At 42.9% G+C, this 144,179-nt stretch overlaps 1 long non-coding RNA gene across 1 annotated transcript; it reads left to right on the plus strand.

Moving 5' to 3' along the window:
* The first annotated feature begins 67,599 nt into the window (after positions 1–67,599).
* LOC146822769 (uncharacterized) lies at positions 67,600–68,602 on the plus strand. The gene is made up of 3 exons (XR_014961829.1): positions 67,600–67,949; positions 68,038–68,130; positions 68,227–68,602. It is a non-coding gene; the product is annotated as an uncharacterized LOC146822769 (long non-coding RNA).
* The last annotated feature ends 75,577 nt before the right edge of the window (positions 68,603–144,179 follow it).

A 144,179-nucleotide genomic window follows, 5' to 3' on the forward strand; every position in this document is an offset into this window, starting at 1 on the left:
ACAAGATGATGTAGTGTGGACACCAATCCTGGTGCTACTCCCACGCTTGAGACAGCTGGGTTAGAAGTTTCAAATTTTGCATGTGTGGCTGGCCGTCGCAAGACAGCTGGCCAAAAATACATGCGCCCTTTGAAAAGTGCCGAAACAGCCTAACCTCCTCCCTGCTGCTGTCATTCAGCAGCTGCCCCACCCCCATCCTGACACCAGCATCAGGATAGGTGGATGAAAAATAAAATGGTAATTTATTACCATTTTATTTTTCATCCTTTGGGGAGTAACTTAAGTGGGCTGATGCTCCTCTGCTCCAACCAAGGAGCCGCCATTGCACAAAACAGCTTTTAAGATCATTTATTTTGTACTCAAGTTTTTTTATGAAAATCTATAAGTGCATTGTTGGGTATTTTACACCATCTAAAAGCTGCTTTAAATTATTTTCATATATAAAACCACTTCCATTTCATACATGACGTGTATTGTCTTAAATACCTTTGGTTAATATTTACTAGGAATGTGTTTGTAGATTATATTATCCATGTCACTTGTTACCTTTTAAGTTTTTGTCTTGGTTTTAGCACAGTCAATATATATTTTAAAATCTGTTTATATGTATTGACATAAATTAGAGTTGATTTAGAAAGATCAATTATATAATGGAATTTTCCTGGTAATTTTTGCTTCGAAAGAGTTCTCCGTATTGGGAAAGGCTTCTTTCTGCTCATACTTGTGTAGACTGCAAAAGTAGACATTTGTTAATTGCACATCCTACAAGTGTGTACATTAAATACTATGCACAAGCATGAGTGCAGAAACTTGTGTGCAAAGATTTCACAACTCCGTAGAAGTAGATTATGGAAGGACATCCTTAAACTAAGGGATCCTGTCTAATCAAAATACATTTCTTCTCCATCCTGCAACAAAGTGTCCGGACAAGAGACAGAGGGACTAGAAGAAAGAGTTGCCTGGAGAAAGTTAAATTGGCAGCAATTTTTAAATTGGAGGGAGGAGGTGAAGACGCTTGCCCAGGGAATACTTGAAAATGATCGGCCTCTGTTTTTGGTTTCAGGTTGGCAGCTGGCACACCAGGCCCGAACACACCAATAGCCATTGACTGCACAAAAGATATTTACAATTCCTTCATTTAAAAGAACATGGAAGGAGATCAAGAAGCGATGGAAGGACCTTAAAAGAAGGTCCAAGCAGTATGCAGAAGGTCTCATGAAAGGCGCTACTAAATCAGACACTGCTCTTAGATACTGAAGTAATATTAACACACTGTATACCAATGTTTTAAAAGCGGCACACCCTGATTTTCACAGAAAACTTCATGAAAAACCCTACCACAATTAGTACAATGAACGTCCAGAATTGGTCAAATTATTTGTACAAGATTATGTTGCTAGGACCAGGGATTGGTCACTGACACAATGTTTATGTTTAATTAAGACTACAGGCATCACAACCTTCCAATACTCCTACAAGTGTCAGATTGAGTAGTCTTGATTCATTTCTGATTAAAATCAATAGAGAAATAAAATGAATTAACAGTTGTGACTAACAGTTACTAGGATGTAATATTTCTTTTTTCATTGTGATAAAGACTCCATGGAGTCTGACACCCTATGAGTACTAGTAAAGACATACTAAAATATGTTAAACTGACTGACAAGCATATTTATGTACATATACATGTGAGTGACCCATGACAGGCCCTCATGATGATCTGGACTGAAACAAATATTAATAGGATTTAGCCATTTCCACTGTTCTAAAGCAATATGTTAAATGCTTCTCTACACGTCCAGAAAGAGTATTGCCATTATTTGAAAAACAAAACAACAGGACAGTGTAGCAATTTGTACAAATGTAAATCCAAGCAATTACAGTTGCAAAATATTTTTAACACCAGCGTATGTTTATAGGAACATATACCCTCCAAACACGATCCATTCACACATTCATGTTTCTAAAGAAATGGGAGCAGGCACATTAATAAATAAGGCCATTGTTCTGTGGTATATATAGTATGTTAATTTAACAGCCTTGTCAACTACTAATGCAGAAAGAAGTATGATACAAACATCCGCTGAAAGTCACACTAGAGTCAGCACAACTCTAGTGCAAAAGAATTCATCAACATAATAGAAGCAAAGAAAATACTTTCAGTGAAGAAGAGGGTGGTGCACAACCCTCACCACAAAATAGAGCAAGGGACCTATCCAATGCCACCAGTACTGAGCAAGATGAGGCTGAGGATGAAGTGTCCTACAGAGTGAATGCAATGCAAAGTCCATTTGTTATCAATAGTCACTCAGACATCAAGACCCAGACAGGTCATCCCAGTACCAATCAATATTATACTAGGCTATGTACACCCCAGCACAACTGCAATAGAGCGTGAGTTTTGGCTGTACAGAAGGTAAAATGCTTGAACAATTTCCACATATACACACTGACTTGCAGGCAGTAATTCAAGTGGTACAAAGGCAAACCACGTTGTTCTTACAGCAACGTAAATAGCACATGGTGGTACTTAAAAAATAATCACAATACAAAAGTTTGCTCAAAAATGCATTCTAGTTGCCCCATGTTGAAATCACTCCACATTCAGAGTATGAAGAAATAATTTTTTCATTCAGCCCAGAGGTCAGCACAACTTAAAGTTCACCCTGGTATATGAGCACTCCAGTGACACTCGAGGACGTTGCTACACTCGGTGGGGGGACCAGTACCGATGATGGCTCAGAAATAGACACAGAAATATAGGTATCTGGTCACATTGTCAGATGGCTTAAGGGAAGTGGGAGTGTACTTACCCGTCTACAAGAAGGGAATATCTATGTAAATCAGGCAAACCAGAAGAGGGTGAAGTGACTGCATAAGCAAAAAAATGTAGCACTGAAATATAATGCCTCAACAAACGTAACATCTCAATAAACATGTGTTATATATTTTTTTATTTGTGATTTAACAATGTTACATTTAGGTACACTTTGGGAAGGAATAAATATATCTTTGTCATTAAACATTAAAGAACCTGGTTACCTACTCAGGCCTAGTAATTTATTTTAATATTGATTCTTTAAATGGTTGAAAACATTTGGATTCCGACGTTTAACAGATTGCACTGTGTATTGGCAACACATCCTGGTGTCCAATTTGCTCTATTTGGCTTAGTTTTTCAAAGGCATTTCCTTGTTGTACCAGCAATATACAATAATGTATTCCTAATACTTGATTTATTTTATTACGGTAAGTATAACGTCTTATTCCCCTAAATGAGGTGACTGTTAACATATAGCAATGACATTAACATTACATTTCGCAATATCTTCTCAGTATGGCTGAGGTAATTAATTTGGTTATGCTGAAAGCTGGCACATCTCATCACATAACCTATACTGTGCAACTATTGTTTTTCAAGTCAAGTCAAGAAAACTTTATTTGGTTAATTAAAACCATAAAACTTACAGACACGATAAAAAGACATACATATATTAAAACATGACACATTAAAATAATGAAACAGTCATCTCTTTAGAATATGTTCAAATGATGACAGCCAGTGTTAGTGTCCCAGCAACCCCTGTTTCAATTCAAGTCGTCGACTTCTGCTTCTTTCTGCTTCTTACAGCTCCTATTAAAAAGATAGCCACATTAAAATAGACTTGAATGTTAGGCAACATTTGCAAATATAAACAAGCATTGGCATAGCCAATAGGTCTCGCCTTTGGGACCTTATAAGTTTAGCCATGCAGCAGACTTCTTTAATTGTTACAATTACAGGCCACATGTAGCCACAAGATCGCAGAAAAGGCACGCATGTATGAACAATGCCAAGAAGCGGAATGAGTGCCACAAGCGCAGATGCCGCCCACTGATCTAATATCACGTGTGAAGCTGCATGCTACCCATGGCTGTCCAGAGCAAGAGTAGCTGTTTTGTCTGTGTAACAAAACGATTTTCGAATTTAGTGCAACATCATTAACTGGCTTCCGGTCACGAGATTCTCAGGGGGTTACTAATCCATTTTAAATGCTTTAATAACCATCTTTTTAAAATAAATTTTTGGAGTTTAATAGAGCACGAACACGACCGAAGGTATCAGAGCGCTTTACATGAGCACTAGTTGCATTATAGACGGACATATTCATTTTGTTAGGCACGGGGAGATTAAGTGATTTGCCCTGAATCACAAGATTCTGAACGTTCTGCAGAGGCTCAAACCCTCTTCCCCAGTTTCCAGGTCGAACGCTCGAGCCAACAGGGCACATTCTCTTTTGTCGTGACATCTGTGACATTCAGACCTCGAATCGCACAAAGCCAGTGTCATATGTAATCGTAATCTAAAGGCGTAGGTGGTTTGAGTTCAAGGTATTAAACACCGTTGGATTAGCAGTTACACAAGCACCCGTTTACATATGCGTGTAACTACCCAGCTATAGGTGCAATGCTGTGAATGTGGTAAATGTCCTTGTGGGGTTCGTGCAAGCGGGCACTGCATGGGGCAGGTCCTGAAGGGTTTAGAAACACACGTGGAACTTGTGGGTATTCATAAACTTCTCAACAACCTATTCCCACCCTGGAAATGTTTGGAAACAAACTTCTGGTTAAAACAGGAATCAGTCTTTTTATTTTCCAGTTTATGAATGAGCACGGAACAGTTTATAAAAAAATGTAATTAATTGGAGTGAGGTGATCTACTACGCAGCACGCTCCGTGCCGCTGCATGCAGCCCAACAAAGTCACTGAAGTTTATCCATGTGCTTTGTAGGTGTTACCCCTCCTCTATTTTGCGCGCGTGAAACAGATCACACAAATTGCCCCTTATGGTGTGATTTGGGGCTAGGGAGTACAGCGCATCCCTGTGGACAGCTGTACTCCCGTGGTGATGCTGACGCACTTTATACCGACCCGGGCAAACCCTGGATGCGCATAGAGGAAGGTGTGCAATCCGGGGCACGGAGACTTCATTTGGGTACTTGGCTATACGGCCCTTCTCCCCTTTTACCCCACTCTGCATCATGACAAAAAGGAGGGAGGGGGGCTCAGTGGGTGGAGGGCAAGGCGGCAAGTTTATTACCCGCACTGCTAAAACAAATAGGCGCATGCTGCCGACCACACATCTCACGCGCAACCAAGCCTTAGCCCAGACACGTGAAAGAATACAGAAGCCACTGCGCCTTTCACGTCACTACTGCCTATGTGCACTTAAGTGCAAAAACATCAAAGGATAGCGAAACGGAACCTGGGAACTATAGAAAATCACTGAGGCGTGTGACGTCTCAGCCAGATCTGCTATCTTTATTTCACAACATTCACAGACACACACTAACATGTGAATTCCAAGCTGGGAAGCACGTAGCTTCATGAATGGAGCATTTACCAGATTCAGGACAAGAGGGAGCCGTTTCGGGGCCAGGGGAGAATGCCAAAGCTGTACTCAGAGGAAGGGGGAGGGCACACAGTGTCCGGGTGTTTAACAAAAATACCCCCTGCACTGCAATCAATGCGAAGTGATTAGACCGTGCCAAAACAGCCCCTACCAACCTCCGCGCTGTTGGGAGACAGTTGAAGAGCCGACATTTCCGGGCGCCAGTGTTATCCTAGAACAAACACACGAGTGGTGCGCGCGCGCGCCACAGAAAGACATCTGTTTTGCATTATCACGCAAGCATCTGTGCACGATAAATCAAAACAGATGTGGCCGTGTGGGTAACTGCAAGCAATAGGCCGTGGGCGAAGCAAAGGCGGGACATGCACCGGCCTTTGCCCAATTGCGTGCTGTCTTTTTTAGAAAGACGCACGCAAAGCCCAATAGCCTGTGAGAAAAACAAAAATACACGCACAAGTGTGTGGTGAGGTTGGTGAGCTTTCTGCAGCCTCTTACTAAAAGTCTCGCAAGCAGCGCATGCGCGCTGCTCTAGGCTCGACCTAAAAAGTCAAACTTACTTGTGAAAATTGTTTCCCTATGAACAGTGGTAAAATAAATCGATGTCTTTGGTCTCTATAGTGATCACAAAACATGATAAAGTGCATACTGTCTTGCTCTGAGAAGCAGTCACAACTACACGGGCCCATGTTGCTAACTTTATTCCCCCCTGGGTGTCAGCCAATAGGTAGTGCACTAGATTTAACCTGAATCTTGTTGGCAAAAAGCGACTATTATTTATTAGATTCTACTATTTTTCATGACCTATGTCCCCTTTAGGCAGTGCATGCATACAGCCTTGCCTCTTCCTGCACCCAGACTGTCTCTGGGAGCGCCCTGGCCGTTCCAGGATCAAAAGGGACAATAAAAGGACATTTTGCCGTTGCCACGCGGCAAGTGTTTTCACACCTGCCGTGTGGCTTCAACGAAATGTCCTTTTATTGTCCCTTTTCGGCAGGTGTGAAAACTCCTCTTTCTTGTGTGGCAGCTGGGCTGCATGAGGCCCAGGACATGCACCAAAGTCAAAGGGGCTGCTGCTTCATTTAGTTTAAGAAGGGAGCATTTCAGGAGGCCAATGTGAAATACTTTTGTTGAACTGGATTATTTTGTTTACAGACTTGGCAAATACTTTTTTACTGAGCCTTTTTTTAATGCATTTTCGCATAGGAGAGCTCCTTCAAATACATGATTTCAGGATGCCTATGGAGCAAGTCTGGTTTTAGGGTTGTGCTGCGTGTTCAGCAGTTTTCAGGCAACAATAAAATGTCCTGATAACTCTGGTGATTAATGTTCCTGCTGGAGAGAGATGGATCTTTGGCTAGTGTCAGTTTTGACTTATCATAAAGTAGTGTAGAGGGTTAATATGTCTACTGCAAAGAACATGTAACATGCAAATCACAGAACTGTATTTATGTTGATAGCTCTAGTGGTTAGTGCTTTTGACACAGAGATTCTTTTGTTACTTGCAATTCATAAGTTACAATCGTAATATAGTACAGTGGCCTATGAATTGTCATCAGAGAGCTGCTTGGAAACTGCAAGGTATATGCTAGAACTTTATGCTTTTTTCCCGGGCTTTCATTATCCTCATGTTACTAAAAATATTTTGTTTGATAGAGTCTTATTAGTAATGCTAACCCCAACCATTGGGGCCAATCCCAACCACTAGGGTACATTTTAAATCCTGAATTTGTCCTTCTCCGGACCAAACACTCTTAAAAAGTACTGGCTACTAGTATCGATGACATGTGATTCCTATATGCTTTTCTCCTCATTATCTTATGTAACATTTTCTAGACTGATTTACACACATATGATTCATTGTCTCTGTATAATGTATGTGTGTGATGTAAAGTGCTCTGACACCCTACACTGGTATGAGTAGTGCTATACAACAAATTAATATGTGTGAGAGATGGGTACTTGAGAAATGAAGTACACTGTTGGAGGGTAGTCATGAGGGACCTCATGGAGAAGGAGGTCATGGGGGGTCATTTAAAAAATATTGTCACACGTGCACCACCACAGGGGCTATGGAAGTAGTGTGTTGCTCATCGTGGAGACATAACATATATACCATGAGATCAATGTTTGATAGTGCTGCTTTTTAAAGATTTGTATTTGTCTTATTCCCATTAATAAGTCAGATGGCGTTTTCTTTTTTTTAACAAAATGTACTTAAACACTTTGCAAAAGGTTTAATATGCCTCCTAAATTGATATGCAAATTCTTTGAATATATGATTTTTTAAAACAAAATATATACATTGTTTTAATTTAAAATTGAATAAACTGAATAAATGTAAAATTATCACTGTACTTGGCGTGATCCAGGCCGGGCCATGCAGTGGAGCTGGAAAAGCACAGCTCCATAATGTCTTTGGGCTGTTTGCCTCTGTTTGGAAGGGGTTGGGAGATGTGATCAGCCAATGTTGAAAAATTAGTGTTCTACCTGGAAACTGAATCACGTTTCTCAAAGCAGTCACCCGGAAGAACAGGAGTCTAGTCCATGTCATTCATGAACTCCAGATTCCTGCCCTTGTCCTGCTTGTAGATGATATCACTGACAAGCAAATTAAGACACTTGTGCAGTATTTAAGGCCACAAGGCAATAGTTGAGAATGTCTGATAAGGCAGGGCCAGCTTAGAGCACCCCTATTATCTTTATTCCACTATCGATGCTCCGGACCCTGCCTTTCTCCTGAGAGAGCCCTCGGCTAAGACATCCCATGCCTCACCCCGTTACCCCTTTCTCCCACTGCCAGCAGCATCTCACTTGTGTACTACCTTCCCTTCACTCCTTGGAATCTGTCATACTCAAGGGCATCATAGAGCAGGTAGGGAGAGGACTCGTGTGTGGTCTTGAAAAGAGTTTCAGTGTCTTGTGGCACCACCAGACCTGCAGAGGGCAGGCTGTGGAGAGAGCTCAATTCTTGGAACAGTGAAACAGATTAAGGAGAATTGTGGGCTCAGGATGTAAGGCACGCTTTTCATCCTTCTGAGGTCAATAGACTGAGCACCAATGAATTGGATAACAGTTCCTCAAGGTGTAACTTTTAACTGTATGCTTTTGTTTGTGTCATGAGAATGAATAGCCAGGCATACTCATGTGGAATAGAGTTCCGAGAATCAGTCTGCTGTCACTAGAGGGTGGATGTCAACCTCTGAAGGTAGCGTTTAGAAGCCTGAGGCTCAGTGAGGGGCATGTCAGCCCAGGGGCATGGGTACAAAGGACTTGTAGAATGGCTTACAGGGATCGCAGAGAAGAAGCACATCAGTACTGTGGAGAACTCCAGTGAGTGAATGGGGACATCTGCACTGGGCTCTGGAAGGTCCAGTGAAGGAACATTAGCACAGCTGGATGGAGTTACAGCTCTTTGAAGAGGAGAAACTCAGTGAATGGGTCCTGAAGTCTGATTTGCATTCCTACACTTTGCCTTTCAAGTATTCCATCTCGTTAAAAGTAGGACATGCAGATGCCCACAGGAAGGCTTACTCGGGTACAGGTACCTTCAGAGGCCTAGCACATGCTGAGGGTGCCGATAGATGCATTGCAGCCAATGGGAGCAGGCTTGCAACATAGTCCCCACATACCTACAGGGGTTGGAAGCTGGCAACCTGGGGTCAGGAGGTGCAAGAGTCTGGGTCATGCTGTGTAAGATCAGCTACTGAGGCTGGAGGAGGTCATCAGAAACGTTCTCTCACTGGGTTTGTGTAGGAGCTTGTCATGAGGTTGAAAAGAGGACAAGGGGGCAGGGTGGAAGTTGATAGATGAGGTGAAAAGGCAATGGAAATCAAGAAAAACAGAAGTTTGGAACACAATATAGCCACATAGAAAGAGGATGGGAGGAGTAGAAGGTTTAGAGGAATGAAAGTAAAGATGGGACATTAGAGAAAAGGAGAAAAGATAAGAACAGGACTGGAAAGAAAGTAACCCTGCAGGATGGAAAAGTGGAATAATAGGAAGGACAGAAATAATAGAAAGATGGAGAGAGAAGAAGACTTGGAGGAGAGGGTGGGGGAAAGGGGAGATTTGAGTGTAGAGTGAAAAGGGTGCATGAATGAAGAAAATAAACTAAAGGGCATTAAAAAGGAATAAGTGAATACGCAAGAAATGCTGAGGAAAAGATAAAAAGAAAGAAAGGGGTGTGAAACACAGAAAGGAGAGAAGAAGGGATGGAAGGATGATAAAAACAAAACAAAAGGTGATAGGAAAGAAGAGGGGAGGGAAAAAGATTGAAAGGGACAACTTGAAGACTATCAGGCCAACATCAGACCCACTAGATCAATGGGTTAATCTCATAGGGAACAAAATTGATTAGTACAGTAGTTAAGTAGCTTTGCACATGGTTGATGGGTACGAGCTGTCATCCAAGTGGGAGGAGGGTTGTTTTGTAGTTGTGTTCTTCAAATGCAACAAAAGAAAACTTGAATAAAACAGATTCAAAAAAGGGGTATGGGTAGACAAAGGTGACAACCAAGGAGGTCAGAGATAATGAACGAGATGAGTAGAAGAGAAGCATAGTCAAGATAGATTTGATAGAGAAAGGCTAGAATGAGAGAGGGAGGACAGGGAGATTAGAGAGAGTTTTGGGAGAAATAATGATAGGATGTAGATTGAAGAGATGAGGATGAGAGAGAAGTAGAGGAGAGCGGAAAGAGAGAAAGAAAAGTGGGTAAGATGCAGAGGCGCAAGAAGACAAGACAAAAACTTTAAAAAGGGAGGAACGAAGTAAGGACAAGCAAGAGAGATAGAGTGGAAGTGGATAGTGATAAGAAAAGGGGCACAGAGGAGATAAAAGATTCATGACGTTTGCGAAGACAGAGGAATAATACATAGAATGGTTAGGGAATAAGATTCAGTGTCACCGGGGCTCCGAAGTGCAAGGAGCCCACTGCGCCCCTGTAAGAGGTGCCTTTTAATACCAACCCAAAGGTCAGGGGAGGTAAAAAAAAATCTGGCTTAGATTAGGGCCAACGGTACCCACTGATTTTGGTAGCTTGCATGCAGCACATACTTCCATATTAAGTTGTTACTTGTCTTCAGTGCACGCAGCCTTGACTGTAGTACACGAAGCACCTTTATTGCCTCACATAAAGGAAAATAATTAGAGGGAACATTGGTCATGACACACATGCACAGGGGCAGGATTCGCTGCTGTATCATTACGGCACCTTTGGTACCACACTATAGAGCGAAACAAAATACAGCCGCCGACATCAAGTGGAAAGTTCTTGAAATTGCTAAGATTCCTTCTTGTGGTGAGGACCACTCTCTGATCCTCCAGAGACTTGAATGGAAATGGATTTGTACATGTAATTCGACTACCAAAGGACAGAACTCTGTGGAAGAGTGGAGGCGCTTTAGTTCTCACAACCATTAAGAATATTAACCCCTGCAGATGCACAAAGTCCAGATTCCTCCTGCCCCTGTGTATTCGCCTCTAGGCATTTCTTGCTCTGAGTTCACCCCAATTGGTGGGTGGTAACACAATGTCCCCTACATCTTTTCCGTAGTGTTCAACCACAGCCACGCCCCCTCAGCTTTTTTAGATGCACTGGGTTGGAGCACAACATTATTCTCCATTGCCCAGGAGTCAGCATCTGGCACCCCAGCCACCAGCAGCGCGGATCGAGCCCTTGCTGTCATAAGCATAGAGGAGCTATCCTTGCTCCCCTATCCTTGACTGTTCCATGCCCAGGAAGTGTTGAGTGAGCATGCATCTCAGCGCCAGAAACTAAGGAGTGCTTCTAGCTCCCATAACGCTCCAAGCATTGCTCCCAACTTCCAAGCACGCAGACATGCCTCCCTGCACATATTTCCGGTAAGTCACCCGGGAGCGGGCGAGTAATTGTATCAACTTTACTCATTGCAGCAGATTATTACACAAGCATCTGCTCATTTATTTCTCCTTCCCTGCAGTTTTGTTCATGGGCATGCTCTAATATATGTGAGTGTACAGCAGCCACTGACACGCAAGTCCTTAAAGAAGAGCATAATTAGGTGAATTTATTCATCCAAGAGTAGCAAGCTCCCTATGCATGCACTGCCCATCTGATTAAGGTCCATTCATTAGGGTTCACTCCAACTTGTTTTCATGTTAGCTAACCCCTGACCCCCTCATTGTTTTTTCTGTTTTACACAGGATGCCCCATTATTGTCAGTCCTGATGAGACCCCCACATCCAGTTGTGGGTCGATATGCCATCGACAGCATAAACTAACAAACTTGCTTATTTCAGGCTAACTATTGACATTATTTATCATTTAGAGGAGTTGTCTGTTGCTTAACAACAACTTTCTTTCTTTCTGTATATATAATTACATTTGTTTTGTGTTTGCTATTTATTTATTATTTGTTTGTATTCTGTTCCTTACCATTTGGAGCTTAATTGTATGTATCTGTATGCAGACTAGATCTAGCAGTGACGTTCATTTGGGGTTCTAGGTTACCTATGATTTACACTTAAAAAACAATAGAAAAATCACATAATTTCTTTTGTGTTCATTGTGATAATTTTTTGGTTACGCCGTGTATGTGACTTTTGTTTGCCAGTGTTTAATTAAGTTTGGTGAGTGTCTTTTTTCAAAACTTTTTTTCATATTTATCATAATGAAATTTACTGGCGAAACAGCCAGAATAACGCGGCCTCAACAACACGTGCCTGAAAAATGTAAGCACCACCATGCTTGCATATGCGTGATTAAGGCATATGCGTGGTCTAAATGTCTGGAATGGGCGGGCCAAAGAAGGGGAAGGATTGAGAGAGAATGCAGTGAGGTAAGTTGGCCTGGGGTCGAGTTTTGGGGGTTAGGGTAGTTTTTAGGGCTAGGGTAGCATTTAGGGCTTGGGGTGGACTCGGTAATTTTTATGGGTCAGGTGGGTAGGGGTAGTTTTTAGGGCTGGGTCAGGGACGTTTTTAGGGCTCGGGGGGAGGTCTGGTTGGTTTTCAGCAGGGAGGGGTTTGGTTTAGGTCTCAGAGAGGGGAGGAAGGGATAGTTTTTAGGGCAGGGGGTCGGTAAGTTTTTAGAACTCGGGGGAGGTAGTTGGTTTTCTGGGGGCAAGGGGGTAGAGGAGGGGTTATGTTTTTTGGCCTGGGGGCCGTTTTAGGGCTCAGGGCAGGGGCAAGTGATCGGGTTAGTTTTTTGGACTTGGGGCTGTTTTAGGGCTGAGGGCAGGGGACAGGGGTTGGGACTTTGGGCTAGTGTTGGAGTAGTTTTTAACCCTGGGGGCATTTTAGGACTCAGGGTGGGGGACAAAGGAGTCATAGGTTTTAACCACGCATATGTCTTTTCCACAAATACCTTAGCAACTCATATTTCGTTGTAAAGACATGCATAATAAAGCCATATGCGTGGTTAAGACTTGCATGGTTAAGACCGAGTTGAACCGGCATGCGTGGAAATGGCATGCATGGTTCTGTCACACAACCACTTTCCTGCATTGTATGGTTGCCTGTAAGAACCCCTGTAGCACTTAAGAATTGTATAGCCAGGTTCCCATGGGTTGGAGGGTTGCTCTTGAAGCTATAATCCCACTGAATTGTTTTTTAGCATTGTATTTCAAAGGTGATGATTTGAATGTTGTGGTTAAGACACCGAAACAACATCCTGAGACATATTTTACATTCCATACACTATTGACTTGACTGAATGAAAGAAAAGCGTAGTGTGTGGGTTGTGTTTGTTGACTAGGGTACCTGTATCAGCTACATTGTTTGATATGCAGATATGTGTGTTCAACAAAATACTTCACACGTAACTGATAAACAATACACTTTCATGGCACACGTGATCAATAGCACCAACAGTTGTTGTTTCAATCTTCACTGTGTGTTAACATTAATTACAAAATATGACAACTTCCCGCTATAGATTCTTTTTTACATTTTGTCATAAGCACAATACTTTGTGACCTCACTAGAGTATACACATAGAAACAACTAAGGGTCATATCATCAAGGAGGCGATATAAAATTATCGCCGCTTTTGCAGCCGTTTTCGGACGAAAAGCGGCGATAATTTTATCGCCTTATCAGCAAGGTCACGCTATTGCATGAATCCTTGCATTAGCTCCCTTTCCCGTAACGCCCGCCTTTGCATCTCTAATGAGATGCAAAGTGGCCATTCCGTCCCAAAATAACTGGAGAAATGTCACTATCTGACATTTCTCCAATTATCAATGGGCAAGCTAACAGGCATAGCGATAAGAAAAGTAGCGCTAACCTTGGTTATCGCTACTTTCCTTACGCCTGCTTTTAGTTTTACTTAGCCATTATATCCAATGTAAGATGGATATCATGGCTAAGTCTGCCCTGCCCTATCAACAAGCTATCGCCAAACTTTGTGAGATTATCTCTGGATTTCCAGCGATAATCTCACATTTGGCAGTTAGCGCTTGGAATTTTATCGCTTTTGAGATAAGCGTTGCTAATAGCACGCTATCTCAGCGATAAAATTCCACGTTACCCGGCGATAATTATCCTAGCGCTAAGTGCGCTTAGCGATAATTATCGCCGGTCCTTGATGATATGCCCCTAATAAAGTTGTACACCAATGAATATCAACGAATAAAGTTATACACCAATGAATATGGCATGTGTGTACGTGTGTGTGTTTGCATGTGCATGTGTGTACGTGTGTATGTGTGTGTAAATGCTTCCTCGTGTTTATAAATCTAGGTATATCTATACGTCTCGCTAGCTATATGTGAAAACAGAACCACAGACACTATATTATTAAAAATAATATTTGGGGGAAATGCAGTATGTAATAACCGATTTTCTTGATTGAAAACAGCATTGCAGACGCTTTCATCACTTCATGGGCGAGCTTGCTGAACGGTGAAGGCACAGACCCGCGTGTAAGCTAAGTTTGTAATTAGAAGGCGCTTTCCAAACTATTTATCAAGAGATCAAGGGTTTCCTGTGAGATTCCTTGCAAAACGTCTGCCACAGACCTGCAATTTGTCAGAAGCGGATGAGGGCCCAACCCTTCTGCATTTGCGGGCATTTGGCTTTAGCCCAGGGTGAGGCCAAACAAAAGGATATTGTTGGTCTGTATGCATAGCGTAGACTTACTGTGTCCAAGCCAATCTATTTTATGACATCAAGTAACCATTTGGTGCTGTCTATTCGCGAATAAAGTGCAGTGATAAATCATTTTCAATATTTATTTAAATTGAAAATCACATTTTGGGCAATTTCTTGCATTTGTCTGCTTTCTGAAGGGTTTGTGATGATGGATTGCAATAGAAGTGCAGTTTGTTTTCAAACTTTAATGTCAGCTAAATGAACAAATGCATGTCAAGTGATGGGCGCAATACCAAATACACAATTTTATCATATTTAGGGCGCTGTATGCAAAAACGGTGAATATTTTAATACGCTAAACCCGCAAGATTCTCAGGGGATCACCTAATAAGAAATGTGTATATACTGCGATGTTTATCTAAACTAGAGATTGTACTAGTGAAACATTAGTCACCCCAAGTTATTATTGTATGAAAGCTTCCAAACATCTTCTACATAGTTCAATACACACTGCACAAATATATCGATTTTCAGTAATATGTTTTTTTACACAGGAGCTTCTCACACTGTTCTATTGTGTACTGATTTACGTTTATTTGTTTATTTCTTAAAAAAGTATCTGTATTTCTGACTCACTGAAGCCTTCAAGTGCCAGCAAAGAAATCCGGGGCATATTATCAAGAACTTCAAGTGCCAGCAAAGAAATCCGGGGCATATTATCAAAAAACGGCGTTAAAATTATCGCCGCTTTAGCGGTAGTAAACTGCTGCTAAAGCGGCGATAATGGGCTTGATAATATGCCCTTGAGAATTCCCATAGAAGCCCATGTTCTGGTGTCAACATGGGCTTCTATTGGAATTCTCTGCGGCATATTATCAAGCCCATTATCGCCGCTTTAGCTGCAGTTTTCTGCCGCTAAAGCGGCGATAATTTTAACGCTGTGCTTGATAATATGCCCCTCCGTTCCTAAGTGTAACTGAGGGATGGAAAAATTGGTCTCCCCTTTCCTCATTTTTAAGTGGTGATTTAGAAGAAGTCCGGAGGTTGATTTACCAAGAACCATTCCACAAGTAATTCAGCCTCCTGCTTGCACCAAGTATCACAGACAATTGGAAATCTATGGGCCCGATTCACAGAACTAACTTAAAACAAAATCCTAAACTTACCACCATTTTGGTATTCACAGAAGGCACTTACTCATTTTGGTATTCACAGAAGGCACTTACTCATTTCGGTATTCACAGAAGTTAGGACTCCTAAATGCCTTCTGTGAATACCGAAAGTCTTAAAGTTAGGATTCTTCTCATTTTATAAGTAGTAAAGTTAGGACTCCTAACTTTAGGACTCTCAAATGCCTTTTGTGAATACCGAAAGTCTTAAAGTTAGGATTTTTCTCAGTTTAGGAGTAGTAAAGTTAGGACTCCTAACTTTACTACCCCTAAGCTGAGAAACATCCTAACTTTAAGACTTTTGGTATTTACAGAAGGCATTTAGGTGTCGTGAATACCAAAATAGTAGTAAGTTTAGGATTTTGTCTTAAGTTAGCTCTGTGAATCGGGCCCACAGTGACAGGCAACACTCACCTTTCCTCACTCCCACTGGGAAAACTCCCCAGAGCATGTCCATAGACCCAGGCCAACTTTAGGTCAAGGAAAAATAGGGAGCAGCATAAAGCTCCAATGCCAGAAAGTGCTAGATTACTCGTAGAAGCCACAAATGTAGCCTTATTCCATGAGAGGGTGAGGTCAGATATCACTTTGCTTAGGCTTGATTAAAAATTGGGGAAACTCATGGAAATATGTTGATGAATTTCTATGGTCTACGTATCAAGCCCTACCCCAAGGCTTTTCATCAGGACCAAGGAACACTCCCGGATCCCCAATTTTCAATCATACGGGATAGAGGCAAGAATGAAATTGTTTTCCTACTAAGCCAGGTATTTTTTGTTTTTTCCACTAGTTTAACCCCCCCCCCACTCCTATTTGTCTCTTCATCCTTTATAGTATACGATCAAAAGTGCTCCCACGTAACCCGTCGGTCATAGCACGCCCGTTCTGCAGCGGAATGGAAATAACCTAATTATGAAGCATGCCACCAAGCTGAAACCCTGGTGGGTGAGGTTTATTTTTTAAAAAAACTGTCTTTTTTCTACCCAACACCTGAAGTGGAAAGGCAGTCCCATATGACAGATATGCTCACTTTGGCTAAGAATAGGTGGCTGAGTCCTCTGTTTTTACCTCTGCCTCCCCCTTTTCTCTCGAGTATTATCAAAAGTGCTCAAGGGGTGCAATGGTGTATGCACCCACTTTTTGTGCCCCAGGGCCTTTGGTTACCACATGAGGGCTGCAGATGTGTATGCAGCCCTTCTGTAATACAGAAGGCGCTGGAGGTATAGGTGTATCAGTGCGATCTCAAGGGGATGTTCCTGAGGAAACCCTATGTGCATGTGCCTGCACCACATTACAGACACAGAAAACAGGTAAAAAGCTTGTTAGGAGGTGCTCTGAGTTTATGCCAGATAGGCGCAGCACACAGTCAGTGCACCCACTGTAGGCTCTAATTTGAATGGGTAGAAAGTCCCAAAGGATCCCTCGGGACACCTATCTGGTGGTGGGTGCCATCAAGCAGTCCTCCGATATGCAGGGGGGTCTGTGGCCATCTTTGAATTGCAGGCTGTGTTGTTACCTGTACTTTGAAAGGCTGATGGGCAACTTTCAGCATCTGGTCCACCTTTCACATGTGTTCTGCCGGAGGGCATGCATGAGCTTGCGGAGGCACTGTGGGGACAGCGCATTCATTGTGATAGGGCACACATAGCCAGTCTGCATCCAGTGCACCCAGTTGAATGTGTGCCACAGTGCAGATAAGGGCAGTGCACTCTATCTAGAATATTGACATTTCAGCTTTGCTTTTGGGTTTACCTGTCACTGTAGTCTATGGGGAAGATGTCACTTTTGATGCAACTCAGCACAAGCAAAGTTAAGCAGACGAGACAGCTGATGGACACAGGTTGGCTTCACAGTTAATGTCTGGACATATATATTACCTCTACAGTGTTGCTCCCTGGTGTGTCCCTACTAAGGGTTGGCGGCCACCCAGCAATACCAGCATAGGAATCCACTACCAGGGATGTATTTTTTGGGGGCTGTCGACCGCCACTGTCAATTGGACAGACCCCATTGGAGACAAATTAACTTGCACAGCATTTCATTTTAATTTTTTGCTTGTCTCATGCACATTAATCAGCATTCTCAGTAAATAAACGTTTCTATTAGTACTTTTTGCATTCTACATAGCACACAGCATTTTATGAAAAACGTTTTAGATAAGAACCAGACATGGCATCTTTGGATGACTACGGTCTAGGCAGTAAGTCAAATAATAGAGGAGAACTCTGAGACCGGTACTGAAACTAAGACTACTTCTGAAGAAGAGGATAATGGATCAGAATCTGTTAGTGATTTTTGTATCCATGGGAGTTCCATCGGATGATGACTCCTCTTCCACTGATGCTGAAGGACATGGCCATGCAGCACAGCAAACCAGTTATGAAGCACAACCTGTACCACTGAGAGATACAAGCAGTGTAGCACAATCCGGAGTGCAAATAGGTACTGCGTAGGGCACAGGAAGAGGGTGCATTTGGCAGACCCTTAAAAGATTCCAACCTCTTATTCCTCATTCCACTGATGAAGCTGGATGTAAAATCAGTACTGCACTTTGTTGCCTAATGACTACTTCCAACCTTTTGGTGGATTACATGTTCCTTGAGGAAATTGTGCAGCAAACAGATGTATGTGCCAAACAATTTGTGAGGGGGCACAGAGGTAGTTGATGCTTCATGCTAGGGCACACCTGCTAACTTCCACTTCACTTGGGGAGTTGAAAAAATGTGGGGGCTTACATTGCCTGTGGGAATATTACGCAAACCATCAGAACAGCCTTACTGTTCCTCTCTTACAGTTTGAACAACACACAGTTTCCCATTTGTCATGAGCAGAGATAATTTTTAGGTTCTTTAGGGTATGCTGCCTTTCAGTGATAACTCTGAAGCTTTGCCACAACACCATCCTGACTATGACCTACTGCTCAGAATTAGGCCTCTTGTGGAACATTTTCTTTGCCAAGTTTCCTTAGATTTATACTTCAGGGAAGAATGTAGCAGTTGAAAAGTCTTAGATCCTTGGTGTAATATATACCAAGCACGAACACTTAGTATGGGTAAGCTTTATATGTTGTTTGAGAGTTCAATTGCTTATACTTACAGTCTCAGAGTATATCCTAGGACAGTGCAAATCTTGCTGGTTGCCCCTTCAAATTAGAAAGTAGTGAAAAGATTGTGTAAGACTGTGCTCAATCACTCTTTCATAATGGTTATAACCTTTAAGTTGAAAGGAGTTTAGCTATTCAGAGAGCTGTGCTAGATTGATCCTGTGGATTGTGGGAGAATTCAAAGTCACACAAAGGATTTTCTCAGGAGCTTATTAGTAAAAAGGTCAGTGTGTTGTGTTGCATTGCAACAAACTGCTAAATGTGAAATTGTCGGACAAACAGGATGTACATATGCTCACTATAATTCAGGATGTCAAAACTTTGATCATGGTTTAGGGTCAGTTGGTAGAAGTTCATAAGCCCAACTGTATACTTGAATATAATTAGTGCTGGGCAAAACTCGCCTAAGTTCTGCTGTGCGGAATTCCGCGGAGCAGACCACAAACTCCGCTCGACTCTGCGGAATTCCACATGCAGGCTCAACGTGCCCGTTCAAGCTACATTTTTGATGTTCAGCAATGCATTGCGTGTTCTCACGCTTGAAATCGCCAGAGAAAAGCACCACAAGGTTCGCATGAGCACGGTCATTTTGTTTTCTGTTTTCTGTGCATGGTGCTGGGGCCTGTTTCTAATCCACCCTTAATCTTTTCAGTCCTCGCCCATCTGACTAATCCACCCCTCCTTTTCCTTTATTGTATCAGTGTGGGTTTTTGTGTTTATGTATTTTACATTTTTGTCATTTTGTTTGTGTTGTTCATGACGTTTTTCTACTTTTTGTGGTTTTTGAATTATGTCTTTACTTTTTCCTTTCTTCCTTCTCCTATTCCATCTTCTTTTTTGGATCCCCCAGTGCCATGGCAGAGCAGGGTGAAGGAGGAAGTGGTGGGGCCAGGGCAGCTACTAGCCGCACACCATGCAGTTGTCGGCACCACCAAGGGGTGCAGCCCTACGCCATTTTCTCGGAGTTGAAGGTGGTTGCACTAGTTTATTATGTGCTGCGCCACCTCCCCTCCATGCTGGCATCAGGCGGTAGGCCTGGCAGTGGCTACGGCCTCCAGAAGCATCATAGCTCTGGGATCTAATGCACTCAGCGGCAATAAATGCACCAGTGGGCCGACATCCTGGACAGGGAAAAGGGCCTGCTGGACCTGCTGGGAGTGGAGGTAGTGGAGCTCGGTGAGTAACTATTTATTTGTTGTGTTCTTTTTATGGTAATATTTTTTTCCAAATAGCGTGCTGCTCACACTCAGACGTAAGTTAAGTTTACGTTACAAGTATTATGTGATCCAGCCAGGTGCTCGGCGAGGACTAATGGCACCTGTTGGCGCTTGCTTGGGCTGATTATTTAAGAATTTGTGCAGACTCCTCTGTCCTGTCACTAAGATAGTGGTAGTAGTAATATCAGTGAGTTAGCGTTCTCTGTGCCTTTCTTTATTTAGCTCATACAGTCCCAAGCAATCTCCCATGGATGTATAGTATGCATCTTTGCATTGAAAAAAGGGAGACTGTGATGGCCCGTCAAAGGAGGTTCAGAATGAGAAAGAAGCAAATATCGTTCATTGCAATGGATTAATAGTTCCAAAATGCAGTTTCAAATATTTGGAATAGGGCTTGGGTTTAGGAAATTAGTAATAGGTCAACTTAATACTAGTAGTAGTACAGGCGATCTGATATAAAAATACAATGTTACTGTGCTTGCCCTTGCCTGTTAAAATATTTTTGGCCAGATTAGTAATTGTACCACTAATCTTTCTTATTTTATCTCACTTATTTCTTACATCAGCATCCAAGGGCAAGAAGAGGGCTGGTAGCACAGAGGCCAGCTAGGGAGACCGGGGTGCCTCCATCAGTGACACGGCAGGTGAAGGTTCCATCTCCACCACTACCACCAGCGCCACTGCCAATGCCAAAGGATCTGCTTGCCCCAGTACATCCTCCTGTTTATATTATGTTATTTCCCCAACTTTTACCACTTCACATTTAGAATAATTTTCTTTTTTCTTTTTTTTTTGCTGTGCCTATCTTCTAATTCTTTTGTTTTCAACTCCTCTTAGTTCTACTTCTATCTATGTTTGTTACATTCTTGTTATCCTTGCTTTGTCCTAGTCATTTTCTATATTTCAAGTTTCTGTAGTTGACTTACTCCTTTCTGTACTAGTCTGTCTGTAGCTTCCTTTCTTCTGCTTTGTTAGTAAGCTTTCCCTCTCCCTTTATATAACTTGTGGACTGGTACTGTAAGATAATTGATTTTAGGACAGGTATTCTACTGTGAAGATTGCAATCGCATGTCCAAGTAAGCTTCTCTTATTCTACGCATGTTTGTTGAGAAAATGCTTGTATCTCTTGTTCATGCCCATACAGTAAAACTAGAGAGTGGCTATGGTCATCATGGGTGGTCCACCCATTGTTGTATTTGTATTAATTCATACAGCAGTAGTATACCAGCAGTTTCGACGACAGTGCAGCCTGGCTGAAAACTAGAATGAGTATGGTCCCATTGCATTTGCCAACCAAGAACACATGTCCTTTATTGACCACTTATTCCTCCCTTTCAGTGCTCGACAATGACTCAAGAGTCATCATAGCTCTGCCCCTCCTTTATAAAAAGGTTTCGTGTAAGTTGACTACCTGGCTTTTCAAACATTGCCAGCAAACAAAAGGCCTAATGAGATATTTTTGATAGAAGAAAATGCTGCAGCTGAACTGTAGTGATGTATAGAGGTTGATCTTTGTGAAAAAAAACAATAATCGGAGCTGTATCTGGCATCTAAAATGTGTAATGTTTTTTCTAGCTGCCCAGACCACCAGGGCAGGACCAGCACCAGAAGAGCAGACACGGCGGCAGAAAAGAGGAGCCCCAGCAATGGCAGGGACGGGCAGTGGTAAGTCACAGTGCTTGCTGATTGAAAATTACTAGTATACTGATACTGCAAGGGCCTTGTAAACACCCCACGTTAGTAGCTACAGTGGGGTTGAGTTAATGGCCTCTTCAATCCTCAGCTCAGAAGACAAAAGCTCATAATGAACACTAAAAGCAATGAGTTGATAGAAAATAGAAGAAAAGGATGGGTGAAATGTTATATGAGTGAAAGGATGCATGGGTGAGTAAAGGTGAGTGAGTGAAGGTGAAAGGATGCATAGGTGGGTGATAGAATGCATGGGTGGGTGAAAGGAAACCTGCCTGGATAGGTGAGATGGTTAATGGGTGAAAGGATTTCTTCTTGGGTGGGTGAATGGGTGAAAGGATGCATGGGTGAGTAAATGGATGTTGGTGTAAGGATGGCTGAGAGCCGTGGGCAGGTGAATGAATAGATGAATTGGTGGATGGATGTATAAGGATAGATGTGTTTCAATGGTGAAAGACTGGATGAGAGAATGTAAAGCTTAAATGGTGGGTTTCAAAGGGTGAAGAATGCTAGCACAACTAAATGATGAATGGATAATTGCTTGGAAAAAGAAACAAGAGAGTTCTTCTGGAGAGGGGTTTGCACTGCGACTTTGCTTGTTTGAAATGGTTATATCAAAGTTTTGGCTCAAAGTGGGGGTTATGTCTGTCTACTTGACTCACTGTATTTGCTAAGCGAATCAGATATGTATCCCACCAATCACATCCCTTCACATGGCATTTCATCAGTGCCACCCATGACCTAACTGTTGCATGGTTCAGTTTGGCACTACAGTGTTGGCTGTGCAATGTGCATCTGCTTCAGTTGATGTGGTATTTACAAAATTTTCAATGCGTGGCTAAGCAAAAGCAAAGTGTGTTTCCCTTTCCTCCCAGTGCACACTCAGTTACTTTCTAGCACTTCACTCCTTTATTCTTTCCTGAGTTCTCTTCCAGCCTGCGCAATAAATTGCAATATCCATTCTTGGGATAAGCCACATTTTTCTGGCAAAGTGATTTATAATACATTTCATAGCTTCCATAGCAGATTTAAGGCCGTTCAAATTTTTATTGATTCACATTTGTCAGTGATTAAGCCAAAGGTTAGGCACATGATGATGATCAGTGACTTACTTACCCGGCCTAATCCCTCGAACTTACACAGCAGTCGAGTAAGTTAAGTTTCCTTTCCATACTGCCAATCAAATGAATTTGTTGGACACAAATAATTATAAATTTTGGTGAAGGGCGAGGCCAGGGAGTAAAGTGGGACTAAATGCCTTGAGTTTTTGCGGATGGGATAGTCTGTACTAGCATGCCAAATAAAATCTATATACCCTGTTTCTTAAACCTTAAACCTTTCCCTGAACAGCAGTGCATCGTTTTTCCCCACATCTGCATTTTATACCTGACATGACGTTGTATCATTACTACTCATCTGCCTTGGAATCACTGTAAAATTGAAAAGCATTTTGGAGAAGAGCAGGGCCATTAGGATAAGATCATTGCCCCAGTTGCAGAGTAGCAAAGTAGCAACTACCGACGCACTAGTTTGCATGCCTCCATTCATTTAGCAGAACAGGAATACGTATACTCCAATGTGCATAATTTCTTACTCATTAATGGGAGGTCATTTATTTTATTTTCCCACACAAAGTGTCTGCCTATTTGTTTACTAGAAAATCATCTGAAAGAAAACAAAATAAGTTTTTTAAAAATCTGGTGTGCTGTTATTCTGCCTTAATTCCTTTCAACCAGTTTCAGCCTTATGTGAGGCATATGTGGTTAAAAAATGGCTGTTACTCGAATCACATCAGATTCAAATGGACCTAGGGGACCAGCAATTTACTGCTACTGTGCTACTATATATTTTTTAAGTAGTGTTTTCCACAGAGCATTGTTTACAACTTGTCCTTTTTTTTTTCTTGATATAGCTACTCCTGCTGGACAACAACCAGGAGATAGCGACCTGGCTGCGGAAGCAGAGGCTGGAGGCCATAGGGGCTGAATTTCAACACCTGGTTGTCCTGGAGGAGGAGGAGGCAGATGCTGATGCTTCCACGGGCCCAAGCCAGCCGCCAGTTCCTCCACACTCCCAGCAACAACAACGCTATCACTGCTGGCAGCTGAAAGCCGCACATCACACCACCACTGCTGCCCCCCTTACACTCAAGCTGCATTTTGCAGCACTGTGTCATGCTGAGGCTGGCGCGCATTGAAAGCAGACAGGCACGCATGGATGCACACATGAAGGGGTTATTCAAGCAGCTTCTGGCCCATGTGTAGTTTCCTTTTCTTGAGCCCCTTTTTTAATATTTGTTTTGGTGGGATGGACTTGTTGCGGGTGGAGAGTGTGGGAACAATGGTAGTGGGGACCAGGAATGTTTATTGGACTTTTTTGTTGGACATTTTGAACATTGGTTGGGGATGGGGAGATTTGTTTGGGGAGAGGGATGGGCCAGTTGTGGGTGGAAGGGGTGGGTTTTATTGTTAAAATATGTAAATAAATATAATAATAATAAACTATAATAATAAACTTCTTTATTCGGTTATTACAAATTGTAAAACCATAAAAGATTCATTTCAAAAAGAATACAAATGTACATTAAAACAGAAAATCAAGATAAAAAGTAAAATTTACACAAGGGCGAGGTCAAATGTTTTGCAAAGAAAAGATTCTTATAGTTTCAAAGCCGTATCTGGGAGTACATTAAACATGTATTTTACAGATTTTTCCTATGCTTTATAATACATTTTAAGAAGTTAAGGACGCGGTAACAAACCAGTTCAGATTCTAGCAGTTGAAGACGTAGCATCGCTGGGCGACATTGTCTAAATCCCCATTGCTTTAATAGGGGTAATAACCAGACCCTCCTGTGTGGATGATGGAATTTACAGAACAGTATTGTATGTAAGTTCGACTGTATTGATTCCTCATCGCAAGGACAGGTGGGGAGAATTGGATCCCAATTTTTCCTCTCCGGAAAGGATACTAATCTATGAAAAAGATCAAGTCTGAACCTTGTAAATAAATATATATTTTACTTTATTCATACCTCAAATCTTTTTTCAAACCTGTTTAAGAAGTGTATAACATATGGTACCCTAGTCCTACTACCCTATGTACCTATATTGACCACTCAGGGGGATTTTGCATGCCTATATTACAACAACATCCCATAGTTCTCTTACCTCAGTCGATGAAGCAATAGCTCTACCTCTCTCAGTGTTCTTACTGCAGGGTTTCCCAAGGTGCCATCTTATGGTGGTGGTGGTAGTAGTAGCAGGCTAGCATGCTAATGGAAGGAATCAGAAGCAAGATCCCACTCCCACCTTGGTGAATGCCAACTGTAGGACTAATCAATCACGTGTAACTAGATTGAAAGAAAACACAGAGGTAGTGCGTTTCTATTAACTGTAACATCATCATAACTTTAGAAAGTCTGAGACCAGACTACCCCCATGACACAACAAAGAAAACCTGATTCAACAAACACTAGCAATGGTCACTTCTGAGCAATGGAGAACTAGTTTTTAAAACTAACATACTAAACTTACAAAATCTTTGAGTCAGGAGGAGTATAGTCAGAGTCAGGAGTGGCCAAGGTTACGTTTTTACGCGACACAAGGCCTGAATGATGATGTTGACGAATGGTGTTCTTCTATGTCTAAAACATGGATCACTTTTATACATGGGTAGGTAAAATAAAATGGGGCCACATGGGCTACTGGTCAGGTAATAGAAGATCCCACAGTAAGTTGGTGTTGCTTTCACCACATCCACCCCACCAATTGTGTGATCTATTTATGGTATAAATTAAGTCATGCCTCAATAAATCACGCAGCCCGGGGAAAGAGATTTAGGGGATTGATGAATGGATGGGAAAGGGGATCTGGGGAAAGTGTGACAACACAATATTCATTGGGCAATGAGCAGCACATCATCAATCTGTTGTGGAAGTAAATGAGGGAATGATTATGACACAGTTCAGTTGAATGCATTGGAATAGAAACAGTCATTCAGCCACAGAGACCCAAATTATTCAGATATCTAAATGTTCTACCAACAAGGTTTGAAAACTAATATACAAATTATCGAGGAGTGAGGTAAATTGATACAAATATAAAAAATGATTCTTACAATAAAAAATGAGACTGTTTTGCCAAATTGGATGGCGCATCTGCATTCTTCTCGGATTGTCCATCAATCTTGGGTGCCTGGCTGAAGCGGTCCTGTAAGGTCATTGTTGTGGAGCTTTCACCTTTATGTGCAGGAAAAGAGAAGGCCTCTGGATTGTAATATAGAAAGGATACTGTAGAGTCAAGGAGAAGAACAGAACAGAAGCTAAGTGTACCAAGAAGACTCAGAGAGGCAGAACAAGAGTATAGACTACTGCAATCAATCATTTTCATACTCATGTGCGATGTATTAACTGAGAAGTGAGAACAAATTACAACCAATCACAGACAAGTGGCTGCATGTACCGGGCTGATCAATCCCACAACTGTCAACATAACATTTAGCCAACTGTGTGCATACTATGATGACATCACATGTCTGTCTCCAGTTACAGGCTCCCCGCCCGAGTCAACCACATAATAGAGGAATTTTCAATTTGAGCCAGGACAAACACTCAGCAGCCTCTCTCACCAGTCCACAGAGCTGAGTAGGCCTTTTAGAGTCATCATCATTTTGGTTTCCCTGAAGTTGATATCTTCCTTCTTCTGCCTAGTGTTGATGTAGTCACGCACAGAGTCCTTCCATTATCATCCTAACTCTGAGTACTGCCAGATTTGTTGAACTCCATTCCGATTCCCGAGTCCCGACCCAAATGAGAGAGATTGACCGGTAGTGCACTGCTGTTGATGAACAAGAAGAGAAACAATAAGTAATTTTTTTGTGTAGATTTGTGTTTGATATTAAATGGTCTAGAAAGGTCATGGAAGATTAATTTGTGAACCATTTACCAGAACAAAAACAAACAGAGTGGACATGGCAAAGAAATCTCACTACGTGTGAAAGGGGAAGGGCCAATCCCCTTTAGGAAAAATGTCCTTACCTGTCATGCCACAAACATTTGCAAATCATCACAATCAAGCTTACATATTATAGTTGCACACCCTCCCTCACCGTCTGCCACCACATGGATCATTCATCACTCACAATCACTCATTGGTGCAGTATATACCTTTTCAAATCCAAGCATGATGGTACACAATTGCCGATCCTCTGTGATGCATGCAACACACCTTGGGGCAGTCTTTCTGAAGTACATGTTCTGGGGCAGTTCTGCTAGGGGATGAAAAAAGGATAGGCACGAGACGGAGACAGGTATTGTTTCTCCAATATCCTTCAAGGAAATGGGGGAAGGCTTCTTCACTGCACACTAGTGCACCTCCAATCCAGCCACACATGTTCCTAAAATGGTGGGGCTGCATAAGTCAGTCACACACACACACAGACAAAGACAATATATAATATAATGTTCACCTAGCTATATCATTTGTTTTGCAAAGCAATTAGGAAAAAAGTTCTATGGTGGCCTACTCAGTCAGGGAAGTATAGTTCATCCTCAGACTCAAGTGTTTCACCCAGAAGTTGGTCAGCTAACACACTCTGATCTGAGTCTGGCCAATCACCCTCCTCCTCCTCCTGTGGTGCATCAGGAACGGTATAATTCAGTGGTTTCAAATGTTGGTTCATTTTAATCATGGTCAATCTCTCCACATTTTTAGATGAGAGACTGGTCATTCTTACTGTGATGACTGTACCAGCTGCACTGAAGACACACTCAGCAGATACACTGGCTATTGGACAGGCCAGATACTTTATCGACAGCCTGCTGATCTGTGGCCATTATCTTATCTTCGCATACCAATACACTAAGGGGTTTTGATCCACATAGATCTCTCTTGTGTAATCCAGATACTCATTGAACATCCTCTCAATGGTCATTGGTGCTGTCACTTGCTCAACCTGTTTTACCTTCACCTCTGCACTGGACTTAAGCCCTGCCATTTGAAACCAAGTAATTGTTGCAGAGGTTGTGGATGATTCTTGTGTTCCTGTGGTTTTGTTGCCACTGGTGCTCTTGTTGCTGGTGTTGGCTGCTGTGAGTCAACAGGACTGCCCTGTCTGGAAGTTGAAGGCGGCACTGCAAATCCTCTTACTGTGAGTGGGTCTCCATGTTCCAGCTATCTTATTTCAGGACTCTGGCTCGCTCAACAATCCACTCCTTGTATTCTGAAACATCCCCGTCTGAAAAAGGAATGAAAGTGGGCAGTATTTTTTTGTAACGTGGATCCAATACTATGGCAGATATACTCTTTGGATGACATGATGTCTCTTTGCATCCCTGTATTCCAAGTCAATGGAAGGATTAAGCTCTGAATCTAGGTGTATGCATCTTTGTATTCATAGCCAACAACTGTCAAACACATTTTTAACTTCTCCTTTAGCAGATACGACAACGGGATAGCTTGGCCCATCGTACATGGTCAAAAAATAACAACTGTCAGGCTATACAAAATGGCCGCCAGCCACATGGTCAAACAACAATAACCAGCAAGGAGGTATGGCCTACAACAAAGAACACATGCAGTCCTATGACAAAAGCACATTGTCTGGCTATACAAAATGGCTGCCAGCCACATGGTCAAACAACAGCAAACTAGCAAGGAGGCATGTCCACAACAAAAAACACATGAAGGCCTATGGCAAAAGCATACTGGCTGTCAAAACAAAAAGGCCACCAGCCAGATGGTCAAACAACAATAACCAGTAAGAAGGCATGTTCACAACAAAGAACACATGCAGGCCTGTAGCAAAACCACACTGACTGGCTACACGAAATGGCCACCAGCCACATGGTCAAACAACAAGCAAGGAGAGATGAAAAACAAAGAACACATGCATGCCTTTGGACACTAACTATACAAAACAGATCCTGGTCACATAGCATGGGGAGCAAAGACAAATGGTGTCATATAGCCAACACACACACACTGGCCAGACAAAGGAGGCATGGTAACACAAAAGAAAACAGCATTCATTCAGCAATGCAAAAAATGAAAATTAACTGGACTATAAACATTTACATCAACACGCATCCCCCAAAGGCATCAAATATATATTACCCCACCTATGCACTGTTTCCAGAAAAAACATGAAATACCCCCCAATAAACACATTTGTAATTTAATCCAATGCCATCCATGGCCTAAATGATATTTCAATTCAACAGACACCACAGAAACAGTTGTTTCATGCACCTGTAGAGCCGGGTATACCTACTTACTGGGTCTCGGTGGCGGGGGAACCGCCCAAGTCTACCATACCCTCCTTATATCGTAAAAGGAGACACAGGAGCCTTCGTCTGCAGGAGGAACAAAGTTTTATTTGAATAGCCCGGGCTATGGTACAGAGTCCCAAGCTTGTCGGAGACAAAACAGAGGAGGCTGCTGCTTTACTCCGCAGCTTACAGGCCTTATATACATATTTCCCCATCCTAAGGAACCAGTTTGGATGGGGCTGTAGTTACGCCATTCTTCGTTCAGGCAGGACTGGTGCTGCAACAGATGGTGCATTAGATTAGGACAGATCTTGCCAAGCAGGAGATGTACGTGAAAAACAGACGGATCTTGCAAACAGGATACATACAAAATAAACAAGTTCTGGGACGGTGTCGTGACCAAGTCTTGCGAAACAGGATGGGTGTGTGCAGGAGTGCAGTCCGAGGGCGGTGAAAGGCTAATTCTTTGTTCCCTTTTTGGAATTGGCTTAACCGCAAGGAGCAGGAAGGGCAGGGCGAACATGACAGTTAGAACCTTGTCAAACATCAGCCGAAACAACCAGGAGGGTCATGCAGAGGTGTTTGACACGAAATGGCAGCACAAAAATAATGGAGTCTGACACAAAATGGATGCCGACAAGAAGGACACTTTTCCTCAGACCCTCCTTTTGCCATTGAGTGGCAAAACCATTACGAAATGTCTATATTCATGAGATCATCTGTTTCTTGTTGGAGCATCATTTTCATATTGGTGTTGTGAATGTTTGAGGGTGGAAGCTTAAGAGCCTGGACACACTTTACACAGAGCATTGGCAGGCACTGAACACACAAACAACAGGAGACTAGGACAGCAACTCCCAAGGCAAGGAAGATGAGGACCCTCCATCCCCATTGGGAAAGGAAGCCCCAGATGCAGCCTGTGAGGGACCAGTTGCCTTCATCCTGATGAATTTCAGAGGAAAGGTGATGCAGACGTTGGATGGCATCATATACTGTAGGTGCGTTATCTGGAATATACACACAGCAGCTGGAGCCAATCAATTTACACACACCACCACGATCAGCGAGGATGATGTCAAGGACCATATGATTTTGAAGTGTTACAAGACGGTCCGCTTGAAGCTCCGCAGTTATATTAGCCAATGCCCCAACAGTCTCAATGATAGTTGCCTCCAGTACTCTGGTCAGACCGCGTATGGCTCTGCTGTTAACCATAGGACCCCAAAAGGGGAGGAAACCTTTGAAGAAGTCCCCAGCCTCCTGGCCAACCGTGTCGTCCACAGAAATGACTCCTCTACGCGGGCGGCGTGGGACACGGTGATCCCATAAGTGATGGTCCTCAGAAGCAGTGTAGGTAGGGGGAAGTAGGAAGGCCAGATAGCAGGTGCCGGACCAGTTACCAGGGAGCCAAGTGTAAGCAGATGTGCCACAAACAAAATACGTATTCGGGGATGCGACCAATGCTGGTGGAGACGCGGAATCGATTGACCTGGTAATGTTACATTGACTGATGCCAACTGGCTTATTACCCATACCCTTGATGCAGACACGGCCCTGAGCGGCAATAACACTGAAGGGCTGTCTTTTATTAGGCACTTGCCGCCTTGCTCGGAACCTAGAGACCGTAATCCTCGCAGAGGAGTTGAACACAGTCATTCCTTCAAGCTCACCTGGACACAACCGTATAGACGATTCACTAGTCGGGCAAAAGGGGTAATTGGTGTTATTTATCTTGTTCCGCCAGAAGACCTCGTTAATCTCTCCGACGACTGTATTAGTACTTCCATTCACGGTATAGGCTTCCGTGATCAGCATCATCCATGCTAAACAAGAGCCGTAAATAGAAAAGGGATAAGGAAAAAATGGAACAGAATATGCTATAGAGTGCGGCAGTAATCCACACACCCAACAGTCGGAGTTATTCACCACTAGCTGATGTTGATGCAGCATTTGAATAAAGGTATTATTAAAGAATTCTCGGCGACGAGGTAATTCATGACTAGGCAACGTGAAGTGCTGATGTTCCTCTGGAGTAGGGATGGGTGTAGGCGTGACAGGTGGATAGGCGAGTAACTGAATCCATCCGATGCCAAGTAGTATAAGAGAACAAAACAGAGCAACTACTGTTGTCAGAAAACATCGGCTATGCAGCAACTTGACTTGACTTGTGTACTCGAGAGTTCTGTATGGCTGCCATTGTACTAAGTCTGGGCCACTGGCGGCTGTCTGTGATTGGTATTGCTTCACTAGGTGCGGATACCAAGAGCCCTAAAGACGTACCCTGGTCCGACACGCCAGCTCCGGTCTCAGCCGGAGAGATCACAGCCCTACAGCCTATAGGCACCAGACGAAGTCAAGGCCCAGCCTTTTTCCTGGATCGCAGGTTGTAATGAGTAGAGGAAGGGACAGAATGGTCTGAAAATAGTGTCTCTTGTTCTCCCTCCAAGTCCTGCACAGGAATGGCTGTTTCTCTGAGTGGTCTGTCACTTTCCTCCTCAGTGGAGGTGGAATGCAGCCAGGCGTCACTGAAGGGAACAAAAGTGGGTACTATCTCCGTCTCTGTGTCCGGCAGTCCTTCTTTCACCCACTGGTCATACGGGAGGGGCAGAGGCACTCTGTTACAGTGTGTTGCATGTATCCAGTTCTTCCGACCTTCAACTTTCACGGCAGTGCGGGTGGCCAGTAACACCTGGCAGGGCTGTGTCCAGCGGGGCTCGAGGCTCTTAGTACGTTGAAAGTTGCGAATCAGAACCCAGTCGCCAGGTTGGATAACATGTCCTGGACCCTTGCTTTTATCAGGTATGGCCTCATGCACCTTGTGGTGAAGAGTACGAAAGGTGTTAGTCAAACTGTACAGATAATCAGTCAACACAGGGTATTCAACATCAGACAGTTTCTTAGGGCGTGGGACACCCCACACATTGGCAGGCCTCCCGAACACAATCTCATGGGGAGATAATCCTATCCTGGTATGGGCCGTTGTCCTGACAGACAGTAGAGCCAGGGGTAGAGCATCAACCCAAGTGACACCCGTCTCGGCTACAATTTTGGCCATTTTAGTCTTTAGGATGCCATTGTACACCTCCACTAGACCTGCTGACTGGGGGTGGTTGGCTGCATGAAAATTTTGTTTCATACCCAATGCTGAACAGACATACTCCATTATTTGATCTGTAAAGTGTGTCCCATTGTCACTCCAGATCAAACGGGGCAAACCAAATTGTGGGAAATATTCTTTCAATAGTACTTTGGCGGTAGTGATAGCGGTGCAGTCTTTGACAGGGTAGGCCTCCACCCATCGGCTGAAGGTACAGACCACCACCAGGACATATTTTAAATTGTTACATCTGTCCATCTTGATGTAATCCATTTGGAGGGCTTCAAAAGGAAAGGTAGGAGGAGAGAATACTCCTTCAGGAGTTACTGTACTGTTATTTTTGCCCGGGTTGTACATAAGGCAAATCATGCATGTTTTGACCAACTTCTCAGCATACGCTTGTATCTTTGAGTTATACCAGGTAGGTTCCAACAGCTTACATATCCCTTTTGTACTAATGTGAGCAGGGCCATGGGCCATCGTAATTACCGGTAGCACATGACTGTCAGGCAACATCCATTGTCTCTCCATAGTGTTACGGGCCCAACAACCATCCAATTCCTTTATCACCAAATGCTCCGTTCACATCCTCAGCTCCTCAGGGGTAGCATGGGACTGAATATCAATCACACTCTGTACTGTGTCTTCAACCATGCCCCCTCTGCCACCTACCTGGTGGGACCTCCCACATACATTCCTTCCTTTTTCTTAAGAGCTGTCTGTCTGGCTGTCTGGTCAGCCAAGGCATTGCCTTTTCCAACATCATCCATCACTTTCTTATGCGCTTACATTTTATAATGTCTACCTTTCTGGGAAATGTCAGGGAGTCTAATAATCAGTGAATTAGGGGGCCATGTTGAATTTTCGTCCCAAGTGAAGTAAGAAAATTCCTTTCTCTCCACAGTCTTCCAAAGTTGTGAGCCACCCCAAAATCATACTGACTGTCAGTGTAGATATTGACCATTATTCCTTTGCTTAACTCACAGGCTCTAGTGAGGGCCACTAATTCTGCAACCTGAGCAGAGCAATGCGGAATCTGAGCTGTTTCTACTACTTGCTCCAATGTAGTGAGGACGTAGGTGGCTGATGTGTTACCATCTGGCCCTTTGAGACATGATCCGTCCACATACAGTGTACCTTCTGGATCTGCTATCGGGGTATCTTGTTAGTCAACCCGTCCCTTCGTCTCCTCTTCTGTCCTCAATATACAGTCATGTGGATCTAAACTGGCATCCTGAGTATCCAGTGGGAGTAATGTGGCGGGATTCAGTACAGTGCATCTCTTGATGTTAATGTGGCTGGAAAAGAGTGTCAATTCATATCCTGTGAGTCGTGCGCTAGTGAGGTACTGTGTCTCGGTGTTATTAAGGAGGGTATCCACAGAATGGGGAACCATCAGAGTCAAGGGGGAGTTCATGACGATCCCCGCACTCTGACGGACCATGAGTGCGGCCGCAGCTGTCGCACGTAGGCATCCTGGGAGTGCCCTCGCAACAGGGTCTAGGGTAGCTGAAAAATAGGCACATGGCCGATGGTGATCTCCGAACATCTGGGTCAAGACAGCGCATGCACAGCCGTCTGTCTCATGTACAAAAAGTAAAAATTGTTTGTTATAATCAGGAGTACCGAGGACTGGAGCAGTACACAGGGCTCTTTTTAAATCCTGGAAGGCCTGCGTATGCTCTCTAGTCCATGGAAAGGAACTGTCTGATATGTCTTTAGTGGTGAGGGCAAGAAGAGGTTTGACCATGGCCGAAAAATTGGAAATCCACTGTCTGCAGTATGAGGTTGGGCCTATGAAGGCTCATACCTGCTTTTGTGTCCGTGGGGCCGCCATAGCATTGATAACAGCTACACGATCAGCGGTGAGCTTCCTTCCCTCCTTCGAGAGGAGATGACCTAAATAGGTCACCTTCTCTTGACAAAACTGAAGCTTGTGGTTATGGAGGGCAAGGTGGCGTAACAAACAGAGAGTAGCCTCTTTACATGTCGGGGCAGAATTTGCAGCAATGAAGAGGTTATTAACATACTGCAGCAGTGTGGAATTATCAGGGAGTTCCAAGGAATCTAGTTGACTTTTGAGAGCTTGACTATAGATACTGGGGCTCTCGGTGAAGCCTTGAGGGGTGTGGCAAAATCTAAAGCTCCGCCCACCAAGGGAGAAGCCCAAAAAATGTCTGCTGTCAGGATGTATAGGAATACTGAAAAAAGCATTCTTCAGGTCTATGACAGAAAAGTGCGTGGCATCAGAAGGGACCATCGTCAAAAGAGCTGTAATGTCGGGGACAACAGGGTATTGGGAGATCGTTATTTTGTTAAGGGCTCTCAGGTCAATCACAAATCTGTATATTTTAGGGGAGAGAGCATCTCCATTGGTCTTCTTAAGAACCGGAATAATGGGACTGTTACAGATATTACCACGTGTCTCCTCCACTAAGCCCTTGTCCATCAATTCAGATATTATTGTTAAAAGGGCAACTTCTCCCTCTGCAGGTAGTTGATACTGCCGGAGGCGGGGGAGAAGTGCGCCTGGCTGAATGCATACCACATGAGGGGGTATGTTGAGACACCCCACATCAGTGTCTGATGATGCCCAGAGGGAGGAAGGTAATGACTGCAACTCTGGTGGGAGAGGACCGGACAGATACATATAGGAGGCGGGGTGGGGGAAATTATTAGGGACACGCCTTGGGGACTACATGATATAGTAGCATACAGAGCTTTTAGTAAATCCATGCCTAATAAGTTTTCACTGCAACCTGTAGTAAGGACCAAGGGAGCGTCAACATGGGCAGACCGATATCGAGAGGGAGGGGTTCAGAGACAGGGCTGGTCACGGGTGTTCCTGCAAAACCCACGGAGACTTTCAAATTGCCAGAAAGGGGTGCCTCCGGGACCGATTCCCGTGCAATAGAAGACCTAGTTGCCCCTGTGTCCAGAAGAAAAGACCGAGCATCCCCTGCAACTGACACTTGAACATACAGGCCCTTCTCGTCCACCGGAATTTGCACTTTAGAAATACCCCTTCCCTGGCTATCCTATGCTTGATAAAACCGTGTCTCGTCTACCTATTCATAATCGTCATTGTAATAAGTACGTGTGGCTTCATACCCATCAAACTGGTTAGCGGGCGTTGTCGTATGGCGTTGTCATCCCTATGTCTCCCCTCTTGGTCACTACGGCGGGGTTGCCTTTGGTCTTTAGCAATCACCCTATCCCTGTGAACACGAGGCCGTGTTTTACCTGTCCGTATGTTTTCTGTCAAAACAGGACACTCATCCACCCAGTGGCCGTAACCCTTACAATAGGCACATTGATCTGTCTGGAGAGGTCCTGAGGGGCCGGAGGGAGCCGACTGACGTGCTTTTTGCGGCTGCTGAGGGGGCGGCCGGAAATTGCCACGGGCGTCAGGGTCTTTGGGAGGATAGGCCTGTTGCAGAAGTACTTTCGTTTTAAGGTCTTTATTTCTCTTGACCTCTTTCTCCTTATCCTCATTTTCCCTATTCTCATGGTATTGGGCCATGGCCAAGATACCGGTCATAGTCTGAGCGGACCATGTACTCTCAACCTTCTTGAGTCTGGCAGAAATGTCAGGGAGCAGATTGCTGACAAATTTGTCAACGAATACCGGGCCGGCTCCTGGGACCCGAGGGTCCGGGCCGCTGTGTCCCTTGTATTCAGTTTCAAACGGGTGAAGAATTCCGCCACACTCTCATCCCTACTCTGTCTACAGGTGTTAATTTTATCCCAATTGATGACCGTTTCTGGCAACAGCGTCTTCATGAATGTTATGATTTTGCCAGACAAGGCTGTGATGGCGGCGTGCGGTTTCGTCCCTCCCACTCTATTACCTTCCATGGCCTCCAGATCAGCCCATTTACCTCCCAATTCTACTTCATGGTCGGTATGTCGTATTTTATCCCAGACCTCAGTAGGGACAACCGTACCAAAAAGCAAATCTATGTCTTCGAGAATAAGGGTACCGGCAGATATTATCTGGCTTAATTCTTCGTAGAAGGCAGCCAGATTCTTCCGACGATCCGGCAATTGTCCCTTTAACTGTATCACTTCTGACCTTTTCCAAGGAACATGAACCCAAAGCCTGCGCCAGTGTGCTTTGACAGCCCCTCGGCCATTATTTTGGGCATCGATGAGTGCGTTAACAACGACAGGGGCCACCTCTCTCATTGGCATAGCTGTCTCTAGAGGGGGGCTTGGGAAAGCGGTCATATCACAGTAAGCTATCAAAGCAGACATAGCGCCAGACATCCCCTCTCCCTGCACATCGCCTCTTTTTATTTGTGACCTGAGGTCCACCAATCCGGTGGGTATCTGCATAAATGAATTCTCGAATCTCTGCATAACCAAGGTACACATCTATTCACTCCAGGTGGTCTGTTCCATAATCGTCCACTGGGAAAAGGTGGACCATATTTATTTAAATGGATAAATATTCCCGCTATTTATCCAGCATTCACACTGACGCTTTTGCAGGTCATCTTCTCGAAGGGACGAAAATCTGACTGCAGAGCGCAAGGAAGCCAGTCGGGGGGAATTCAATAATTTATATAAATCCTGCTTAACTGTAGACCATAGGGAAGAAGGGAAGGGGCGGGCAGGAGTTAAGCTGCAGGTATTGGGTGGATGGGGACTCGTTGTCATTCCCACGGCGAGGACAGGGGTAGCGTGCCCAGTCGGTGTTATAGGTGTCAAAATAGGGGGGGGTTGGTGTGATGGGGGAACAGTAGGAGGGGCAGTGGGGGCAGGAGTGTACAGCACGGCTGGTGCAGCTGCATGCGGGGCAGGGGGGGTCAGCGCAGGCTACATGGGGGCATAAGCAGGAGGACTTTCCAACATGATATCGAGCAGGGAATCGCCCTCTTCTCCCCTTCCATAAAGCCTTTTCCTTTCTCTTCACGGGCCAGGTAGCACTTCTGCACCCGCGCCCTATGTTCCCTATCAGCTATCTCTACAGATTTCTCCATTCGGTCCTGTAAGTGCTCCCTAGCATGGCCAGCCATTGACATCCGCTCCCGTTTTCTTTCTAGTGCCTTTTCCTTCTTTGCTCTCTGCTCAATTTGCTTCCTCCACAACCTGACAGACTCAAACATCGAGGGACGAACCTTCCGTTTAAATAGCTGTTCCTCTAGATTTGCAAGAATCTGTGGATCAAAGGACCCATAAGGGGGCCATTGTAATTCGGGAACGGCTCGTTTGGTATACTTAGTCCAAAGGGAGGAAAACGTTATGGCAGATAGGCCATGTTTTGCGTACATAGTGTGACCAGGCGTCCCTTCTGGAGGAAGCGGGTAAGCCGCCTCCAGCTGGGAGTCCTGCGTACACATACAACAACATAATTTCTTAAACTTACTAATCGCCAGCATACTGAAAAGGACCGAAAACAGATAATGCAAACAACAGCGGGTCTTAAAAACTCACCTCGCTGGCTTGGCTTTTGCAAAAGTCAATAAGAGCGCAATCATACAGACTCTGTGGGTGATCAGCCCACCCTTACCTGACAGGGGTAGTTCTCTTCTGCAGACGTAGGGCCGTGTCCTGTTCCAGAAATCACTGTTAGGGGACCCCAGCGAGGACGCGGTCATGTGGCCCAGACCGGGCGGGGAGGAACAGTGGGCAAGTCGTTCGGCTACCGGACTGCAAGAATCCCTCGGGTAGGGAACCTCCGTCGGAGTCTCTCCGTGCACCTCCTCACATCCAGGGGCCTGACCTTTGTGCTCATGGCGTCCCTGTTCGGGCGCCATTTGTAGAGCTGGGTATACCCACTTACTGGGTCTCGGTGGCGGGGGAACCGCCCGAGTCTACCATACCCTCCTTATATCATAAAAGGAGACACAGGAGCCTTCGTCTGCAGGAGGAACAAAGTTTTATTCGAATAGCCCGGGCTATGGAACAGAGTCCCAAGCTCATCAGAGACAAGACAGAGGAGGCTGCTGCTTTACTCCGCAGCTTACAGGCCTTATATACATATTTCCCTACCCTAAGGAACCAGTTCGGATGGGTCTGTAGTTACGCCATTCTTTGTTCAGGCAGGACTGGTGCTGCAACAGATGGTGCAATAGATTAGGACAGATCTTGCCAAACAGGAGATGTACGTGAAAAACAGATGGATCTTGCAAAACAGGATACATACAAAAGAAACAAGTTCTGGGACGGTGTCGTGACCAAGTCTTGCGAAACAGGATGGGTGTGTGCAGGAGTCCAGTCTGAGGTGATGAGAGGCTAATTCTCTGTTCCCTTTTTGGAATTGGCATAACCGCAAGGAGCAGGAAGGGCAGGGCGGACGTGACAGCTAGAACTTTGGTAAACATCAGCAGAAACGACAAGGAGGGTCATGCAGAGGTGGTTGACACGAAATAACAACACAAAAATAATGGAGTCAGACATAAAATGGATGCCGACAAGAAGGACACTTTGCCTCAGACCCATGGCTAGCACTGGGCCTACAGGCTGGAAGGCCTAGTGGCAGACTAGGCCAAATAGTGAATTAAATGAGTATTGCAAATGTATTTAAAAACATGGAGAACATATACTGAACTGTGCAACATTTTTCCATTGCAAAAGAAGACAAAAAATATCTTGGCCCCTACTGAAACTGCATTCCACCCACAACAATAAATTATAAAAAATAGAATTAAATTACAAATAAATCTTGGTGCATGCCCTCTATCATACAAACAACAACCTCAGACAACAGTTTTTAAACTTACTTGTGATTCACAAAACCAAAATCCTTAAATCCAATAGTATATATGCAGCAGACAAAGAGTGTGATACTTCCAACTCCAAATCCAAAGTAAAAGTAAAAAAAAGGAGATGGACAAAGCACTGGGAGGAGCCTGCTAGACAGGAAATGGAAGTTGGAGTGTCTGGGGCACTTCAGGCTTGTTGAAAAAAAGTGAAATAAAAAAAGGCTCGTCGCACTAAAAAACAACTTGAACAGTCTGTTGAAGAAGAATATTACCTCAAAAACCTTTTTCTGAGTTGATTGAGCAGCTTCTCGAGGAGAAAATCTGCTAGAGGATGCAGCCATGGTCACTGGTGCTCTCTCACGCTCACTGTCTTCTGGAAAAAGGCGCCAGATGTCACAGGCACGGCCTAAAGCCACGCTAGCGGCTGGCAAGTCCCGCCAGCACTCGTGGGTGGTTGTCTAGTCCCGCCAGTGCTCGAAGGCAGCCGGCAAATCTCGTTAGTGCTCACAGGTGGCCGCAAATCTCGCCGGTGCTCACTAGCATGTGCAAAAACGGGCTATGAGGCAAAATGCAAACTTTATTGGGAACTCCGCATTCTCTGGGGAGCGTGGGGTTCCCGAATTCCGCAAATTCTGTAAGCAGAACATAATTTTACACTGAGGCCTAATTAAAATATGTACGTGGAATTGTTGCAGTTTGAAGTAGTACAGAAAATATAATTAAGTGTAGTTACTTAAACTATCATTATTATCCTAAATAATGAACAGCACCTGTGTATTTCCATACCACCAGAGTATAATATTTAATTTCCAATTAGGATAACAATTTAACTGTTTGCTTTGTGTGCAATGCATGCATCTAAGGGAGTAACCTGTGGCAGTCAAGGTGTCCAGGGAAAATTGGAATAATCCTTAAAAAAATAATGCTGGTGTGTGGTGTGCACATATGGCAGGCAGGGTGTCCAGGGAAAACATGAATGATCCATACAAAATGAATGCTGTTGTGTGTTGTGCACCCATGGCAGACAAGGTGTCCAGGGGAATATTGAATAATCCTTAAAAAATGAATGCTGGTTTGTGTTGTGCACCTATGGCAGGCAGGGTGTCCAGGGTAAAATTGAATAATCCTTAAAAAATGAATGCTGTTGTGTGGCTGTACGCCTATAGTGGGTAGGCGGTGGTTGGGTGGTGGAATAACCGAAACAAATATACATTTTATAAAAATGTAAATAAAAACAAAAATGTTAAAGAGAAACTTAAAACAAATGTTAAATTAAAAATGGTTAAATAAAATACCAATAATTAATTGCTGGTGTACCATGGGACGATGTGAAACCTATTGGGAGGCAATGGTGTGCAGGTGAAAAGTACAAAAAGCATGTAATATATAACTGTTAATAAATATACAAATATATAACTTTACACAATCGTCCTCAACCAAAAAATCAATCTGATATCAGGGAAAAGTAAAAAAATCAACAAATAATAAAAAGGCATAGCCTTCTCCAGCCTTCTCCTATCAATCTGTCTTTGAAAACTGCAAAAAATAGTGGCTACACAAAATGGCAGCTGACCACATGGTCAAACAACAACAACCAACAAGGAGGCATGGCCCACAACAAAGAACACATGCAGGCCTATGGCAAAAGCACACTGGCTGGCTGGCTCCACAAAATGGCCGCCGACCACATGGTCAAAAAACAATAATCAGCAAGGAGGCATGGCCACAACAAAGAAAACATGCAGGCCTATGGAGCACACTGTATGGCTATACAAAATGGCCACCAGCAACATGGTCAAACAACAATAACCAGCAAGGAGGTATGGCCCACAACAAAGAACACATGCAGGCATATGACAAAAGCACGCCGGCTGGCTAACCAAAATGGCTGCCAACCACATGGTCAAACAACAACAACCAGCAAGGAGGCAAGGCCCACAACAAAGAACACATGAAGGCCTATGGAAAAAACACACTGGCTGGCAACACAAAATGGCCGCCAGCCAGATGGTCAAACAACAACAACCAGCAAGGAGGCATGTCCACAACAAAGAACACATGCAGGCCTGCAGCAAAACCACACTGACTGGCTACACAAAATGGCCACCAGCCAAATGGTCAAACAACAAGCAATGAGAGATGGAAAACAAAGAAGACATGCAGGCCTTTGGACACTAACTATACAGAACAGACCCTGGCCACATAGCATGGGGAGCAAAGACAAATGGTGGTATATAGCCAACACACTCACACACTGGCCAGACAAAGGACAGACAAAGGAGGCATAGTTACACAAGAGAAAACAGCATTCATTCAGCAATGCAAAAAAAATGAAAATTAACTGGACTATAAAATTTTACACCAACTTGCATCCCCCAAAGGCATCAAATATATATTACCCCACCTATACACTGTTCCCAGACTTGAAATACCCCCAAATAAACCCATTTTGTAATTTAATCCAATGCCATCCATGGCCTAAATGATGTTTCAATTCAACAGCCACCCCAGAAACAGTTGTTTCATGCACCCATGACTAGCACTGGGCCTACAGGCTGGAAGGACTAGTGGCAGACTAGGCCACATAGTGAATTAAATGAGTTTTGAAAATGTATTAAAAACATGGAAACATGTACTGAACTGTGCAACATTTTTCCTTTGCAAAAGAAGACAAATTAAAGACAAAAAATAACTTGGCCCCTACTGAAACTGCATGCTACCCACAACAATAAATTATAAAAATAGAGTAAAATTACAAATAAATCTTGGTGCATGCCCTCAATCATACAAACAACACCCTCAGACAACAGTTTTCAAACTTACTTGTGATTCACAAAACCAAATTCCTTAAATCCAATAGTATATATGTAGCAGACAAAGAGTGTGATACTTCCAACTCCAAAACCAAAGGAAAAGTAAAAAAGGAGATGGACAAAGCACTGGGAGGAGCCTGCTGGACAGGAAATGGAATTTGGAGTGTCTGGGGCGCTTCAGGCTTGTTGAAAAAAAAGTAAAATAAAAAAGGTTCCTCGCACTAAAAACAACTTGAACAGTGTGTTGAAGAAGAATATTACATCGAAAACATATTTCTGAGCAGGTTGAGCAACTTCTCGAGGAGAAAATCTGCTTGAGGATGCAGCCATGGTTACTGGTGCTCTCTCACGCTCACTCTCTTCAGGAAAAAGGCGCCAAATGTCACAAGCACAGCCTAAAGCCACGCTAGCGAGTGGCAAGTCCCGCCAGCACTCGTGCGTGTTTGACTAGTCTCACCAGTGCTCGAAGGCAGCCAGCAAATCTCGTTGGCGCTCACAGGTGGCCGCAAATCTCGCTGGTGCTCACTAGCACCTGCAAAAAATGGACTACATGGCAAAATGACAAATTAATTGGGAACTCCATATTCTCTGCGGAACGCGGTGTTATCGAATTCTGCAACTTCTGTAAGCGGGGCGGAAGTTTACACTGAGGCCTAATTATATATGTACAACCATATGATGCAATTCCAAAACCTCACACAATACTATCCATCTGATCCATTTGGCAGTGCATATCACATATGATGTTGTCTATTCTTAGACTACCACAAGAAGGCTTTGAGCTGGTTGTTATTGTTAGTCACACTCCTGTAAAAGCAGTAGTCTCGGGAGCGCTAGGTGGCGCACTGCAAGATGGCCGCACTGATGTGAGGCTCCCGATGCTCGACCCCTCGCATCCGGCCTTTCTCCGTGTTCCGCTGACCTAGCAGCGCCCCGGAGGTCCCCATCTGCTGCGGGACCGGGGCTCTACCATCGGTGACATTCTTGGCCGTCTACATGCTCCCTGGCCCGAGTTTTGCCGACTTTCGCTTAGCGGCCGCGAGGGACGCGGCTGGCTGGATCTGAGGCCGGCGCCGGGAGCTACGCGAGACCGCGGCGCCCGAGGGGGGCACGGGCCGTGTGGCCGGCGGCGACTGGTCTTACAGCGCGGGACCCGCGGAAGAGGGTCCCGGTCCTGTCCGGAGCTGCTGATCCCTGATCCCGGTTTGGAGGGGTGCATGCTGTGCCTACGGGACTCCTGAGCCCTGCAGGGACCCCGAGACAACGCCGATCAGAGGAGAGAGGCGCGCACCTGAGTGAGCGGCCCCGTGGGGCCGGGCCTGGACTCCTTCCTTGTGGTGGCCTAGAACTGGGGCAGACAGCGTGTAGCACCCACAACAGGTACTGGCGTCGGCGGTTGGTGGCGGGGGCCCATCGCCACACGGGGGTCCGTGTGCCCCCCCCGTCGCCGCCTGGGCAGAGAGGGCCCCCTATTTCCTCCCCCCTCCTTGGGGGGGGTTCAGTTGCAGATCGCGGCGGGGAGCGCCGCCGGAGTATGCCCGGGAGGCCGCTGTGGGGGCTTGATTGGACACGGGCCCTGTGCCTGAGATAACGGTGGGACTAGACCACGCCAGATCACCTTTACGCGGGGCTGCGGCACCCCCGGTGGTCTCTTGGCCCGCCGCAGCGGGAGGAGGACACCGCTCCTGCCCCTCGAATCCGCACCAGCTGGCTGTTGGGACACTGGGACGACGAGCCACACAGCGCCTGGGCACCGGCGCACGTGCCCCGAGGGCAGTCATGGGCAAGGAAAGGGGTGCCAAGTCGCGCCCCACCAGACCAAGATTGACCGTTTCACGACCTCCGAGCCCCCGGGTGTTGGGGGGGAGGCGGCGCCGACACTTGGCACGGACCTTGCCGCCATTCTGCAGGCCATCACCGCCTCCCGCACGTCCTTGGAGGGGATGGTCGGGGAGGTGAAGGTGGACGTGGCGCTCCTACGACAAGATCTCCGCAATGCCACGGCCCGCATCACCGAGACGGAGTCCCGAATTTAGACCGCGGAGGACGACATCCGGCAGCTCCAGGATCAGGTCCGGGAGCTCACGACCCATTCCAAGGAACTGCACCGGCGGGCGGAGGATGCTGAAAACCGGGCCCGCCGCAACAACCTCCGCCTGGTGGGCTTTCCGGAGGGGGTCGAATCTGGCCGCACCGACGACTTTCTAGAGAAGTGGTTCAAGTCCTGAATGCCGGCGGCCAGCTTGTCCACCTGGTTCGTAGTGGAAAGAGCGCACCGGTCGCTGGCCGCCAAACCTCCGGTGGGGGCCCCACCGCGCCCCTTCATCCTGCGGATCCTCAATTTCAGAGACAGAGATGCTATTCTGAAGGAGGCGCGAGTGCAGTCTCCTCTGTCCTTCAATAACCACACCATCATGGTTTTCCCCGACTACACCCGGGAGGTTCAAGAGCAACGCCGCTCATACCTGGAGGTGAAACATAAGATGCGCTCCTTGGGTCTTCGCTACCAACTTCAATTCCCGGCCCGCCTCCGCGTGGTCTTTCAGGATAAGACCCTGTTTTTCGACACTCCCCGGGCGGCCTGGACTTGGCTCACTGAGGAACGACCCCTGCGCCAATCTGGGCGGGCGTCCCCGGCTCGGAGGCCTTCGGACCTGGATACAACCAGACCTCCTCGCCCACGCCGCAGGAGACGCACACAGTCCCGGCGGCCCCGGGGGGGGTTGGCAGCTGGGCCTCGCTCCACGAGCATGTCGGGCAGGAGGCCGAGGGACTCGTCTGCCTCATCCGGGACATCCTCTCAGGCGGCTGGGGGCCTCCGGAGCCGGTCACCGCGCCCGCCGGGCACGTCCCTGACCCCCCTCATCGCGCCTGTGGACCTTTCTGATCTCTCCCGCAGCCCGGCCATTTGACTCTGGGTGGTCTTCTGTCTTGGCAGCAGCTCTGGCGGCCCGGTCCCGCGGCTGGGGCCTCCGCCACGGTCCTGGACTCAGCGGATCTCCGCTCAGGGGTAGTAGTCTAGGCCGGAACACTTGCATCCGTACTTCTGGAGGGGTCCACCACGCTCTTGACACCCGAGCGTTTCGCTTGGGGCTTTTGTAATAGTTGTTGAAGTTAGGGCGACAGATGCTTCAGTTCTCGAAGTGTAGGGTGGGGGGTTGGGGGTTGGGGGGTGGGTTTTGTTGGATGTTTTGTTGGATGTTCCTCCTAGGGAGGGTGGTCCTCTTCGTTTGTGTCTGGTTTTTCCTGGGTGCGCCGCATCGCTGCTTCCTGCGAACGTTACCGCAAAGCTCCGCGCTTGCTTACACACACGACCTGCTGCTGCCCGCTCCCGTCTTGGCGCCCCTTGGCTTCCTCCCGCGGGCGTCACTGCAGCGCTCCGCGCTGGCTCACACACACGGTCTGCTGCCACCCGCTCCCAGCCTGGCACCCCTGGCCCCCTATTGCCTGTCCCCTGCCTTCCCCATGGGTCCTGGCCCCTGCGCGCCGGTGCGGCATGAGGTCCTCCTGGCTCCCCTGGGGTGGCTCCGACCCTGCGGCGTCCCATTGCGCCCGTTGTATCTATGGCTGACGTAGCCCCCAGGGCGCAGCTGCGTATCCTGTCCTGGAATGTGAACGGCCTGCTGGATAGGCTTAAGCGCACGGCGGTCCTTAAGTATGCTCAGCGCGTTGGGGCCGACGTCCTCCTCCTTCAGGAGACCCATCTCCTTGGGGAAAAATGCCCTTTCTTGGCGCGTTACGGGTACGACCGGGTGTGGCACTCGGGGTTTTCCCGTGGTTCCCGTGGGGTGGCGGTCCTGCTGCGTCGTTCCTTCCCCTTCGTCCTTCAGAGGGTGGCCCGTGCGCCCCATGGAATCGGGATTGCTATTTGTGGTACACTGGAGGCTCGCCCGGTCAGCTTCCTTTCGCTCTATGAGCCTCCCTTGGGATTGTCGCAGGCTTTATCCCACGCTGCCTCGTTGTTGGACTCTCTCCCCGTGGGCACTACCGTGCTTGGGGGCGACTTTAACGGGGTCCTGGCCCCACAGCTGGATTCGTCGGGACCAATTTCGGATTCCCGCGCGGGCAAGACAGCTGGCGGGATGGGCGGAGGCCCAGGGCCTCTGCGACGCCTGGAGGCTCTGGCACCCTCACGATCGTCAATACACCCACACTTCCGCCGCTCACCACTCTCACGCCCGTATTGATGTGATTTTTGTCCCTCCCACCGAGTGCGGAAGCGTTCAGGATGCCCGCATCCTTCCCAGGGGCATTTCGGATCACTCACCAGTCCTCCTGGGTCTGGGCCCCCCGCCTCACGCGGCTAGGCCGGTGTGGAGGTTCAGCGCCTGGTTCCTCCAGGATAAGACATTGCGGGAGGCGGTTGGCACTGAGCTTACTCATTATTACGGTGCCAATGAGGGCTCCGTTTCGTCGGCGGGCACCCTCTGGGAGGCTTGCAAGGCAACCATCAGGGGGGCGGCCAAGGCACATGTGGTGCGGCACCGCCAGACACAGCTGCGGCAGCTCACTGCTTGCGAAGCCCGGGCGCTGCGGCTGGAGCAGTCACTCTCCGAGCACGACGACCCGGCGGTGGACCGACAGTTGCGGCTCATTCGTCAGGAGATTTGTCAGCGGTCCCTCGAGGCGGCCAAGCTTCTTTGGCAGTCCTCGGTAGCGAGGGTGTATGGCTGGGGGGACAAGAACGGCGCACTGTTGCGCCGCCTGGCCACTTACCCCAGGGCGTCGCGCATCATTCCGGCGATTACCGACTCGTCGGGGGTGCTCCAGTCCTCCTCCGTGGCGATGGCAGCGGCGTTTGCCCAGTTCTATTCTCAGCTCTACCGAGCGCGTGCGCCGGACCTTTCTCTGGACGCCCTGCTCGCGCCCGGGAACGCCTGCTTGGCCCGGCTTCGGCCGGACGAAATGGAGAGCCTGGAGGCCCCCATCTCCGTCGAAGAAATCGGGGAGGCAATCGGGCGTACGTCAGCGGGGAAGACACCAGGCCCGGACGGCTTTCCTCAGGAATTCTTTGCGGCCTATAGGGACACCCTGGTCCCGCGGCTGAGAGCTCACTATGCGGAGGCGCTTGAGAGGGGTTCCTTCCCCCCGGAGTCTGACCTGGCCACGATTGTGGTTTTGCCCAAATCCACGCCGCCGTCCACCGATAGAGCTGCCTACCGCCCAATTTCGCTCATCAACACCGATGTGAAGCTCTATGCGGCGGTTTTGGCCCAGCGACTTAGGCCCCTGTTGTCTACCTTGGTCCACCCGGATCAATGTGGCTTCATGCCCGCTCGGGGCACGCGCCACTGTCTGCGCCATCTCCATGTGGCCTTGGCCCACCGCCAGCGTCTGACCCCGTACCTCGCTCTACTCCTCGTCGACTTCGAAAAGGCTTTCGATTCGGTGGGGTGGACTTACCTCTTCGACGTCCTGTCCCGCATGGGCTTTGGCCCTCGGTTCGTGGGGATGGTGCGAGTCCTCTATGCCCGGCCCCGTGCCAGAGTATTGGTTAATGGTGCGTTGTCAAGGCCCTTTCGGATCGGCCGGGGGACGAGGCAGGGTTGCCCACTGTCGCCCCTTCTCTTCGCTCTGGCGATGGAACCTCTGGCCGCCCTGATTAGATCTGACCCCCTCCTTCGGGGGTGGGAATGGCCTGGCCTGGAAGCCGACAAAATCGCCCTCTACGCGGATGATGTCCTACTATACCTTGGGGACCCAGCGCGCTCCGGACCACGTGCACTATCCATTCTGAGCCGTTTCGGCCGGGCGTCGGGTCTCTCCCTCAACCCGCGGAAGTCGGTCCTGGTTCCGTTGCACCCCTCCAGGGAATGCTTTGACTAGCAGGAGACCATCCCTTTGCGCCACTTATCATTTCAGTACCTGGGCATCTGGGTCTCCCTCCTCCCGGAGCTGAGCTGGGCGCTCAACGTCGCCCCCCTGGTCAAGAGAGCCAAGGTTGACCTGGCGCGATGGCAACAGCTGCCCCTTAACCCGCTAGGGAGGGTCGCCCTCTACAAAATGATGATCCTTCCCCGGTTTCTGTATGTATTGCAAAACGCCCCCCTCTCCTTTCCGCGACCGTGGTTCCGCGAACTAGACGGGATGGCGACGAGATTTCTCTGGGGCGAGGGGAGGCGGCGGCTGGCTCTGTCGACGTGCCGCATACCCACCTTTGACGGGGGCCTGGGCATGTCTGATCTTTACCTCTACTACATGGCCACCCGCCTCCTGGTCATTCACGACTGGTTTGGAGGGGGTTGGTCCGACCCAGCCTACAGGGTGGAACTTAACGGCTTGGGTTTCTCCGATATCCAAGATCGCCTGTACGGCGCCCCCATCCCTGCTTCTTGCCCGGACATCACCAGGGCTGTATTCCTGTCCTAGCGAGCGGCGCTCCGCCTCACCCGATGGACGGGACGGTTGACCCGGGTCACTCCCCTGTGGCAAGGGACGTGGTTGCGGGAGGTCACAAAGCTGGAAGGCTTCAAATCATGGGACCTCATCGGCATTTCCCAACTGGGGGACGTCTGGCGGGGGGGGCGGATGTGTTCCTTTTCAGAGCTGCAGGCGCGTTTTTCCCTTCACTCCTCTCAATTTTATAGATACCTCCAGCTGCGCCATGCCATACGCACCTACACCCCGCTGGACGTCCGGCTGCCAGACCACAGCCCCCCAGAGGCTCAGGTCCTGCTGGGCAACCTGGGGAGGGGGGGCATTTCCAGGATTTACCGCTCCCTCGTCAATTGCACCCCTACATCCCTTGCGGGTCTTAAGGAGCGCTGGGAGGGATGGGTGGGTCCCCTGGATGAGGCCGACTGGCGGGACGCCCTTATGGCCCCCCGCTTGGTGACGGCTTCCGCTAAGCTGCGACTCATCCAAATCTATTATCTCCATGCGGCATACCTCACACCGGCTCGCCTTCACCGTGCGGGCCTCTCCGGGGACGCGGCCTGCCCCCGATGTGGTCCCGAGCCGGCAGACTTCCTGCATATGGTGTGGTCCTGCCCTGCCCTGGAGGGGTTCTGGAGAGGCATTGAAACCGAGCTTACGGAGGTCCTGGGGTGGGAGGTGCCACACGACCCCCGACACTCGCTGCTGGGCATCACAGATGGCTTAGATGGCACGCGTTCAGAGCAGCTGTTTCTCATGACGGCCTTGATGGTGGCCAAGCGCGACATTGCAGCGGCATGGAAGCAGCCGTTGCCGCCAAGTGTGGCTAAATGGGGAGCTGGGGTGGACTGGTGCGCGGCGCAGGAGCGGACTCTCTATCGGGCACGAGGATGCCCCAAGAAATACCGGAAAGTTTGGGGGAAATGGCTAGGCAACATACTTTAGTAGGGCGGTTCGGGGGGTGGAGGGGGGCTTTTGGGGGCGGGGGGGAACGGGGGGTGCTTCCTAATGTATTGCTGTGTGGTACTGCTTCGGAATACCAGACTGTTTCTGTTGTTGTACTGTTTAAAACAATAAAAACTTGTTTATCAAAAAAAAAAGCAGTAGTCTCTACTTCATCTGTCGCTGGGGATGTTGCAAGGCTGCAGGATCGAACTTTTCAAGCCTGATTCCTGCAAAAGAGAAGAGTAAACCATATCACAAATGCAGAGTTTGTACTCTCCATGGTAAAAGGCAGGAAAGTTGTTACGACTGTTCCCATTGTCCATTCAAAATTCTAGGAAAACAATTTAAGTGGTACTGTCAGATTTAATAGTTAGTATGTGACTTTAAATGGGAGTGCATGGAAACATATGCTAATGCAGTCTTTCATATTGCTCCATCTAAGTCGGAAACATTTTCTAAGAGTTCTCATACAAATAATTACTGCCGTCCATGCCTGTTTTTCTCCTTAAATTAGATTCGAGCTACTGTGTACATTGGTCATACTTGTGGCCTGCTGGCTACCTTGATTCTCTATCAACATGTGGTGGATGTACCATCTACTGTGCTAGAAGTGCATTATTGTCAATGGCCCTGCTCATAATGGTGGATGGACTTTCGCCACATTTTGAACAGAGTATCTTGTCTGCCAAACTCTAAGGTCCTCAGTGTTACTTGTGTGAGGCAAAGACCCAAAGAAATAGCCAAAGTTTAGCCTAGACTTGTTTTCTTTGTTATCTCCTGCAGGTAGAAGACATATGGTCAAAGTAGGAGCAGCATTCACCACTACTCACATAGTTGATACTACAAATGCACACCTTTACAAACAAGCATACACTTCTGCCTGAAAACTCAACATGAGTGTGGCACTTATGTGCTATACAAATATGAGACAAGACAAAATGAACTTCTCTAGCACTAGATGTGAGAATCTGATTAAGTAGCATGCCACAATATGTGGGTGAGAGTTTACCTTCCTACACAATTGCTATTACAAGTCAAGAGAATAAAACAGCAGACAACAAGGAAGTGTGGACATGTCATGAATATACCATTAATGGAATTTCAGTATCTGTGATGTAGCTCTCATGTTGCCTGTCAATGAGGAACAATACATAATTTATCCTTCTCATACTTCTCCTGACTACAATTATACCTTGCATGTATCTATGGGATTTCTCTATGGCAAAATAAAGGTTTGACACTGCACTCGCATGCAGTATTTGGTGACTTCAGATAGGGTTGACTTGAGTATCTGGGCCCTGGGTCAGCCAGCAGCCAGAGAAACCTACCAAGCACTTATCTTTCTGAAAAGTAGACACTCCGAGGGGTCCAGGATGGTTTGACCTTCATAGACCCATGAACATTTTATTATTTAAATTGTACTGCAAATTCCAAAGTATAGGTGAAAAACTCAAATGTTTATGCGACAATAAATTCTGGCACATACAGCGAATTACAAAGGTCATGCCAATCTGCATTATCACACTTCACCTGATGAAAAATGCACTCTAACTGGTGTGGGCTGACCCATAGCCTGAAACAAAAATGGACAAAATAAATGACCATGAGAAATCTACATGGACAGTGCAGTGACTTCATATAGTCATGGTTTTCATCTGTTCCTGTCACAGGTGACTGTCCTAGCCACACAAGTAGGGTGCCATTTTTATTTGTGGAGAGGTGTGGCTCACTAGTTAGAGGCGGCAGACCCGTAAGCAGAGAATCGGCCAGGGACCAGGGTTCAATTCCCGACGCGGCAGGGTCGTGGACCAGGGTCAAAAACGGACTCGATAATTCTCGCCTCGGTACCTACTCTAACCAGGAACACACTCGGCAACTCTGGGCATTAAGCTTGCCTCATCTCTACAACGGCCCCCCACAGACGCCGGGGATGCCTGGTTTCACCTTGGAGATACCCAGAAAGGGACCATCTCACAGGGATAGCCAGGACGGGTTCCCCAGCGGTCTACAGCGCCGGGACGCCCTGTTGCTGTGGCAGCTGTGCGCTTTACAAGTCTACAACATTTACATTTACATTTACATTGGGAGAAGTGTGGGAATGCTGTGGTTTAGACTTTTGTGGATTCCCCCATAATGAGAAACTTTCCTTGTCAGAAACTTGCAAATGATCTGTAATTTTAGAAAAGTTTGATTGTTGCAGGGCATACTGAGCAAGGAAAAACAGCAGAATCTGTATAAGACAGATGTCCACGGACTACCCAGGTGTCTCACTTTTTGAATATGTTTGGGGCTGGCAGATTTTCCTGGATCTCGACTGGCCTAAGGCACAAATACCACATCGCCAGAATGACTGAAATTCAGAGTAAAAATGCAGCTGTCTCCACATTACATTTGAGGGGCTTTCGTGGTTTAGAAGCTCACCCAAATGAGAGGGGTACCTTTTTATTGGTAGAAGAGTGGAACCACTGAATAGTAGAACGTGTCATCATCTGTGAAATATTAATCATTTTTTAGCTTCCAAATGTAAGCCACTGTTGAAGAAAGAGCACATTTTGCAAACCACCTTCATCACATTATTTTATGGGTAAACCCAAAGTCAGAGTTGTACAAATAACCTCTGCTCCTAAACTTAGATGGGCACACACAGACAATATGTATCCCTATGACTGGAAGAGACTGTTGGCCGTAATGGTATGGCATCCTCAGTTGAATACAGTGTGCCCTATTTCTATTTTTTCCTTCATAATTTCATTGTTTTTTAATTCAATTATTAGTTTCTTTGGGAAATCTATGAGTGATCTACACAAATGACCCCTTGCTGACTTTCAAATGTTTTACTTTTTAAAACACTTATTGCTTTTCAGGTCTATTCATCGATTCACATCTGTTTCCACCACAAGCTGAAAGTAGGCAGAAATCACAAAGATATGAAAAATTTACTACAACTCAGTTTAGAAAATGTTAAAAAATAGGGTAAATAATATTTTTTTACAACTTTGCATGTTCCTAGAAGTTGGAAAGAGGGTGATATGAGTACAGCAAATCTTTAGTTCATGCCTTCCTTAGAATAAACACATATATTTCTTTGAACAGCGTGTTTTCCCATTTTTTAACAAAAACACCCCCAAAATGTTGCTACGTTATGGCTATTTCCTCAGTTCCCTGACAGAGAACCCACAAACCCTAGATACCTGATACCTTTAGAAACCGTAACATGTGAGGGCGGAAAGGACGTACATTTGGACTGGATACCTTTTGCAAAAAATAGTTATGAAGCCTAAGGCCTGATGCAGTAGATATCGCATTTTATTTGTAGGGATTCATTAGAATCACTCATATAGAGCGCACCAGCATATAATTTTTGTAGCATGACGTGTTAGAATTTGAAATGTATTAACCTGAAACGTGACGTGTGTAGGCCTTTGTAAGATAATCCATGTATAAAGCGAACGTAACTAGCAGGAAATTTCAAATGTGAAGACCTCATGTTGTGAAACTGACAATTATTCACGTACTAAATGTGTTTATTAATTGTGTTGTTTTACATGTAGCTAGATGTATTGACTCGAAGTGCCTTAATTTCTACAGTCGCGGCTCCTACAGGTAAGCGCATTGGGGTGGGCGGGAAGTCGACAGACGATGGAATAGGATTTATTATTTATTTATTTTCCCTATTTCATAGTCTGTCGACTCTACCCGTACCCCACCCCACCGTGCTAACCTGCAGGAGCAGCAACAGAGTTTCTATGCAATTTCGTAAAGCTCATATGATATTTTCCTATGCTATCTGAATTTCGTAGGCCTAAAAAATGCAGTTCCCTGGAAACTCTCGCTTTAGAATTAACAGGTTGAATTTCATGTTTACTGTGGAATTTGGTCTTTCTCACGTTTTGTGTTGCAGGTGAAAGAAGCATTCTTGTTAGCTAGAATAATGTCTTTGTTTTAGTAGTCAGGCAATTAGCGAAGAAGTTACAATCGTGTGGCTTGAGTTGATAAAGGAATGTCGTTGTGCTTCACACAGGAGAAGGCATGGGAACCAAGGACAAAATGTAGCAAGGAAAGAACACTGTTGTCCCATGGAAAAATACCTTCAGGATCATACCCAAAGCAGATGGCGTGACCCACAATGGATCTTGGGAATTTCATCGATGAATAATGTGTTGTTGGGAGTAGGGAAAGTGCCAACTTCTTTCCTTTGCCTTCAGAGAGAGAGCATCTAAGAACGAGCTCCGTCTCTGTAGCTTTATGCTACATGACCCATTGATGGTGGAGAGATTTCTTAGGAAGACTCCACAGGCTGACACCTTTTTTATCCTTTGCCTGAAAATGATTAAATAGGGATGCCATCTTAGGGGTTGATTACAATGTCATCCAGAAAGGCGCCGAACAGCATTCTATTCGTCCGAATCAGATTCGGAACCTGCCTTTCCAACCGACTCAGACATTTTTCCCAATCTAATGAATGAAAAATAGGTACAATGGCTGGGAAGCGTTTGTTGTGTTTGACTCAATTCCTAAAGCATTCGGAGTAATTATTATTATTATTATTATTAAGGAGTTTTATAACGCGCCTGGTTACCCTTGGGCATCCCCGCGCTCATCCAGAGAGAGACGCCATGACACGAAAACACCGGAGTTAAGCAGGAAACAGGTGAGTTTTTAACAGCTTGCGAAAGCGTAAGAAACTTGTTTCCGAGCGCACGTACAGAGGAAGGGAGTTCCACAAGATGGCCACATTGATAGAAAATCTTCTGCCCCCAGTTCTTACCTTCCTTACCCTCATGACCTGCAGCAGATGTTGATGGTCTGAACGGAGGGAACAGGAGGCCTTATAGGGATGAACCATATCCCGTAGGATAGGTGGGCCTTTCCCCTGCAGGATTTTATGGGCCATACAAAGCGCCTTGAATTTCACCCTCTCCCTAACGGGGAGCCAGTGCAGCGCCTTCAGCGCAGGTCGGGCAGACTGACGCCTGGGAAGGTCCATCAGGAGCCTAGCGGCCGCATTCTGCACTTGCTGCAGTTTATTTAGGGTGGACTCTGGAGCCCCCAGAAACAACGCGTTACTGAAGTCCAACCGAGAGATGATAAGCCCCTGGATGAGTAACCTCCTGGAGGCCACTGGGAGGAGAGGTAAGATCTTCCGGGCTGATCGGAGCAGACCAAAGCACACGCCTGCGGTCTTTTTAGCGTGTGTCTTAAAGGCAAGGTCCTGCTCCAACCACACCCCCAAGCTCTTGATCTCCTGTTTGGGGGTGGGAGCCGCACCCAGGCAGCTAGGCCAGCTGCTCGGAGATAAGGAGGAAGGGGAATTCCCCAGCATCATCAGTTCCGTTTTGGAGCCGTTAAGCTTGAGTGCTGAGCTACACATCCACGTGAAGATCTTATCCAAACACGTGTGCAGCCGGTCGGGATGGTAAGCCGACTGGGGAAGACCTACCACCAGCTGAGTATCATCAGCATAGCTGATACCCAGGGGCAGTATCACACTCTCCAGGGGGGCCATATAAATGTTAAATAGAGTAGGGCTCAGCGATGAGCCCTGTGGCACACCACACTGGAGAGGGACCAATGATGATTTCTTGTGGCCTTCCCACACCTCAAACGTCCGGCCATCCAAAAAGGACGCAAACCACTTCAGGGCCATCCCAGAGACCCCCACCCCCGACAGTCGTTGGAGAAGCACCTGATGGTCCACGGTGTCAAATGCCGCACTGAGGTCCAGGAGGATCACTGCCACCGATCCCCCTGAATCCAAAATGCTCCTGGCATTCTCCACGACTGCCAGCAGGGCAGTATCGGTCCCCTGACCGGGGCGAAAGCCCGTTTGGGAATCACCCAGAAGGGAGTTGGACTCCAGGAAGCCCGAGAGGCGACGATTCACCAACTTCTCCGCCACCTTGCTAAGGCCGGGGAGCAGGGAAATAGGCCTGAAGTTGGCAAGGTCAGCGGGGTCCAAGTTAGGCTTCTTCAAGAGAGTCTTGACAACCGCTCCCTTCCAACTCGGGGGCACCACTCCTTGGGTAAAAGATAAATTTATCAATATATTTATTTATTATTTTTAATTGAGTTGGTCGGAGCCGAATCGTAGCACTCTGCGTTTCCAGCCGAGCGATTAGGATGTCAGGTTTGGACAGCTGTTCTGAATCGGTTGATCCGAAACAAATCAGCTGTTGGAATCTGACTTTGGGGTCCTGTAGCAGGCCCCCTTTCTCCCGGGGCCATCTGAACCAGGTCCGTGGGGCTTCCCACGGGACCCCCCTTTCCAATCATGCATAGTGTAGCAGGCACCATTGGGTGCCCGTCACAGGGAGCATGGTTTTCCCCAACAACCCAATTTTTTCAATGGGAGCCTGTGTTCTCGTTCCGAACACAGGCTCCCACAGTTGTCTGTGGTTACTATGGATCCAAGAGGATTGTTGATTCATTGATTAACACCCCAACAACTTTTCTCCCCTCCACGCTTTCATGCTGCAAAAAAAAACCATTGAATCGTGTTTTAGAATGAGTCCAGAATTTAGGGGGCCCTTTCAGGCCAAACTGTCCCAAACATTAAAAAAATGCTTCAGCATGGTAGGGGTGTTCAAATAAAGACCTTGTTACCGAGCTGTTATTGCCGTTGTTACTTTCAGTAGCGATCAGGGTCATGGAGCATGGCTCACCTTCTGTTACCACACAATTCTAAATCAGAATTGCTGTTTTTTTGTAATGAATGTTGAGCTGGGGGTGCTTCTTCGTTCCATTGCTGGTAGCTAAACTAAGACTATCATTGATAATTCAGTTAGGGTCACTTTCTGAACGAGTAACTTGGAATAACTGTGCATGTAAACTTCAAAAATTGACGAAAAAAGAAGTGATACAAGTAAAATATATACATTCTTCTTTCTGTCATATATTACGGAAGACAGACGTTACAATAAGTTAAGTCTCCAGCATAGTGGATTTACAGTCTAACAAACTAGTCCTATTATAAGTGGTGGCCGGCACTGATCAGGGGTGGCGAGGCGGGGAGGCTGGGTTGGCGGGGGTAAATACAAAATTTTTAAAATTTACCTCCAGTGCGCGTCGCCGTGTCCTCCTCAGCCGGAATAGGAAGGACCCCGAAGGCACCCTGGCTCCCCTGAGCCAATCACAACGCTGAAATGCAGCATTGTGATTGGTCTCAGCGCCGTGGTTCGGCACTCAGGCAGGGCTAGGGGGCCTGGGCATGTTCTCCACCTTGGCTGTAATGCAGCCTGGATGGAGAACATGTTAATTGTGCATGAATGTTTGGCCGGCCCGAGACGGCCGGCTAAACATTCATGCGCACGTAGGGATTGAAAACGACTCCTCCCCTCCCCAGCTCTTTCAGCAGAACACCCCCGCCTGCCTCGCAAAGCTGCCGCGCCCGCAACAAGCAAAAAATAAAATGATTATAACATTAAGTTATTATCATTTTATTTTATCTCACAGTGCTGAAAAGCAGTGGGCAACATTCCTTCGCCGTAGCGGAGGAGCCGCCACCTCCCATTATGCAAAATCTAGTTCACAAAGGGTCCTGAATTTGTTTTGCAAAATCATGTCAGCTCCTCCATGAATTAAAGCGACATAGTCCAATTTACCAACCGCATTGTCACTACACTATGTCACATTTTACACAGTACTCTGATTTTGCGTATCTTTTTCTGCTGCTGAGTTGCATGAATTAAGAACCATAGCTGCTTATGTTTTTAAACACTGTCCGCTGGTTCTTGCGAGATCCCGAGAGTCACTAATTGCAGTAATAATTATGATGAAAAATGAACATTGAAATGTAAAAACGTAAGCAGCACAAACTGACACCAAAAAGATCAGATACAGTGTTCAGCGTTCTTCTGAAGGTTTATTATTTGATTGCAAGGGTTTTATTTTTGTTACTTTTGGTTAAAAGTGGGCAATTATGAGGCCGGCGAAGAACTAGCCATGCCCCAGACCTCCGGCTCCCCGTTGTGTCTCAGCCGAGTCGATCAACAGTGATGATTGCGCCTGCCAAGCAGAGAGTTTAGCTGCTGTAGGCAGACAAATATGTCTGCCAATGAACGAGGCCTGTGAGCTCCGCGCATCTGACCAACCCGTCAAACCGAGAGACTTCCCACCTTCACCAGCACAGCAGACGTTTGACGTGGAAGGGCAGCGTTCCTAGCCCGCTGAGCCGCATCTGTTCAGGGGCCTCGGCGTGCGATTGGAGGCGTCTTAAACAGCCCGCAAACACGCAGCAAAAACCCAAGCTCGAACTGTTCCCTACTCCGCGCTATCCTGTAATGAATACAGTCATGTTTGCAAATAATCAACCCGTATTTAGATATTTCCGGGTAGATTGACAGGCATGTGTTACGTCAAACAGACAAGCAGATTGATAGCGGTGTCTACGCAGCTGTCTTTCTGTTCCTTTCCCTCTGCTTCGAACAGAGATCCGCAGTGTACACTCTTTTTTTCTCCTTTCATGGTGCTTGATATGTGTCAGCCTCCCACAGCTCGAATTTGTGTCCATCCTGCGAACAGCAGGATTCTGTTGTTAGACGAGTGTTTCCCCTTTGGCAAGTCTGAAGACATATCCAAGTAGCTATTTTACCACTGGCATTAACAATGGGCTGTTCACTTGGTGATTTTTCTAAATAATTGATACTTCCTCTCATAACATGTACCGCATCCTGATGCATCAAAACGCGTAGATGGGATTTGACACTTCGATTAAACCTACAAGCATCTGTCAGTGAATCACAGCGCTCTCATTTTGTGAACTACTCAATGTGTTTGTTTTCCTCACTGTCTGCCTCTTTTGTTGTTGTCGTGTGCTCTTGCAAGGTGACAGGATACATAATCGCTAAAGCTTTATGTGGCATTGGGTGTGAGGTGTTCTCATTAAGATGAGATGGAAGCAGATTCAAGCTTCAAGTCAGGACAATCAGAGTCCAATCATATCAGCATCAGTGCCTAAAACAAAAACAAATGTGGAGATGCACAAAGTTTTACATAGGAGCCTGCTACTGAAAGCCAGGGCCGCCTCATTCGAAAGCGGACTAGCCTTGGGTCCACCTCATGCCTTTTTCTTCCTCCACCTGAGACTTCCTGGGCTAGATCACAAAGGGGCATATTAACAATGGCCACCGATAATTATCGCTGGCCCCACATAGCGGTAGAAATATTATCTCCGGCTATCGCTGAAAATTATCGCCATGATAATGCTATATTAACAATACATAGCGCTATTGGCGAAAATATTTTAGCGATAGCGGTGTTTACCATGGAACATCGCTGGTTTTCCAGCGATGTTTCATGGAAAACAGCGATAACATTGATGATACGACCCTGTGGTCGTATCAGCATAATCCACCTACCATTATTAGTATGCCTTAGTCTGGAATTTAACAGACGGTAAATTCCAGCGTTAAGGCCGAGGTAGCGCGATTTTTTTTATCACTGCACCTCCTTGTTAATGTCGCGAAGCTGCCTTCGCAATATTTTCATGTGTTGTTTTTACAGCCACGCCTTCTTTGCATCTCATTAGCGATGCGAGGCTGTGAAAAAACGGGCTCTACATCAAAGAAACATGCGCTAGCGTGTCCTTGATGATATTGCGATATAATTATCGCTGCTTATCGGCCGAAAACGGACGCTAAAGCAGCGATAATTATATTACCAGCCCTTGCTAATATGCCCAAAAATATTTAGGGCTGGGGATATTTCATATCCTTGATGGTAAATTAAGGCAGTGCTTGCTCCAAACACGGTTTATCACCATAATATGAAAACAGAATTCTGGAGGTGGTCCTATGTGACAGGAACCTTTTGTGCACATTTGTTGTGTGGAACGTATGTTGCTGTGGTGATGATGTGTTCTGATGTTTTTGTGCTGCATTTTTGCAATGTGATTTTGTTGTGTTGTACTGCAAGCCCTGTTGCATAAAGTTATTATTTTTTTTTTTACGAAGTTTTATATAGTGCGAACTTGACCCGAAGGTATTGGGTATCAGAGCGCTTGACACGACCACTAGTTGCATTACTTGAGGACACATTCATTTTTGTTAGGCACGGGGAGATTAAGTGATTGGCCCAGAATCACAGTATGTTGAGCATCCTTGCCGAGACTTGAACCTGGTTCCCCAGATTTGAGGCCAACTCCTCTCACATCACCACCACAGCAACATATGTTCCACACAACAAATGTGTACAAAAGGTTCTTGTCACATATGACCACCTCCAGAATCCCATTTCCATAATATCACGGTGGTAAACCGTGTTTGGAGCAAGCACTGCCTTAATTTACCATCAAGGATATGAAATATCCGCAGCCCTAAATATTTTGTGTGATATGCCAAGGTATGTTTTTATTGTGTGATTATTTTGCTCCTATGTCAACATATGCAGCTATATCTTGAGCCAAAATCACTGCCTGGCTTGAAAGTTCCTGTGACAAGCTACAATTTACCCCAGTCTAACTGGTAAAATAGCACTGTTCCAGCTCTTGAAATATATTTAAGACACTAGTTATCCCAAAATTGTAGCAGAGGTTGGATCTTAATCTAGCACTCGCTATACTCACTCTGGGGCATATTATCAAGCACGGCGTTAAAATTATCGCCGCTTTAGCGGCAGAAAGGGCTTGATAATATGCCGTAGAGAATTCCAATAGAAGCCCATGTTGACACCAGAACATGGGCTTCTATGGGAATTCTCAAGGGCATATGATCAAGCCCATTATCCCCGCTTTAGCGGCAGTTTTCTGCAGCTAAAGCGGCGATAATTTTAATGCCGTTTCTTGATATGCCTTTTTGTGTGGTGCAGAGTTAGAACAAAGGGCAAACCCAATAGTCACTGGGACCTGGGTAACAAACAGTAGAAAAGGATATGGTCCCAGAACAGACATAGATTGAAAAACTGAGCAAAGTCAGCAGAATAACAATTGCAACAAATAAAGCATATCAAAGTGTTGTTTAATCACACTTGGAACAGGCACATGAATGCATGTAAGAAACACATTTACAAAAGTGCAGGGTGCCACAAGGAAGGAGAGGGTGTGATGAGTTGGGTAGGGTAATAGGATAAGTGACATGTAAACATTCGTAACGGTTGTACAAATCAATTGCTGTGCACGTTGCTATCGTGCCAAATAATCAGAATGAAAATCAATCATAGGCAAAATTGAGTGAACAGCCTAAAGAGCCATATACAAGCAAAAATACACAATGCTCAATGCACTATTGTAGGTACTGGCGTAGTGAAATGTCGACGTTTCGACCCCTCATCAAGGGTAGGATGATTAGATCCTTACGAGTGGGGTCTTCCTCAGGACAGAGAGGACGGTGAGACAGGAAGGGTAGGCACCTATAAAAACATTCGATCAGTATTAAAAAAAGGGGTAGCGAAGCCAAGCAGAAAAGAGCAGCGAGGCTGGAAATGGAAAGGCTATACCATAATTACCAATTGGGAGAAAGGACATCTAATCAGTGTCAGCTTGGCGTCCGAAGGCGCAAGGGCAAAGAGGCTCCAAAGGCAGGTGGGAGTGATAAACACCTATAACAAATTAAAGGTGACAATGGAATCATTCAAGTAACAATTCATTGGATAAGTTGGGTATAACTCCCTGAAGATGGGAACTTACAATTCTTAGTCGAACCACAGAGGAGGAATTGATTACTCCATCATTACACGCCGCAACGTAGATCGGTGTGTGTTGAGTGAACTAAATCACTTGGAAATCAGCCTCTATAAGTAAATGGAGAGGGGTGCTCTTTTAGTGAAAAACCTAGTAGGTAATCCAAAGCTAGAGAAATAAAGAAATAAACTGCCACAAGGACCTGGTCCCCCAACCTATCATCCGTGCGTTGGGTTGTTACATAATGGAGCGAGAGAATCAGAGAAGCGGGCGCTACTTCTGATGATTAAAAATGAGTAAGCAATGGAAAAGTGAACCGTCATTGCAGACAGGTATTGCTTGCACGTTATGAAAAGAAAAATAATCAGTTAACAAAGCAGCAAATAGAACGTGTAGGGAATCTTAAATCGATTTGTCCAAATAGAACGGAGGTGGGTGGCGTGGTTCCCGTTAAGCAATTACTTAATATGAATACACGGGAAACAAAGACACTTGTTTATATAGGAGCAAGCTATTCGTGTGAATAATAAAAATAGCCAACGTGTGTATGCATATATCGAATTGGGCCAAGTTAAACGAAAGGGAGAGGAGAGGAGAGGTTCCCCTACCTTTAGACGGTGTCCGTGTCTGCTGCACTCGGAACTGGCAAAACACTGAGACCGCGGGCCGGCTGCCTCATATGGAGAACGCAGCCGCCGCGTGACGTTAGAACGGGTGCAGACGCTGGATGCTGTCCGTGACGGTACAATGGAAGAAAGACATCACGGGTACTTCGTCAGTAAACTAATGGTTAAAAAATTTTTTAATCGCAATCGTGGTCTAGAATTAAATAGAAATGACTCACAATGGTATCGCGGAAAAAAGGGGGGTGTTAATTATGGATATTGGAGTGAAACGTGACTCGAAGAGTTACACGCTCAGACGGAGTAATCAGAGAGTAAATGTAAACAACCAGGGGATGCTCTGATGGAGAAAAAATCTGTACATTATAAAAACGCATAAATTAGAAAAATACAAAGCATAAAAGAAGCATAATTCATTTGGAAATGCAAAGTTTGTAACACTACAAGCGAACTCGTGTAGATTGATATTATCTTAATGACTGGTTAGAATGTAGCAAAGACAAGTGGTTGATTCATATAGAGAGAAAACAGTCAAGTTATCATATATACATGGTGTACACTACTCATATGCATATGATGGGAAAAAGGACAGAACGCTCAAAAATAACATTGACAGCTGAAATTATTTTAAAAAAGTCAAATTGTCATATATACAAGGTGTACATTACTCATATGCATATGATGATCAAAAGGACAAAACGTTCAAAAGTGACATTGACAGCAGGTTATGAGCTGAAACACCTGAAGAAAGAGGACAGTGTTCACTAATTGCTGAGAATAGCTAGTTGGGCATTGCTGGGGTCTTGTTCGTTTAAACCCGTTAGAATAGTATCAAATCGAATCATCATTTTAGACTCTCTAATGAGAAGGATAGAGGATATATTGCCTCCCCTGGGTCCCAGTTCGGTTTTCTCCAAAACAATCCATTGCATTTCATCTGGGCGATGTCCCAGTTGGTGATAATGTTCAACCAGAGGTGCACCTGTCACATTGCATCTTATCCTACTTTGGTGTTGCAGAATTCTTGCTTTTACTTTTTGCTGTGTCTGGCCGATGTATAGTTGGCCACATGGGCACAGAATCCCGTAGATGACATTACTGGAATTACAATTTGTATGTGATTGCAATGTAATGGTCTGATTTTTGTATTCAAAGTTTTTAGCTTGCATAGTTGTGGGGCACGCTTTACATGACCCACATTTGAAATGACCTATGATTGGTGGTAGGTTCCAGAGCGACTGGATAGTCGGTTCAACTGGGTCCTCAAGGAAGGAATGCACCACATGATCCTTTATGCTCATCGCTTTCTTAAAAGAATGCATCGGTAAATTTGGTTGATCAATTTCGGTAGATACAATGCTCCAATGTTTGTTGATGATCCTTTTCACTGCGTTACTTCGAGTGGAGAATGTTGTGACACATATCATCTTATTGTTTTGTAATGATGTAGCGGGATTTTTGGATGAGAGCAAAATGTCCCGTGGGTTGTACCAGGCCCTCTTTTGGGCCCTTTTCACCAGTCGTTTCGGGTAACCTCTTGAGATTAACCTGGCCATTAAGTTCTCAGACTCTGTTATGTAGTCTGTTCGCTTCGTGCAGTTCCTGCGGATCCGCAAGAACTGTCCGACTGGAAGATTGTCGCGTAAACCGCGTGGGTGGTGGCTACTGTACCTTAGTAAGGAATTTCTTTCAGTTGGCTTCCTATATAAGGTAGTTAGAAGTTTCTCATCTTCATAGAAAATTTTCAAATCAAGAAAGGGTATCTCCTGTGTACTAGACTGTATAGTGAACTGGATATCTTGGTCGCACTGGTTTAGCCATTGGTGGAACAGGTTGAGTTGAGTAGTTTCACCATTCCAAATTATTAATATATCGTCAATATATCTTTTCCACATATTAATATGGATCGAGAATGGGTTGTTATTCAGGACGAAACGCTTTTCAAAATTGTCCATATACAGGATCGCTAAATCTGGAGCAAAAGCAGCCCCCATCGCAACTCCTTTCGTCTGTACATAATACTTGCCTTGAAAATAAAAGAAGTTCTTTTTCATAGCGATGGTCAAAAGAGCTATGATGAAATCCGTGGGTACCCTTGTTGGTGCTGGTCTCAAATCCAAAACTTCTCGCATAACCGCCAATGCTGGTTCTTGCGGGATGCTGGTGTATAGTGAGACGATATCGCAGGTGACAAGTATCTGCTCACTAGAGTTGAATGGTTTTTGGTCGATCATTGCAATGACTTGCATGGTGTCTCGCAGGTACGTCTCTGTTTCTTCCGCTATTGGTTTAAGGAAAAAATCTATGTATTTGCATAGAGGTTCCAATAGTGAACCGCAACCGGATACTATAGGGCGACCAGGAGGATGGAGGATGTCCTTATGTATCTTCGGTAGGGTATAGATGGTAGGTAGTCGTGGGTGTCGCTGATTCAGATATTCATATTCTAATTTGCTTAGAAAGCCACAGTTCAAGGCATCGAGAGTTATTTGGTGGATTTCCCCCATCAAGTCCTTTGTGGGATCAGATTTTAGTAAGGAATAACTGACGCCATCTTGTAACTGCCTTAGAATCTCCGACTTGTATGCAGTCGTGTCTTGTACCACTATAGCTCCACCCTTATCAGCAGACTTGATCACAATGTCCTTGTTATTTTTAAGGGTTAAGAGTGCAGCTTTTTCAGACTTGCTGGTGTTAAGTATAGTGTGTTTGTAAGTCGAAAGTAAAATGTTAACATCGTTGAGAACTATACTCTCGTAAGCCAAAATCCTGCTACTCATAGCATTTGCAGGTGGAACAAACTTGGATGGAGGCCTTAGCCCGGTGAAAGACTTGGAAGGACTATCTTCAGTGTTCCTGAAGAAATACCTAAGACGAATCTTGCGAAAAAAGCCATGGAGTTCAGTCTTTAAGTTGAATGAATTCGGGTGTGCAGTTGGGACAAACGACAGACCCTTAGAAAGTACAGCTTGTTCATCAGTGTTGAGATTATATGCAGAGATGTTGACCACTGGGTTGTCACTGGGCTCTACCATCTGTAGACCTTGCGCCTTGTCGAAATCTCTCCGTGGTTCTCTTGTTGGAATCGGACTTGCTTCGGGGTTGTGCCTCGGCCTCTGTCCCAATTGGTACTCGGTGGATTCTGCTGGCCTCTCGGAGGTCTCGGAGGTCCTCTTGGCCAGTTGGCAACTGGCCAAGAGGACCTCCGAGAGGCCAGTTGACCACAGTGACAACCCAGTGGTCAACATCTCTGCATATAATCTCAACACTGATGAACAAGCTGTACTTTCTAAGGGTCTGTCGTTTGTCCCAACTGCACACCCGAATTCATTCAACTTAAAGACTGAACTCCATGGCTTTTTTCGCAAGATTCGTCTTAGGTATTTCTTCAGGAACACTGAAGATAGTCCTTCCAAGTCTTTCACCGGGCTAAGGCCTCCATCCAAGTTTGTTCCACCTGCAAATGCTATGAGTAGCAGGATTTTGGCTTACGAGAGTATAGTTCTCAACGATGTTAACATTTTACTTTCGACTTACTAACACACTATACTTAACACCAGCAAGTCTGAAAAAGCTGCACTCTTAACCCTTAAAAATAACAAGGACATTGTGATCAAGTCTGCTGATAAGGGTGGAGCTATAGTGGTACAAGACACGACTGCATACAAGTCGGAGATTCTAAGGCAGTTACAAGATGGCGTCAGTTATTCCTTACTAAAATCTGATCCCACAAAGGACTTGATGGGGGAAATCCACCAAATAACTCTCGATGCCTTGAACTGTGGCTTTCTAAGCAAATTAGAATATGAATATCTGAATCAGCGACACCCACGACTACCTACCATCTATACCCTACCGAAGATACATAAGGACATCCTCCATCCTCCTGGTCGCCCTATAGTATCCGGTTGCGGTTCACTATTGGAACCTCTATGCAAATACATAGATTTTTTCCTTAAACCAATAGCGGAAGAAACAGAGACGTACCTGCGAGACACCATGCAAGTCATTGCAATGATCGACCAAAAACCATTCAACTCTAGTGAGCAGATACTTGTCACCTGCGATATCGTCTCACTATACACCAGCATCCCGCAAGAACCAGCATTGGCGGTTATGCGAGAAGTTTTGGATTTGAGACCAGCACCAACAAGGGTACCCACGGATTTCATCATAGCTCTTTTGACCATCGCTATGAAAAAGAACTTCTTTTATTTTCAAGGCAAGTATTATGTACAGACGAAAGGAGTTGCGATGGTGGCTGCTTTTGCTCCAGATTTAGCGATCCTGTATATGGACAATTTTGAAAAGCGTTTCGTCCTGAATAACAACCCATTCTCGATCCATATTAATATGTGGAAAAGATATATTGACGATATATTAATAATTTGGAATGGTGAAACTACTCAACTCAACCTGTTCCACCAATGGCTAAACCAGTGCGACCAAGATATCCAGTTCACTATACAGTCTAGTACACAGGAGATACCCTTTCTTGATTTGAAAATTTTCTATGAAGATGAGAAACTTCTAACTACCTTATATAGGAAGCCAACTGAAAGAAATTCCTTACTAAGGTACAGTAGCCACCACCCACGCGGTTTACGCGACAATCTTCCAGTCGGACAGTTCTTGCGGATCCGCAGGAACTGCACGAAGCGAACAGACTACATAACAGAGTCTGAGAACTTAATGGCCAGGTTAATCTCAAGAGGTTACCCGAAACGACTGGTGAAAAGGGCCCAAAAGAGGGCCTGGTACAACCCACGGGACATTTTGCTCTCATCCAAAAATCCCGCTACATCATTACAAAACAATAAGATGATATGTGTCACAACATTCTCCACTCGAAGTAACGCAGTGAAAAGGATCATCAACAAACATTGGAGCATTGTATCTACCGAAATTGATCAACCAAATTTACCGATGCATTCTTTTAAGAAAGCGATGAGCATAAAGGATCATGTGGTGCATTCCTTCCTTGAGGACCCAGTTGAACCGACTATCCAGTCGCTCTGGAACCTACCACCAATCATAGGTAATTTCAAATGTGGGTCATGTAAAGCGTGCCCCACAACTATGCAAGCTAAAAACTTTGAATACAAAAATCAGACCATTACATTGCAATCACATACAAATTGTAATTCCAGTAATGTCATCTACGGGATTCTGTGCCCATGTGGCCAACTATACATCGGCCAGACACAGCAAAAAGTAAAAGCAAGAATTCTGCAACACCAAAGTAGGATAAGATGCAATGTGACAGGTGCACCTCTGGTTGAACATTATCACCAACTGGGACATCGCCCAGATGAAATGCAATGGATTGTTTTGGAGAAAACCGAACTGGGACCCAGGGGAGGCAATATATCCTCTATCCTTCTCATTAGAGAGTCTAAAATGATGATTCGATTTGATACTATTCTAACGGGTTTAAACGAACAAGACCCCAGCAATGCCCAACTAGCTATTCTCAGCAATTAGTGAACACTGTCCTCTTTCTTCAGGTGTTTCAGCTCATAACCTGCTGTCAATGTCACTTTTGAACGTTTTGTCCTTTTGATCATCATATGCATATGAGTAATGTACACCTTGTATATATGACAATTTGACTTTTTTAAAATAATTTCAGCTGTCAATGTTATTTTTGAGCGTTCTGTCCTTTTTCCCATCATATGCATATGAGTAGTGTACACCATGTATATATGATAACTTGACTGTTTTCTCTCTATATGAATCAACCACTTGTCTTTGCTACATTCTAACCAGTCATTAAGATAATATCAATCTACACGAGTTCGCTTGTAGTGTTACAAACTTTGCATTTCCAAATGAATTATGCTTCTTTTATGCTTTGTATTTTTCTAATTTATGCGTTTTTATAATGTACAGATTTTTTCTCCATCAGAGCATCCCCTGGTTGTTTACATTTACTCTCTGATTACTCCGTCTGAGCGTGTAACTCTTCGAGTCACGTTTCACTCCAATATCCATAATTAACACCCCCCTTTTTTCCGCGATACCATTGTGAGTCATTTCTATTTAATTCTAGACCACGATTGCGATTAAAAAATTTTTTAACCATTAGTTTACTGACGAAGTACCCGTGATGTCTTTCTTCCATTGTACCGTCACGGACAGCATCCAGCGTCTGCACCCGTTCTAACGTCACGCGGCGGCTGCGTTCTCCATATGAGGCAGCCGGCCCGCGGTCTCAGTGTTTTGCCAGTTCCGAGTGCAGCAGACACGGACACCGTCTAAAGGTAGGGGAACCTCTCCTCTCCTCTCCCTTTCGTTTAACTTGGCCCAATTCGATATATGCATACACACGTTGGCTATTTTTATTATTCACACGAATAGCTTGCTCCTATATAAACAAGTGTCTTTGTTTCCCGTGTATTCATATTAAGTAATTGCTTAACGGGAACCACGCCACCCACCTCCGTTCTATTTGGACAAATCGATTTAAGATTCCCTACACGTTCTATTTGCTGCTTTGTTAACTGATTATTTTTCTTTTCATAACGTGCAAGCAATACCTGTCTGCAATGACGGTTCACTTTTCCATTGCTTACTCATTTTTAATCATCAGAAGTAGCGCCCGCTTCTCTGATTCTCTCGCTCCATTATGTAACAACCCAACGCACGGATGATAGGTTGGGGGACCAGGTCCTTGTGGCAGTTTATTTCTTTATTTCTCTAGCTTTGGATTACCTACTAGGTTTTTCACTAAAAGAGCACCCCTCTCCATTTACTTATAGAGGCTGATTTCCAAGTGATTTAGTTCACTCAACACGCACCGATCTACGTTGCGGCGTGTAATGATGGAGTAATCAATTCCTCCTCTGTGGTTCGACTAAGAATTGTAAGTTCCCATCTTCAGGGAGTTATACCCAACTTATCCAATGAATTGTTACTTGAATGATTCCATTGTCACCTTTAATTTGTTATAGGTGTTTATCACTCCCACCTGCCTTTGGAGCCTCTTTGCCCTTGCGCCTTCGGACGCCAAGCTGACACTGATTAGATGTCCTTTCTCCCAATTGGTAATTATGGTATAGCCTTTCCATTTCCAGCCTCGCTGCTCTTTTCTGCTTGGCTTCGCTACCCCTTTTTTTAATACTGATCGAATGTTTTTATAGGTGCCTACCCTTCCTGTCTCACCGTCCTCTCTGTCCTGAGGAAGACCCCACTCGTAAGGATCTAATCATCCTACCCTTGATGAGGGGTCGAAACGTCGACATTTCACTACGCCAGTACCTACAATAGTGCATTGAGCATTGTGTATTTTTGCTTGTATATGGCTCTTTAGGCTGTTCACTCAATTTTGCCTATGATTGATTTTCATTCTGATTATTTGGCACGATAGCAACGTGCACAGCAATTGATTTGTACAACCGTTACGAATGTTTACATGTCACTTATCCTATTACCCTACCCAACTCATCACACCCTCTCCTTCCTTGTGGCACCCTGCACTTTTGTAAATGTGTTTCTTACATGCATTCATGTGCCTGTTCCAAGTGTGATTAAACAACACTTTGATATGCTTTATTTGTTGCAATTGTTATTCTGCTGACTTTGCTCAGTTTTTCAATCTATGTATGTTCTGGGACCATATCCTTTTCTACTTTTTGTGTGGTGCAGCAGGCCCCTGTCAGTGTATCTCACTCTTGTAGATTCAGTTTTTTCTACCTGTGTTCTCCTTTTGACACTGCTTTCCCATATTTATCATCTTCCTCCTTTCTCTTGCTTGCTCGAGTTAATAGTTGGAGGATGAAAAATCTGTCACAGTTCTCAAAAGTGGCGTCAGCCCCACCACCTGTTACCACCAGCACGAATTGAGAGCGTTGATCAATAAGCAGTGACTTGTAACTTGTTTGGTGGAGCCAATGACATTAAATGAGGGTCAAGTTTACCACGGTATTAAATAAAAAATAAATATTTTATGGCTTTCAAATATGTGACAATAAAAACGACTGTATCTTTACAAGAGTGTCTTGCTGAGATCAAAAGGAGAGTGTGGGAGTGGTGACCTAGTGCTCTTGAGAGGACAAGCGAAAACCTTTAGCCCCAAGAAGCAAAAATAGCACACTCCAGAAGACAGGTGTATGTTTACACACTATTTTACCACACTATTAGCACGTGTAGTGTTACAGCATACAATATTGAGCAGTAAAGCTATGGAACTATGCTTCAGAGACATAGGAAGGTAGACCCATACAGTGGCTCTAGCACTGCACTGATGTACTCTCTCTAGAGCCAAGTGAGCATTGGGTTAAGCTTGTAGGAGGAAGTGTGATGCAGGTGGGTGCTTTAGGACTTCCATGTCCTCTGCTGCATGTTGCTGTGAGGCCAAATTTGGCTGTGGCACTTTCAGGATATTGTTATCAGTATCAGAACCCTAAAACTATTGTCAAATGGCAAGTTGCGAGCCAGAGCAAAAGCGAGGCATCTGTAACCTGTTGGTTGAAGGGACGAAGGCCAAGAAGATGGAAATAGGGACAGCTATAAATAGCTATTTTTGCTGAATCGCTATTTGGTAATCACAAAATGCAATGTAGGTAAGGAATCACTAAAGATTTTGCTATTTCTTAAAATTACCAAATAGCAATTAAACAAATAGGTAATCGCTGTTAGGTAATACCACTCCATGCGTTCCTATAGGCCAAAAGTCCAGAGGTGAAAAAGGTTTTGATTTAGCTAATTTGTGATTACCTAATTGGTAATCGCAAATTAGGTAATGCAAAATGAAGGATGCCCGGGGACCTAAGACACCCATTAAGGACCCCAAAAAAGTGCACGTGTAAAGTGCTCACATGTGCTACATGGCACTTTGAAAAATTCATTTTTTGTGCATTTTCAAAAATTACATATGGTTACCATCGACTTGGAGTTGATCACAATAGCATTTCCTAAACACAAAGTTAGCATTTAGAAAATGAGTTGTACATGTGCTTGGAGAATCGCAAATTGTGATTCCACATTTGTGGCCACAATTTTAGGTAATCGCAAAACATTGTGATTACCTAAAATGCCCTGCCAAAGCCTTTCATACATCTTGAAAGGCTATTTTGCATTCGCAAACTGCCGAATTTAGCGATTGCATCGTTTACGAATGCAAAATATGATGATACATGTGGCCCAGAGTCCCTTGTGCAATAACAGCTGAGAATTAAATGAGTTCAGAATCAACATGGGCACTTCCATAATCTTGGCCAATCAGGGATCACAATTACATTAAAGAGTAAAGTGCTTGAGTGTTAAGAGTAATGCATTCAATATACAAATCAGAAATCAGAAATTAGAAATTGGGATTGTGTGTAGCTCCTATTTTAGTGGACAGGATTCATAGTAAAACACAACAATCCACAACCGACTCTGCTATGCCAGCTCAGATATTTATGTTAAAAAAGTATTTAAGCATTGGATGGTAAAATATTACCAGTAGCAAGGGCAAAAAGGACATTCCTGTTTACTATTTGAGGCAAAGTATTACAGAGACATTTTAGTAAATAAAAACTCAAGCTCATCCAAGCCTGATACATAGGTCACTCTCTAAAATCTCAATTGAAGATTATAGCCTAGCCAAACAAAAAGCAAAACTTGCATTATAAGTAAAAGCAAACTGTTGAGAAGCATAGAGTTATATATAAATTATGCGTTCAGAGTAGAAAAAGGAACTCTTGGTAAAATCTATTTTATGTGGAAAGTGTTTTGCCAGTGAAATTGTATTTTGATCTTAGAAATGTCTAAAATTAGGTAAATTCTTTGGGCAGAGACTTAGTGAAATACCATTAACACTGAAACTGACATACACATATACCATTCCAGGAAAAGCTTTCCAGTATTTGGATTAGTAAATTACATCCCACTTCTTCTTAAATAGGATTTATCAATAGACATTTGAGAAGGCAAAATAGAGCCTGTGGCTAGGGAATCTTTCACATTCCAGAGGCTGTCATTAAAGCGTACGTACCCGAGGATGGTGGAGAAATGAGCAGATCACAGCAGAGGATTTAATAGTCTTTTTCATTTATTCATGTGTTTCTCTCAATCACTCCCGAATGGGACTCCATGTTAAGTCACCAGAAAGACAGGAAGGCACAGTTCCCTCGTTAATGTCCTTAATGGCGCTCTACTTCCTGTCACTGGAGGGGTAGGTAGATACAGTTCTGATAGTGAGCGGCGAGGTCTGGAAACAAGGGTTTATTCTAGAGTGAGGCTTCAGCGTCTTCCACCTTGCTGCCAAGGGAGAAGCAAAGAACAAAATACCGCGACGTTAGTATCCGCTACTTTTTTGTATCTTACTCACTCCCCTCATTGGGGACATAGGGCCATATTATCAAGGAGCCGGCGATAACATTATCGCCGCTTTAGCGGCAGGAAACTGCAGCTAAAGCGGTGATAATGGGCTGATAAAATGCCCTTGTGAACTCCCATGGAAGCCCATGTTCACACTGGAACCAGGGCTTCTATGGGAATTCATAAAGGCATATTATCAAGCCCATTATCACCGCTTTAGCGGTAGTTTCCTACCGCTAAAGCGGTGATAATGTTGTCACCGTTCCTTGATAATATGGCCCATAGATCTTTACCTCACTGCTGGATTTTGAGCAGTCTGAATTTATCTCTCTACATTCTTTATCCTGTGTTTTCTTCCATAGAAAACATCTAATTGCTTGCATTGTAGTACCTGCCAAGGGTCTTTTGACTGATGTCCTCTTCTCTGATTTCCTTGTTACTCCCTTGATGGTGGCAGGGTCTACCCACCCTTTCAACCTTGCTCATAGACACGGGATCCTGTGAGGAAATGGAGTCTCAATCACAGAAAAACAGGAGCCCTCCAGACCTGTCTTTAAGACTATCCAGCTCACAGAATGAAATTAGGAAAGGGAGGGAGCAGTAAACTGTCTGGAATTTTGCTTTTTCAGCAGAGCTATGTAAGTGATGAGAGCATCTACTAGTGGTGAACTTTGAGCCCTACTAGGTACCATGTAGGCTGAAGGAGCTTGGAGTGTCAGGTAATGGAAAGCAGGGTCTGACTTCTAGGGTTACCATCTTGGTTGAACTCCAAAGATCTGGAGAGGCACGGGTGGATTCAAGTATTGTGTTTTTCCGTGTAACTATGGTAGCAGGGAAGATCCACAGAGGTCTGAAACCACAATTTACCGGGGATTGCAGGGAGTGGCAACCAATATCCACTAGAGGGAAGAGGACTGGGTCGTGGCCAGTTATTCTGTCAGAGGGAAAAGGGAGCAGGGGCTATTGGACTGACCTGTCCTGGCTGAGGCGAGGGTGACAATCAATTTTCATTCACAAAAGTTGTTTTGTTAAGAAACGTGACCCCAGCGCAATGTCAAAATGCTTTTGGGCCGACTGCCTTTTTATTTATCCACACAGGAAGTATCTCCGATGAAACACACAAAAGCCATAAGCCCTGGCACAACTCAGATCTACCAAAGTAGAATGACCTGGCATTGAGCCAAATCTTAATGCAGAGAGAACCTAGGTGTAAGCAAGGAGCCTAGTAGTATTGCATGATATACCTAGCTTTAACATGTGTGCTTTGCCCTAAAGCATACATCTTTACACATCTAACCCCTAAGCAGTGGCCTGCACATTGGAATTTGCACTGGGGAATACACCATAGTGATATGACAGAGGCATAGGTGAGGGTCAGTGTTAGAGAAGGCAGTCTGCAGAGGTCCCAGTTCATGAGTGTTGAAACTCTCTGCTGCCTATCTTTGCTCCTCAAAGGAGGCCTTATTACTGTTTGATCTTGGGAATGCAATAACATTGACTTGGCTCTAGTTCACTAAGTGCATTGAAGCATGACAACCACAACGAAACAAGGCACTGTGTCATACACGCCCCTTTCTGCTCTTGCTGGTATTTGCTCGTATATAGGGCATTAAACATTAAGAGTTATCATGGTGTACGATGGAACTTAGGTGATGTCATGAATTCTATGGAGAAAATCAGCACTGTCTTGGCAATATGAACACAATGCAGTCACATATTGTGCTAAAAAGTGATTCAAATAGATAACTGTGTCAACAAAAGAAGACAATAAATATTGCATGTATTCATCAGACCAACAAATTAATTAACCTGAGCAAAAGGGAGCAATCTTAACCCTGATTGGCTACTGGGAAATGTGTGATGTGCAAAGACAAGTTGTTAATAATCCCAAAGGACATAATGGGAGAAGCAGGATCAAGCCCCAACTACAGGACTCTAGTTATGGGCTCATATTGCTTCGAGCTACCAGGAGTCCAAGGGGGCGGCATAAGGTGGTGACCTAAATAAATATAAAAACAAGTATCTCCACAGTAGAATCCCAACAATTGCATTATGCAAGAATGTATGGCATTACTCTATGACAAGGGATACGCAGTTAAATGTATGCCACCAAATGTTTATACTGACAATATATGGCATATTTGTATATATGTATATGTACTCAAGCCTAACGTGGAGCCCACCAGGGGGCAAACACTTAAAAACGAGCAACCGGTGACAGTTTACCTTTTAGCCTCCAGATGCTTCTGGCTTCCTTTGAAAAAGGTCAATGCTGACCGAAATGCATCAGGAATAAATATGCCAGCGCCAGCGTTTTGAAAAGAAATAAATTGTTTTTACCTCACCTAATGTGTGCGGCTCACTCCCTTCTCCGTGTGAGAGGACTGTTCTTATGTTTTCACGGCGTGGTCCTGTCGAGAGCGACGCACCACCAGGAAAAAGAGCGCCAACAACTGCCCGAAATTAGACCCGGTTTGAAGTTCTGCGGAAGCAACAAGAGCAGTGGCAGCCGCCAGGGACTGGACCCTGGTTATGGCCCCCAGCAACTTGAAAGTCAGTATGCACGGGGATTAGGTGTAGCGCCAACAAACTAAAAATCTCAAAGCATCACCCACCAATGGGAAATAATTGCGGGACTAAAGGTGAAACTTCACAAACCAGCATGCCTCACTCAAGCCTAACGTGGAGCCCACCAGGGGGCAAACACTTAAAAACGAGCAACCGGTGACAGTTTACCTTTTAGCCTCCAGATGCTTCTGGCTTCCTTTGAAAAAGGTCAATGCTGACCGAAATGCATCAGGAATAAATATGCCAGCGCCAGCGCTTTGAAAAGAAATATATTGTTTTTACCTCACCTAATGTGTGCAGCTCACCCCCTTCTCAGTGTGAGAGGACTGTTCTTATATATATATATATGTGTGTATGTATATATATATATATATATATTCACTGAAAAAGGGCTTAAAGTGATGTTATAGTTAGGAATTGTAATGATATCTTAATTTACATTACAAAACCTCAGAAAAGCACTGAAAAAAGAGAGGTTGAAAGGTTTAAAACATAGTGTTTTAAACAAACAAAACCACTGAAATTTACCAGTTATAGTTATCTCAAGTAACTATAACTTGTGGCCTAAAGTAACTATAACTCACACCCGACCATGTATAGGGTTGTCATCAACATTTCAGATGTTGCATTGATGTTCTCAATAATGTTGTAGAACATGTCATGAGTGATGTAATATGTGAAGTAATTAGCAGTGCATGGCGAGAATGTGAGTTATAGTTACATTAGGCCATGAGTTACAGTTACTTGAAATAACTATTACTGGTGAATTTCAATATTTAATTTTAAACTGTATGTTTTAGCTGACATTTTTTCAACTATAACTTCACTTTAACCTATATTTTTTCAGTGAATTTCCATGTTTATTTTAACATAAAGTGGGCAGTGGTGGGTTAGTCACAGCCATGCACCCAATCTCCTGTAGGCTTCTACCCCCTGCCACACAGAACCTTTGACTGTGTGTGGCATGGAGTTTGGTGGAGTGTGTGTTTAACCCCTCACCAGCACCCACCCTCCTACACACACAGCCTTCGTGATGTGCAGTGTGGGGTTGGGAGCAGGACATGGACTGGAACCAGGCCCCATGCATAACCCCCCTCCTGCTGGCGGCCACTCCCCGCCTCCATGCACAGCTGACAATATCATGTAACAGTATAATCTGTCATTTTAAGTAAGGCAGACCTACTGGCTTTTTCAAAGTGTTATAACACCAAAATATACAACAGCAAGGCTATTGGCTTTGTCAACGGTTCAGCACATCAACATATATAAAGAAGACTTATTGGCTTAGTCAAAAAGTCACCGATAACTATAATTCAAATTATATTTTATAAATTCACACAAAGCAATAATAGTGATTGTCACAAAATCTTTACAGCAAAGAATTAAAAAAAAAATTAAACATGTCTTTAAGTCTTTTCTAACATTTTCAGGCCACAAAGTGCAGCCATGGAAACAACCATAACGGGTCCCTGCACACCAGCTGAGGAGCATATAGCCCTAGCTCGGAATGCTTTAAAACAAATATGGTAAGCTTCCCTGGGCCATAGATTCAATGACCCCAGAGACTTACTGTGTTTTTTTTAAGGTTGTTAGGGGCTGCTGTACTCCATGCAGCCCTCAACAACGTTAAAAAAATGATTGGTAATTACCCTGCCCCTTCAAGGGGCACCTCCAGGATCCAACTTCATAAATAACTTCACACAGGACTTTATGAGGCACTCTTTGCCTGGAGCAGTGAATAATAAATGAGAGGCTCCTTTTTAACATAAAAATGATTTTGGGGTGTCCTGGTCCGCCCGATAGAGGTCTTTGTGACACTGCTTTAGTCTAGCCCCAGGAATGGGGTCTCCGGTCATTTGAACTGCTTGGGAGAACCCAAAACCCCACCTCCACTAAACTTCAAAGTCAGTCTCCGGGTAAGGGGTCTTCAGGCTTCTCTGAGGCTCAGGGAGAGGGCTGCACACCTTCATCCCCTAAATGTCAATGTCAGCCCTGGGAATGCAGTCCCTGGACATATCTGAGGCTCGGACAGGGCACATAATACTCTCCCCTACATTTAAAAGTTGGCCCAGGGGATCTGAGACTCGGGGAAGGAGGCTGCATGCTCCTTCCATTATTATCAATGTCGGCCCTGGCAAATGGGGTTCCTGTGGCTTCATAAAGGCTCAAGGAGGAGGGCAGCAGTACCCTTTTCCCCCCAAAAAATACCCATCAACCCCCTCAGGCTGTGGCCCAACCCAGTAGTTTACTTTTAAAAAGAGTGGGAGCCTGCCCTTTTTTTAATGTGACCACAGATGCTCAGATTCTCTGAAGACCCATGGTACCATTAAAATTTTTTGGGGGGGACCTGCCCACCAGGCCGAGGGGGTAATTGCATCTCAACCCTGTCCCCTGGATTTTTTTAAATACTTCTTTTAGGACAGAGGACTGAGTCCTAAAATGGATACTGCTTTATCTGATGTGTTGGCATCCTTTACTTCCCAAAAACTATTGAACGAATGTGCACCAAATGATTGGTCGAGAGGGCTTTTTTTCCTGTTGGATGCTTTGATGCCACAAATACTTGTATCTGACTAAACATTCATTTACTGGGGATGCGGAGTTTATTTTGAGGCTTGCGCCCATGTAAACCTTGCACCTACCTTCCCGAGCTATCATTGAGAGTCAAGTACTGATGGGGAAGTACTATGCACTTCTTCAGTGCTTCCTGGCTTTTTAATACATTAGTGTGCTCCCTTAAATATATAAAGAGCTACATATAATGCACAAAGTCAACATCATAAGTGTTAATAAAATGTGTTTATTTGAACTGAGATGTGTTAAATTGTGGTACTTTAAAATTTGGGACCGCGGAGAAGGCAGGGCCCTACCCCTGCCTATTCAGGTATCAGCGAACCGCGAAAAGCCAAAACAGTATGTACAAGTGCCTTGCATAACATTTCATCGATAAATGCACTTTGTATACGATATTTTGCATTGACTTCGTGGGTTCCATCTTGGAGCGGTGGCCATCTTATGGTTGCCCTCACATAGGCTACACATTATGAACAAGCACAGGCCTTCAGATTACATGTGCTCTCTATTTGACTTCTCTGTGACCTGTGCAGCTTGGCTCCGCTGCCCCAGGTCAGTCCGGTCCCACGAGCTCCCCGTCCTACGGCCACCTGTGATTAGCATCAGGGTTTGACACACCATAAAGCCTTTTCATCCCACACAAGCCTCCAGCTAATCTCTTTCACACCTGACTCTTCCTGCTTTATGGCTTGTTTTCCAAACAGGAGGTGCCCGTGTTTATTGGGGTCTGTTGATATCTGATGTGGGATCTGAGCCTTGCTGGGTAAATAATTGTGGGCTGGCTGAACTGGAATGTGGGATGGTCATCATGACTCTGCCTTTTCGTTTGTAATGAATACATGTGAATGACCATATCGTAAAACTAGGAATGTGTGCCTGAAGCATGATATTTTGTATATAAGGAGAAGGCCGTTTCTGTAAGTTTAAGCAGTCTCCTGAGAACATACATTGTGTTGTACTTCTCGGATACCTGTAATTGGTCTGCAGCCAATTAATCGACCTTTGACTTCACCCAGAAGACTCTGTGTTTCTGTAGGTCTGAAACAGGAAGAACCCGAAGTCTTAGGGTGTGTTCCCCTGCACCACTGGGTTCTAAAAACCCAGTACTTCAGTTGGTGCCCAACGTAGGGCGATTTCAGCGGTACCGGTCCAAGCCAGAGGTTCGTGAGGAGCTTCGTGTAGAAATTCCGGAGGAAGGCCGCCACTTCATCGACCCCTGCATGTCGACGTGGTCCGAAAGTCTTTTCTGCGAGGTTCTCCGCGTCCCGACGGCTACGAAGGACTGCTGCCCTGATTATTCGCCCTGTTTTGGACCCTTGACGATTTGGTAGAGCGAAACAATTGAGAGAGTCTTCTGGTGACGCCATCGATCATCGATATTCAGTTAAGTATAAGTGGAGCGTCTCCCAGTTTGTTTGGTATCCTTCGGGAATTTGGTATCCTTCGGGATCGTTTTGATTTGGAGCTTGCAAGTGCCAAAGCCAGAGGACTCGTGTATTCACGAGACTATCGTAATCGATAATCCTTTGAAGTTTGAAACTAGACTAGTGAGCGAAGATGCCTGGTTCTAGTGTATTTGGAAGATTGTTTTGTTTGGGTTGTAGAAGGGATTCCCAGTTAGAGGATTCATGTCTGGTTCCTCCAATTGGAACTCCAACTTATGAGCTTTATGTAAAGCATGGCGTGGGCCCCATTGCATATAATGCAGTATGGATCCGATACACCAGAAAGGACGGTGTTTTAAAATGGCCCCAAAATGGTAGTTTCGATACAGATATCTTAGATAATTTGGAAGTTAAGTTGTTTAAAAAGAAAGCCCGGCCGGCGCTGTTTGATTCTGTCCGCCTATGGCGAAAGGAAGCCAAACAGAAGGAAATTAAGCTAGCGAAAAGGAATAAGAGAGAAAAAGGTATGTCAATGATGCAAGCAGCTGTGCAATTTAAAGATAATGAGGAGGAACAAATGAATGAGCAGTTACATAGACAGCGCAAACTAGGGATCGATAAATGTTACCCAGTTTTGTCACCCCTGCCACAAGATGAGACAAAAGAGATAGAGAAGGATTCCCTAATGTCCCATTTGCTAAGTTCGCCACCCCCGTATGGGCAAAATGCCACAGCGCCTCCACTGCTCGTAAATGTGCAGCCTCCAGTAAATATGCCGCAAGTCTTCCCATAGCCACCAGCTCCTCCTCAGCTGGCTCCTATCCCTGCAGTGCAGCCCTCTCAAGGGCCGCCAGTTTTGTTACCTGTTGCCCCTGTGCTTCCTGCAACTTTGCCTAGTATGTCAGCTGCCTCCCCTGGCGCTTTTCCTTACACTACCCAGGCACCTGTATCTGAATCCGCTTTTCTTCCCTCTGTCTTTCCCCCCGTTTTCGCCTCAACTTCTCCTTCAGCACGACAACGACTAGCTAATGTAGTTACTAGTTTAATGTCGCCTCTCTTTGGGTCATCTAGTATGACCCCTGGTTTACAACGTAAGCAGTTGCGCAGTCAGCTACCTAATCCTGAAGAGAAAGAGGTACTAGATCATATGGCACGTAGGTGGATTGTTTTTCCTTCACTCTATGAGGTGGAATCAGTTGTTAATGTTTTTCACCAATGGGATGCCCCAAAACAGAGGTATGTGTTTGACAAAATGTGTGAAAGCATCTGTGAGGAATTGGAGGATCATGGTTCAAACACAATCCCGCAGGAATTGTGTCGCGTGCGATTTGATTTTGGAACAGGTATAATTGTGGGTCCCGATGTAGATAAAGCAGTTGCGACTTTACTGTCCTTCAGGAATGGCGATTGTCAGCAATCATTGTTCGAACAGGAATTCCCTGTGGGGAAAAAAGGAAAAGTGCGACAATACCCTATGAGAGAAGTCCCTCCGGTATGGAAGGAAGCCGTTGCGGCTGATGCCGCTCGAGGTATTGCTGCTGCTCCAGCACATTTTCAGCGTGTTTGGGTACATGTCCCATGGAAGCGTTCTGAGGTGTTAGCGCTTAAACAGACATTGCCTGACCCCCGTAAAAACCCTGCAGGATATTATAAGGAGTTATCACAAACTGCAGAATCGTGTGTCATGAACCTGGCAGACATAGATATGCTGTTCGGGAATGTTGTTCCACAGCCTTTATGGGGTCTATTTTTAATACGGATCATGCTGCAGAACTAGGGGACACATGGGCTAATATCGTTGCCGCAGACACTAGACAAGTTGGTGGTGCAAAACCTGAGCCCCTCGTAGCAGACCTCCCTGGTAGAATTATTACCTACATGAAAACTATAATGCCCGCGATGCGCGTAAATTGGGATAAACTATCCGCATGCAAGCAGAAGAAAGATGAGACAGTGTCCGATTTCTTTACAAGGTTTGAAGAAACGTTTATTGACCACAGTGGTCAAGACATGAGTACTGAAGGTGGCCAACGGTTATCTGTGGATAAATTTGTGCAGAATCTACTTCCCGAGTTGTGTAAGAAATTAAAAGATTCAGAGAGTTCTTGGGCTGTTTCCTCTTCAGCGCAAATACTGGCTACTGCACAGTATTACGAAAATAGAGATAAAGACGAGAAGGATAGAACAGATAAGAAAACAAAAGAATTGAAAACGAAGGTCCTTTTACAGCAGGCTTATCCGCCACGTGGAGGACAGAATAATTATAGGCAAACCCAAGGTATCTATCAGCAGCCCCAACAGTTTCAGAATAACCAGCAAATGAATGGGTATTATCAACCACGTATCCCTATAGTTCCCAACCAATGTTCATATTGCAGAGAGGAAGGTCATTTTAAGTATAGTTGCCCTAAATTGTTGCAGCGTACTAATAATGCGTATGGTGCAAGAGGTAGAGGTGGCCAGCAAGCTCCTAGAGGTAGAGGGCGTGGAAATGTTCCCCAGAACGCGCGTCCTCTTCCGCCTCAAAATACGATAAATAGCTTTGATCAGCAAGCCAACGCGACTGGTAATACAGCTCAGTACTATAATAATGATTATTATGCAGAAGACGACAATGTGGAAGGTAATGATTACTAGGACAGCCGTAGACAGAGAGAGGGAGTTGTTTCAGTGCCAGTGGATCAGAGTGGCCCGTATGTTAAGGTGACTACAGCGGGTGTAACAGAGCCCTTTCTGCTGGTCACTGGTGCTGCAAAGAGTTCAATTATGCATTCAAAACTCCCTGGCGCGCCTTTGTCTGGCGAAATGAATGTTTCAGTAGGCTTTTCTGGCGTCCCAGTTAGGAACCCGATTTCTAGTCCTATGCCCCTTTCTGTTGGACCTTGTGAGTTAAAAGCACCCCTCATCCTAACGACAGGTTGTGGTGAAAATCTGTTAGGATTGGATTTGTTAAAAAGATTGCATGCAACGCTATATTGTTCTCCCTCAGGAGTACAACTTACATTAGGTAAGGAAGTGATTTCCCCAATATATTTGTCAAAGAATGCATTGCCGCCTGAATTGTCATCCCTTCCGGATGTCCTTTGGGCTACTGGTCCGAATGATGTGGGTCTTTTGGAAATACCACCATATGTGGTCACTTTAAAGGCCAATGTGAGATTGCCACGCATTCCCCAGTACAAGATCTCCAATGAAGGTCAGAAAGCGTTGTTAGCAATTGTCAGTGATTTGATTAAAAAGGGTGTGATTGAGGAGACAAGAGGCAACGTTTGCAATAGTCCCGTTTTACCTGTTTTAAAACGTATGGACCCTTCACAGCCACCTGTTTACAGATTTGTGATTGATCTTAGAGAGGTAAATAAGATTGTTGTGCCACAGTTTCCAGTTGTCCCTGATATAACTGCCTTGTTAACTATGATTCCAGCCTCCACTGCATGGTTTTCAGTGATCGGTTTAAAGAATGCTTTCTTTAGCATCCCAATTGCAGAGGAGAGCAGGGACATTTTTGGCTTCAGTTTAGGAGGTCGAAGCTTCCGCTTCAAACGCGCTCCACAGGGCTACTGTGAAAGTCCATCAATATACAGTCAAGCTTTAAAAGCGCAGCTTGATGCACTTGTTTTACCTAGTGGCGCTGTTCTTATTCAGTACGTTGACGATTTACTAATTGCCGTGGATACTGAAAAGATTTGTAAAGAAGCTACATTGTCATTGTTGCGCCATTTGTCTGCCTCTCATCATAAAGTGTCTCTCTCAAAACTGCAATATTGTCGACAAGAAGTGACCTACTTAGGTCATCTCTTATCGAAGGAGGGAAGAAAACTGACCCCAGAAAGAATTCAAGCCATTGCACAATTGAGCGTGCCAAGAACACAGAGAGAAGTGCGTGCTTTTTTGGGCATTACTTCATACTGTAGGCACTGGATACCAAATTTTTCTTTGTTGGCAAAACCTTTGTTAGCATTAACCTGTAAAAACACACCGAATCCTATCCCATGGTCTGAAGAGTGTCAGAAAAGTTTTTTGGAATTGCGTAATGCATTATGTTCAGCTCCTGTGTTGGGTACCCCCGACTACAGCAAGCCTTTTACATTGTATGTTCATGAAAAGGACGGTTGCGCATTATCAGTGTTAACACAGCCTTTTGGCGACAGACCGCGTCCATGCGCATATTTTTCGTCAACCTTGGACCCGGTAGCTAGGGCATTGCCAAGTTGTCTGAGAGCTACAGCTGCAGCAGCTATGTCTATTCGACAGTCTGCCGGACTAGTAATGGATAATACATTGATTGTAATGGTTCCACATGCTGTGGACACATTGGTAAACCGGACCAAGACACAGCACTTAACTAGTGCTCGATTGTCAGGATATGAATTGACACTGTTAGCAAACCATATACACATAAAGAGATGCAACACGTTGAACCCAGCTACATTATTGCCGATTACAGCAGACATAGATGAGATTGAGCAACATGATTGTCTGTTCAGAACAGAAGAAGAGACAAAAGGGAGAATAGATCTTAAAGATACTCCCCTGACTGAGTGTGATGGTACTTTATGGGTGGATGGTTCGTGCTTCAAGCTTCCGAATGGTGATACGACTGCTGCATATGCTATCACGACTTTGCACACGATTGTTGAAACTGCACGTGTGCCACATAATTCGGCTCAAGCAGCAGAATTAATTGCCCTTACAAGAGCATGCGTGTTGTCTGAAGGAATGAAAGTGAACATATATACTGACAGTCAGTACGCCTTTGGCGTGGCGCATAGTTTCGGGCGATTGTGGAAAGAACGTGGGTTCCTGACTTCGCATGGAGCTAAAATTCAGAATGGCAAGTTGGTGAATGATCTCCTTGAGTCACTGACCCTACCGTTACAAGTTGTGATTATGAAATGCAGTGCACACAAGAAAGTCACTGATGATGTTGGTCGTGGTAATGCATTTGCTGACGAAATCGCGAAAGAAACGGCAAAAGATGTGAAGACTCGAATGTATGTTGCAGGCCCTGCAAGATGGGTTGGTGATGTTGGAATGTGTGAAGACACGATAGAGAGTGTGAAGTCCCTTCAAGCTGAAGCCACGGAGAAAGAATTGAGCAAGTGGAGAGAAAGTACGGTTAAATTGGATGAGAATGGTTGTTGGGTTGATTTGTCAGAACATCGGCGATGGTTACTACCTGATGCATATGTGCTTCCAGTGGTTACTATGGCACATGGAATGGCACATATCAGTGTGAAAGGAATCTGTAAGTTGTTGGCTCCAGTATGGCAGAACGCTGGAATTCCCAAGTGTGCAGCGAATGTGGTCAAGAATTGTATGATACGTTTGAAATACAACCCTGGTAGAGGAACCCCAACTCCAGCTGGTCATTTTGCGCCTCCATCATATCCATTTGAGGTTTTTCAGCTAGATTTTATCCACATGGAGAGGTGCAACAACTTGAAATATGTACTGGTTGTTGCTTGCGCTTTTTCAAAATGGATAGAAGCATATCCCCTAAAAGACAACGCTGCTTTATCCACAGCCAAAGCCCTTGTGAAATAATTTTTTCCTAGTTTGGGAATGCCAAGAATGGTGTGGAGTGATAATGGGAGTGAATTTGTGGGTCGAGTGATGAAGAATGTGTGTGAGGGATTAGGGATAAAGCAAAAATTTCACGCTGCAAATCACCCCCAATCAGCTGGAATAGTAGAGTGCTACAATGGCACTCTGAAGCTCAAACTGGCCAAAATCCAGGCGAGCTCCGGTCTTAAATGGCCTGACGCTCTGCCTTTAGCACTCCTATCCACCAGAATGACTGTGCATTCACGAGTGGGACTTAGTCCATATGAGGTCATTTTTGGCCGCCCGGCCAATGTATGGGGTGTGCCAAGACCGACAAAATTCAGCGAAATCGAACATCCAGTACTGCTTGACTATCTGTATGAATTGACGGCTAAATTGCGTGTTTTACACCAACAGGTGCATGATACTCTCCCCCAGGCCTCTGAAGCTCCCGGACACCCTATCGACCCTGGCACGTGGGTTCTCGTGAAGAACTTCCAGCGAAAGAGCAACGATGAGCCCCGTTGGATCGGCCCTCACCTCGTACTTCTGTCGACAAGATCAGCGGTTCGAGTAAAAGGGAAAAAGAATTGGATTCACGGCGCCCACTGTAAACAAATCCCTTTGCCTCTACCATATGACCAGTGGGTCCAGGAGGGTATCGCTGATTCTGAAACAGACACTGTACCTCGTTTTGTACCATTTAGTGATGCACGCGTAAGAGGCACAACTTCAGAACAAGAGAGTGACGATATTTTGCAAGAAGCTGTGCCACCGTCAATTCGATTGGACACCACAGAGCCTGAACTCTTGTTTCAAGACCAGACAGTACCTGGCAGAAACCGATACAACCTGAGACCAAGGCCTATGGACAAATAAAAATTCCTTTCCCTTACTATTTTTTGATATTATAGCTCGCCCATCTGAAGGACTTTTTGATTTTTTGTTTTTCGAACCACCATCCGGGTTCAGCCGCAGGGTCGCGGTGCCAAGACTTTGGGGTACAGGCCGAAGACGTTAGGTCAACGGTTCTGGTTGGTCTAGGGCGTTCCCTGGACTGACAGGCGTACTCCTTAGCAGAAGATACTCACCCGCCGCGAGCGGCACGATTAGAGGATGGAGTTTTTCAAGATGGAGAGACCCGCTGAGGAAATGAACTTTAAAACGAAAATATGTAGAATAATGAAGAGCAAACGTTTTATATTATTATGTTTGTTTATACTATGTAGTATGATGGTGTTTACTGCAGGCTATGTATTCTTCTCCTCTCAAGTGCCATCTGCACCCACTGAACAGCCTATACCTCCTCCTACTGTCTCCTTACACTCTTTCCACCCTCTGCCTGAACACAAACAAGCGATACAATCAGAGTTCGTAAACAACTCGTTTATTCAGCTCCTGCACCAGCACCAACTAGTCATGAATACAACCAATTGCTGGGTGTGTGGTTTAATGCCACATACCATTAATAAGGGTATCCCATATCTAGTGCTGCCGTTTAGCTACAATGGATCGTCATGGGCATTCCAGACCATGTTCCTTTTTGCATTAGATGCCTACTCCCCGCGGCAACCGCGTTCCATCAGACCTAGCACCAATAATTAAGCCTTAATGAAAGGAGTCGCCGATATGAGCAGATATATCGACGCATACTCATCTATTCCCAAGGATGAATTGCGAGCTTATGTAGGGTGGAACGCGACAGGGTACAGCATTAGTCTGGGTGAAAGGCAGCGAAAAATCTCATCCCCAATTTGGGTCGTACCCTACATAGGTCGGTTCTGTTTACAAGGTAATGGTCAGAATCCAAGAGCTCAACTGGGGAGAAGTGACTGTACTGAAACGTATACTTTTCCATCGCAGTTTTCCCCTGCATTTTTGGCTGCCAAGGGTACATATTTTGTCTGCAATGACCGAGCATATACATGGTTGCCCCCTGATTTCTCGGGCACATGTTATATTGCCAACTTGCTACCGCCAACATTTACTGCTGCCTCTGATTATCACAAGACCAGAGTTGTAAGAGGCGTGATTAGTAAGGAGGATACTGCCGGTCAGGAAGCAGGAGACTTCTTTCTGGGTTTCCTGCCGTTTTGGGGACCTATGGTCAATAGTAGGAACCTGAGACAACTGACTCGTGTGGTTGAATCCACTGTTAATGTAACGGCTGGTGCCCTTGGTAATTTGACAGCTGAGCTCCAAGCGGATCGCCTCATGACTTTGCAGAACCGCATGGTTCTAGACGTCATACTTGCAGACCGCGGTGGGGTTTGTAAGGTCATCCAATCTAGCTGTTGCATTTTCATACCAGATAACGCTCCAACAGTTTATCAAGCCATCTCCAAACTGCATAAAATATCTGAATCTATTCACGTGGATAAAGGAGATTGGTCACTGGTGGGGTGGTTCTGGGAACTGATATCTGCCTGGGGTTGGAAGATTCTGATGGTCATCGGAATGATCTTAGCCATCCTTTTCCTGTTCTGTCTGTGCATACAGTGTGCTCCTGCGATATGTGGCCTCTGTGCTACATTATGTGTAAGGAAACCTGTATCGAGGGACGAGCTAAGTAATAGGATGATGCTACAGCAACATCTCCATGACTTCATGAATATAGACCTGGACTCGGATTGATATGGGTACAGTTATTGCCTATGTAAGGGCAAAAGGAGGGTCTGTGGTACTTTAAAATTTGGGACCGCGTAGGAGGCAGGGCCCTACCCCTGCCTATTCAGGTATCAGCGAACCGCGAATAGCCAAAACAGTATGTACAAGTGCTTTGCATAACATTTCATCGATAAATGCACTTTGTATACGATATTTTGCATTGACTTCGTGGGTTCCATCTTGGAGCGGTGGCCATCTTATGGTTGCCCTCACATAGGCTACACATTCCGAACAAGCACAGGCCTTCAGATTACATGTGCTCTCTATTTGACTTCTCTGTGACCTGTGCAGCTTGGCTCCGCTGCCCCAGGTCAGTCCGGTCCCACGAGCTCCCCGTCCTACGGCCACCTGTGATTAGCATCAGGGTTTGACACACCATAAAGCCTTTTCATCCCAAACAAGCCTCCAGCTAATCTCTTTCACACCTGACTCTTCCTGCTTTATGGCTTGTTTTCCAAACAGGAGGTGCCCGTGTTTATTGGGGTCTGTTGATATCTGATGTGGGATCTGAGCCTTGCTGGGTAAATAATTGTGGGCTGGCTGAACTGGAATGTGGGATGGTCATCATGACTCTGCCTTTTCGTTTGTAATGAATACATGTGAATGACCATATCGTAAAACTAGAAATGTGTGCCTGAAGCATGATATTTTGTATATAAGGAGAAGGCCGTTTCTGTAAGTTTAAGCAGTCTCCTGAGAACATACATTGTGTTGTACTTCTCGGATACCTGTAATTGGTCTGCAGCCAATAAATCGATCTTTGACTTCATCCAGAAGACTCTGTGTTTCTGTAGGTCTGAAACAGGAAGAACCCGAAGTCTTAGGGTGTGTTCCCCTGCACCGCTGGGTTCTAAAAACCCAGTACTTCAAAATTTTTATTTATTTATTGTTGCACTATGTACTTTTCTCTGTGATCCACTTGAGTGCATGGCATGTAATCTTATTGTCTTCATACTCTATTTCTGACACTGCTCTCTTGCCCACATTTAGATTTTTGTAGTAATAGCATGAAATGGTAATAGTGTTGCTGTACCTTGTAATCATTACATTAATGCACATTTTACTGAAAATTGGTATCAGTTCACAGTAACAGGGTTTCCACAGGTTCTTCTATATCTATTGGTCCACAGTCAGCATTAGATGTTTGTTGGTGATGACATGCAGCTTCCTGTTCTGTAAAGAACTCTGAGTACATCTCTTGCATTGCACACTTCACCATTTTGGTACCTCTATTAGAGTTTGCATCATGTAAGTTGTCTGTCTTCAAACCATTTCTCTGAGGACTTACTTCATGGAGTGATCTTCAACTACTTGCAGCCTTTTCTGGTACATGGAACAGACAAATATAACAAACCACCAAATTTCCGGACATGGCAAAAGTGAGATTGTATGCCCGTTGACCCACAAGTACACCTCAGGCTTGACCCATTGATCCACCCTTGCCCCCATCCTGCTCCTATTTGTTACTAGTAGAGGATGGGATGGGCGGGGAGCTAAAACAAAAAAGTAACCAGTTGGTAAGCTCTGCACCTTATATATTCATGTCTTTGGAGAGGTTGGGCACATAGTGAGTTTTCTCTCTTGCACAATTTTTACTAATTAAGGTCAAGGTTCGTTTACATGACATGCTCCACTCTTAGTACTTAGAGTAAGCAAACTATACATCTAAGTCCCAGAAGAAGAGTTTAGGGGAACATACAGTTAGGAATAACTCTACTCGATGTTACACCTCGATAAACATATTAATTGAATATTAATCTGCATTTGTCCCGGTCATTGTTTAAATATAATATCATATGAAAAGTCCTAAATCGATTGTACAAAACTAATATAAAGCAATACCTGTGAATGACCAGAGAAAAGTGCCAATGTCAGCCTTGAATCCTATTAGTTCTTCCGGTCCCATTCGTTAGCGTTTGTCGATGGCAATCAGCGTACTTGCTGGGTTAGAATTGCCCTGAAGTGGTTACATTGGATGGTCTTCATTCAGGACCTTTTGCCACTCCATGATCCCTCAGCTCCCACACATAGCCGGGGCAGAATTTTAACCGGTTTGGAGTGAAGCACACACTGGGCTCCACCACAGGGACCTGAACTCAGGATCCTTGATTCCTGCGGATTACATCCATTCCTTTCGACACGCCGAGACGGAAGTACAACCGGCTTAGAGTATCAAGATACCTTCTTGGCATTGCCTCATAGCCCTGAAGAAGTTTTGGAGTACTTCCCCAGACGAAACACGTGTTGGCTGGCAATCGTTCTGCAGTAAAAGAAGAACACAACACTCAAGATTGTTCATATTGTCTTTATTTTCTTTCGACTATACAGTGACTGTTGAATGATTAAGTCTTGAAAGAAGGAGTACTTACTCTGCCCTTTACTTTGACGTGTGCACAGGCCTGCAATTATTCTGTGAGACCTCGGTCTAGTTTTCAGGGGGTTCAGGCTGGTTCCCCTTCCTGTTAGCATCGTCTCACACACCCCGAATCCCAATAGATACGCACACCTTTTGTAAGCGTCTTCTCGAAACCACATATGCTATAAAACTCTGCGCTTTTGCTTGCATCCTATTAGTTTTGATCTATTTGCGAATTGAAAAGGATAGACAGACAAAATACGGAAACATAGCCGTGGTGCAATGACATAACTCTAGGCATGTTTTGTGCTGTTACCTCTATAATATTCCAAGTGACCTTTTGATAGGCATAAACAAAATGTCTAGTTATGTGTACTCTCTGTTTTCTTCTACTCCAGTAAAATCCTTGGTGTAAGTCTGTAGCTTCAGAAAGATCTCCAGCAATAACGATGAGATGCAAAATAAAATCCAGCTTAACACACTACCCGGCCCCAGCGGGGAGGTGAGACGCAGGCCAAGTAGGTGAAGGGGAGACATGTTACCCTGGACGAATTAAGTAACCTCAGTATTCTGGAGGGATAATAACTACCAGAGGATAAATCGCCAAAAGCTCTATCTTTTTCCTTGTTTCTCTCTCCCTCTCCCTGATGTCTCTTTAACCTGCCACTTTTTTCTTGTGATTAAGTGTGTGATCTCAACAAGTGAGAGGGGCTCCTAACACCAAAAGAGGTAGAGCACCAAATAGACTAAAGTCAAGAAACAAATATCCTCTTTTGACCCAATCACAACCACACATTTACAACCATACAATTCATTCAAACGGCATCATCAGAACATAAATGTGCCAAATCTCAAAGTATATATGGCAGAAATTTATTTCATATAATAAAAACAGTTTATTTAAAACATAATCATGTTAAAAAACATTTGTGAAATCTTTACATATCTTACAAATACTCAATTAAACACATACATGACAAAAAAAATGTTTTAATACATTTTCAAAACATAAATACACAGAAACGGGAGAGAACAATAGACAAAAACAGTTTGTATCACTGTATAAAATCACCAGTAACTGTAAGACTATCTGTCACAGTTGAAATATTTTTCATGGAATTTTTAATTAACTGGCAGTTATCCAAGTGATCTAGCGAAAAGGAAAGCAGGTCCACAGGCTCCATAAATACGCCGGTGTGAGACAATCCACAAGATTCCAAAAGGAACCAGCTTTTGTTAATAAAGAGTCGGTTACCGTTCCTGCCTGGATGTATGGTGTCCTTGAGGCGTTAGCTAAATTGCAACATGCATCTTTAATAGAAAGGGCCACTACGAAAGAAGTTGCACATTAAAGGATTTGGCCCTTGAAGTTGTAAAGGATAACATCTTAAATATGTGAGCCACTATTACGGGCCGAGTATCGAGTCGATTGAGAATTTCATCTAACAAGGAGAAGAATTGATACAATTTTGTCTGAAGACTGATAGTCTCAGTCAAATATTGACCTTTGTCAAAGAAAGCCAGATATCCAAGTGCTTCAGGATTTATTTTAAGGTGCAACTATATAAGTGCAACTTTGAGAGAGTTTCTTATTACTTTGCCTTGATAAAGATGGGATATTAACAGTAACACCATCGAAACGCATCGACGCAATATCTACACAATTCGTGAAGGCCACTGGATCTGTAGATACCTCAAGAATGTGTCTTTCATCAGATTCCAGGAGAAATGTGTCCAAAACGAATGTGTGAAATTGAATGACAAAATGTACTGTCTGTCTGTTTCTCTCTTTATTTTTAAGGTATCTCTTTTCCTCACTGTGTAAGGATCCTGTGAGCGTATTATGTGTTTTGGATGCACTGTAGCTTACCAATTTTAATAACTTTTATGTATGAAAAATCAAGAATCCTTTTATTGGATTGAGTATATTGTTAATTTTATATAATTAAATCTGTTCCTTTCACTAATCTTTGGAATACTTTTTTATTTCCATCTTGTTTATTTTTGAAGTGTGGAGACTAGGATTATGTCCACTTGAAATTCTTGTTGCATGGTGAGGTGAATGTTGTGTTCCTGCCTCTATTGGAGTGAATAGGTACCAAGAGGAAATCCTTCTTTATATAGATGGTGAGGTAATGCCTGGATCACTCGCCAGTAACCTTCATTACTCATATTCTCCATTCTAGTACATTCCCAACATCTCTACCTATTGAGTCGTTTTATGTCAATTTAAAAATGGCCTTAGGAAAAACATGGTGGAAGGAGGGTGCACACATACTTTAAATACACAGGGCCCGATTCACAGAACTAACTTAAGACAAAATCCTAAACTTACTACCATTTTGGTATTCACAGAAGGCACTTACTCATTTCGGTATTCACAGAAGTTAGGAGTCCTAACTTTAGGACTCCTAAATGCCTTCTGTGAATACCGAAAGTCTTAAAATTAGGATTTTTCTCAGTTTAGTAGTAGTATAGTTAGGACTCCTAACTTTAGGACTCCTAAATGCCTTCTGTGAATACCGAAAGTCTTAAAATTAGGATTTTTCTCAATTTAGTAGTCCTAAATTTAGGACTCCTAACTTTAGGACTCCTAAATGCCTTCTGTGAATAACGAAAGCCTTAAAATTAGGATTTTTCTCAGTTTAGGAGTCCTAAGGTTAGGACTCCTAACTTTACAACTACTAAACTGAGAAAAATCCTAATTTTAAGGCTTTCGGTATTCACAGAAGGCATTTAGGAGTCCTAAATTTAGGACTACTAAATTGAGAAAAATCCTAATTTTAAGACTTTCGGTATTCACAGAAGGCATTTAGGAGTCCTAAAGTTAGGAGTCCTAACTATACTACTACTAAACTGAGAAAAATCCTAATTTTAAGACTTTCGGTATTCACAGAAGGCATTTAGGAGTCCTAAAGTTAGGAGTCCTAAACTTAGGACTACTAAATTGAGAAAAATCCTAATTTTAAGACTTTCGGTATTCACAGAAGGCATTTAGGAGTCCTAAAGTTAGGAGTCCTAACTATACTACTACTAAACTGAGAAAAATCCTAATTTTAAGACTTTCGGTATTCACAGAAGGCATTTAGGAGTCCTAAAGTTAGGACTCCTAACTTCTGTGAATACCGAAATGAGTAAGTGCCTTCTGTGAATACCAAAATGGTAGTAAGTTTAGGATTATGTCTTAAGTTAGTTCTGTGAATCGGGCCCACAGATTAGGAGTGGGGCCAGGGAGAGATAGGAAAGGAAAAGAAGGTTGGATAAGAAACGCCAGTTGGAGGTTGCAAGACTTTCCTCAATAAAGTAAGTACTGGAACGAGGAAGGAAGAGTTGGGGTAATGAAGATCAACAGTAGTTCAGACATTACACTTTAGGTCTCAAAATGGGAAAAGAATGACATTTTGGTGGCATGAATGACAGGCAAGAGTATCTTAAAATATAAAAATACATATTTTTTCTCAGAGTGGCCTTTAGGGAATGCACGCCGCAAGCAGTTAAAGGACAGATTGAATCCCAAGTCAAACCTACAAAAGGCCTGACTTAGGTTTTGGCACATGGGTTGCTCTGTCACAAACATGGTCCGTTATTACAAGTGACATAGGTTATAAGTGTCATAGGTCATAATACTAATAGCAAGAAGGCAGACTGGATATAAGTCACGTTTGTGACTCAGAAACCCCTCCACCAAACTCTAAAGCAGGCCATAAGTCTGCTTTATAGTCAGGGCCAGACTGGGAACTGAAACCGGCCCTGGCAAACAGCTCGGCCTGCCAGCAGGGTGGGGGCGGTGGTGCGGCTGTTTGCCAGGGCCGGTTTTGGCCAATTTAGTTACCGGAGACCGATATTGCAGGCACTGGTAAGAAAAACGGCCCCCCAGGGGCCCAAAACCGGACCCAACCCTGGCGGCCTACTGGGGCAACGCCCTGTGCCCGCTATGGCCAGTCTGGCCCTGTTTGTAGTCAATTTTGATGAACTCCTACTCTGTATCCCAGCTTGTATCTTGGTACGCGCCAAGTAGTTTTTGCAGTGGAGGTCCTGAAAGAACATGTGCATGTTTTTTTTATATTTATAATATGGAAATTTGTGCAGCCTGGTAATGCACGTGCTTTCTCACTTCCTGCCACTTGTATTTAGGTTAGCCTATTATCAGTGATAAAGGAGGCATATCTCACGGGAGGCAGATGCGCGCCTGGAAGCAGGGGAATCTGATTTCACTTCCCGCCAGATACGGCCCTGTACATAGGTTTTATGCAGATAGAGGAAGGATGCTGCTTATCGGGCCTGTGATAGATTCTTTGCTGTCTTTTAAGGAATAAATCAGTAATTTAAACTATGAATTTGCTATGTACAATTCGCTGCAGGTTATTATTTCCTCGGTTCTTTCTCGATTGAACTGCATAAAAATGGCATCTTTTTAATAGTTCTGCATTTCCCTTTGAATGGGAAAGGGGGGTTGGGATACCAGCCACTAGCAGGTAGGCAGCATTTGTCTCAATGGTGTGAATTCTGTGTTTCTCGTGTGCTAAAGCTTTCAGATGAATAGATCAATAGTGAATGCTTTTCCATGATTATCGTTCGGGGGTGGCTCAGTGAGCTGCAAGCTTGAAGCTGACAAAATGGAGTGTCATGAGGTCATGAGTTCAAATCCGAACAAGGCAGGTGGAGCTGTCTCAATTTTCCGAGGTGTAAAAATTGAGCTCTAAAAATCAGATAATAGTAACATTGGTTATTATCAGAATGGATATTGCCAAAGTGCGATATTTAGAGCTATATATAAAAAAATACATTATTGCCTAATCAAGGGCTGCCTGCTTAGTGGGATGCCTCCTCGTAATAAGACTTTCAGCCTCGATTATCCAATTGTTCTTCCTTACATTCAATTTACATAAAATCACATTCCATATCCATAAATCCCTACTCCCTATATCTCATCTCTTGTTCTGCCTTTTCAATATGGAGAGAACAGCCCATATGCTCTGCACAATTATTTCCGTCCTCTTCTATATTATTTCTGTAATCACTTCCATGTATGTCCGTTTGCCTTGCAAGGTAGGAGAAGCATGACAGGGCATTTTCAGGCACATGCATCAAAGAAAAAACCGGTCGCAAACGGGCAGATTCTCAGAATCTGCCCCTTTGCGACCGGTATTTTTGCATTTGGGATGCATCATCCCCAATGCAAAAATCGCAATTTAAGGAATCTCTAAATTGCGATTACTTAAATTGCGATTGCATTTAAGGAATCCCAAATTGAGATTCCTTAAATGCAATGCATTAAAGTAAAAAAATTAGCGATTTCGCTAATAGGGGAAGCAAATTACCATGAAGGTGAATTTCATGGTAATTTGCAAAAACTTTGAAAAATGCACTTTTGTGCATTTTTCAAAGTTTCATGTTGCGCACACACATGCCCTTAGGGCATGTGTGTGTGCAACATATGTACACAGATCAATTTCAGGGGTGCAATAGGGTGTCATTTTGACACCCTTGCACCCTTGAAATTGCATGAGCAATTTGCGAGTACCTACTGGTACTCGCAAATTGCTCATGCAATCTTCAATTCATTTCTATGGGCCTGGAGGCCTATAGGAATGAATGGGACGGCTTTCCTTAATTGCGACTCGCAATTTGCGAGTCGCAATTAAGGAATGTGTAGGAATCGCTATTTTTATAGCGATTCCTACATGCATAGTCTTTTGCAATTCCTTAATTGCAATTCCTTAATAATCGCAATTAAGGAATCGCAAAAGCCTACGTTGATGCATGTGCCAGATAATCTCTTCAGCCTCAATACAGCAGTGGGAGTAGGGTGGATTCCAGAACCTCCTCGTCCGTCTTTCGTCCCAGTCCTTACGCATGAGCAGATCGGCTGCTCTACAGAAACTATTACCTAGCTGAGGTCAAAATACTTCTCCCAATATGGCGTCCCCCACCCAGTACGCATAAAGGGGGTAGCACGTCATCAGGACATCTTGAGAATACCAAAGAAAAGAAAGAAAAAACAAAAAAACAATCACCATAAACAGAAACTAGGGAGGGATGGATGGGTGCAGGAACAGAACCGGAAGACCAGGACTCGGAGTAATTAAGATCACGGGTGAGTCAACACAAATCAGAGTTGCCTCACTTCAGCAACCTCCGGCTTCAGTCTCACCATGCTTGTATACTTGTTCTAGGATTCTGTGGCGCTTCTGAAGCCAGGGTCACACAGCAATGAGAATGTTGGTTACAAAATATTGCCTAGCCCCAACATAGTGTGGTCATGTGTCACCTAAGACTGATTGACATGTGCACAGTATTGAAAAGTACAATAGCGATATTACTTAAATCCTCTTGCTAATTCAAAAGCCACAGCTTAGAGGGCTACAGTACTGTTGCCCTATTGCTACACTGGAAGGACCAAGAGCATTTAGAAAAAGAATAAGCACATATTTCACTCATAGGTGAATGAATCCAGGTATCCAGCCAGATGATGTGATAGGCCATATACATGAGAAATAATGATATTTAGGGAGCCTGAGCAAAGCACTGTGGAGCAGGACGTCTATGGTCCGTATGTCGCATCAGGTTCAGGGATCTTTCCACTTCACTTTGCTATTGTGGCTCTCTATTGAAAGAATGCAAACGTGTAACTGAAGAGGAGTTCTCTGGATGTCTTTCCATCATCATCTTCTGGAGCCTTTTAAGGCTGAGTTCCCACAGGGACTCAAGGCTGAACAGCATGCACTGAATATGCTGGATAGGAGTGACACCTTGGTACTGTATCCTCAATACGCCAGGCCCATCCACAAATAAGAGTTTTTATTTGTTTCTCGTGGGACATCTGGCAGTGATAAAACCCACAATGAGTACCTGGGTTGCTAGCTGCAAAACACCTGTCAGTAAAGCCTACAACTGGGCAGAGGTCTAGGTGGTGGTTCAGGTGTCTTACTAGAAGTATGCCGGCTTCCTGAGCTCAGTCCTGGGGTTTCTCTGCTCAAGATGTGTTGGGAAGAATGGTGGCCATATTTCCATTCTTGTGTCCTACATTAGGAGGCTTATTTATGAGAGGCCCTCGCTGCCATGGTGTCACTATTTTTGACGTGATGGCAGCACAGGCAGTACTCCACATTTACAAACTGACGCATGAGGCCAAATGTGTTAGTTCTGATAGGCCTGCATCAGAAATTAGCAGTGCCAGAACCGGCTGCATCACGCAGCGACAAATATATTCAAGGTAGGTGCTCCCTCGTAAAATCCAGCCTAAAGCCGACACAGTGATATTGATGGTTTTGACAATGTGTGATGCATCATTGGCAAGAGACGTGTGGAGCCTGAAATGCATCAATATTCCTGAGCATCCGGAACTCAGGTGCAGGAAATGACGTATCGGCTGTGGTACATGAAGACAAGCCACTCAAAACACTTTGGGAAGCTAAACTACACCATGGAGGAGCTATTTTCGCACCTGGGAGTTGCAAGGAGAACATCAGCCCAACTCCCACCATGTAGGCAGTGCAGGAAGGGGAGCGCTTTTTTTGCCAGAGGACTACCCTCATTGACCTCAGGGAGGATGAGGTCATCACATACTACTGACTCAAGAGGGAGTTCATAATAGAACTGCTGAACAAGATAGCACCAAGACTCGAGCCACCGACTGCCAGGCTCACCAACATCCCACCACAGGTCAAGCTGATGACTGTTCTCCACATGCTGGCATCTGGTTCATTCAAGATCACAGCAGTCAGAGTGGCAGGAATATTGCAGCCATCTTTTTCTGCTTTCCTACCCTCTGCCCTGGATGCCATCATCTGCTCTACACCCCACTACCTCCTCTTCCCCAGTACACAACAAAAGCAGCTGGACACCAAGCAAGGTTTCTATGCCATTGACAATTTTCCACATGTAGTGGGTGCCATGGATTGCACACATGTGCAACTGGTTCCCCCAGCAGCAACATCACATCTGTACAGGAACCAGAAACACACATAGTCTATCAAAATCCAGGCCATCGGGGAATGTTTCCAAATGTGCAGGCAAAATACCCAAGGAGTGTGCATGATGCCTACATCTTCAAGCACTCCTCCAGAAATGGCCGCTTCTAGAATGCCCAATACGGGAGTGGACTACTCGTTGGTAAGCAAAACTGACGCACATTACAGACCTATTAACAGTAGCAAATTTATAACATAATACCCATCTCAGTTTGTTGAAGAGAGGGCCATATGTCTGAGGGGTGTGCCTCATACATGCACCATGCATTATGGTACTGTTATATTCCTGAGTTAGGCCCATGTATCAGCCAGCTTATTTCTTACATTGACCTATTTTTCAGCAGTTACCTTTTGCACATATTTGCATGTATTACAATGTTGGATTTGTTTCTTTGAAACTAAGCTTGTTTACACATCTAGCTTCAAACAGCATTATCACAATACCCTTAACATCATGTACAAGGTCTCATTTCACACTATGCACAAATGTCATCTATACCTTGATCCACGGTGCGATAGGGCTATCTACATATCCATAACATCCCTAATCTATATGCACATCACAAGGCTGCTTTCTATTATAAAAGATGAGCATCCCGATAGATTAGCAGAACTATATCTACTATTAACGCCTTTGATGCTTGTAATCACTTTTATCTATTCCTGTCTATTAATCATTGCGGCACATGTATTCTATACGAGAATGACATTGGTGCAATAAATATATTGAAAACATCCCACTATGTATCTCTGTATACTTCTCTGAGAATAAGAGAGCACGAGTGACTGCGTGAAGGGTTCTTTACTGTTTACACGATCCCTGAAGGGCCACAGTTGTCATGTTCAGTGGTTGCTAGTAACATTTTGCTCCCTGGTAGGTTAGGGGCTTATGGTGGCACTGTGATCTAGGTGGTCTATAGGTCAACACATCCTGCAGGGGTGTCCGGAATCAGTCTTGGCACCAAGCCCCTAGTTTATGTTGTCCAAACAATTATCAGATCCTACTGATTAGTAGGAACTACACAACAGTATACGTGTAATGCAAACCCCCAAGTCATACATATTAAGATATGCAAAGTCACCTTCTGTGCCTTCGAATGGCATAAAGGTACAGAGCAATGCAATGCTGGCCAAACTGCAGTGTGGCATCACTGTGTGCAAGAGAGGGGTTCCCTGGGCATTGTTAGGGAGTCTTCATGCAACTGCTATGGTTCATGATGCATGTCATGTGTCACACACTAGGAAACCATTGGAATGTGACAAATCAATTGGTTTCCTCAGGTGATATGTTACAACGAAGCTGAACTGGCGTCAGCCCGGTCACTCCCTCTCCTATGTGTGCTACTGTCTGTGGCAAACATACATAGATGATCATGGCTTTGAGGGTACATCATGTGCAGGAAGTTGCCCCCTCCTGCACAAAGACAATCCTACATGCAATGCAGGCACCCAAGACTGTGGTGCAAGTTTGGCTGTGTTTGTGGCTAGGCAACACATTGTGTGCCAGTGTAGGGGATAGGTCAGGAATGTGCTGTTTGGGCTAAATGCTGTGCACTACTGTCCTTTTTCTGAGATGCAATGCCGTGCAAACAGGTCAATTGTAGCATTGCAGTACAACATTTCCAAAAATCTGGACCCTTGTGTCATCTGCACATAGTGGCAACTATGCACTGCAACATGGAGACAATGATGTGCCACATTGACATGCACTGGTTATTCTGTCAGTGAAAGTAGCAACAGAATGACGAACAAAAAAGTATCCCACCTTGTTATTTGAAATGTCAGACACTACTCTCATCAGGTGGTACCCCGTCTGCAAATGGGTGGGGAAGGGAGCAATTCCTTTTTAATATATAACCCTCTTACACTCTAGTAGTGTCATGCTTCATCATCGGGTTCACCCTGACTCCTAAAGGTCAGGGTGGGCTCGACCATATTCCAGGGAGTGTTTTTCACAGGTTGGACATAATAAACCGAAGTAACAGATCAAGGATAAGTATATACCAGACTGGTCTTTAGGTGCAGCTCTCTGTACAATTTATCAGAAACGAGGTAGTACCTTACTGCAATCCAGGGAGGGAATCTAAGTTGCCATAAAGAAAGCCCAGGACCTACTCAGGCCAAACTTTAAGGGATGAAACATGTTGGCACTAGGGTCATGAGACCATTACATCCTCACAACCCTACTTCCTTATTTTTAATATCCCCTGTAACTCCGCCAATAAAGGGATACCTGGAGTTAACAGAGGATTTTAAAACTTTAAACTCCCTGGCCTATTTCTCCTAAGTGCTCACTGGAATACAGTTGAGCCCACCCTGACCATACCATTAGGAGTCAGGGTGAACCCGATGATGAAGCATGACACTACTAGAGTGTGTGAGGGTTAAATAATAAAAAATGAATTTCTTCCTTCCCCGCCTATGAGCAGATGGTGTACCACCTGATGAGAATAGTGCCCGACATTTCAAATAGCAAGGTGGGATAATTTTTTGCTTGCCAGTATTAGAAAGGGAGGACGTATCCCTCCAGTACCTCTTTCAGTAGGTGGAAGAACTTCCGGCTTGGATTAGGGTACCCCCCCTTTCCTTAAGTCAAGATTTAACAGTAGCAACTGAATGACAGGTAGTAGCAATGTATAATTTCACTATGTGTGGATGGATGGAACCACATCAAATGCACAAGGTAAATAATGCTCAATTAAATCATGTGGCACAACAGACAAGGCAATTATGAGTACAATGGGAACACTGGAACACAACAATTAGGTGTGTTTCCTCAATGGCGCACCAACTCCTTCTAACAGTCAAAGTCCCACAAGGTCAGTGATGTGGGAGCAAGTACTGTGGAAATGAGCAAATGTGTCACACTTGGCTGTAAACTTGTATGTTGCCCAAAGTGTCACCAGCAACACAGGAAGAGGTATGTGGAACGGCCATGTGTGGCATGCCCTGTCCGTCTAGACCTTAGACATGTGTAAATGTCAATACTGGATAGAATTTGTGACACCAACAGTACAAAACACACATTCGTCTCAGCAATACTGACTGTCTACTTACACACATACACGTAGGCTGATGGCTGCATTGACTCTTGTAACCAATGTATGGCTCATCTGTTCCATGGAGTAAATAGGCAAAATGTAAGCACATATATCCATCAATATGAAACTCACTAAATCAAAGACAATGCTGACAAACATGTCATACATCAGTCACCATCTTAGATTAGATTCAAACCTGGATGATGCACTACAGTGTACTCAGGATACCAATCTCAACATACATGTGCCAAATAAAAGACAGAAAAATCAAGGTATAGAACTACACAAGTCAGAGTCATGAACATAAATATGAATAACCTATTTAATGTGTCTGAATGTGGAGTGCACAGCTCCTTGTAACAACATCAGTGTGTCCCACATAAAGATGGGTTACATTGAAATACATATGTGGGTATCAAAGTGCACCATGAGAACTTCTTTGGCAAAAAGCAATAGTTGGAGGCTGACAATAATTATCATAAGGGAAACATTGGTTACATCGCAGGGTTTACACCGCAATACCTTTACAACGCGGGTATTACAACGCATGTCATTACAATGACTTGCGCTGGATGGCGCTCTAACCTAAGGAATAGTATGATTTACTATTCCAACACCTTCCCTACTGTACGTAGACTGGAGTTGGAATAGTAAATCATACTTTTCCTAAGTCTAGCGCCCTCTAGCGCAAGTCATTGTAACGAATTGCATTGTAATGCCTGCGTTGTAAAGGTATCTCGGTGTAAACACCGCAATGTAACGTTGTATATTCTTAGCATAACAATGCATGTGACATGTTTGAACTGCATCTAATTGATGCATTAAAATCACATGGCAAAGTTGGTGAACTATGAAACAGCTGCGCCATTGACATGTAGGCCACCAAAAATCTGTGTTTTAACATGGACATATATATGTGTGAGTGTTAAACACGCTGGCAATATCATAACCTACCTAGGGTGGAACAACTAGCCAAATTACTGATCAATAATCTGTCACTTCTCGCTTGTAGTGAGTGTACATAATATAGAGTGATCAGGACCATTCCAAAATACACACCACAGTAAGTTACTATATACACATGAACATACGGATGTAGAAGTGTACAATATATCAGGCCATTCTCATAATTTGCTATTATACAGAGAACAGGAACAGATATGTGTAAACCTATGGCCAACTGTATAAGTAACACATATTCTGAAATACTATAAGAAATGTGTATGTCATTCAGTACACATGGCACGCGTGGACAGGAATGTGGCTGTAACAAAGACCAAAATTATTGACATTTGCAATTTCTGTTTAACTTTCAGCTGACCAAGGATATGGTTTCTAACCATGGATCATGACCCCAATAGCCCATCCCCACACTGAGCAGGAATGACAGTACAACCAGGCACTGGTCAAGACCCGCAACATCGTGGAGAGAAACTTTATTGTGCTGAGGTCCTAGTTCAGATGCCTGACATGTTAGGGGGGAGATTGCTATACTTGCCCCCTATGGTCTGCGAGATCATCCTCTTATGTGCCATTCTCCACAACATCTGCATCCGGACAAATGTCCTGTGGGACATGGACCATGATGACCAGGACCCAATTGAGGGTGAGGATGGAGGAGGGATCTAAGATACAGTGGCTGGGAATTGGCGACACACCCACATTGTAAAGAATTACTTCACTGAAAGTACATGTACTATGACGGACAGGATGTCCACACATAATAGAAAGGTCCAAAATGTAAATAAATGTTAAAAACCATGATTTGTGTTAACATATATGTCACAGTCACAGTAAATGTCAACTCACTCACATCTAGTCAAATAGAAGTAGGCCTCCAATTGTAATCATCATGTCATTAGACTCGTTCAGCAACATAGGGCCATGTGGGTCACTTATCAAGTGCTGGGTTCCAGAGTAGCGTGCTACTTGCCGAAAAAGCGCTTCAACACCCCATTAGGGGTAACAAGCGCTATATAAAATGCAAACCTTTTTCCCTCTTCTATCCCTCCGCTATCTTTCTGAATCCAAATAACTGACTAACCTATCCACCACTCAAATTACTTTCATATTTCACTATACTAATTCAACACTAATAATTTATGGGTTTCGGAGTGGCGTGCTAATTGCCGAAGAAGTGCTTCAACGCCTCATCAGGGGTAGTAAGCGCTATATAAATGCAATTACAATACAATACAATACATATACAGAAATGCAATGTGAGTCAGTGTACTGCATTAAGGGTATAGGCCAGGCATGACACATTTGCTAAAAGAATGGATCATTACACTCCCCTTGCACTTGGTCAAAGCAGAGCTGCACAGCTAGCAGTCTTGATGTGTTGTGCAGCAGCAAACTGTACAACAGATGGGACTCACTGAATTTAGGAATGCAAATAACCAATAATCATACTTGAGGATAACAGCACATTGTAGAATATATCAACAATGTGTCAACATGCAGTATGAGAGTATTTTGCTGAAAGTCATTTTGTAGCAGATTCCATCCGACATAATGAGTGACATATTTCATCGACACAGGCCTTGTGTCATGCAAGAATGTACAACCTGAAACTTGTCTATAACTTATAAATGCATGTCTGGCTTACCAGAAAACACTGCACATGTGAACTATTTCCTGCCTATATTGTCAGATCTACCACATCATGCTACAGTAGATAAAGGACAAATTTGGCATGCAGTGCTCTGCAATGCAATGACAAACAAAGGCCTGTAAAAGACAATATGAGCAGATGACATTGTACAGTGAGTAAAAAGACATAGCAGTATGACACTGGATAGGTCATATGCCAGCATCAGAACATATTAAGAATGCTGTAATTTCTAAGGGTTATCTATGCTGGCAAAACTGTATGTGCATATAAACTTAGGGCCCGATTACGAGTTTGGTGGTGCAGCGATGAGTCCTCCCTGCTGCCATACCACTAAACTTTTGGTGAGGCTGCCCGCCAGATTACAAGTTTTCTCTTGACTGGCGCGCTTTTTTTTGGCATTCCTACGGCAGTGCCTTAAAAAACAGGCGCTGCAATGGGAACGTCAAAAACAGTTCCTGCATGGCATGGACTCAAAAGCCCATGCAGTCGATGCAGTGCTGGAACTGGTGTGCATGCACAGGATGAGGCACAAGTTGTGCCCCCCTATGCAGCCACACGGTGTGAGGCACAAGGAGGCCCTCTAGGGCCCCCTTTGTTTGCACTCCTCCAGTGTTTACATGGAGGACGAACCACCATGTAAACCCTGGAACAGAGGAAACTCGTAATGTGCTTGGCGGGACCACGCAAAGCATAATGAGGCCTCAGGAATGCTGGGTGTCACCTCCAGAGAATGGCTGTTCCCTGGTGGTGGTCCCATGGTGGTCCCACCCACCACCACCACACCCACATGAGTCTGGCAGCCCTCAGACTGCCAGATTCCTAATCGGGCCCTAAATCATTGCACATGGTCAGATCGAACGATTGTGATGGCAGCTCCCATTTGAATTGCAACTAGTGTGTACCTTTGACCTGAGTGTACAAGTGCATAGAAGAGTGGATCACAAATCTTGTACCCACCCAAAGGTGAAATGTATGTTGAGTGTGTGTCATAACTTATGCCTGTGTCAGGGAATGCATTTTCCTTGGACCAGGAGGCACACACAAAGGCCTGCCCTCAGGGTAGATGTACTGCTACTAAGATTGATAGGAGTAAGACAGGGATCATGTGTAAATTGCAGCATTATGTGAATTGTACATCACAAGTTACATTGACTATTTAACCATGTTTCTTTACAGTTATGACTAATGTGTCACTCACCTACTCAAAAGGTCTGTTGCTGTGTAACACACTAACCCCAGACCCACATAGTAATACCAGACAATATGAGGCATGATAGCACCACGTGCAGGACACGTGTGCCCGAGCAAGACAAACACAACAGATAGTCAGCAAAGTATATCAGTGTGCACTTCCGTAGATTGTGTGTGCTGCTACAGTGGGTTCATTAGCAATAATGGGGTAACCCTGTGTCCCTCAGAACCTGGGTATTTCTGATATATAAAACAAGTAGTTCTGTTGTGGAATAACAATTACTTTGTTCAATGTATATAATACACCTTGAACTCTCAAATTACAAAGACATAAATTACAATTACAATTTAAACGTTGGTTCAACAACAATTTTCATGAACCAAGTGGGATAGAAGGGAACACACCACAGAAGCAAGGCAATTTAGGCAAAAGTAAAATTATTTACTAGAATATTATATACAACAGACAATGAATATGGCTGTCAGTGAAATATTACATAGACTGGAAGGTAGTCTGATTAGGTAAACAAGGAGACCTACACCAGGTGGTTGTGGTCTGAAATTTCAGATGTCGAAGTCACTAATACTCCACCAGCCGGTTGGAGACAAGATAATCAATCACTTCAAACAACGCCGCCCTCAGGCGATCGTTAAAATCTGAAGAGACGTGTCCTTTTCCGTCTGCTTCTGCTAAACTACCTTCCAGTTAAATTTGGATCTCTATCGACTTAACCAATATGATACCTGGCATATAATCCTTGCGGCTGTCAACACTCGTTTTCCCTCCCCCCCTATCCTGATGAAGACCCGCCTCTGACACATATCAAGCTGCGCTTCCGTCCAGGGTCGAAACGTCGGCGTTGCTGTCACACTAGTGCTTGCAGTCTCCCTGACCCGAACATAAAATAATATTTGGGTCATGTATTCATGTATTAAGGAATGGACAGAGAAGAATAAGATTGTTTTCATTGTTTTATGTGTCACCCATGTTGATAATATATGTATAGCACTTTTGAGTTCACATATCACCACAAGTCACTTATTCTGCACTTTAGACACCTTTACATCTCTGTCTATGTAATGTTTCACTGACAGTGACACTGAAAATTGTTGTTTAACCAACGTTTAAATTGTAATTGTAATGTATGTCTTTGGAATTTGAGAGTTCAAGGTGTATTAAATACATTGAACAAAGTAATTGGTATTCCCCGACAGAGCTACAGTGGATTCAGCTGCAGACCCTCTGTCACAGTCCAAAGTGATTGTTGTACCAAAGAGTGTGCAAAAGCAGAGCATGTGTCCTGCCCTTCCTGATGTTGGCTTACATCATGGTTGACTTCCACCAAAATCCTGTGATAGTAAATAGAGGGGCATAGAATGTGCATAGCTACACAGCGAGGCACTGTAATACTCCCTAATGCATGGCTGTGAGTAAAATGGCATTGCAAGTAATGACTGATCCATAACTGAATACAAAGCAATGATGCTGTATCCCCTGTCCCACTGCTGTTCTGGCTAGCTTGGACCTACACAGATACACATGCACCATGGAGCAGGGAAGCACATATCATATACAGTAATGTATGTGTGCATGAAGGGGCATCCTCTTGCTAATAGTAATATCTTCATCCTTGGTCCTCATACCGAACACTGTCCTGTCAGGGAACTCCTGCCACCAACTCTGCTGGGAGGACTGATGCAGTCCCGCCAAGCATATTATGGCCTCAGGACTGCTGTGCCACCTCCAGGGAATGGCGGTTCCCTGGTGGCAGTCCCATGTTGGTCGTACCCACCCCCATCGCACCCACGTGAGTCTGGCGGTCCTCAGACTGCCAGATTCCTAATCGAGCTCTAACTCATTGCACATGGTCTAATCAAGGGATTGTGATGGAAACTTTCGTTTGCATGGCAACAAGTGTGTACCTCTGACCTGAGTGTGCAAGTGCATAGATGAGTGGATCACAAATCTTGTACCCACCCAAAGGTGAAATGTGTGTTGGGTGTGTGCCATAGCATGTGCCTGTGTCAGGGAATGCATTTTCCTTGGACCAGGAGACACACACAAAGGCCTGCCCTCAGGGTAGATGTACTGCTACTAACATTGACAGAAGTAAGACAGGGATCATGTGTGAATGGCAGCATCATGTGAATTGTATATCACAAGTTAAATTGACTATTTAACCATGTTTCACTACAGTTATGACTAATGTGTCACTCGCCTACTCAAAAGGTGGCTGCTGTGTGACACACTCACCCCAGACCCACATAATAATACCTGACAATGTGATGCATGATAGCACTATGTGCAGAACACGCGTGCCCGAGCCAGAATGACTAACCACACAACACTGAGGCAATTGAGTGGAAGTATAGGATCATGTAAGATTCCCATCTGTCCTATAAAGCCTTAATGATTATAGAGCTGCTGAAGTGAGGTTGAAAATAAGCCTCTATTCAGGTTGCAGAGTTTAAACTGATTATTCATAAAAAAACAGAAGCAACATGATGGACAACGTGATACTTGATACAAATCCTACCCATTTATTGTCCAGCAACCACTACATGGGTGCAGCTGGGGATACATTATCCCTCTAACCCAGTGGTCTTCAAACTTTTTAATCCTGCATCCCCATAGTGAAAAAAATCATCGGGCCCCCCCATAATGAAAATATTTTTCACAATCATTTTATAAAATTGGCAATGTTTAAATATGTTGAAACATATTTAAACATTGCAGTTAAGTTCTGTTATCGCTTTTAAAAATGCAATCAAACACACGACTGGCAAACTTCCTATTCTAGTCAGCGAGGTCTTACTAAAGTGTAAATGCATCCACTGTGTAATTCTGGTATTTGGCCAGCATATCTAAAAAAAATATAGGAATACAAAAATATAGTGTCAAGAATATCGGGACATCAACAATATCATCGACAGAAATTTCGAAGGTAAAAAAACTAATTTTTTGGGTAGTTTTTAATATCGTTGTAAAAAATACCCATGTAGTAAATATATTGGTATTTAATATTGTATGTAAGTGTTAATTAGTATGTCATTTATTATACTGTCTTTTATTGTATCTGATTTTGAAATTTGTATATTTAGATGTTTTATGTATATATATATATATTCACTGAAAAAAACATAGGTTTCAGGGGCGTTATAGTTAGCTGGACATTTCCCTTGTACAAAACCCTAGAAATTCCCCTGTTATAGTTAGTTCAGCTAACTATAACTCACGCCCCCGCAATGCACTGCTGATGACATCACATATTACATCACTCATGAAATGGTCAGTGACATCACTGATGACATCACTGATGACATCTCAAATGACATCACTGATGATATCACTGATGACATCACTGATGACATCATCCAGTGATATGTTTAATATATATAGGGAAAGGCCTGTTGAAGAATGAGTGGGTGTACAAGTGTGTAAATGGATGATTTTCTAGGTGCATAACTGACTCTATACGTGAGTCATTAAATGTATCTTACTGCAGACTAGTGACTAAACTGTGTGAATGTCTGTATGTGTCTGTGTGTTGGTGTATAAGTGGCTGCATGGTTTTGTGAATAGCTATATGAGTCTCTATATGGGTTATTGATTGGTTGTCTGAGTATCTGTATGGGTGCCTGAGTGTTTGTGTGGGTAGGGTGTGTGTGACTCTGTGCATAGATGTGTGAGTGGGTGATTCTATGGGTGCATGGTTTTAAGAGTGCAACTGTGATGGACTGTATGGTTGGGTGAGTGTATGTATGGGTGTGTTAGTGATTGAATGTGTATCTCAGTTGTACATGTGTCAGTAACTACATATGTGAAACGCAGTGTATATGTGTGTAAGAGTATATAACTATCTATATGTGAGAGTGTGTCATTGCGGGAGTGGCTGTATGGATGAGTGTGTGCTTGTATTAGTAATTGTATAAGAGCATCAGAATTTGTTAGTATTTTTATGAGTAAGTGAACTTGAGTGTGTTTAACTGTATAGGTGAGTAAATTGGACTGTGTTTAATTCTTGGCATGACTGACTAGGTGTGTCAGTACCTCAATGGATGATTGGCGGTGTGTGAGTGTCTATATAGGTGTATAAATGCATATGATAGTCTTGTACGGAGTGACTGTAAGTATGAGTGACTGTACAGGGGAGTGAGTGGAGATGTATGTAGACCTAAGAGTCAATGAGTGGGTATGTAGTTATTGGTATTGGAGTATCTATGGTTTTCAAAATGGCCGTCTGAAATTTTGAGCCGGTGTATCAAAGGTTATATTAGGGTGTGAGAAGATGCACTAATTTATCACATGGATGACGTCATCAGTGATGTCATCAGTGATGTCATTTGAGATGTCATGAGTGATGTCATCAGTGATGTCACTGACCATGTCATGAGTGATATAATATGTGACGTCATCAGCAGTGCATTGCGGGGGCGCGAGTTATAGTTAGCTGAACTAACTATAACAGGGGAATTGCTAGGGTTTTGTACGAGGGAAATGTCCAGCTAACTATAACGTCCCTGAAACCTATGGTTTTTTCAGTGAATTTCTAAGGTTTTTTAAATGCTAAATCCTAACTATAACGCCCCTGAAACCTTTGTTTTTTTCAGTGAATTTCAAAGGTTTTTTAAATGCCAATTCCTAACTATAACGTGCATGAAACCTATGGTTTTTCAGTGAATTTCAAAGGTTTTTTAAATGCTAATTCCTATCTATAACTTATCTCTAAAGATATCATGTTTAATGATTTTCATTGGATTTCTACATTTTTCAAATTCAGTGTGTCAATTTCATTAATTATGTTTTTTATCACCATTTTTTAAACTTATTTTTTCAATTAATTCTTTTAAAAATTAAAAAATATTATTTGTTTTTATTGGGTTTTTCAAACATATTTTTTTATATTTTTTAAAATATTTTTTAACTATATGTTCAAAACTTTATTTTATATATTTTTTTCCATGTTTTTTGGATCTGCGCACCCTATGCGCACCGTTCTCGATTCCTACGCGTTAGCATCCGCGCATGGTATGCGTTGGGTACGTGTTTAGTGCGCGATCGCAAAGCGACCGGTACGCGACTCACAGCCTATACGCGACACGTTCGATGTTCCGCGATGCGTCATCTTCGTCTATGATGTGGTAGGTGCGCGGACCTGCAAAATATTTAACATTTAAAAAGACATATATATGTATTTCATGCGAATATTAATTGAAGGCAAACTCTAAATTAGTCTTAAAAGTAATATATTTTTACATCTAATCCTTTTTTTTTTTTAATTCAATTTCGCGGATGCGCACTGGGTGCGTGATGCGTAAGCGCAGGGTGCATGGATCCCAAGAGATCTGCAAAAAAAGAGATTTGATTGGTTCATTACACTTCCTGTTCTAGCTATTGAAAGACCCCACCCAATTCAATCATTCTTCTTTCACCTTCTTTGGAGGAGCATCTCTTTGTAGAGAAGAAGATTTTTGGGACTAAGATTTCACTTAGCTCTAACTTTTTTCAACCAAAAATGGCTTCAGGGCAGCAGGTATCACCTGCATCTCCTCATACATCTGAGGATTCATTTTTGGAGGAGACACCACGCACACCACGTTTTTCATCTGTGGTGTGGACATTTTTTACCTTTCCCGAGGGGCAAACGAAGACCAATGCCACCTTGGTCACATGCAAGATTTGCAAAAGAGTGCTGTCGCGAGGGGATCCTAACAAGAAATAAGTATGATGAAGCACCTGAGGACCCTTCATCTGAACAATCTTGCATGAGAAGAATGCCGACGGATGAGAGACACTCCTGCGCCTTCCACCTCATCGCAGCCGAGCACTTCAAGAGTGCATCCATCAGCCCAAAATTTGGACATCCGTCCTCAATTAAAATTTTTAAAAGTGCTCTGCACTAAGTGCAATGCGACTTTGTGCTACGGTGAGCAGTCGATCGATCTGATCTGCCGCCGGCAAGAAAGTCACAATTGCTAGTTTTTTTTTTTTCCAGAAAAACCCCAAAAATCACAAAATTGTTAGAAAAACCAAATAAAAAATATAAAAGAAGAAAGAAGAAAAAAAAAGTTCTTCTAAGAACTAACTTTCCTGGTTTAAAAAAAGAGCTAAATTTCTTTGTTAGTGTGTGAAAGTTTAGATGAATGTATGTGTAGTATGTAATTGACTGAATGAATGCATTAGTAGCGTATGGAGAATGTATAAGTGCAGAACTATGAGGAAGTGCTGCAGCATCACACAGTAACCTCTTTAACTGCAGTGTGCTGTAGTACTTCCGAAGCACAGGGATGCAACATATGTACATAAATATGTTGCAAATCTATGCTTCTCTCTGCACGGCTGCTTAAACTGCAGCCATGTGGTGACACAGGCACCCTTGCACCATAGTGCAAGGATATCTGTGTCATGTGCTGTTTGTTTTTCTGCAGGAAGACACACCTTCCTGCACAAAAACAATGAGAAAATGCATTTTTCTCCTTCAATGTATGCTGAACATTTCAGCATGCATTGAAGATATAAAATGTGGAGAAATGAAAACAATTCTCCTTGTGCTTTCCTACACCAATTTTAGAATGGTGCAGCATTCATACACATATCGAGATTTATGATTTATGATAAATCTAGACATGTGTCTTGTTCTATGAGTATTCAGTGCAATCATGCACAACAACACTTATAGAACACCCTTTCAACGCAAAGTGGTGTGCATAATGAGGTTGTATTTACATGGAGTATAAAAAGTGCACAGAGTGCCTTTTCCTCTCTTTGTAAATATGAAAGAGTGTCTTGCGCAATAACTATGTTACAAAAAGTGACATATTTCCGGTTTTAAAATTCCTTGCGAATGATAGAAGGTAAGCACAGAGTTTTGTCTGCAAAGAAGTTCAAAGAAGAATGATTGAAATGATTGCGGTCCTTCAATAGGTACAATAGGAAATATTATGAACCCCTCAAATATCTTTTTTTGCAGGTCACATGATATCTGATTATGGTCAGATTTCAAAACTACATAGGTGAAAAACAGAGTGTTTTTAGAAACGTGTTTCAACTTTGTAGCTTCTTGCAGACCTCCTCAGTCTGCATATTGAGACTTAGTTACACTTACCTTCACAATAATAGGAATAAAAAATAGTATACATTTTTTTCAGATTTTCATTGCAATCTAAATTCATATAAATTGCTTATTTTAAAATTTGGATCTGTGAATGAAAAGAAAAAAAAATTATAACATGTAATAATACATTTTTTACAACACAGCATAATTTCCACAAAGTAATTTGTTTGCCTTTTTTGCTGTTCTCAGAATATATTGAATTTCACTAGAAATATTGATTTCAATCGTACTCTCACTTAACAGCGGGCAAAAAAAAAAAAAAATCAGAAAGATTGTTAAAAAAACCCTAACATGCTATTCTCAGTAAAATACCACAAGATGCAAATCACACATATATAAAATGCTTATGGCTAACAAAATGTTATAAGTTTAACTTACAAAAACTGTAAATGTTGTCGCTTAAAAATATTCACCGAATCTAAGGATGAATTTTTGGAGGAGGCACCACGCCCACAACGTTTTTCTTCAGTGGTGTGGAAATGTATTACTTTTCCCGAGGGGCAAACAAAGACCAATGCCACCTTGGTCACATGCAAGATTTGCAAAAGAGTGCTGTCGCGAGGGGATCCTAACAAGAAATACTAGTGCGGCACGGCAAGTATGATGAAGCACCTAAGGACCCTTCATCCGAACAATCTTGCACGAGAAGAATGCCAACGGATGAGAGACACTCCTGCTTCTGCGCCTTTCTGAGTTTCTTTTCTATTTCTTCTTTTTTCTGCCATGATTTCTCTATTTTAACGTTGAAAAACAGTATCTGTAAAAAAGAATCACAAATAAATGTATATTAATAACTTTCAAATTTATACTATTCCATTACTGTACAAACACATGTTATATAAAAACTGACTAAGAAACTATAGCCCTGAACCACAGGTGTGACAATGGTTAAAACACTACATGCATAGTGCATACTACTTTGAAGCAGTTCATGCCCTGAAGCCTACCTCACTAAAAGACTACATGCTAACTGACTGAATGATTACAGTACTATAAGGAGACACACTGGGTGAGTAACAGGGTGTTTGCTAGAAGTGTATGAAAACTGACTGGGGAATTGAAGGTGTGAAAGACAACTGTGTAGGTGGTTAAGAGGACTGCATACATAGTGGATAGGCGTTTGAAGCAGTCCATGTGCTAAGGCCTGGCTCACTGCGTGAGTACTTGGGTACTGACTGAATGATTAGAGTACAGCAAGGAGAGCGCCTGGGTGAATTTATAAGTGGTTGGCTTTTAGCACAGTGAATGGATTAGTACTTGGTACTGAATGGATCACTAGAGGAGTGCAAAGGGAGTGACAGGATGTTTGCTGGACTGTATGGATACTGACTAGGGAATTGAAGGTGTGAAAGACAAGTGTATAGTATGTTAGAAGACTGCATACATACTGCATAGACATTTGAAGCAGCCTATGTGGTAATGTATGGTTCACAACATGAGTACTTGTAAACTGACTAAATCATCAGACTACTGCTAGGACAGTGCCTGGGTAAAACTGTTAAATTATCAGTTCTGGCGCAGTGAAGAGAATAGTACATGGTACTGCACTTTAGTGTCAAACCCTGACTCATTTTATCAATGCATAAGCAAAGACTAGCTTCTAATGCTACTAAAACTTGACAACATGACCGGTTTTAAAACAGTTATCTGTTAGCAAATATACGATGTTACCAAATGCTTCTCTCACAATCCTTACCCAAATGCACACAGACTCACAGTGTGATTTTAGACAAGCAACACTATCCTAGGAGCTTACCAAAACTCATTCACTAGTCTAGAAGAGGTAAGGGTACTGCACACAATCTACATATTTAAGTACTGCACTTTAGTGTCAAAGCCTGACTCATTTTATCAATGCATAAGCAAAGACTGGCTTCTAATGCTACTAAAACTTGACAACATGACAGGTTTTAAAACAATTATCTGTCAGCAAATACACAATGTTACCAAATGCTTATCTCACAGTGGTTCCAAATGCACACAGACTCACAGTGTGATTCTAGACAACAACCACTATCCCTAGGAGTTTACCAAAACTCATTCACTACTGTGGAAGTGGTAAGGGAACTGCACACAATCTACATATTTCAGGACTGCACTTTTGTGTCAAAGCCTGACTCATTTAATCAAACCATAAGCAAAAACTGCCTTCTAATGCTACTAAAACTTGACAACAAGACAGGTTTTAAAACAGTTATCTATCAGCAAATACACAATGTTATCAAATGCTTCTCTCACAGTGGTTTCCAAATGCACACAGACTCACAGTGTGATTCTAGACAAGCAACACTATCCCTAGCAGCTTACCAAAACTCATTCACTACTGTGCAAGGGGTAAGGAGACTACACACAATCTACATATTAAAGTACAGCACATTACTGTCAAAGCATGACTCATTTTATCAATGCATAAGCAAAGACTGGCTTCTAATGCTCCTAAAACTTGACAACATGACAGGTTTTAAAACAGTTATCTGTCAGAAAATACACGATGTTACCAAATGCTTCTCTCACAGTGGTTCCCAAATGCACACAGACTCACAGTGTGATTCTAGACAACAACCACTATCCCTAGGAGTTTACCAAAACTCATTCACTACTGGTAAGGGGACTGCACACAATCTACATATTTCAGTACTACGCTTTAGTGTCAAAGACTGACTCATTTTATGAATGCATAAGCAATGACTGGCTTCTAATGCTACTAAAACGTAACATGTCAGGTTTTAGAACAGTTATCTGTGAGCAAATACACAATGTTTCCAAATGCTTCTCTCACAATGCTTACCCAAATCCAGACAGACTCACAGAGTGATTCTAGACAATAACCACTATCCCCTGTACTTTACCAAAACACATTCACTACTCTGGAAGAGGTAAAGTAACTGCACACATTCTAAATATTTCACTACTGTACTTTAGTGTCAAAGCTTGACTCATTTTCCGAATACATAAGCAAAAACTGGCTTCTAATTTGACCAAAACCTGAGAACAGGAAAGGTTTTTAAGCAGTTATGTGTATGCAAAGATATGAAGTACCCAAATGCTTCTCTCACAGTGGTTCCCAAATGCACACAGACTCACAGTGTGATTCTAGACAAGCAACACTCTTCCTTGTACTTTACCAAGACACAATCACTAGTCTAGAAGGGGTAAGGTGACTGTACACATTCTACATATTTCATTACTGCACACTACTGTGAAAGTCTGACTCATTTTGCAATTGCATAAGCAATGATTGGCCTCTAATGCTACTAAACGTTGACAACAAAATAGGTTTTAAAGCAGTTATCTGCCAGCAAATACATGATATTACCAAATGCTTTTCTCACAATAGTTGCCCAAATGCACACAGACTCACAGTGTGATTGCAGACAAACAAATATCCCTTGTAGAAAATACATTTACTAGTCAACAAGATGTAAGGTGATTGCACACATTACAGAAACTTTTCGACTACACATTAGTACCAAAATGTTTCTCTCAAAATGATTCCTAAATCCACACAGACTCACTGTGATTCTAGACAAACAACACTATCCCTTGCACTGTACCAAAACACATTTCATAATCTAGAAGGAGTACTGCATTTTAGTGTAGAAACGTGACTCATTTTGCAAATACATAAACAATGACTGGTTTCTAATTCTACCAAAACATGAAAACAGCACAGTTATCTGTCTGCAAACACATGAAAAACACAAATGTTTATCACAGAATGGTTTCTAAATGCACACACACTGACAATAAGATTCTAGACCAAAAAAAGTACTCCCTGCACTTTAGCAGGTGAAACACATTAGTCTGATTAAAATCAAAATAGACCACATACATCCCCTCACAATTAAAAAACTCACCTTTCAAGGTGTTTTGTAGATTAAGAAGTATGTCAGTCACACACCAGATTTTCTTACACAGAATCTCTGTACTGTGCACCTCTCAGCAGAACCAAAGAATGGCAAAGTTTCCCTCTCATTTCCCACACATATACATGTAAACATCAAATCACATTCCTTCCCACATAAATTCAAAAGCAAACACACATTTCTATTGGTTAAACATTTCAACCCTTTCCAAATGACATAAATTGCAACCCTTCCCCCAATCTGCCTTCTGCCTGTTACCATAGAAACAGATCATGGAACACTGTACTGAGCACACAGGTCACAAGTTCAGCACACAATGTTGCTAATCAAGACAGCAAGTGTGCTTGACTTTTCAACATATCAGCTTATCATATATAATGTTCCTTACAATCAGTTTTTGTTAACCAATAAGAATCATACGTTTAAAAAAAGAAATATACACCCTACCTTTCAGTGTAGAAGGTTGTCAAACAACCAATGATTTCTTGTCTTTTTTCAAAACTGCATCTTAGCCACCATTTTAGAAACATCTTACTTTCCAACCTGCCATTTCATTTACAGAGACCATCTGAGTGCATCCAGACCTCCTTTCAAGATGCTTAGAGTGTGGATTGTGGGACACAGCTATATTTTCTGGAGCCAAAGGTATGCAGAAAACAAAGGCATTCACAAAGACCTAGGTTTGACAAATGTAGACATTAAATGGATTGTACAGAGAGGGTTAAAGTGGCACCAATTGATGCCATTGGTGAAATCCTTCATGCATATCCAACACCCTGACCTCATAATAGTGCACTGTGGTGGCAATGACCTAGGCACTTTGACTGGGGTAGGTCTGTAAATCCTTATGAAGGACACCTTTGCAGAACTGATTTAACTTTTCCCCAAAACTGCCTTTGTGTATTCTAACATATGCCAAAGGCAGAAATGGAACTGGTCCGATCATTTTTGTCCACAAATTGAGAAAGCTAGGAAACATGTGAATAAATCTGTTTCTGCTTTTCTCCGAGACTATAGAATGGGGTCCATTTACAATAACAATCTGCGCTTTCATATGCAAGAGATGTATAGGAGAGATGGAGTGCACTTTACTGATGAAGGAAACAGAGTCTTCCTCAACAACTTTAGACTCTGTATAGGTACTTACTTATAAGTACCAAAAACTCTCAATGAACACAGCCGCTCTTTTTAGAGCCACTCAAGAACAAAACACTTAAGCTTGATCTTTATCTCCCAAAAATTTCAATTTTTTTTTCCTTGGATCCGCGCACCCAACGCGAGAGAATCCGTGCACCCAACGCGTTAGGATGCCAAGGGATACAATAGATGCATTCAGTGAAACAATCACAGCTCAAGTAAAAAAACTAAATCAAAGAACGAAAGCCAGCAAGACAAAATATAACCACATTCAAAAAAAAATACCATCAGCTTATCTCCAAATTGCGGGACAATCACGCCATTGTCATCCGTAACTCTGACAAAGGGGGTAATGTGGTAATCTGGCAAAAACAACAATATCTTAAAGAAGCAATGACTCAATTAAATGACAGAAGGTGTTACAGACTAAGCACAAAACAAACAATGTTAGCCGCTCAACATGATCTACACACTAAACTACTGGCCTGGAAGAGTATGGGCCTAATAAATCAGGATGAGTATAAATATATGAAAATTGACTATCCAATAACTCCAGTCATATATTTTATACCCAAGGTTCACAAAAACATCAACAATCCTCCAGGCAGGCCAATTATTTTGGCCAAAAAATGTCTTCTTGAAAATGTATCAATCTACATAGACTTTTTTTTACAGTCATGTTAAATCACTACCTTCGTATGTGCAGGATGCAACAGACTTTTAAGAAAGATTCAAAACATTTCCTGGCAAAATGATTATGTTTTACTATCTCTGGATGTATCTAACCTATATACTTCTATACACCACAGAGATGGTTTACGTGCGGTTGATCACTTTCTGAACAATAGGCAGATTGAATATCACCAACATAACAAGATGATTATGAATCTAATTCAATTTTGCCTTAACAACAACTATTTCTTATTCCACCAACAACTATACCAACAGACAAGAGGAGTGGCTATGGGGCAAGCTTTTCGCCAACTTATGCTTGCCTCCATATGGGTTGATGGGAAGAGCTAATACTCAATACTAAGTTTGTGGATGTTTTATCTGAAAACATTATTATTTGGATTTGATACATCGATGATTTGTTTGTCCTATGGCGGGGATCTGAACAAAGCGCACAGAATTAGATTAATATCAATGAGCTAAATTTGCATTTTACTTGCAACATAAGTAAAGAAAGTATTTGTTTTTTGGATGTAGAAGTATATGTATCACAAATGCAGTTACACACTAAACTACATCGAAAGCCTACTGCAGGCAATACCACTCTCCATTCCACCAGCTTTCATCCTAGGCACACTATTAGTAGTATTCTCTATGGAGAAATGCTCAGGATTAGGCGCATTTGCAGTACAAATAAGGATCTAACTGAGGCACAATTAGCCAGTAAAGAATGTTTTTTAGAGAGAGGCTATTCAGAAAAGATAATAGACAGTGCCATTAACAAGACTGAAAATCTGTCTAGAGAGGAACTTATATTCAGACCCTCGCGTAAAACCAGGAAATACATTTTAGAGAAGGAAACAGCAACAGACAAGACTGGCCCCAGACTAATCTTTACGTTTAACAAACAAAAAGATAGTCTGGGCAAGATCATCACTAACAATTGGCATATGTTAAACAGTGATCCTATATTGGGCCCTGTTCTACCTACACGACCAACGATCACATATAGAAAGGCCCCCTCTACAAGTGATTTTCTTGTCAGCAGCAGCCCTGAACTGACAAAGAATCAAGGGTGGCTTTCAGAAAGGAAGGGTTTCATAAGATGTTCAACATGCAAGGCATGCAAGCATGGGATCAGTAAAACTACGTTCCAAATTGCCTTTGACACAAAATCCACAAAAATCAGCAAGTTAATCACCTGCAAATCGGATTATGCCATCTACATTTTGGAGTGCCCTTGTGGACTGCAGTATGTGGGAAGCACAAAACTGCAAGTCCACAAGTGGATCCTCCAACATCTGCGAGCCATAACAAACATGGATGCAAATTATCCAGTGGCTCGGCATTTCAATGAGATGCACGGCAACGATGCATCCCAAATGAAATACTTCGCCATAGATACCATTCCACCATTACGAAGAGGCGGAGATAGAGAGGCATTACTACGCAAACTCGAGACCAAATATATCCTGGAACTCGATAGTAAAAGCCCGCAGGGATTAAACACAACGGAAGACCTATATACGTGGCTGGACTAAAGATATTAACCTGACATATTAAATAGTCAAAGTTAATAATTTAAGGTAGACATCTCTGACATGCTGGATATAGCATTTTAATCTGATTATAACACACAGATGATTTTGCACACTCTCTGCCTAGAATCACTTTCCCTTTTATTTTAACAAGTACATTATCAAAACCATAAAAATAGAAAAATGAAACAAAGATTGGGTTTTTTTTTAAATAGTTTTTTTACACATTACATTTTAGCACAACTATGACCTACTGATCCCCAAGCAGGATTAGCAATGGAGCATATATTGGGTTTGCACTTGTTTTTTCAACATGAATAACTGAATATTTTTAGCTGTCAGAGGGGATAGCAGTGCCACTATGGGCATAACATCATGTATATTTACAAAAGATGTTGCAGCAATGTATTTGACAAAATGTATTTATACAGGAATTTAATGGATGTGACACTTAATATTGAGCATCACATATGTAATGTATTTAAACAGATAGTGGGGCAAGTGCATACTATATTTAGAGACACCTATTTGCCAAATGATATCGTTTTTAAAAAGCTAACATATATATCTAATGGGGGAAACAAAATCTCTATTTTTTGTATATTTTAAATATCTTATTGTATTTTATTGACAATTTCATATTTATTTGGTAGTCCTACAATGTGAATATTGCTAACATATTATGCAAACAATATGTAAATATTAAGTGATTCTCATTTTATGCTTCTTAAGTAATTTATTAATACATATTTTCCACATTTTGTCTTTTGCACATTGATTCTTGTCAACCATTGCACTAACCATACCTGTTCGGCTGCTAACTTGTTTTCGACATGATAGTCTGTTATTTATATCAATAAGTCGCACTAGCACTTTAAAAATGGGGAAGTGTTGTCAGCGCGTCATGTGATCAAGGTCCTTGTGCACCGAAACGCGTCATGGCGGCATTGCGCAAAAATATAAAATAAATTAATTTGCACAAAAGAAGAGGTGTCCGTTCCTGCTTACGGATTCATGTCGCAGCTGAATCTACTGAACAAAGGTTACCTGGAATATATATATATATATATATATATATATATATATATATATATATATATATATTATCTACTGGCGGTCGCCAGTAGATAGTTATAGTTAGGACCGTGTTTCCATAGGAAATCCGCAACATTCTATTTGGAATAACTTTGGCGCCGGTTGACGAATCCTCGCGAAATTTTCAAAATAGGTGGGGCGCTCTGCTCCGCTCCTACCCTGAAAGTCTCGGGGGGATTCGTCAAGCGGGGGCTGAGAAAAAAGGGGGTCCCAAAACACGTTTTCCCCATGCAATTTTCCATAGGGACCTTTAGTCCAAGGTACAGCCCGAACGGCTGAACAGAATTACTTGAAATTTGGCAGAGAGGTAGTCCTCAGCTCAGGGATGTGCCTTTTGCATATATGGAGTCAATCTGTTCAGTAGTTCCTGAGAAAATCAAAAGTAAAATCATATATATATGTGGGCGGAGCCTAACCACACATCTCATCCTGAGATCTGATTGGCTGTCAGCACTTCATCCAAGAAGTGTTGGCAGTCATCTTGGGACCAATATACATGATAGCACCTCATTAAAAAGCATTGCAGTTAATATATATATATATATATATGTATATATATATATATTACCTACTGGCGGTCGCCAGTAGGTAGTTATAGTTAGGACCCTGTTTCCATAGGAAAACCGCAACATTCTATTTGGAATAAATTTGGCGCCGGTCGACGAATCCTCGTGAAATTTTCAAAATAGGTGGGGCGCTACGCTCCGCTCCTACCCTGAAAGTCTCGGGGGGATTCGTCAAGCGGGGGCTGAGATAAAAGGGGGGTCCCAAAACACGTTTTTCCCATGCATTTTTCCATAGGACCTTTAGACACAGCTACAGCCCGAACGGCTGAACAGAGTTACTTGAAATTTGGCAGAGAGGTAGTCCTCAGGTCAAGGAAGTGCCTTTTGTAGGTCTGGTGTAAATCTGTTCAGTAGTTTCTGAGAAAATAGCCTTTAAATCAATATATATATCTGAGCCAGCTTACGGTGCGCTTACCGTACGCGTACGGTGACGTGCGCGAGCGCGATTCTGATTGGCTGTTAGATCTTAGTAAACATTCGAATCGGTCGAAACCAGGAAGCGGCGGCCGCCATTTTGTGTGTTTCACTCAGAAAAAAAAGGGTGATAAGTTGAAAAGGGGGCAAGGAAAAGAGTTACAGACCCCCTAACATTTGAAAGGGGGTCAAAGAAGGACAGAAAAGTACAAAAAAAACATTTATTAATTTTTAAAAAAATCACGGGGTACGCGTACAGTAAGCTTACCGTACGCGTACGGTAGAAAAAAAAAATAAAAAATGAAATGAAATGCAGATTTAAGTGTTTAGATATTAGGGGGCTCTAAAAAGAGCCGTTGTGTTTATTAAGTGATTTTTTAGTGGTACCTACAAGTAAGTACCGATGCAGAGTCTAAGGTTCAAGAGGAAGACTCTGTTCCCTTCATCAGTGAAGTGTACACCATCTCCTCTATAAATGTCTTGCATGTCGTAACGCAAGTTGTTGTGGTAAATGGAACCCATACCATAGTCTCGGAGGAAAGCAGAAACAGATTTGTTGACGTGCTTTCTTGCTTTGTCAATCTGTGGACAAAAATGATTGGACCAGTTCCATTTTTGCCTTTGGCATATGTTAGAAAACACAAAGGCAGTTTTAGGGAAAAGTGAAAACAGTTGTGCAAAGGTCTCCTTCATAAGCATTTCCAGACCTACCCCAGTCAAAGTGCCTAGGTCATTGCCACCACAGTGCACTATTATGAGGTCAGGGTGTTGGATTTGCATGAAGGATTTCACCAATGGCATTAATTGGTGCCACTTTAACCCTCTCTGACCAATCCATTTACTGTCTACATTTGGCAAAGCAAGGTCTCTCACCATACCTGTTTTCTCTGCAAACTTTTCACTCCAGAAAACATAGCTGTGCCCTACAATCCACACTGTGAACATCTTCAAAGGAGATCTGGATGCACTCAGGAGGTGTATTTCAGTAGAATGGGAAAATGAAATGAAAGACAGTTTGGAAATGGAGGCATACATATTTTTTTAAAATAAAATGAACACATTGGCTGTTTCATACCATTCTACACTAAAAACTAGGCTGTGTGTGTCAATTTATAGAAGCATGTTTTGTATTGGTACAGAAAAATGTGTTACCAAAGAACATTAGTATGGATTTGCTGTTAGGTTAGAAAAGTCAAGCACTCTTGCTCATTGAAAATGAAACATTGTGTGGTGAACTTCTGACCTGACTGTAGACAGCAGTGTTCCATGAGCTGTTGCTATGGTAGCAGGCAGAAGTCAAGTTGGGGGAAGGGTACTAGGCTGAAGTCAAGTTGGGGGAAGGGTACAGTTGGAAAAGTGTTGGTTTTCATCCAATAGAAATGTGTGACTACATTTGAAAAAAAGGGGGAAGCACTGAGATTTGAACCTAACATGTATATGTGTGGAAAAAGAGAGGGAAACTTTGCCATTATCTGGTTCTGCTGAGAGGAGAGAGGTGTACAGAACAGAGATCCTGGCTCTGATAATCTGCTGTTTGAGTGCCACATTTCTTTCACAACTAACTAATTTTAAAGGTGAGTTAAGAGTTTGAGAGGGGATGTATATGGTAAATTAAGAAATGAATAATAGCATTGGAATTCCTTTTGTTGAAGTTGTGTTTATCATTTTGTGTTTTGGGAGAAATGTAAATGTGAGGAACATGTAAAATAATATGGACTATGTTTTCACCATAAATTAAGGTGTACTGGTATAAATAAGGAATACTTTTAGGGTTTGAGGTTCCAGTCAGTAATGCAAATACATTCAGCATCACTAAGGCTGGTTGCCCTTGCTGGAGTGTAGTCAGTCACCCAGGTTACACACGTTGGTGGTCTCAAAAAGCTGTTTGGACATGTGCTTTTTTAAGAATCTGAAAAGTGGATTCAAAATGTGTCAGACTTTAAAAGTACTTATCAATTGGCCAAAAAAAAGAGTAGTAAGTGTGCTTTCAAATTGGCAAAGAAATTTCGTTTTCTGACTAATATGAAAACATGACTCTGTGTGCAAAGAGGAATTACAGGCAGAGATTTATTGCATATTGCTCTGGTAATTTTACAGTTGCATTAGTAGGAAAGGGGGAACTATTTTTTTTGCGCAGAAGCAGACTCTTAGCACACAGCCAGCTGCTTACCCTGTGGAATCATGCACAGTATTCACAACCGAGTGGGGTTTGAGGTTGCAGTCAGTAATGCAAATACATTCAGCATCACTAAGGCTGGTTGCCCTTGCTGGAGTGTAGTCAGTCACCCAGGTTACACATGTTGGTGGTCTCAAAAAGCTGTTTGGACATGTGCTTTTTTAAGAATCTGAAAAGTGGATTAGAAATGTGTCAGACTTTAAAAGTACTTATCACTTGCCAAAAAAAAGAGTAGTAAGTGTGCTTTCAAATTGGCAAAGAAATTTCGTTTTCTGACTAATATGAAAACATGACTCTGTGTGCAAAGAGGAATTACAGGCAGAGAATTATTGCGTATTGCTCTGGTAATTTTACAGTTGCATTAGTAGGAAAGGGGGAACTATTTTTTTTGTGCAGAAGCAGACTCTTAGCACACAGCCAGCTGCTTACCCTGTGGAATCATGCACAGTATTCACAACCGAGTGGGGTTTGAGGTTGCAGTCAGTAATGCAAATACATTCAGCATCACTAAGGCTGGTTGCCCTTGCTGGAGTGTAGTCAGTCACCCAGGTTACACATGTTGGTGGTCTCAAAAAGCTGTTTGGACATGTGCTTTTTTAAGAATCTGAAAAGTGGATTCAAAATGTGTCAGACTGTAAAAGTACTTATCACTTGCCATTAAAAAGAGTAGTAAGTGTGCTTTCAAATTGACAAAGAAATTTCGTTTTCTGACTAATATGAAAACATGACTCTGTGTGCAAAGAGGAATTACAGGCAGAGATTTATTGCGTATTGCTCTGGTAATTTTACAGTTGCATAAGTAGGAAAGGGGGAACTATTTTTTTTGTGCAGAAGCAGACTCTTAGCACACACCCAGCTGCTTACCCTGTGGAATCATGCACAGTATTCACAACCGAGTGGGGTTTGAGGTTGCAGTCAGTAATGCAAATACATTCAGCATCACTAAGGCTGGTTGCCCTTGCTGGAGTGTAGTCAGTCACCCAGGTTACACATGTTGCTGGTCTCAAAAAGCAGTTTGTACATGTGCTTTTTTGAGAATCTGAAAAGTGGATTAGAAATGTGTCAGATTGTGAAAGTACTTATCACTTGCCAAAAAAAAGAGTAGTAAGTGTGCTTTCAAATTGGCAAAGAAATTTCGTTTTCTGACTAATATGAAAACATGACTCTGTGTGCAAAGAGGAATTAAAGACAGAGATTTATTGCGTATTGCTCTGGTAATTTTACAGTTGCATTAGTAGGAAAGGGGGAACTATTTTTTTTCTGCAGAAGCAGACTCTTAGCACACAGCCAGCTGCTTATCCTGTGGAATCATGCACAGTATTCACAACCGAGTGGGGTTTGAGGTTGCAGTCAGTAATGCAAATACATTCAGCATCACTAAGGCTGGTTGCCCTTGCTGGAGTGTAGTCAGTCACCCAGGTTACACATGTTGGTGGTCTCAAAAAGCTGTTTGGACATGTGCTTTTTTAAGAATCTGAAAAGTGGATTCAAAATGTGTCAGACTTTAAAAGTACTTATCACTTGCCAAAAAAAAGAGTAGTAAGTGTGCTTTCAAATTGGCAAAGAAATTTCGTTTTCTGACTAATATGAAAACATGACTCTGTGTGCAAAGAGGAATTACAGGCAGAGATTTATTGCATATTGCTCTGGTAATTTTACAGTTGCATTAGTAGGAAAGGGGGAACTATTTTTTTTGCGCAGAAGCAGACTCTTAGCACACAGCCAGCTGCTTACCCTGTGGAATCATGCACAGTATTCACAACCGAGTGGGGTTTGAGGTTGCAGTCAGTAATGCAAATACATTCAGCATCACTAAGGCTGGTTGCCCTTGCTGGAGTGTAGTCAGTCACCCAGGTTACACATGTTGGTGGTCTCAAAAAGCTGTTTGGACATGTGCTTTTTTAAGAATCTGAAAAGTGGATTAGAAATGTGTCAGACTTTAAAAGTACTTATCACTTGCCAAAAAAAAGAGTAGTAAGTGTGCTTTCAAATTGGCAAAGAAATTTCGTTTTCTGACTAATATGAAAACATGACTCTGTGTGCAAAGAGGAATTACAGGCAGAGAATTATTGCGTATTGCTCTGGTAATTTTACAGTTGCATTAGTAGGAAAGGGGGAACTATTTTTTTTGTGCAGAAGCAGACTCTTAGCACACAGCCAGCTGCTTACCCTGTGGAATCATGCACAGTATTCACAACCGAGTGGGGTTTGAGGTTGCAGTCAGTAATGCAAATACATTCAGCATCACTAAGGCTGGTTGCCCTTGCTGGAGTGTAGTCAGTCACCCAGGTTACACATGTTGGTGGTCTCAAAAAGCTGTTTGGACATGTGCTTTTTTAAGAATCTGAAAAGTGGATTCAAAATGTGTCAGACTGTAAAAGTACTTATCACTTGCCATTAAAAAGAGTAGTAAGTGTGCTTTCAAATTGACAAAGAAATTTCGTTTTCTGACTAATATGAAAACATGACTCTGTGTGCAAAGAGGAATTACAGGCAGAGATTTATTGCGTATTGCTCTGGTAATTTTACAGTTGCATAAGTAGGAAAGGGGGAACTATTTTTTTTGTGCAGAAGCAGACTCTTAGCACACACCCAGCTGCTTACCCTGTGGAATCATGCACAGTATTCACAACCGAGTGGGGTTTGAGGTTGCAGTCAGTAATGCAAATACATTCAGCATCACTAAGGCTGGTTGCCCTTGCTGGAGTGTAGTCAGTCACCCAGGTTACACATGTTGCTGGTCTCAAAAAGCAGTTTGTACATGTGCTTTTTTGAGAATCTGAAAAGTGGATTAGAAATGTGTCAGATTGTGAAAGTACTTATCACTTGCCAAAAAAAAGAGTAGTAAGTGTGCTTTCAAATTGGCAAAGAAATTTCGTTTTCTGACTAATATGAAAACATGACTCTGTGTGCAAAGAGGAATTAAAGACAGAGATTTATTGCGTATTGCTCTGGTAATTTTACAGTTGCATTAGTAGGAAAGGGGGAACTATTTTTTTTATGCAGAAGCAGACTCTTAGCACACAGCCAGCTGCTTATCCTGTGGAATCATGCACAGTATTCACAACTGAGTGGGGTTTGAGGTTGCAGTTAGTAATGCAAATACATTCAGCATCACTAAGGCTGGTTGCCCTTGCTGGAGTGTAGTCAGTCACCCAGGTTATAGATGTTTCTGGTCTGAAAAATCTGTTTGGACATGTGCTTTTTTGAGAATCTGAAAAGAGGATTAGAAATGTGTCAGATTGTAAAAGTACTTATCACTTGCCAAAAAAGCAGTAGGAAGTGTGCTTTCCAATTGGCAAAGAAATTTCGTTTTCTGCCTAATTTCAAAGCATGACTCTGTGTGCACACAGGAATTGTTTTTAGATATTTAATTTGTGAAGGTGTTATTGTGATTTTCACTTATAGGAAAGGGGTACTTAGTATTTTAAGATTTGAAAAGATCATAAAAAATGTAGTAATATATTTAAATAAAATAAAGATTTTTTTTTTAGTTTTTTTCAGGTATTGCTGAAGAGCAGTGAACAAAATTTAAGATGCCTACAAAATCCAGACTAAGTAAAAACCACAAAAAAAGCTATATTTGAAGACAACTGGAGGACCTAAGTTAGTTGGAGATGCTAATGTTGGGAAAAAGAGAAAGTCTTCTGGTAAGCAGACAAAAGATTTTTTAAAGAACATCTTCAAAAAAAGGAAAAATGTACAAAATGTCTGTACTGGAAAGAATGTTTTAAATAGAAAAGAACAGGAAAAAATTGAGCATTTTGTTAATGCAAATATACCTTCAGAAACAATAAAGATTAACTTAAACAGAAAAACAGCGTTTAAAGAGATACGTAGAAAAATGTTTCAGAGAAGAGTTATGTCCAATTTGATAAAGGATGTGAAGAAATATAAGCAAAAGGCTAAATTTTATAAGAGAAAAAAAGAAATTGAAGCCATTGCAGCTAAGGCATTAGAATTAAAAAGGAAACTATTCATTTTAATTTTGAATAGGATGCGTACATTAGATAAAATGGTCAATGTACTGAAATCACAAAGCAAAAGGAAAAGAGTAGTGAAAAGAACAAACTTTTGTAAAGTGTTTTTAGGAGAATGGATGCATAGTTCAAGTAGTGAACCTTTTTTTAATGAAGAGAGTTATTTTCAAAGTAATAGTTTGCTGCATGCAGTTGACACCAGAGGTCGTGCTTACGAAGTGAAAAATGGTTGCATAATGGAGAAGGAGAAAATGGTTCCAAGAGATGAGGTACAAGTGATGGCGGATGAGGCTATGGGGAGACGTCCTAAAGCCCAAGTGTACACTTGGAATTGTAGTAGTATTTGCACTGTGCGTCAGGAATCTATTGATACATTTTGTGAGTTTCTAAGAGAATATAGTAAAAAAAGTGTAAAACAGAAGATTAAGGTGCTTCAAAGTCTAGATCCATGCAGAGTGAGAGAGAATACTGGTTTGCAGGATCATTCTCTGGCTTGTCTATCTAGAAAAGTGTGTAAAAGTGTTTTTCATCATTTTAGGATGCTGGCTGTTCATCATACTGAAATGAGAAAGTTTGTGAGACGGTTGTATTTTGCTAAAAGTCCAGCAATAAAGTTAGATGAATTGAATAGGGCTCTGTTCCGTGGAACGGTATCAGATGTAGAGAAGGTTATTGATGAAATTCAGTTTTGTTACTTTGGTCCTGAACAAGACAGTGCAGAAAAGGACACAGTAAATGAGGAAGAAGTGGAAGAGAATGTAGAACCCTCTGTAAGTAAGACATTTAATGATCACATAACAAAATTTGCAATAATCTCTAATGAAAGACCAAATATTACTTGTATTTGTTGCCGCAGAACTCATTATAGAAAACAAACTAGGAATGTTGATCTCTACAGAAAAAGTGAAAATGAAGATAATTATAAGTGGAAGGATTTTGCCACATATATCTTTCTTGAAAATTGTTTTGAATTGGGTGAAGATCAGCGTATTTGTAAATACTGTTACAACAAGTTAGAGGAAAATAGAATGCCGACCAGAGCTGTACATAATAATTTAGAATTGGATGTTATTCCTGCCGAACTTTCTGAATTAAATACATATGAGTCTATACTTATTCAATGTGTTCATCCGTTCCAGACCATAGTACGTATGGAGCCCAAAACTGGTAAATGACCTCCTTCAGATTTACTGAGAGGTTTAAAAGGTAGAGTGGTGTATTTGCCCTTGGATTTGAAAAAAAATATGGAAACTATTGATGCAGATACTTTGGAAACTGAACCATTAGTTATTCTGGTTAATGGTGTACCTACAAAGAATAAGAAGATTTGGCAGGAGCTGGTAGATGTACGGAAAGTACAAAGAGCAAATTTGTATTTGAAAAGGAATAACAAATGGTATGAATCAATTTATATAGAAGAAGAAGAAGAAGATTTACAAGAAGACACAGAAACACCAACTGGACAAATTGAAAAAGTGGTCAAGTCAAAGGAAGAAGAAATTTATGAACATTTTAGCATACATCCTCTTCATTCAAAAGAAGTTATGGGAGACAATACTGATCTGTTTCAGATGAGGAAAGCAAAAGGAACTCCCGTGAGTGTATGGGAGGAGAGCTTGGAAGCTCGATGTTTTCCCCAGCTGTTTCCTACAGGAAAAGGAGGACGATACGATGAACGTCCAGAACAGATTCCAGCTTCTGAGTATCGGACTACAAGACTATATGCAGAAGATCCAAGATTTCGACAAAGTATTCCTTATTTATTCCATCTTTTATTTGAAAGCGACTTGTCTGCATTATCATATGCAGTAAATCACATTTTAAAAAGTGGAGTACATTTACAAAATGTGTCTGCTAAGGATTTTATGGAGAAAGTGCAGCACCGAGAGGATCATTTGGAAACACAACTCATCAATCTGATGGCTTGTCAGCGTGGGACAAATGAATATTGGTACCGACGCCATGGTGAATTAAAATGCATGTTACGAAATTTAGGAACACCAACATGGTTCCTTACCCTAAGCTGTGCTGAGTACGCTTGGGATGATTTACTGGATTTTCTACGAGAGGCAAATTCAAACATTAAAAACATCGAATACAAGACAGCTGGAGAACTGTGCTCATTGGATCCGGTTAATGTTTGCAGATATTTCAATCATAGATTTGAGGCTATGATGTCCTTCATCTGCAATAAAAAAAATCCACCTCTTGGAGAAGTAGAGGATTTCTTTTGGAGAAAAGAGTACCAGGCAAGAGGTGCTCCTCATGTTCATATGCTGTTGTGGATCAAGGATGCCCCAAAGTTTGGAACAGATACTGATGAAGCAGTGTTATCTTTCATTGAAGAATATGCAACATGTGCTATACCAAAAAGCACAGAAGAGAAAAAGCTAAAGGAGCAAGTTTTACGTTTCCAAATTCATCGGTGTGGAAAATACTGTCAACGGAAATACAAGAGCAAAGATAAATACTACACTAAATGTCGATTTGGATTTCCTAGACCTGTTCTTTCAAATGGAAGAGTAAACAGTTTTATGTCATCTGTGAGACATACTATCACAAGAAAATCACCTAAGAATACCTACAACCTTAAAAGAAAAGAAGAATCAAAAAATATAAATGACTACAACCCAGTCATTTTATCCATGTGGAATGCTAACATGGATATACAGTATGTAGCTGACAATTCCATTGCTGTTGCTCGATATGTAACGTCTTACATTACTAAATCTGAAAAAACTGAATTGAAAGAAATGTGGGAAGAGATTTCTCACGAGAAGACTGTCAGTAAGAAGCTGTACAGTTTCAGTTTAAAGATGTTATCGCATCGAGAAATTGGATCCTACGAATGTTCAGATAGGTTATCTTCTGCAAGTCTCTACTCGAAATCAAGAAGAATAATTTGGGCAAGTTTAGGCCTTGCAGCAATGAGAAATCGGGTACTGAAATCTGTTGGAGAAATTGAATATTTGGCCGAGAATGACCCAGAAAGTACAGATATTTTGAAATCAAACATGTTGGACACATATTATCCCAAGAGAAGTCATCATCTGGAGAACATGTGTCTCTATGAAGTGCTGCAGAACTACATGTATTCACGGAAAGCTGCAGAAGACATCAACAATGGAAAATATAAAGTCATTGGTGAGGAAGGATGTTTGGTGAAGCAAACAAAAGGAAGTTTGATAAATCACAGGAAGCTGAGTTGCGACACTACTGACAAAAAGGAATTTTACTACTTGGCTCTTTTACAGCTATTTAAACCATGGCGTACAGAGGATGAACTACTGGGAAAATTTCAAAGCTATGAAGATTCATTTAATGCTTGCAAAGACAGCATACAATGCAGTACATTCACAACTTATGTGCAAATGTTAAATGAAGAAATTGAACAGGAAACTACAATTGCAGCTGAAGTAGCTAGAGACAGTTCTCAAGACAGCCAAAGTTCAGGAACACTCAGTCAAGATCCCCTAGGACAACTAATCGTTGAAAATGAAGCTGCAATAGCCATGAATGAAGTGGAAACGGCTATGAATCAAGCTCAAGAAGAATTTATAGACTTACCAAATTTGGAAAGACAACTGAATGAAGAGCAGCAACAAATTTATGAAGAAATCAGAAACAAAATTGATCACGGATTACTACATGAAAAAAAGAGTGCTCATGCACATCATTTCATCCAATCAGGATGTATGTAAGCGGACAAGCTGGAACTGGAAAAAGTTTCCTAATAAAAGTCATCAGAAGCTACCTACAGCAAAAAACGGATTCTACTTTGTCTTGTGTGGTTACTGCTCCAACTGGGTTAGCAGCATATAACATAAAAGGAATCACCTTACATCGTTTGCTAATGTTACCAGTGGAACATGAGAAAAAAATACAATACCACAAGCTAACTGGAGAAGCATGCTTGGAAGTTTCAAGAGTATTGAAGAAGATGCAAGTTCTCATTATTGATGAGGTGAGCATGGTATCAAACTTAATGCTTGCCTTTGTGCATTTAAGAATGCAGCAAACTCTAAGGACAGACTATGACGTGTTATTTGGTGGAAAACATGTCATAGTTTTTGGGGATCTTCTACAGCTTACTCCAGTTAGAGGACAACCAGTGTTTAATACTGTGACACATGAAGATACAAAGAAGTCATTGGGAAGCATCGGTAATGCAAATATTTGGTCCTTCTTTGAGTACAAGGAACTTACTACTAATATGAGACAAGCAAACGATGAAGAATATGGAAGTATTCTGAAAGATATCAAAATTGGACTACTCACTGAAGCTGGCACAAAAGCATTACAGAGTCGGTTGCTACATAATTTATTTCCAAAGGAAGAAATAGTTGCAGAGAAGATATACAAGAACATTGCAGAAAAGAAAAGTGTCATCTGCTTAATGCCAACTCTACGTGAATGCTCAATATTCAATGAGGAGCTTTTGAAATTGGAAAAGGAAGATATCAGGAAATTGGAAGCAGTGGACAAAATTCAGGATGGAAGAATTACTATCACATTAACAGGCAAACTGAAAAATAAATTGGATTCACTAGAGAAGAACATTTCCAAAACTTCTGGATTAGAAAAAAATCTATATGTTTGCATGAACTGTAGAGTATTTTTAAGGAGAAATTTGGATGTTGAAAAAGGTTTAGTTAATGGAGCTATGGGAAGAGTTGTGGGTTTTATTAATTATCAGAAAAAAGATGGAATTGAATGTTTAAAAATAAAATTTGATCAGATAGAAGAAGTTATAGACATTTGTTGTTGTACAGTTCGTTTTATGCTTGTGAAAGACTTATATGTACAAAGGAAACAGTTTCCGTTTTCTCTAGCATATGCTGTAACTATTCACAAGTCTCAAGGATTGACTGTAGATTGTGCATTTGTAAACATTGGTTCAACTGTGTTCAAAGAAGGTATGGCTTATGTAGATTTGTCACGAGTGAAAACATTATCTGGTTTATTCATGATAGACTTTGATGATTCAAAAGTTAGTGCTGATGCAAATTGTGTAAAGGAGTACAATAGATTAAGAAGAACCTATGCTCCTCATTTAGGTCAGTATCCTGTGTTAGAGAAACGTGTAGTTTCTCGTAAAAGGAGAAATGAGAATATCTGTAATGAGGATGTGGAGAGGAGGAAAAAAAAGAGGAGTGATGTAATTGCAAGCAAAAAGAAAAAGGAAAATGAAGAAGAGGTTGTAGGATGTCATTTTGAAAATAGCTCTGGTGTCAACTGCTACGCTAATGTAGTGCTGAATGTTGCATTTTATCTGGAAAGTTTGCAAGAGCAGATAATAGTAAATCAGAGAAAAAGATTCTGTTCTGAGTTGAGTCTCCTTTTTCAAAAGCTGAGTAATGATAAAACTCAAATAGAAAGTGCTACTGAAATTAGAAAACTTTTAGATGTATGTTCAGGATGTACACAGTTTTCTCAAAATGTACAGCAAGACGCACAGGAATTCTTGTTGTATTTTCTTCAGGTACTGGAAGAAGATGGTGTACACATTGAAAATTTGTTTGGTCTCTCTTATAAATGGGAACATAGTTGTGAAAACTGTTTCAATACATGTGGCTCTAATGTTGATTCTGAAAGGTTTATTTATTTAACATTGCCAGAGAGTAAAACAGTCACTTTTGCTAAATTAGTTAAAGATGCTAATCATAGCATGCAATGCGGTGAGTGTAAATCTGACATGTTTTCAACGTTAATTTTAAAGGAATACGGACAGTATGTAATTTTAATGATGCAACGATGTAGAGCTGATGGTTCAAAATTGGATACTTTAATAAAGAAGTTTACAGGACAGCAATTATCAATTTTAGGAAAAACTTTTGTAACAGTTGCAATAATTTTCCATGAAGGACCTACTGTTACTTCTGGACATTACACAGTTTATCTTAAATGTGAAAAAGGCTGGACACTGTGTAATGATCCAAAATTGATTTTCAAGCAACGTTTGCCTTTTGATTTAGCAAATTCCAATCTAATCTTTCTGAAACCTAAATTTTAGAGAGACTTGGCAAGATCTGTACAAAACAATTTTACCATTTTTTTGGATTACCATTGGAATTTTCAAATTTAAAGATTTTTAAAATTATCATTTGGCCTAAAGGAAAGGTAACCAACTGTATTGTGGACTTATATAATTCTTAATTAATGTTTCGGAAAACAACATTTTAGAGAGAATCGGTAACATCTGTACAATTTAAATTTTTGTATTTTATTGGATTACCGTTGGAAATTTAATCAAAAAAGATTTTTAAAATTACCATTTGGCCTAAAGGAAAGGTATCCAATTGTATTGTGGACTTAATTAAATCCTAATTAATCTTTCGGAAACCAAAATTTTAGAGAGAATCGGTAACATCTGTACAATTTAAATTTTGAAATTTTATTGGATTATCGTTGGAAATTTATTCAAAAAATAATTTCAAAAATTAACATTTGGCCTAAAAGAAAGGAAACTAGATGTATTGTGGATTTATTTGAGATATATTATTTTTGAGATTATGCTTCTGTAAGAAAATTGTCAGACGGTATTTTTTAGAAATAGTTTTTGTTATTAGATGATATTTTTAATGAATAATATTTTGCATTTCGATAATGTTATGTGTAACTGAGAAGAGATTCTGGGCTTTTTTTAAACAATCTTTGAGATAGTCATTTTTTTTTTGCCCGCTGTTAAGTGATGAATGCAATTGCTTTCACGATTTATAGTGAAATGCAATATATTCTGAAAACAGCGAAAAAAGGCAAAAAATTGTTTTTGGAAAATATGTAAATATGTGTACTGTATTATAAAATGTTTTATTAAATATTAATACTTTTTTCGTTTTTGTCAGATTGACAAAGAAAATTTTCGAAAACTTGAACCATTTTTATAGCAATTTAAATTAAATTTAAATTAATAAAGAATTTTTTGAGTGGGTATGGTAAGTCAGAAATTTCATGGTCCCTTTTTTCCACTTCTCCACAATCACATTTTCAGTTTTTCATTGTAATCTCTCAAGGACCTTGTAATGTGATAATTGATTTTTAGTGTTTTTTTAAAAAAAAATAAAAAATTACGCGTACCGTACGCGTACGGTAAAAAAATAAATAAAAAAAAAGTTTAAAAAAATATATAAAAAAAAGTTGAAAGGTAAGGTTGGCTGTTAAAAGAGCCGTTGTGTTCGTACAGGGACAGAGGAAAGAAAGAATGGGAATATTAGTCGGTAGGACAAATGTGCTGGTCTATTTTATTGTTAACTAGGGCAACACTGGTCTCCCTATGACAAATTAGACCATAACAAGTGGCGCACCGCATTGTAACCCTCGCAAACCGATGGTTAGTTTCCAGAGGACCAGAAAAAGGAGATGCTCCCCCCACAGATGAAGGGCTCAGCTGACCTGCCGAAGATGGACTCGGCCCTGCAGATGATGGACCAGGCTGAGCTGCTGTGGATGTGCTTGGTTGACTTACTGAAGGGTTTCCTCCAGTATGTCGAGCACATGTCCTACTGTGTACATCATGAAGGTGTCTCAACATAGTGTGATTCCCGAAGGAATACTTCTTGTTAGGATTCCCTCTTGAAAGTACACGGTCACAAAGCTTACAAGTCACTAAAGGTGCATTTACCTTTTTCTTGCCCTCTGGAAAAAAAAAATACTCCCATATGAAAGAGCTCTTTGTTTCCTCCTTCTCTGCCTCAAGGTAGTGCTGCTAGCCTCACTCTCAGAAGAGGTCTGCTGTTCTGCCATCGTATCACAAAGACAACTCAGCTCCTTCTCCTAAGGGATCACAAGCAGAAATGAGGGGAATGGGTGTGGTGTAGGAGAGTTCTAGAACTGAAAGTAGTAAAAACCAATCAAAAGTGTTGTTTCTTGATCACATGACCCAACGTGCACGTACGTTACGCTTACGGTGCGCTTACGGAGCGCTTACGGTAAAAGTACGCATGCGCGTAAAAAAGACACGCGCGCATGCGCAAAACAGGCACGCCCCTTCACTTCTGCGTAACATGCGCGTGCAGCGTACGCGTTACGCGCCGCGTGCGCGTGACGCACGTCTACGCAAATTGCGTAACTGAAAGCAAACAGCATAGAAATCTAACGTACTAAAAGCAAGATGTGCGCGTACGGTAAGCGCACGTTAAAAAAATACTAAAAAAAAAAAAGAAAAGGGAAAAAAAGATTCACTATGTTATACTACTAAATCTTACCTGTTTAGTTTAAAAAAAGGTAAAAATAAAAAATATATTGTAGAATTTTTAAAATTTAACCATAGTCTTTAAAGAGGATATACATTTAAAATAAAAATATGTAAAAAACATTGCAAAAAAAAAAAAAAAAAGGTAAATATAAGAATTAGCATTTAAAAAACCTTGCAAATTCACTGAAAAAACCATGGGTTTCACACACGTTATAGTTAGGAATTAGCATTTAAAAAACCTTAGAAATTGAATGAAAAAACCAAAGGTTTCACACATGTTATAGTTAGCTGGACATTTCACTCGTAAAAAACCAATGAAATCCCCCCGTTATAGTTAGTTCAGCTAACTATAACTCGCGCGCCCGCAATGCACTGCTGATGACGTCACATATTACATCACTCATGACATGGTCAGTGACATCACTCATGACATCACTGATGACATCTCAAATGACATCACTGATGACATCACTGATGACATCATCCTTGTGATAGAGTGGCAGACCTCCTCTCACCCTAATATAACCTTTGATACACACATTCAAAAATAGAGACTAAAATTTTCAAAACAATGGACATACCAATACCAGTTACAACAACCTCTTCAGTAATTCTAAGATCCACATACACATCCACTCATTCACCAACAGTCCTATACAGTCACTCATACATGTACTCACTCATCATATGTACTCATACACCTATACATCCTGTTACACAATGCCACTCATCCATAGAGTTACTCACACACATAGTCACTCATGCTAATAAAGAATCAAACATACATTTACTTGCATATACAGTTATACACACACCACCACACTTACTTCTACGGAAACTTACACATACTTAGTCTTTTAAACAATCACTTATAGAAACACATACTTATTCATACAGGAACTCTTTCAATCTCTCACTCTCACATATACTCGCTTATATACACCAATAGTCACATCTACTAGTTTAAAACATATGTAGTTACTCATAAAGACACTATTGAGACAGTAATTCACTCACTAACACACCCATACACACACTCATCCACCCATACAGTCCTGCACACATGCTGTCTTCAACACATACAAACAGTGAGTCACTCATTCATGCACCTATGCACTACGTAATACCCCCACCGAACCATGCAGACACTCAGACTGATACTCATAAAACCAACTAATAACCTATATAGACACCCATGTAGCTACTCACCAACCCATGCAGCCACTTATACACAAAGTGAGAGACTGATACAGATATTTACATATTTAAACATTACTCACTAAGCCATGTATTCACTATGATACACTTAATCAGTCAGTTACACAATCAATTTTTCAAAAACAAATCATCCATTTAGACACTTATATACCCATTTATTCTTCCATCGACCTTGAGATATACACATATAAAACATATTTAATTGTCAGAAAAACACACATTCACTGGATGATGTCATCAGTGATGTCATCAGTGATGTCATTTGAGATGTCATCAGTGATGTCATTTGAGATGTCATCAGTGATGTCATGAGTGATGTCACTGACCATGTCATGAGTGATGTAATATGTGACGTCATCAGCAGTGCATTGCGGGCGCGCGAGTTATAGTTAGCTGAACTAACTATAACGGGGGAATTTCAATGGTTTTGTACAAGTGAAAAGTCCAGCTATCTATAACACCCCTGAAACCTATGGTTTTTTCAGTGAATATATATATATATATATGTATATATGTATATATATATATATATATATATTTGTTCCCCAAAAACATTTAGGTGCCGATTCCGATCCGTTAAAAATATTCCCCGTACGAATCGTATCCAGATTTCTTTACGTACGAATCGTACAAGTCCCGTACAAAGTGGCAAGTACGATTCGTATGTTAAAAAATCCATACGAATTGCATTGGGAAAATTCCCCGACACGTCCTCGGGTCGGAAAAAGTGTCCGACACGTCCCCGGACAGTTTTACGTACGAATCGGGAAACTGAAGTCCAAGCGCGCAAGTACGATCCGTCCCGTCCATCCGAATGCACAACCGTATGGAAAAAACACCGTACGGAGCGAACTCCCATAGCAACCATGGAGACGTCCAAACATGTGCCCGCATACGTGCCGAACACCCACCCAGCCCACCCCCCCAAGTACGCGCCGTACCCCCAGCCCCCATGTATGTGCCGTACCCCCACCCCACCCCCATAGGCACGGATAATACCCCCACCCCGTAGGTACGGAGCGTACCCCCACCCCGTGTAGGTACGGAGCGTATCCCCACCCCCGTAGGTACGGAGCGTACCCCCACCCCACTCCGTAGGTACGGAGTGTACCCCCACCCCGTGTAGGTACGGAACATACCCCCACCCCCGTAGGTACGGAGCGTACCCCCACCCCACCGCGTAGGTATGGAGCGTACCCCCACACCCCGTACATACGGGGGGTGGGGGTACACACCATACATACGGGGGTGGGGGTATGCACCGTACATACGAGGGGTACGCACCGTACATACGGGGGGTGGGGGTACGCACCGTACATACGGGATGGGGGTACGGTGCATACCAGGCCCCCTTTTCGCCATGCATTGTGGCGTACTTAGCTTTTCCGGCACTTTTTGGGTCCCGTAAAAATATTGCCGTGCGAAGTGATGTGGGTACGAATCGTACTTGCTGGTCCGTAAAACGCTGCCTGACTCCGTGCGAATGTCGCGTACGCGGTGTCCCGGATCGGAATTGTGGGTATATTTTAGCCGGTCAGTGTTTTTTACGATTCGTACGGAAATGGTGTTTCTGTACGAATCGTACTTGCGGGTTTGTAAGGTGGTTTTCCCGGTTACGAGTCGGACGGAGAAAACGCTCCGTCCGACGATTCGTACCCAGTTTTTTCAGGATCGGAATCGGCCCCTTAGTAGCAGTATATTTGGTTTTAGGGAAACTGAGTAGGGAGATAAAAACTATTTTAAATTAAAATGTATGTTATTATTATTGAAAATAGGTAAATTAATAATATAGATTTTTTTTTACAAATGTTTATCTTCATTTTAATTAATATTTATATATATAAATGTTAAAACAATATTTTGTTAAATAAAAAAACTAAACATATTGCTAAAGTTTTATTAAAATAAAATATATATTTTTTTTTGTAAAGTGTAAACAAATGTAAAAAAAATTCCAACCATAAGTTTAAATTGTAGAATATATTTTATATTTATATCATTTTTCAATTTATTTGCATGTTTTTATATTTTATAATGTTTACATATTGAACAATAGTCTATTATTGTAGGGTTTAAAGTTTAGAAATGTTAGAAAAATATTATAATTGTTTTTAACTTCTAATAGTAATAATCATATGTTTTAATTTTTCTATTTACATTTCTATGTATAGGTTTTTAGGAGTATGTTGTATTAATTGTGCATTTAAGTTGTTAAATATGCCTTACCTCATTTAAAATTATTAATATTGAATTGCCAATAGTAAAATTAACCTCTTTAGTGTCCACCACCTAGCATTAGATTGGAGTGGGTATAGTGAATGTCACCCTTTTAGTGTACAACGCCATCCCTAAATTGGTTTAGATTGCAGTGAGAATAGTAAATGTCACCCCTTCAATGTCCAACACCTTCCTCAAATTGGCTTAGATTGGAGTGAAAATAGTACATTTAACCCCTTTATTGTCCAATGCATTACCCAAATTTGTTTAGATTGGAGTGGGTATGGTAAATGCAAGCCCGTTAGTGTCCAATGTCTTCCCCCAGTATGGTTGGATTGGAGTGGGAATAGTAAATTTCCATTCAATTTTTTCTTAAATTTGTATATTGTAGAAATAGTTTGTGCTATTTTATTACTAGTGTTGATCATTAGAAATATAAGAAAAATAATTAGATGTATGTTTGTATTCAGAAATATTAATAATTACATTGTTTTATAAACTAAAGACACGTCAGACATTTGTATCATTTATTTATTTTTTCAGACTTTATTAATTGTATATTTTGACACTTCTAATTATATTTATTGCATGCCAAAAACAAACATTTCTATAAAATTCAGTAAATAAAACAGTTTTTTCTAAATTCTTTCATTAATAAAAAATATGCAAATGATATATGCACAGAGGCCCTCAATATGATGGCGATCGTGGCCATCCAACAATGAGTTGGCAGTCCCACCTGCCCTATTCTGATAGGACCACTGTGCAGGCAGTCGTAAAATGCTCTTTTCTACTGCGCCTTGTGCTGCGGCCCGCAGCACAAGCCGTAGTAGAAAAAAAGGCACTTTGTGCCTGGCACACGGTGCATGGATGTATGGAGGGCCCTACATGTGTCCCATACCTCACTTAGCAGTAGCCTATGGGGTGCGGGGGCCCTGCTAGGGGCCCCCAAAGTCCTTTTCTGTCTGTATTTTCATGACGGTGGGACCGCCATGAACAGGCAGTTGGAAAGGGATATCCTAATTCCTACAGTGATGCCTGCTCAGGCACCACCTCCATTTTAGGGTTAGGAATTTGAGTGCTGTCCAAACGGGATCTCTGATCCTTTCGGAGGTGGCGGCGTTCCTACCCCTGACCTTTGGGACCTGACCAGCTGCATTGTATGGCAGCAGTTGGATCGATGCCCTTGTTGGAGTGCAAAATGTTCTCTTTTATTTGTAGTAGTGCATTATATTTATGTGTAGTCCGCACCTGCATATATTCCTTTATTGTATTAACCTGGGACATTAGAATGTGAACTATAATAACGTGAAAGGTGATGTGTTAGGGATATTTTCTGTGTACACATGAAGAAACTAACGTTGCAACTATGTGTGTTGAGCTGAAAACATTAACATGCAGAATTTGTACGTCGCTGACAAGTATTCACGTATTTGATGTGCTTATGTAATTTAGAGATGCTTAGTAAATAACGTCCATATTATGTGTAGTTTCATGCGGCCTTTGTGCCGTTTATTATGTTGGCCGATTTCTGTAGGCCTTAATTGTATTTTTCCCCTGGAAGCTCTCGCATTAGGTTTAATACGTGAATTTCATGTGCATGTTCAATTTGTTCTTTCTCACGTTTTCTGTTGCAGGTGGAGAATTCATCCTTGTTAGCTGGAATAATGTATTTGTTTTAGGAGTTATCCTTAGGGAGGAGAGGATACATTGAACGTCGATACAGATAATAAAGAACTGTTGGGACTCAAGGTCATCTCACCAAGGCCTGTGAGCATCGCTGCTGCGTGGAAAATCACCTACGAGGAGGTGGCTTGACTGGATGGTGTGATGCTGCAATGCAACTTGGGATACTACCTGTAAGATTGATTTACCAAAGTTAGGGACAGTGTCCGGGGACTTCTGCCTTACCTTGAGAGAGAGGGCATCTTAGAATAAGCTCTGTAGCTTTATACTACTTGACCCATCTAAAATTGAAGAGACTTCTTAGGAAGATGCACCATGCAACAATTATATTCAAAATATCAGAGTAACTAAACAATTCAGAGCAATTTTCAAAGATGTGTTCAAATCTTCTTTTTATTCAGTCATATTTACACATGAGCAATCTGTAAAGCCGAAAACAGCCAACGTGTTTTGTCCGAAACATTGGACTTCATCAGGGCTGTAAGATACCACATATAAACATTTATAAGTATAGTTACATATATGTCAAATGACTAAAAATGTAACATACAAACATTAGAGCAGGTATACAAATACACCTACAATAGACTTATGTGTACACAAACAAGAAAACCACAGGACCTTGGAAATCTTAATTTACACATTAGTTCATAACAATGCCATCAAGTAGACAAAGAGGCACAAGAAACAACATGAATTGAACAGTCAATACATAGATAAAAAGGACAAGTTTGTATAATTAAGTAAGCCATTTTTGAAGACATAATCAAGGACATCAGAAGTGTCCATTCAAGAGAGATACCATCTTAATTTAGTACACTATACAAAATAATTCCATAAAAGATTCATATGGTGATGGATGACACTTGTGGGAAAATAACCCGGGACACCACACTGGGTTCAACAAACAGAGATGTGCTTTTATATACACACACATACAAATATTCCCAAAGATGCGAAGATCAAATAACCCTGACAATATGAAAAAGAAAAAAAGAGAAGGGGAGAAAAACTCCAAACGGTGCCCAATACAAATGTCCATAATTAAAGAAGTGAGGGTCTTTCAACATTGAAGACCAGAGTATCCATTATTAAAAAATCACAAAAGATAAAACAGTAAAATGATGCAAACTTAAAAGGGTAGATTAACACAATAGGAAAGATATGTTGGAGAAAAGAAAACATTATTGGTAAATTCAGGTAACCATCAAAAGAGTATTTGTGGGACCCACCAACCGTAAAGATGATGTACATGAGGGTGATACATCAGAGTCACCCATCCAACTGTAAGAGCTGTGCGTGGTCTTAACACGTCTGGTTAACTGCATTCCTAATGCTGGAGATATGAGAGAAATTGAGTTATCCAGGGCATGACTACTAGTATATATGCAGACTCAGGGACAGCATGCAAAAATACTTAGAATATAAAAAGACCCGTTCAGTTAAGGGTGAATTGGAATGGGTGGTCAGAGTGCATCCACTTCCAGGGCTTCCACATTAGGTAGGCGGAGGGTGCATAAACCCTATTGCTGGCACCTATTATAAACGAGGAAAAACATAAGGGATGTCCATAAGAGGTATTTATGAACCTATTCACACAAAAAATTATATATATATATATGTATAAGGAGAGAATAGAAATGAAGTTGAATAAACTCAAAGTATCCCAAGAAAATTTCATACCATAATTCTGTGCCCAACCGAAAGCTATATGGGTGAGCTCATGCCCCAAATAAAAACTGCCTTGGGGAGTCAAGAAAGTCTCAGAGGTGAGATGAGGGATTGAAAAACAGCCCCCAGAACGACAACTCCTGTATTGAATCGAAGAAGTGGGAGCAGTGGTATACACACTACCTGCACCACTGCAGAGTAGGGAAAAGAGTGCGAGTGAGGCAGGGGGAGACCCATAACCTCAGGGGCCATCATTGGGAATACAAAGTGCCAACACCCTCCAATGCGGATATTTACCGCAAGACCAATATGTTTCGCTGTGGTATGACAAGAGAGAATGCAAAAATCATACTTGTGTGGTACCACGTGATAGGAGCTCTACCTAAAAACCACACAGGTAAGCTCCTACCCGCCTCCCCTACCAACACGCAGGGGGTTGGCATAGTTCCACAGCAGGATAGGAATAAAAATTAGGTGAATGCAGCGTAGAGATTATAGCACAAACTTCAAACAGCAATAGCTCCTAGGACTAACCAAATGAACTGGGAGCAGTGGCATAATCCAATTGTGTCATACTATGATAGGCAGGGTAGGAGTTATAAAATGCAGAGAAAAAATCCCCAGCCCCAATTGGATAAAATGCCACCTCCATATCGAACTCACCAGAATCAGTGCTGAAGTTAGGTACGTGCCTCAGTGAAAGCCACACAGGGTGGTGGGCTCTAGTAATCTGGGTGTTGAATGCGGCGACTATTTGAAGCGCCCACCTGCGATTGAGAATGTGACACACCTGAGCGAGTGTGCACCATGAGACCGACAACTCTCAATTTGGGATGGCAAACGTAGGCAGCCATGTTAGGTGAGGCATATGCGCACAGGGCTGGTAAAACTCTGGGAGGGCGGTTGAAGAAAATCGCACACACTAAGGAAAGTAATAGTGGGCCGACTGGAAATATTAGAGCACGCCGTCCAGATGTAAAGACTGTAACTAGAATATGCACTAGTATATTGCAAAAAAGTAACATGTATTATTGGCATGCAGTGGTGGAGTCTACTACAAACGAAAATGTGGCACGAGGAAAGGGAGCAGTCATATTGGACGAGTCATGGACGTGCAGGTCTGTGAGTCTAACCAACTCGGAGAAAACAGAGACAAGAATGACGCCCCCTTGTATATTTTGGGCAGTATATACATGAAGGGAAAGCGGGGTTCCCTGACCATCAGGTAGTTGAATTCTTCATCAGTTATAAGGCAGCCTTCTTGCCAATCCCGGTGTTCATACACGCATACAAACAGGGCGCCTTTATTTGCCATCCCTCCCATGTTGTGATTGGGCTTGGTTGTTCCCCTCTGTCCGGGCCCACTTATACATCCAATACGGCGCACGTTCTTTACTTTGTTTTCTCCAAGTTCGTTACATTCATAGACCTGCACGTCCATGACTCGTCCAATATAACTGCTTCCTTTCAACGTGCCATAATGAGATACATTTTCTTTTGCGGTATACTCCACCACTGCATGCCAAGAAAACATACATTACTTTTTTGCAATATACTATTGCATATTCTAGTTACGGTCTTTACATCTGTTGAGCGTGGTCTAATATTTCCAGTCGGCCCACTATTACTTTCCTTAGTGTGCACAATTTCCTGCAACCGCCCTCCCTGAGTTTTACCAGTCCTGTGCACATATGCCTCAGCTAAAATGGCTGCCTACGTTTGCCATTCCAAATCGAGAGTTGTTGTTCTCATGGTACACACCCGCTCAGGTGTGTCAAAGTCTCAAATGTGGGCGGGCACTTCAAATAGCCGCCACATCCTCCACCCGGGTTACTCGAGCGCACTGCCCTGTGTTGGTCTCACTGAGGCACGTACCTGACTTCAGCACTGATCCTGGTGAGTTTGATATGGAGTTGGTATTTTATCCATTTGGGATTTTATCTCTGCATTTTGTAACCCCTACCTCGCCTATTGTAGTTTGGCCCAATTGGATTTTGCCACTGCCCCCAGTTAATTTGGTTAGTCTTGGAAGCTATTGCTGTTTGAAGTTTGTGCTGCAATCTCTACGCAGCATTCACCTTATTTTTATTCCTATCCCACCGCAGAACTATACCAAAACCCTGCATTTTGGGAGGGAGGTGGGTAGGAGCTTACCTGTGTGTTTTTTAGGTAGAGCTCCTATCACGTGGGACCACACAAGTATGGTTTTTGTATTCTCTCTTGCCATACCCCAGCAAGACATATTGTTCTCGCGATACATATCCGCACTGGAGGGTGTTGGCACCTCGTATTCTAAATGATGGCCCCTGGGGGTTAGGCGTCTTCCCCTGCCTCACTCACACTCTTTTTCATACTCTGCAGTGGTGCACGTAGTGTGTACACCACTACTGCCACCTATTCGATTCATGACAGGACTTGTTGTTCTGGGGCCTTTTTTTCAATCCCTCACCCCGCCTTTGGGACTTTCTTGACTCCCCCCATGTGTTTTTTTTGGGTGGGTAAGAGCTCACCCATAAAGCCTTTGGTTGGGCACACAATTCTGGTATGAATTTTTCTTGGGATCCTTTGAGTTCATTCAACTTCATTTTTATTCTGTCCCTATACATATATATATTAAAAATGTGAATAGACTCATAAATATCTCTTATGGACATCCCTTACGTGTTTTTTCTCGTTTATAATAGGTGCCACCATTAGGGTTTATGCACCCTTGGCCTACCTAATTTGGAAGCCCTGGGAGTGGATTCACTCTGACCACCCATTCTAATTCACCCTTAACCGAATGGGTCTCTTCACATTGTAAGTAATTTTGCATGCAGTCCCTAAGTCTGCACATATACTAGTAGACTTGTCCTGGATAACTGCATTTCTCTCATATCTCCAGCATTAGGAACAGGGTTAACAAGATGCGCTAAGACCACGCACAGCTTTTACAGCTGGCTGGGTGACTCTGATGTATCACCGTCATGTACATTGGGCCTGATTCACAGAACTAACTTAAGACAAAATCCTAAACTTACTACCATTTTGGTATTCACAGAAGGTACTTACTCATTTTGGTATTCACAGAAGGCACTTACTCATTTCGGTATTCACAGAAGTTAGGAGTCCTAACTTTAGGACTCCTAAATTCCTTCTGTGAATACCGAAAGCCTTAAAATTAGGATTTTTCTCAGTTTAAGAGTAGTAAAGTTAGGACTCCTAACTTTAGGACTCCTAAACTGAGAAAAATGCTAACTTTAAGACTTTCGGTATTCACAGAAGACATTTAGGAGTCCTAAAGTTAGGACTCCTAACTTCTGTGAATACCGAAATGAGTAAGTGCCTTC

The sequence above is a fragment of the Triturus cristatus genome, chromosome 5_2 (genome assembly GCF_964204655.1).
Source record: "Triturus cristatus chromosome 5_2, aTriCri1.1, whole genome shotgun sequence".
Classification (NCBI taxonomy): domain Eukaryota; kingdom Metazoa; phylum Chordata; class Amphibia; order Caudata; family Salamandridae; genus Triturus; species Triturus cristatus.